We start from the raw sequence: 121,896 nt of genomic DNA, 5'->3' as shown, positions 1-121,896 counted from the left end.
CAAAATTATAGGTTGATTATCAGAGAAAAGCACAAGAATCATTGCTCCAGAATATGCCTGTTAGCCAAGAGAAATCCGTGAGATCTGGTAAATACTGGAGGGACCTCTGAGCGTCCTGGGATGGGCTCCTCCTGATTGGATGAGAAGCAGTGGCAGGCACCGTAAGGGCAAAAAGGAAACCCCAAATTTGGAGCTTGACTAGAACATGTGGGGCTTCAAGAATGGAAGGAAAAATAACATTAAAAGCAGCTGTCCCAGGGCAGCTGATGTCTATAAAAGGAGAAGAAACCTCCTCTCTTCTGTCTCATTTCTTACTGAGCATTTACTATGAAAAACCAGATACATGCTGGAAACCCATGTATGGCTGAAAGTCACTTTCTGTCTCATTCTCAAAATAACCCTACAAAGTAGGTATGCTTATCGGTATGATTATGCCATGTTATAGATGAAGAAACTGAGGCTCAGAACAGTGAAATAGCTTGTAGGGTTAGAGACAGAGTTTGAACTCCGGTCTGCGTGACTCCAAAACTTCTTTTAATGCACCATCACGGTTTCCATAGTAAGAGAGAAAAGAGTTGATGGGTATGACATTTAAGTCCATTCTATTTCTTTGTTGTTATTTTTTATTATTTATTTTTTTTTAATTTTTAGACTTCTTTTTTAAAAGATTTTTATTTATTTATTTGACAGACAGAGATCACAAGCAGGCAGAGAGGCAGGCAGAGAGAGAAGGAGGCTCTGCTGAGCAGAGAGCCCGATGTGGGGCTCGATCCTAGGACCCTGGGATCATGACCTGAGCCGAAGGCAGAGGCTTTAACCCACTGAGCCACCCAGGAGCCCCGTGTTGTTATTTTTTAAATAAAATTTTAAAAATTGAACACTAAGCTGGTACACGCCCAACCATCTTTTGGCATAATTTTTTTTTTAATTTTTTTTAAGGATTTTATTTATTTGACAGACAGAGATCACAAGTAGGCAGAGAGGCAGGCAGAGAGAGAGGTGGAGGCAGGCTTCCTGCGGAGCAGAGAGCCCGAAGTGGGGCTCGATCCCAGGACCGAGATGAAGGCAGAGGCTTAACCCACTGAGCCACCCAGGCGCCCCTTGGCATAATTTTTTAAAGTGACTTTTTGACCATAAAGTTTGAACATATTCAACAAAATTTGGAGAATACAGACCTATAGAGAGAAATAAAAGAAACAAAACAAAATCGGGTAATTTTTGGACCATTATTATCATTTATGGAGTTCCTTTCCGTTCTTTGCTATGAATAATGTGCGGTTCACATTTTACACTGAAGTTACCAAATTGTGTACGTGCTTAATATTACAAGCATCTTTATCCTTTTATTAAGTTGCATTGTCATCAGTTTATGAACTGTGAAGTATTACATCTCATAGGCGTATCTTATGTTTTTAACCGTTCCCTTTGTGATTCCTTCTAAATTTTGTTAGAAAAATATTTCTTCAAATGTCTTGGAGCATATATCTTTGTCTTAATTTAGGACTATTTCCTTGAAGTTAGTTCCCAGAAGAGGAATGTCTGGGTCAAAAGGCCTGCACATTCAGTTAAGCATCTGCTTTTAGCTCAGGTCATGATCCTAGGGTCCTGGGATGAGTCCCACATCAGGCTTCCTGCTTAGTGGGGAGTCTGCTTCTCCCTCTACCCCTCCACTCTTGCTCGTGATCTCGCTCTCTCTCTCAAATAAATAAAATCTTAAAAAAAAAAAAAAAAGATCTGGGTATTATTTAAGTCTTTGGTGCATATTGCCAAATGGCTTTCCAAAAGATTTTAGCAAGTCGTTTTTCCACCAGAAATGTAAAAGTATCTGTTCCTCACATGGACAACAGTCTTGTGTCACCAGTTTTTAAAACTTCAAAATCGAAAAGCTATAAATGGCCTTTTTTATAATCTTTTTTTTTTTTTTTTTTTTTTTTTTAGAAAGGCAGACTGCCATGTGCAGCGCCTCATTTTGGATGTGTCTGGAGTCTTGGAAGCTTGACTACCCGATGTTCTCATACAAATGGACCTTGAGAGCTTGTTTGGAGGTTATAGCAGGGGAGCGCAGCTACTTGTATACCCTTGACCGAAGAACGGTCCTCTCCTCTATCGGGGAAGGTTGTTCTCTTTGACCAAGCGCGCAGCTTCGAGAGGGACACACATGGAGCGGTGAGGGAGGAAGGGGACACCCGCCTAGCCAGCCAGATCAGCCGAATCAACCCTGGCAATCAATGGGGTGACAGATGTCGCAGCCAGATCACCCTCACAACCTATAAAGGGCCTTTTAGTTTGCACTGCTTTGATTACTCCTGTGAGGTGGAAAATGTCCCGTGTTTATTGTGTTTTATCTCTCTCCACTGACTAGTTATTGGGTCCTTAGTCTATTATCAATGTTAGGCGTTCTTCACATAATAGAAGAATTAACCCATTGTCTGTAAGACATTTTCCTAGTCTGAAGTTTGCCTTTTTTTTTTTTAAAGATTTTATTTATTTATTTGACAGAAAGAGATCACAAGTAGGCAGAGAGGCAGGCAGAGAGAGAGGAAGGGAAGCAGGCTCCCTGCTGAGCAGAGAGCCCAATGCGGGACTCAATCCCAGGACCCTGAGATCATGACCTGAGCCAAAGGCAGCGGCTTAACCCACTGAGCCACCCAGGCGCCCTGAAGTTTGCCTTTTAATGCTGGGTATGATTTTGGAGTAAAACAGGTTTTTTTGGGTTTGTTTCTAACAATAGAAGTTAAAGAATGTTTTTGTTTTGTAAATAACCCTGTCCATCTTTTCCATAAGAATTTTTCCAGTTTTGGGTGCTTGGGTAGCTCAGTGGGTTAAGCAGCTGCCTTCAGCTCAGGTTGTGATCTCAGGGTCCTGGGATCGAGCCCCCTAACCCCCAGCCCCACATCGGTCTCCCCACTCAACAGGGAGTGTGCTTGTCTCTCTCCCTCTCCCTCTGCCCATCCCCCTGCTCCTGGTCACTCTCTCAAATAAATAAAAATCTTAAAAAAAAAAAAAAAGAATTCTTCCATTTTCTCTAATCTTAGAAAACCATTCACAGAAAACCTCCAGTGTCAGGTTCGAGAACTGATGGAGATGTCTGAGCTGTTTGTCATCTTTTTAATAACAAAGGGGAGAAGAGAATTATTTCTTTTTTCCTTCATACATTTGACTTTCCTTGACTTTTTGTTTTAGTACCTTAAAATATGCTTATTGGGAGTGGGTACTCCGTAGGAAATGTGAATATGTATATGTGTCCCAAAAAGTCTGGAGAAATACGTACCAAAAATACTAATATTGGTTATTTCCAGTTGATGGGAGCAGGGCTGGAATGGATTTGTTATTCAAAGGGTGTCCGGCACCCTTATTTCCTTTTGGCAAGATATCTTTCTTCATCCCACAGCGTGGCTGCCCATGGCAGTACATTTTCCTGATTAGTATCTCATTTCCTTGGCAATAGTTTATTTGGGGCCAAGCGGTAGGCATCTTACTCTAGCACAACTCATCAGAGTCCTTCCCTGAGACTGATACATGAAACTGGGTACAGCTCTCCTGCTGGGTTCATTTGGAAAGCTGGGTCTGCCTCACACCATGTTTTTTGCCAGGCAGAGTGATCACTAGGCAGTGGAAGGGAAGCCAACGTGCAGAGAAATCAAGACAAGAAGAGATGCAAGAAAGCAAATACTATGCCAAGATCCTGATCCATGGTGTTCTTCCTTCAGTCTTGCAATCAGCTGTTGGGAGTCACAGTTACCTCTTTGATGAAGCTGGCTTTAGTTGGGATTCTGTTACCTGGCAAGTGAAAGAATCTGATTAGTGACAAGGATGGTCTTTGTGTGTTTTTAGTATCGGATGTAATTATTGGTTTAGTAGAAATATTCTTTTAAAGAGACAGAGAATTTATTTGTTTAAAAAAGAAAGTATAAGTGCCCTCGGACATGATCAAAAGCAGGCAAAACGTAAAACAGAGCATAACAGTTGTATGAGTCCTCAGGACAGAGGCCACTTTATCACCTCAGGAATGTTGTCAATGAGATAGACAAGAATTTGTGGTGAAACAATTCTAGCTCAATGGGTTGGTACTGGGGAGAGAAGTGGCTCAGCCCTGGTCAGGAAATATGATTTTCCATGAACTAGGAAGTCTGAGATACTGAGATTCAGGGGAGGGAAATTGCCTCTTAGTCCCTTGCCTCTGGACAAATCAGGTCCCTTCTCAGAGACTCAGTTTACACTAAGTCTAGCTCTCATATTTGAACCCCTACAATATTCCAGACACTTCACATTCATTATCTCATAGAATTCTCAGGAGAATTCTGAGTTGGTCATCAATATTCCCATATTTCAGATGAAAAAACTGAGTCTCAGAGAAGTGAAGTGTAACTCAGATAAGTCAGTCTTTAAAGCCTTTCTAGGAATCTCAGCCATCATCTTCTCCCTGTAAAATGGGCATAATACAACCACCACCCCTTGGGATCTAGTCCCAAGGATAAAAGAGGTAAAAAGCCAATGGAAATTGAATTAGGGTAAGCACTGTTCTTTTCCCATGTCCCTCTGAAAAATGCAGAAATTTGGGCAGTGGGAAGTGATGGAGGTGGAGTGGGGGTCACAGCAATGTGCCTCCTCTGACTGGCCACAGTCCAGCCCAACTGCACTTCCTTTGAGTTGCTCCCCCTCTTCCCCTGCGCCAAATTTCTTCCCAAGGAAAGGCTTGCGCAAGAGATCCTCCGTCAGATCCCTTGGCCCCCTGCCTGCACCCCAGGAGCAGTTTGTTCTCCCCCCTCACCCCAAACCTGGCCCCTTGCCATCAGCCCCTGGTACCCGCCCAGTCACGTGGCACTTTGGTCTTCTTTGGCCTGCTTCCTTCCGGATCTGATTTAACTCCCACTCCTCCCAGTCCCTCAGGGCACCACACCTATTTTGAAGGGCAGGTGCAGGGCACACCTGGTCTGTTTTCCTGCCCGTCAACTGGGGCCACCTCCCTATAACTGCCTCCATTATCTTCAATATCTACTCTTGCTTTGCCCTTTCTCTACCCCTTCATCCCCGCACCCTACTCCCCGCCCTCATCAGTCTCCTGAGCCCTTTTGAGGGCCTAATTCCCTTCTGGGCAGTGAGGGAAAGGGGGGCGGTGAGTGGGAATAGGGAGAAAGAGCCCAAAATTCCCAAGGGAGCTCCCAAAACTGGTCTGAAACTCCCAAAGATGACTGGGTGGAACCCGCCAGACTCTGACATCACACAAACCTGGACTCGAATCCGATTTGGCCTCTGACCACTTGCTGATTTTGAATCCTTCATCTCTCAGGCTTCAGTTGCCCCTCTGTGCAATGAGGGCCCCAGGAGAGAGGAGGGAAGGGAAGAGTCCAGAAGAGGACCTGACCTGAACTACCGGGTTCCTCCTCAACCACCGCGCCCCTTCCCCAGCCCGGGAGCACCGCGGAGCCTCCCAGTCCCTCGTCCGTCCGCCGCAGGCTCCTCCTCCACTGACATCAGAGCCGCAGGCGGGCGGAGCGGGCCAGCAGAGCCCGAGCCGAACCCCAGCGAGAGAGCGGGCGGGCTGGCGAGTCAGGAGCGGCGCGGCGGCGGTCGGCAACCGGCAGCCAGAGCTCGGCGCCAGACACCTCGGGCCTCCCAGCCAGCCCCGCGGCGGGGCAGCCGCAGGTACAACCCAGGGGCCGCCCCAACAGTGCTCCCGGGCGCCGGGGAGGGGTGGCCAGATCCCCTCAGTCGCTGGATACCCTCCCCCAAGGATGCGAGTGGGTGCCCGGACGGGCTGGACTCTGCATGGGCAGGGCAGAAGGAGGGCCTTTCTTTCCAGCCTTGACCCGAGGCCCAGCAGATGCCAGGCGACTGTGGGGAACTCAGAGGGTACTAGAGGAAGGTGGGAAGGGTGTGTGTGTGTGTGTGTGTGTGTGTGTGTGTGTGTGCGCGCGCGCGCACACACCCCCACACCCCCACACCCACGCCTGTGCTCGGCTGGGCCTGAATATGGACGGACTTGGCGTTTGGAGCTAGAGATGTGTGGGGGTTATGTTGGGTTGTGCTAATGTCTTAGCACAGGCATGCGGATCAGATATGCAGTGTAAGGGCATCTTTATGGGTTGGGGTGTCTGGGAGTCAGTGTTTTTTTGTAAATGTGTGTCCAGGTGTTGGACATGCTGGTCTCTGGCTCAAGGGTACTAAGAGTTGAGGCTATATGATTGTGTATTGAGGGTGTCCGAAGTTAGGTGTGTAAGGAGTTGGGGTGTGGTTTGGAGCACAGGAGTTTCTAGGGTATACAGAAACAGGATGAAGGATATGAGTGAATCTGGGATGTCCAGTACATAGGTGAGGAATGTGTGTGTGTGCAGATGTGTGTTTTGGAGGGGTGTAAGAGGGAACTGTGGGAGGGATGTTTGGCTGTGAGGCTGTCTGGGGGAGTGTGTGTGTGGACAAGTAAGTTGATGTCTGGGTGTACATGTATGATCAGCTGTTGGGGTATCTGGGTATGGAATATACTGAATCTGGGGGCAGGTATTTTGGTTCAGAGGTAGGGTGGAGATTGGTGTGTCTGGGTGTGTCTGTGGACCTGCGAAGGTTTTATTTGCCAAGCCTCCATGTGGGGTTTAAAACTCTGCCTCTAGAACTTATCATGTCTCCTTTCCTAGAAGTTTCTGCCTCTGGGATGGGTGGTCAGGCCCCTCCTGGGAACCAGGTCCAATCCAAGGAGTGGGATCTCACACCAGGGGCTATAGGTAGGACACCATCTCTCATGCTTCCTCAGAAGAAACAGAAAGGGAAAGTGCCTTCCTTGAGGTCACACAGCATGGTGGGCTCTGAATGGACCCCAGTCTGACTGTGTGTTGGAAGGACAAGCTGAGAGGGGACTCATCAAAATCCTTTACAATCATCATTTGGGCAGAGATGGACCCAGTCCTATCCATCACTAACCTCAGTCTCTCCACTGTCCATCTGATAAATGGGGAGAGAAAGCCCACCCTCCTGCTGACAGAGGTCTCAGTGGAGAAAGGTACAGGCTGGATCAGGGTAAGAAAAAGCCAGGAGGGGACAGGCTTTTGGGACCCAAACGGAGCCAGGAGGGAGAGGGGGTAATAGGAGGCCTGGGGAGCTCCAGCTGTGGCTGCTGTTGCCGTGGTAACAGTGCAGAAGGAGCTATTTAAAAACGTGGCTGAGATATTGCTGGAAGCCCAGGCTGCCGGAAACCTGATTTCCGAGAGGCTGGGTGGGAGAAGAAAGAGGAAGGAGAGGAGACACCCCAGCAATTCCCAAGGTGGGGCTGAGACATTGCTGGTTCTGGGGATGGGGGGGACCCTCCAGGACCATGTGCTTCTACAGTCTGCTCTGGGGTCTTCTCTGCTGTCCTCCTGGGAGTCAGTGTCAGCCTGAGTGTTTGAATTTGGAGAGGGAGAAACTGGGAGGCAGGCTGAATAAATGAATGAATGAATGACTTTGTTGAAAAAAGACTTCTGGGGGCTCCTGGGTGGCTAAGTGGGTTAAAGCCTCTGCCTTCGGCTCAGGTCATGATCCCAGGGTCTTGGGATTGAGCCCCACATTGGGCTTTCTGCTCAGCAGGGAGTCTGCTTCCCCTTCTCTCTCTGCCTGCCTCTCTGCCTACCTGTGATCTCTGTCTGTCAAATAAATAAACAAAATCTTAAAAAAAAAAAAAAGACTTCTGCTGCCACCTTGAAGGATTTTCCTCTAGGCATGAGGACTTTGGGAGGAACATATGACTGGTGAATGAATGAATTTGCTGAATAACTTTGTCAAATGAATGAACCAAGGAATGAATAAATGCAGGCTGAATGACCGAATGGGGCCTCAGTTCCCCAAGTTCCAACATGGAAGGCTGGGCCCTACTGAGTCTTTTCCCTCCATTCCCCTTCTTAGGAGCCCTGGCTGTGGCCAGGGGGCAGTGGGCCATGCCGGGGGCAGTGGACGGCCCCAGCTGGAAGCAGGTGAAGGACATTAGGGACATTTACGACTTCCGTGATGTTCTGGGAACGTGAGTCTCTGGACACGTGGTGGGGCAGAGGGTGGATGGGGAGGCTGTCCCTGAGCTGGGGTGTGGGTTGGGAAGGTTCTTACTCTTGGGACTGGCTGGCTGGGGAAGCTGAATCCAGGGTGGTATTTCCTCTGGTCAATTGATCACTGCTTCCTGTTTCCTAGAGTTCTAGCTCCGTGGCAGACTTGCCATAGCCCAATCTGGCCCATCTTTTCACTTCTGGCCAACAGTGTGTGGAACAGACACTGCTCTTGGTGGCAGCTCTGGGTTCCTGTGAAGAGAACAAAGTAGGGGAGAATGAAGGGGCTCTTTTGGCCAAGAGCTGGGGGTTTTGGCCTAGGTTTAGGAACTGACGCTGGGCATGGCTCTCTTCTCAGTGGTGGGAACCCAGAAATAACTCAAACCTTATCTCTGCCCCTCAAGTTGATCCTAAACATGTGAGGGAAACACACCCAGGGAAAATGACAGCAGGGTGTAGGGTGCACTTCCATTAGAGTCAGGAATGAGGACTTTGTAGAGCCCAGAATGCTGGCTTCTGCCTATGGAAACCTTTCTGGAGAAGCGGGTATTCGAGTTAGGGACTGAAGGATAAGCAGAAATGCACTTGTCAGACAGGAAGAAGAGCATTCCAGGCAGAAGGAAGAGTATAGGCAAAGGCTGAGAAGCAGGCTACGTGCAGAAAGAGGTTAAGAATGATACAGCTTATAATCAGATGCTGGGGGAAGAGTGGAAGAAGAGGCCGAGAAGAGAGCACAGGTCATGTAAGGCCTTGAGAGCCAATCTATGGAGACTCAACTTTTATCTCATGAGCCATAGGAAGGCATTTAAGACATTTTCACAGGCTTGCAATTCAGGATGGCTCTCTGGCCAAAGCATGGAGGATAAATTGGAGAAGGACAAGACTGGAAACCAGCAATAAGGCTACCACAGTCACTAGGTTGTTGTTGTTGTTTTTTTTAAGATTTTATTTATTTATTTGAGAGAGAGAGCACAAACTGGGGGAGAGGCAGAGGGAGAAGTAGGCTCCCCATGGAGCAGGAAGCCTGACACGGGGCTCGACCCCAAGAAACGGAGACCACAACCCGAGCCAAAGGCGATGCCCAGCCTACTGAACCACACAGGCACCCCCACAGTCACTAGTTATTCTGATTATTGAGATTTCACCACAAGAGATTCTTTTGACCTATGACTTCCTCTTATCCTAGAGAAAGCAAAAAGTCCTAGAGAAAATACTCCAATAAATCCTCCTTATCAGTGCTCTAATGCAAATGAGTTTGTTCTTTTCTAAGAGCTTGTCGTAAATTATTGCTTCTCAAATTTCAGTGATCATACAGATTATCTGAAGATCTTGTTAAAATGCAGATTCTGATTTAGTGGGTCTGGGGTTGAGGCCTGAGATTCTGCACTTCTCAAAAGTTCCCAAGTGATGCTGATGGTTCTTCAAGGTTATAAAAGGTGTTAATAAACCATGACTCAAGTTCACTGTAGCAGAAAAAGAAATAAATCAATTATGTATAAATCAAAAAGCCGAGGGCATAAATGTCAGGCATAGCTGGATCCAAAGACTCACATGATGTTATCAGGAAATTGTCATCAGGAATTTCTTAGCTCTGATTTCCTTTGTGTTACCTTCATTCTGAAGCAGGCTCTTCTCAAGCAGTGGCAAAGATAACCACCATTATCTCTAGGCTTTCATTTTACCAGCTTGACAGGAAAGAGCAGCTCATTCTCAAAGTACCAGGCATCTGGCTTGCATCACATGACCCAATTACTGTGACCAGGGATAGACTACACTGATTGGCCGGACCTGGGTCATGTGACCACCACACAGACCAGGGGGTGGAAGAGTGATGGAGGGAGGTTTATCCCACATCCTTCTGTTCACAGGTGGTCACCTAACCCATAGGGGTATGGAGTAGGGGCTGAAGGGAACTTAAGGTTCCAGTTCCCCAGCTCATGAATACCTTCTCTCTGCAGGGGGGCCTTCTCAGAGGTAATCCTGGCAGAAGATAAGAGAACACACAAGCTGGTGGCCATCAAATGCATCGCCAAGAAGGCTCTGGAGGGCAAGGAGGGCAGCATGGAGAATGAGATCGCTGTCCTGCACAAGTGCGTAGGCCACAGGGTTTCTGCCTAGGTTGACCCTGCCTTGACTCCTCCCATTATCTTCCTACCTCTGCTTTGGGCAAATCTTCTAACCTGTGAGCCTCAAATTGCTCATTTATAAAATGGGGTAATCTCCACTTGGTAGGTCCGTGGGGAGCATTAGAGGTTCCTTTATTTCATGTGTCTGGTGCAGTGCATAACGTGACAAATGTGACTGAAATGCCACAGCTTATTTAGAGTGGTTTAATCTGTTCAGTCAGATCTAAGAGCCAATCCTTGAATGTGGCTCAAAACAATGTATTTCAACTGATGCTATCTATCGTAGACCTACCTCCAGTTCCCCCCATATATTAAAGCCACTCCGGAAATTTAAAAATGCCTGTCTCACGACCCCCTAAATAACCAACTGGTCTATGATTTGCTCACCCTAATGTGAAACCTGCTGCCTTCACTGGAAAGCTTATAGAGAATCTTCACTGCCATCCTCTCCCCTGAGCTTTCCAACCACGGTGGGCAGGGATGAAATGATCAGTTCCACTACTGGGTGGGGGAGGGGGACTGAGGCCCAGAGAGGGTAAGGGATTTGCCCAAGGTCACACAGCAACTTTGTGGCAGAGCCATGGCTTCTGTCAAGCTCAGTCACCATCATTGGTTCATTTACCAAGCATTCACCGTGTACCAGGCATTGTGCCGAGATTCTTTCTTATATTTTTCATGTGATCCTTAGCCCAACTCTTTGAGATCATTGGCTTCCTGTTAGAGATGAGGAAGCTGAGGCTTATATTCGTGAATAAATGAGCGCTTACTCTACACCAGGTATGGCAGGAACAATGGTAAGATAAAGCCCCTGGTTTCCCAGAGCTGTTGTTCTGGTGGCAGAGGCTGACAGACTTATAAACACAAAAACATTTTAAAATTGTGTATTGAACAGTGCTGAGAGGTAAAAAGATTTGACCCCAAACAGCATGCACTAGAGGCAGGTGAGACCCAGCCTGATGGGTCTGAGGTCAGGGCCCAGTGTTTGTTTATCTCTGTGCTCGCCTACCTTCCATTCTATCATAATAAATTGTGGTAAATTGGCTTTTCCTTTTGGGGCCCAGAACTCTGGTTTGTCCTGCCCGGGTCTGCAGTGGTGGTTCTTCAAGGTGAGGGGAGGAAAGTAGCTGAGCTGTCCTCAGCTCTGAACTATCTCATTTCTCCTTTCAGGATCAAGCACCCCAACATTGTAGCCCTGAATGACATCTATGAGAGTGGGGGTCACCTCTACCTCATCATGCAGCTGTGAGTGGCTTCACCCCTTGCTCACACCTCTCCCTGCTGCCCCTCCCTAGCCTCTGTGGCCAGACTGCCCTGTCCCCCGGCTGCAGGGTGTCCGGCGGGGAGCTGTTTGACCGCATTGTGGAGAAAGGCTTCTACACGGAGCGGGACGCCAGCCGCCTCATCTTCCAGGTGCTGGATGCCGTCAAGTACCTACATGATCTGGGCATTGTACACCGAGACCTCAAGGTGGGCTGGGAGGGTGTGTGGTGAGCTGCGGTGCCAGGTGGGGCCTCCACAAACCCCTCACTGTACAGCCTGGGGCAACTCTTAGCCCTTCCCTGAGCTCTGGCCTCCCATCTGCAAAATATACCCAGTAAACCCTAAACTGCCTCCTCCCCTTCCCCTTCCAGTCTGGACACTCAAATGGATACAGAGGTGAATGGTGCTGGTATTTAATCCATAAACATCTAGGTCTTTTTCTCATAATAAAAGCCCCCCTGCTCTTTGTGGAAAACTTGGAGGGGACAGCGAAACATGAAGAAGGAAGCCAGAAACCCCTGAAATCCTACACCTCAGAGACTATGATGGATTCACATTTTGTACTACAACTCCTTCGGTCTAGAAAAGCGCTGGGGTGAGACAGATCTGGGCTTGAATTCTGTCCCTAGATTCTCAGGCAAGTCACTTTGCCTCTCAAGCCATCAGTTTTCTCATCTATAATGTGGGATTTTTCAGACTGGCCTGACAGGCATGTGGTAAGGATAAAATGAAAGCAAGCATTAGCACAGGATCTGGCACACAGTAGGTGCTCAAAAATTCTTTAGGGCTTCACAATATAAACGTGAAGTTTATAGAAGATTCCCTTTCACATTCCCAAGGCTCTTGTCCTTACTTTTAACCTTCTTAAGAACTTCCTTGAGTTTCATGTCCCTTCAACCAAGATGGCAGCCGTGAAGCCCAGGGGCTTTTGTGAGGCTCCAGTTTCTGAGAGGTGGTGCTTGGGGAAGCAGAAGGTTCTGCCAGCCTCTGGCTATCTCTGCCTCTTCCTTTCCCTCCCCCTTCCAAGCCAGAGAATCTGTTGTACTACAGCCTGGATGAAGACTCCAAGATCATGATCTCCGATTTTGGTCTCTCCAAGATGGAGGACCCTGGCAGTGTGCTCTCCACAGCCTGTGGAACCCCAGGATACGTGGGTATGGAGCATCCTGGGCTGGGGCCATGGGTAGGGGAGGAATTGGGAGCTGCAGGGCAGAGATTTGTCACCACCATGTCCCTTTCCCTCCATAGCCCCTGAGGTTCTGGCCCAGAAGCCCTACAGCAAGGCCGTGGATTGCTGGTCCATTGGGGTCATCGCCTACATTCTGTGAGTGGGGGCTTGGCCCTTGGGGCATGTGGCTCTAGTGTTCTCCTCTCCCCTACTTTGCTCTCTTCCTCCTCTCTGCTATTTCTACCTTCCTGCCATCCATGTTTATATCTACCAACTAATGAGTAAGATTACTTCATTCAATACATGCCATGTTTCTGGCACTATGCTAAGCACTGGGGATTTAGCAGAGAACAAAACAAAATGCCTGCCCTGAGGGAGCAAAAACTCTAGTAGGGGAGATAGATAATAAACAAGTAAATAAATCCATAAAATAATGTCAGGTAGTAAACAACTATGAAGAAAAATCATGCAGGGCAGGGAGAAGGGGATGGATGCCATTTTAGATAAGGAGGTCAGGAAAGTCCTTTCTTAGGTGACATTTGAATAGCCTTCTAAATGAAGTGAGGGAGCCAGACATTTGAGGTGTGGGGGAAGAATGGTTTAGGCAGAAGGAACAGCAAGTATAAAGGCCCTGAGGAAGGAAAGATGGTAGCAAATTAAGAAACAGAAAGGCTGGACAGGAATGAAAAAAATCAGAGAGGGGCAGATTTCCCCTCTTTGTAAAAGGGGGAACTCCTTCCTGTGGGTGCTGCCTGACCCGAGACTGCCCCAAAGCTCCATCCTGGAGCCAATGGGTGCACTGAAAGTGGATATGAGGATGAGTTTCTCCCTGCCCAGGCTCTGCGGTTACCCCCCCTTCTATGACGAGAATGATGCCAAACTCTTTGAACAGATTTTGAAGGCCGAGTACGAGTTTGACTCTCCTTACTGGGACGACATCTCTGACTCTGGTATTTGAGGCTTTGCCTTCTTCCCCTGGGCCCTACCTCTGGTGCCTTTCACATCTGCTTTGGGGTCTCTTCACTGCCTGCCTGTCGTCAGATTCCCGAGCCCCAAACTAAGAGCTGTCTTTAAGATCAGACATCCCACCCCAGGTGCTTCCCTCTGCCTGGCCCCTGGTCTGAGAAGCTTGGAGGCATGCGTTCATTCAGCCTTCAAAAATAGCATTTTTGAAAATACCTCATCCATTGACTTCCTGTCACCTAAAACACCATCATAAAGGTTTTCATCTGTCCTTTTGTGCCTCCTATTAGGAGGCAAACTTGTGAAGCCATGATCAGTCACTTCTACATCAGTGTGAATACACTGAGTAGAATCTTTAAGAACAAGTTTTTCATAAGGGAAAAAGGAGAGAGCTGGAAGAGCTGTGGTGGGCAGGGGGCTTAAAGAAAGAGTACAGGTGGGGTTGGGTGGTGCATGGACAGATCTGGCCTCTTGTCTTGCTGAACTGCCAAGCCAGACCTGAGGGGGTGGGCTTTGTCTTGGGGGTGTCCACAGACACCACCATGCTGTTTTTGTCTTTGCTCTTGTCTTGGGGGCTCAGCCAAAGACTTCATCCGACACTTGATGGAGAAAGATCCAGAAAAGAGGTTCACCTGTGAACAAGCCTTGCAGCACCCGTGGTGAGAGCTCCCACAAGCTGCAAGCTGGGGTGGGCTCTGGGGGTCTCAAGCCTACCTCTGCCTTCACAGACAACCCTCCACACACCCCATCCTAGGATTGCAGGAGATACGGCTCTAGATAAGAATATTCACCAGTCGGTGAGCGAGCAGATCAAGAAGAACTTTGCCAAGAGCAAATGGAAGGTGAGCGCACGTTCCTAATCCTGGATCCCAGCCTCCCCAGGCCTCCTCCCCACCCTACTCCAGACCTCAGATCCCATACCATCTAGCATCAAGTCAAGCACACAGTAACTGCTCAGGGATGCTTACTAAAGAACCTCGTTCATTCATTCACTCATTCATTCAATGCTCCCTGACACCTACTCTATTCCAGTGAGAGGCCCTGACCTCCAGGTCTAGAGGGAGAACAGTATAACTCTTAGGGACACCTGCTCCAATCTATGGGGTCCTAGAAGGGGCGTAGGGGTGCTGATGGCCTGACAGACCTATCAGACTTGACAGCTGAGTAGGAATTAGCCAGGTACAGCAGAATCATGTCTGAGGCAGAGGGAACTGGCATACCAAGGGCCAGGGGCAAGAGAGAGAGAATGTGGCCATTCAGGGAAGGGCAAGTGTTCAGTAAGCCCGAATGGACTCGAGGAGCTGTGAGAGCAGGAGCCCAGGTTGGAAATGCAGGTAGAGGCCTCAAGTGCCACACTAGAGAACAGACTCAGCCCTGAAGATACTGGGGAGGCCCCAGAAGGATTTTCAGCAGTAACCTGCCTTCCAGAAAGGGCTCTTAGGGTGCAGAGAGAGGCACGGACTCATGGCTGGGAGGCCGCAGCAGAGATGTGGGCAGGAGATGGTGAGGGCTTAGACCACAGAACAGGGGATGGCTCAGGAGTGCTTTAGGAGGTAGAACTGACAAGACGTGATGGTAGGAGAGATGTCGGCAGAGAGAGATGTTAAGGGCTGGCCCAATATTTTGGTTGGGGAAATGGTGAATGGTGGTACTATCACTGAGATGGGGAATCCCAGGCATATACACTTGTCTTGGTGGGGGATGATTTTGGTTTTGGACATGGTGATATGAGGGATGTGCGGAACACCTTGGTGGGTATGTTAAATGGAGAATGATACACATACATGTGGGCAAGTTATTCAACCTCCCTCTGCCTCAGTTTTCTCCGGTAGTAATGGTGACACTAACAGTGCTCACCTCAAAGACCTTTGTGAAGATTAAATGCATTGCTAAATAAAGTGCTTAGAATAGTGCCTGACACATAATGCTATATTAAGTGTTTGCAATGATGTGAATAGAAATTAATTATACATATAGGGTTATATATACTTGTTCACATATACACATTTTATATATATGCACGTATGTCTGCATAAATATATAATATGGCTGGGTGTCATTTAATAAAGTCCTGTAGAGGTTTCAGGGGCTTTAGGCGATCATCCAGTAACACCTGAATGAAAATAACAAAACCACTGCAAGAATCCCACCACTAGACCCTGTCACATGATATCCCACTCTCAGAAGTCCCTTCTCCTCCTTCTCCCCACAGCAAGCGTTCAATGCCACGGCCGTGGTGCGGCACATGAGGAAGCTCCAGCTGGGCACCAGCCAGGAGGGGCAGGGACCAACAGCGAGCCACGGGGAGCTGCTGACACCGGCAGCTGGGGGTGAGGACCTGTCCTCTGTGGAAGGGCGTGAGTGGTCCATGAAGAGGCAGTCAGGCTGGAGTGATGGTCTGCTATGGCCAACTCGGTTCTCTCTCCCCATGTAGGGCCTGCGGCTGGCTGCTGCTGTCGAGACGGCTGCGTGGAGCCAGGCCCAGAACTGTCCCCTCCATTGCCCCCACAGCTCTAGGGCCCCAGATCCAGGGTCCAAACCCCTTGTGTGGGAGGCATTGGGGCAGCCTGCTCCCCTTCCCTCCCTGAATTGGAGAGTTACCCTGCCCTGCCACCTCCCCACCCCTTTCCCTATCACTCCTCCACTGCATTTTCCATACAAATGTTTCTATTTTATTGTTCTTTCTTGTAATAAAGGGAAGAGATAAAAACGTAGGTAGCTCTGTCTCTCCAGATAATCCCCACCCCAAATTGCTGTGCAAATTACTGAATCTCAGAGTACCTGGCCCCTGAGGTAGTTGCAGGAAGCCCCCTTCCCAATGCAAGACGGGATGGGGGACAGCAGTGGGGAAAACTACCTGGGAACCCCATTGTCCAGTGCCCCCCACCTAGACTTCTGGGTCTGTAGATCTCCTGCGCTTTGCTGGTGGCTCCTGAGCTCGGTGGGGTTGGCGCAGGTCAGCACTGAAGAGTACCTGGGGGCAGCGGGGAGATCACTCTGGGGGGTCAGGGTACATGGAGTCAGGGCTGGTGGAGCTGGTGGCAGTGTGGAGAGGTATAAGAGTTCACGGGGAGCAGGGGCAGGGCAAGGGGCACCCACTGGTCAGGGCTGGGGTGGGTGAAGAGTCCTGTAGGACCACCTGGAATGGCGGTGGTGGTGGAGGAATCGACTGGGTCAGGGCTTGGGTGAGGGTCGGGGAGAGTCCTAAGGGGTCTGGGCCAGAGGAGGAGGAGGAGGGGAAGCTACAGTACACTTACTGCTTGGGCCCAGCCAGCATAAGGTCCCCACAGGCTCCGGAAAAAGTTTCCTATGCCAGAAGTGATAAGGTGAAATTAATTGGCCCTCCTATTCCCTATCTACAGGAGAGGGATTTTATGGAGAGGGGGGAGAAGTTTCTACCACCTCAGCCCACTATCGGCTCCAGCATCCCCCTCTCTCCTTACCCAGTTCCTTGTTAGCCTGGGGGCTTGGACCCTTGGCCTGAGATGTGGTGGGGTGCCAGCTATAGTCACGCTGGGCGATCTGCCACATGTGGACATCTATAGGCACGGCCTGGGGCTTGTCTAGGGCCATCAAGCAGATGCAGTCAGCCACCTTTGAAAGAAAAAGAATGAGCCACAGAGGAGGAAGGGCAGGATCCAGCCAGCAGTCTGCTTCTGGTCCCAAAAGCTGGCTGTTTTCTTCTCCACTCTGAGGTTACTATTATTTTCTATTCTCCATCAATATACAGCTTCTTGTAATAACTTTAAAAATAGCTATGATGAGGGGCGCCTGGGTGGCTCAGTGGGCTAAAGCCTCTGCCTTTGGCTCAGGTCATGATCCCGGGGTCTGGGATGGAGCCCCGCGTCGGGCTCTCTGCTCAGCAGGGAGCCTGCTTCCCTTCCTCTCTCTCTCTGCCTGCCTCTCTGCCTACTTGTGATCTCTGTCTGCCAAATAAATAAATAAAATCTTTAAAAAAAAAAAAATAGCTATGATGAGATTTCTACTGCACGAACATCTGTGTGGGCCAGCTTCTCATCATAACCTGGGAAGAAGGGAGTACTCTATCCATTCTGTAAACAAGAGAACTGAGATTCAGAAAGGTGAAATGACTTGGCCAAGATTACATGGCTAGGTAGAGGCAGAGCCAAGATTTACTGTTAGGCTGAAGTTCAGAGCCCATGAAAGTTTTTTAAACAAAAATCCATTTTTTTTAAACTACAGAGAAGTATAAAGAAGAAAACAATAAATGCTCAATCCCCAATTATCTTACTGCTAGCAAACCTTGTTGATACTAAACAAAAACTTTTATAAGTATATATAATTTCAAGATAAGAACAACACGAAAAGGAGAAGCATCCTTCCATTTGTCTTCCCAAAGATAACCACTATTAAGTTTCCCATGGTTCCTTCTGGAAATTTTTGCATACATAGAGCAGTGTTTATGGGCACCTGAACAAATAGCCTTTTAAAAAAAAAGCACTCAAGGGACCATATCCTTTATACTCCTTCTGCACTTTGCATTTTCCCTAATAAAACATCTGCGTGTATCCTTTCTCCTCTTGCTCTGCATGCACCCAGCTCTGCAGCCTGCCTTGTCTCCTTCCCTGCTACTCTGTGCATGGGTGGTGAAGGTAGCTCCTATTCCCCTGGGACCTCACCTTGGTGCCCACCCCGGGCAAGGTGCAGAGGGCCTTGTGGGTTTCCTCGTAGGGGACCTTGCGCAGCTGCTGCAGCCAGGGCAGCCCGCCCTGTTCTTCTAGGATGGCTCGGGCACTGGCACTCACATAGCGGGCACGGTACCCCAGGCCCAGCGTCCTGAGCTGCACCTCTACCTCTGGCCCTGTTGGGAGTTGGGGAGAGTAGGGGTCAGGCATCTTCAAATACTTCCTGTCTTCAACCTACTGTGTGAGCTCTCTGCCCCAGAGGAATGCTTTCCCTAAGCACCTCTCTCCCACCTCATCACCCTTTGGGAGACCCCAGGGCACTTGCTTATACAAAGGTAAGGGTTAAAGCCTGGGTTCTGCCCCTCTACAAATGTTTTCTGAGCACCTACTACCCAGTGTTGGGCACTGAAACAGGGACTGAGAAGGACTTGCTGCTGTGGAGGAACTCCCTAGGTGAGTTCTTTAACCTTTCCAAAGTGCACTCATACCGATGATCTCAAATAATAACCATAATAATAATAGCTTCTATTATCAAGTGCTGGGCATCAGGTGCAGGCAAAGTGCTTTAGGTACTTTATCATGCTTTTCTCAAGGATTCTGATGACAGTACTCTTATTTAGATAATAACTGGCTCAAGAAAGGACATGCTGGAAATGGGATCTTGCACCCAGGTCTGGGAAACCAAATCCCGTGCTCTTAGACCATTAGATCACCCTGCCTCATGACTGCTTTATTCACCACTGAAACCCTTCTGGATAGAAACTCTTATTCCCATCCTACAAACAAGAGAAGCTTGGATAGATAAATGGATGATTTTGGTCTTATGACTACTAAACTGGAAACTGAGACCTGAGACAAAATTGCTGGGTTCGCTGTAGAGATGGGAACTTAGATTTTCTGCACAATTCCTGTATGTCAAATACTGACCTAGGGGCAGTATGTGTATTTCTCTACTTCACTCTTGTGGCAACTCTGATAGGTAGGTGCCATTATTATCCTGTTCCACAGATGAAAACACTGACATGGAAAGACTGAATAATGCACTCAAGGTCATACAGCTAGACATCAAGTGCCAAAGGCAGAATTCAGACCTAGGCAGTCTGTCTCCACAATGAGTGCTCTTAATGCCAAAGTACTGTATACTACATATAGGTGTGGGGGTTGTTTTTTGGGTTTTTTTGATAAAGCATTGAACGCCTGGGGTACGAAGCAAAGACTAGTGAGGTGTTGACATTTCAGGGACTGACGGGAAGGATTTGGTGGAGTGGATCAGACTAGGCAAGGTGGTTCTGAAAGAGAACAGTGTTTGAGAAGGCAGAAAGCTTTGAGATGGAAGATGGCGTCCAGGGGAGAACTGAAGAGACCCTGAAAGCTATTGGAGGGTCTGAGGGCAGGGACCCATCTACTCACCAGCCAGGGCCTGCAGGCTAGGGAAGCCATGGTAGGTGACATCATCAAGCTGGATGAGCCGAGGTCCAAAGGCCTCGCAGAGTCGTTCTACCATGCCAGTTATGCGAGCAATGTTGTTGTTGGAGGAACAGATGAAGGAGAAAAGGCACTCGATGGGATCCTGTTGCAGGAGTCGCACACCTTTGGAAAGGTAGGGAATAGGATACAGACCTGCTGTCAGGAGTGGCCTCTTCCTACCCTTGGATCTTAGGCACCAAAGATCTAGAAGGATCCCAGGGGAATGAGGGACAGCATTGTTAGAGAGAGCAACACCAGAGCTCTCATTCCTCACAGCATCTGTGAGGTCTGGACTAACATTACATTCCACAGATATAGAAGCCACAATGTAAACACTATGAGGATGGGGATTTGCGTCTGTTTTGTTCACTGCTATATCCCCAGTCACATAGCAGATGCTATGTAAATATTTACAGAATGAATGATGTCACCTGCCCCAGGTCACACAGCCAGGATTTGGCTCAATATCCTTGTCACTACACTGTGATAAGCAGCAGAACAATAATAGTAATAATAATTACTATGTGTCAGGCACTATTGTAAGCAAAGCTTTACACATATTAGCTCTTTTAATCCTTGTAAAATTCTATGAGGTGGATATAATCCCCATTTTACAGATGGTGAAACTGTAATTTAACCAAATTACAAGAACTCCAACACTGAACTCACCTTGGAATTTCTGAGCCACCTCTTCAAAGTGGGGGTCCACGGAACTCCAATGGTGATAAAGTTGAGCCAGGCTGACATCCAGCTGGAAGTACTCATACACAGTCTTTAGCTCTTCTGGGGTGGGCCTGCCAACCCATCCCTTGTCGCCTCGGTACACAGTACAGTAGAGCTGCTCCTCAGTCTGAGTCAGTGTCCATACCTGGTTCGCCAGCACGCCAGTCCAATGCGCGGGGTTTTGTTCCCTCCACCTGAGTCCCCAGGCACACAGCAGCCCCGGTACTCAATTTTCCTTCTTGCACCCTTTGGGGGCCCTCCCATTCTACAAAAGCTTCGTACACGAAACTGACTTAGGAAATGCAGAGTCATTTGATCGTCACAACACTGCACTGGCTTTTTTTTTTTTTAGGCTCCATGTTCAGCGTGGAGGCCAGCGCGGGTTTGAACTCATGTTCCTGAGATCAAGAACTGAGCAGAAATCAAGAGTCGGATACTTAACCGACGCGGCCACCCAGGTGCCCCTGCACTGGTTTTATTTGTTTCTGTTTTTTGTTTTTTTTTAAGATTTTATTTATTTATTTGACAGAGATCACAATTAGGCAGCGAGGCAGAGAGAGAGAGGAAGGGAAGCAGGTTTCCTGCTGAGCAGATAGCCCGATGCGGGGCTCGATCCCAGGACCCCGGGATCATGACCTGAGCTGAAGGCAGAGGCTTTAACCCACTGAGCCACCCAGGCGCCCCCCTGCACTGGTTTTTTACCTCCACTTTAGAAAGGAGGTAAACAGGCTCACCACCCGTGCCTCAGTTTCCTCTTTTGTACCCTGAGGTTTCTTCCATCACCCCCAACATTCCTTTACACTCCAGACCTGCAGGAGTCACTCACCGGAAAGACTGTCCAGAAGCCAGAACTAGGTCCAGGCGCAGCTCGGAGCGTGGACAGGGGATGGAGGCCCACAGTGCCGGGAAAGAAGCTAGAGTTCGATGCCCCATGCTGCATAGCATAAGTGAGCGAGCTAACAATTCCACGCCGGTCTCCCCCTCACAATTGCCCCGCCCACTTGGTACCAGCTCTCCCGCGGCTAAAAGACCGTGCCCACACCAGCTACAAGCTCCTTAAGACCTCGCCCACGATGCCCTGCTCCCAAGTTTACTTAAGGCCCGCCCAGTTTCTTTTAATTCCTCCACTCCCCGCAGGCCCCGCCCCTTACGGTCCGCCAGGGACTCCCAACCCTCCGCCCTTCCAACTTACGTATCCTCCCGGGCCCCCGCCTCCTGGCGCGCACCAAGGTCCTCCAGGCAGCCCCGACACATTGGGAAGCGCGCGCAAAAGCACTCTTCCGGCTTCTCCGGAGGCTGACCTCACTCTCCCAGGAAGTAGGACTCAGGCCTGGTTTATTGGATCCGAAGGTAGCCAATCCGCGGAGAAGAGGTGCCAATGAGAACAGGGTGTGGTGGCGGGTGGGCGGGCCCTTCCGAGGCGCCGCAGCGGTTGGCGCGAGCTGGGCTCGCTGCCCGCTTTCCGCCTTTGCTCTGTGGATGTCTGCGCTCCGCACGCCAGGGTGTCCAATCTCCGTGTCCCGCGGACCGGTCGCAGAATGAGCCCTCGGGCCCCATCCTCATGGCCAGATCTCCTCAGAGCCCCGTGGTTTCTCAGGCTTGCCCGCCCGCAGAGCCAAATCCTGTCCCTCACCGTCCTCAGAAAGCCTTTCTCCACCGAGCCTCTCCAGATATTCGCTCTCTTGACCGAGAATCGACCCGAACACAGCTCGGGCCCCTGCGAGGCCCCGTGAGGCGTCTCCACAGCGTCTGTCGCCTGCGGATTCTGTCTTCGCACTCGCCGTCTGGGCCGCTCCACTCCAAGAGGCCTTACGGAGCCTCGACTCCGCAGGCCTCCCCACAGACTTCACTCCGTCAGAGGCCGGGCTCCTCGGACTGCCGCGCCCCCGCCGCAGCCGGCCGGCGGCGCCTCCCAGCTGCTCCCTTCAGTCTCGGGGCATTCCTTCAAGCAGCACGCCATCATCTCACACCCGTGCCCAGTGGGGCCTGTGGCCCTCAGGTGGCCTGTCTGCCTCGCCCAGTTTCCAGGGCTGGCTGCCTGGGCCAAGGAAAGTTTTAAGTCATTTCTTCCTTGCAGAGGAAGACCTGACTGAGCAAGGAACTAGAAGGAACTTTAATCTGGGCCACTTTTCATCTTGTAGCGCAGTGATTGGGAGTTACTTTGTCTGAGTGAATAGACTGCAGATTCCTCAAGGGCAAGATCTGAAGCTGACTTCTTTGTGTCCCACCCACAGTACCTAGTAGGGAGCACCAGAAGCATGGTTATCATCAAATGGTATTGTCTGCTCCACTCAACAGGTGCAGCGCCCTTGGGCAACTACGGCCTGTGCCTGTCTCCTCTAGGCAGTCCAGCCCACAGGTGCCTAGCACTTGGAAGGCATTCCTTCAATAACTGTTTGAATCTGTAAAGGGGGTGCCAAGGTTGAGAATGAGTGAAGAACAATCCTCTACAGGACTGCTCTGGGTGAAGGTCACAGATGAAGTGACTCTGAAACATTTGGGACTATTGTATGGCAAAAGACTTGAAGCATCTGAAGTTCATGAAGGGATGGGCAGTATAGACTCTTCCTCCAACAGTTCATACTGGTTAAAGAGCCAGCTTGGCAGACAAATAACCTGAGTTCAAATTCTAGCTCTGCGTCTTCCTAGTTGTGGAAATTTAGGCAAGTTACTTAGTTTTTCTTAACCTTAGTGTCTTTGTGGAGATAAACACCCTATTATTAACTTGCCCCAGAGTTACTGCAAAGATTACATGAAATTATGTATCTAAAAATGCTTAGAACAAGGCCTGCCACTCAGTTAAGTGCCTCAGAAATGGGAGCTGTTATATTCTCTCTGTTGTTGTCTTACAAATGCAGCAGGCACAGCAACCAGGAACCTCTTGAGCCCATTATTTACCATCCCTGGGGGACGGAGCTTCCCTTTTTATCCCTCTCCCTGGCAGGAGGTAAGAACCCAAGAATTCCAAACAGATCATTTATTTTCTAAGAATCAATATATTTTCTTCCTTTGAAATAAATACAAACCAGTTTGAAAGGTGGGGGAATCTATGGGAAAAAGGGAAGTGGGGACAGGCCCCAGTCTTTTTTAGTACCAAATGACTCTGGCGCGACCCGGAAACGCAGTTACAAATGAGAATAATTTAAATTCTCCGCTAATTACAGTATTTACAACAGCAGGGGAGGGGGTCACCTAGTGCCCCTCTTCCGGGCTGGACAGACATCAATCCCACTGCTAGGCTGGGCAGATGCCCGCTCACCTCACCACCTGCGGGGGGGCCTCAGGCCACTAGGCAGTTACAGATTCTCCTGGAACAAGCAGAGCAGGCAGAGGTGGTGGGATGGCCTGTTTTATGCAGTGTCCTAACCTTGGCCCACCATCCTGCACTACACTGCTGTGAGGTCTCTGGAGCGTTCTGGCCAGTGGGACCTCCCCTCTCCTTGTACAGAGCCACCATGGGCCCTTGGGAGTGTTCTGTACAGTCCAGCTGCACTCAGGGCGGGAGGGACCTCCCCCACCCAGCTTCCCCTGAGACTGGCCCCAAGACCAGGAATGAGTCAGTGCAGAGGCCGGTGCCACTCCAGGACAGTGAGCAAAGGGGGAGGAGAGAGGTGGCAGGGCACTGTAGGTTGGGCTGTGCTGGGCATTATCAGTCACTATCACTGGTCTCACTGCTCTGCTCGCCCTGCACCTTGCTGCGGTGCTGCAGAGCCCTGTGGTAGGCAATCTGCACTGACTTGCGGATGTTGGATTTGCGGCCCTCCAGCATCTTTTCCTTGTCGAGGTCCTGGTTCACGCCCAGAGGAACCAGCTTAGTTCTTGGCAGCCACTGCCTGTAGGACGAGGTGAGGGTCACATAAGTCATCTCTGGGAAAGCGACAAGCAGCAGCCTTCATCACACACTCATTCAAAAACACCTCTTGAGTGCCCACTCTGAGCCAGGCTCTGGTGGACAATAGGGTTACTGAGACTAAGAGAAATAATCCCTGCTCTCAAGGAATGGCTCATAATCTAGTGATGAAAAGAGTCCAGTCAAAAGACCTACTACGGGGTAACAACAGGGTATTTCTGAGTGCAAAACAGGCAGAGCCATAACCTAACCTGAAATAGGTACCCTGTCCCATAGAATCCTGGCAGACTTGACTGACATTAAATTTATCCTCTGCAGACAATGCACAAAAACATTACCCACATGTGACAGAACAGAGACTCAGGCGTGAACATTCATGCCTGTTTTATCTCCATCTTGTCACCATGAAGGCAGAGGTGGGAAAACGAAGTCTAGAAGCCACCTAAATCTGGGTGGGGAGCACACTTGTCACAGTCACTTAATGGCCCTTTGAGGTCTAGCTACAGCTGGTTGTCAGCCTCTGCCCACTCAGACTCATGGTCAACACAACCCTTCTGCTCAAAGATCTAAGTCCCTCCCCCTCTGATTTGTGATAGCCCAGTCTGTCTGTTGCTAGAATTTCCTGGCAGCCTGCCCCTATACCCAGGGTTGCATCTGTGGCTGTGAGTCACACCAGATGCTTCCCTCCTCCCTTACCAGGTTCGCTTGTTGTCAAAGAAGAGGACGAGGTAGAGATGCTCTCGGGCTTCCTGGGTCATCTGCTCCCCAAGTTTCAGCACCTCCAGTGGGGGCACAGGGATGGGAACCCCATGGTGGAACATACCTTCCCGGGGCATCTTTGGATCAATTATCTGAGGGTGTAATAAGACCTTTGTTTGGTTCAGTCCCCTTCTTCTGCACAGCTTACACTACCTAAGAATTGGGAGCTATCTCTGAAGTGGGGACAGGAAAAGGTTATTATGCCACAAGGCTGCAATGCTGACCCTTGGCTGCTTCTAATGATGAACTATTTGAGACCCCAGGGTGCAATGGGAAGGAAAAAGGAGACATGGAACAACTAACCAGGAACCTCTTAAGTGTCTATCTGCCAAAGACCCTTGTTTTCTGCAGTACAAACTGTGTCTGCCAGCTGGTGTTGGGAGACAAGGGGTATGATAAGAAAAGGGGAAGCCTACCAGAGCTGGGTATGATGGGTACCCTCGGCATTTGGCCCACACCAGGTCCAGAGCATCCAGGGGCGAGTCCTCATCCTCTGACAGCCAGCCAGCTCCCCGTCCCAGACTCTTCCTTACCACTTCACAGGAATGGGAGAGAGGAGGCGGATCAGCAGCCAGGGGGTTGGCAAGGCCCTGACACTGGGCCCCCGGCATCCCTGGCCTTGGGTAAGGGTACTTACTGCTGTGGCCCACGCCGCGGCCAGTGCCCACGGAGTAGGCCTCATTCTCAGTGCCTGAGGTATCTTCACTGCTATCTTCTGGGAATGTGCCCCGAGAGAAGGAGGGCTTGCCCCGGCCTTGTTTTGAGGGTGTTGTGCTATGGATAAGAAAATAAGAACTCAGCTTAAAGGAGGGGAAGAGTAGATAATGGCATGGTAGACGTCCTCTCTTTAAAGTGGGCCCCAGGGTCTAAGAATTATTGAAAGCTGAGGTCACTTAAAAAATTTCAAACCCAAATGCTTCAGGGGGTTGGCAGTGACATAACGGACATGGGCTGGATTTAGCAGTGGTAGTGATGAATACACCCCGTCTAAAAGGAAGCACTGGCTAGATTTACCAGATCTGATTTTTAAAGAGAATACAGACACTAGAAATTTTACGTGGTAGTACTAGATTCATTTTTTTAAAAACACCATGCTGGTCGAACAAAATATGTATGCAGGCCAAATCCAGGCCCCAAGGCATCAGTTTATACTCTGCTCTATGTCAGCTTAACCCAGGATGGTTCCCACTATTCCATTATGGTGACATTCTTATATATGCCATTTATTTTGCAGAGAACCTTGGGTCTGAGCCATCTTAATCTAAGCTGAGGTGGCTGCCACCCCACTTCCCATAGGGAAACCTGGAAGGGGATCCTGGAGACAGGCCTTGATCTGGAGGGCTGGTACCTGGTTCGGTCGGAGGCAGCGCTGCTGCTGCTACTGCTGCTGGACTCGGAGTCAGAGCTGCTCCGGGGAAGGCTGCAGTCATTACGATATACCAAGAAACTCTTCTTCACTGGCTGATTTCCACCACTGAAGCCATTGGCTGGTAAGTCTTGGTTGGCGGGAGGGGGAGGAGGGAAGGAATCGGTCAGGAAGATGTAGATCAGAGATGGCATGGGGGTAAGGGGCACTAGGAGCTTAGCTTTCCCTTCTGTGCTAGAATATTCCTCCAACTATGGTCAACAGAGCCAGCTCTGGGCAGTGTCTGCCACAGTTGGCCATAGTCCTGCCCCACCCCTTGTACTTCCCTTGGCAGTTACTGGCCTTAAGACACAAATGGCTTAAAGGGCAGGAAATCCCCAAGGAGGGGGAGAAGAGAAAAGGTGAAGTGATATAATGGAGGGGATCCTGGATAGGAATCTAGCTGGGTCAGTGTTTCTGGACTTCAGTTTCCCCATCTGTAAAATGAAGGGACTGAATTAAAGGATCCCTAAGGGCGCTTCCAGCTCTGATATATTTTGGGCAAATGAAGGGATAGGTGAGAGTTATGTTGGGGACGATGGCAGCTTAGCTCACTCTCTTGGGGCGGGGGTGCTGGGTGATGGTGAGGCTCACCCATTGGGGGGTCTTCTGTGGATTTATCACTGTCGCTGTCTGAGCTCGAACTGGGCCGGGGGCTCCTACCCCGCTTGCGCTGACGTAAGGAGCCCATGATGGGGAGCTGGGGGGGCCCCACAGGACTGCCTCCGTGGCTGGGGGTCATCTGGCTCTCCCGGTTTTTGGGGGGCCGGCCCGGCCTCTTGGGCGGTCCAGCTGTCTTCGGGTTCTTTTTGGAGAACAGAACTGAGGTTCTCCTGCCCACCTCATGTGCGGGGGTTGAGGACATGTTGGGACCCAAGCCTGGAGCAGAGAAAGAGAGAAGGAGAGTTGGTGAGGGGCCTGATGTGGGAGGGGTAGATGACCAGGGTATGCCCTGGATCTGTAGGACCATTACTCCAGCTAGAGTTGGGAGATGATCTAGGGGGTATGGACTTGGGAACATCATCTCTTATACAAATAGCCAGAGAGGCAGCTGAGAGGCCCCTGAATGGGGAATGAGGGAGAAAGTACAGCTAGCTGTGTAGGAGAAACCTCTGCCTGGGGAATGGCAGGGGCTGAGTGTGTGCTGCAGAGTCAAGTCTGGCTTGCTTTGGAGTCCACCTTGCTAGGGGGTTCAGACCTTTGCTTGTCTCCTGGCTGCTGCTCTCCTCAGCGGCACTGTCTGTCTGCCCATCCTTGTCACAGGCTGCCGGGTGAGGTGTCAGGCTGCCCCGGCTCGTGGGGCCGTGCCGCTCAGGCCCATCCCTTCCAGTTTCCCGCTGGTGGGCAAGCTTTCGCCGCAGTGCTGTCATCTCTTTCTTGATCATCTTTGCACGCCGTGAACGGCCCACACTCTGCTTGCTGGCATTCACCTCATCCAGCCGCTCCAGCAACAGCTTTAGCTGCTCTTCTACTGGCAGGTGCTTCTGGTTCTCCAGCAGGACCAGCCGCTCTTCCTCTGCTGCTAGGGATGGACATGGGGGTTGGGGAAAGGTCAGACTCAGTGCAGCCCTCTGGGCCCCCTGAACCTGGGAGGCAGCAAGAAACCACTCTTTTCCCTGGGCTTCTCACCAGGAACAGCTGTATAACAGCAGCACCAAGATGTGGGATGGCAGGCACTGCTATCCATTCACCCAGTCTGGCTTCTCGGGGAACATTCCTGGGGATAGCTTGCCACTGCTCAGCCTAGCTACTTCCTGCCTACACTGCCTGTTCCTGGTAGGGGACTTTTGGAAAGCTGTTCATCCCTGGCATTGGCCTCTATGTGTGTAGCATGACTTATCACCCACCATCTTCAGCGTGTTGTGGGGCTTCATCTCCAGCCAGGTTGTGGGGGATATGCATGCCCGTCTCAAAGTCAATGCCCATTTTTTCTGCCTGGCGCCGGGCCTGGCGGAGCACAGCGCCACCCTGTTCGCGGAGCCGCACTGCTGCCCGGTAGAAGATGGTATCCTTGGCGTTATACTTGAGGCAGTTGCTGACGATAAGGTTGAAGTCCTCCTCAAAATCATCAAAGTTCAGGTAGCGGTAAGCCTCCAAGTTCTGCTTCATGGTGAAAAAGTCCATTGGCTTTTTGATGTGATCTAGGTAGTCAGGTACCTGGAGAGTAGGGTAGGTGTGGCTAAGTGGAAATATGCTCCTCATTCTCCCTGAACCCTTGCTCCTAACACCCCCAACCCCCTGAAATGCATCCAGCAATCTCCTCCCACCACAGTTAGAGGCAGGCATATAACACAGGGGAAAAGAAAGCTGGATTCTAGTCTTGACTTTACCAGTCACAAGCTGTGTGACCATGGCAAGTCTCTTAACCTCTGTGGGCCTTCTCTTCCTTGCCTGGAAAATGGTGATGAAATTACAGTCAAATTTACTTCCTACAGCCATCTGAGGCTTCAGTAAGAAAATGGCTACAGCAATCCTCTGGAAAGAACACCATCTTGCATTCCTATAGTTCTTTTTACCTATCATTAAGACTTATAAGGAGGCTACTGCCTCAGGCCTCTCATTTTATACCTTTTAGAGAGAAGAGTCTGCCAGTCAGGACCTAGGGCTTCAGAGCTGGTTCTTTAGGTGCTGAGCCTTCTAAAGTCTCCGTTCTAGGGTTCAGCACCCCGAAAGTGTCTTCCTGCCCTGGGATTATTCATTTGGCAGACTCAGTCCCTGCCTCTGGGGAAGGAGTGCAGATTGCCTCCCATTCTGGGCCCTTGGGGTATGACAGGGACAAGACAGAGTCCAGGTGATGCATGTGGCTCCAGTTCATCCTGGAGCCCCAGAGCCACCAGCCCCTCTCTTCATGGTCCCCTCCTAGTCCCTGGCCCAGACCTGCAGCAGGGGTCCAAGTGGGAGAGGATCAGAAAGAAGGTGGAGTGAGGGGAAGGGATTCTTACTTCGTCCAATTCGGTTACCTCAGACAGAGGGACCGGCTCGCTGAAGATGTTGCCTGTGTCCTTTTCTTGGAGCTGCTCCAAAGTTTTGCGAAGAAGGATGAGGAAAGGGGTCAGCTGCATCTCCATGGCGATCTGCTGGACCTTGATCTGACACACATAAAGGCCCAATCAGCCAGGCCCGTGCCAGTCCCTTGGCAGAGGTCTGAGGGGATGGCAGCAGCTGGTCTGGGACACTGCCTTCCTTCTCCAGCCGACAGCTGGGTGTACTCACTCAAGTCAACTTATAAAAAGGCCCATCTATTCTGGCTGGCCTTTCCTTTCCTTGAACTTCCAGTGCCAGCTACCTATATCACATAATCTAGGGTCTCTTTCATACTCTTCTGTGACATTCTGTTTGTAGTGAGCTAGAGAACACACTGGGAGCCAGGAAACCTGACTCCAGCATCAGCCCTGTTACTTCCTGGCCAGGGGATACATGCTCTTCCTTGTCTCAGGACTGTTTTCTCTTATGTAAGATAGAGTTGGCCCAGGAGCACTCACCGTCTCCCTTTTGAGTTTCTCCCGCTTGCGGATAAGCTCCACCAACAGCCGAGCTCGCTCCAGGTCATGCCGGAGTCGCTGCCAAGACTTGAGCTGTTCTTTGAGGGCCCAGTTCTTATCCTCAGAATCTCTCTGTAGAGGCAAAAAGGGGATGAGGAGATGATGAGGGAGACAGAAGAAAGGCCAAAAGAGGAGAGCCCAGGAAGCCTGGGTCAAGGGTAGTTAAAGCTTAAAGAGGGAGCACAGTCATTTATTGGCAGGCTTACTAGCTAAAGTGTGAGTTCCTAAACATATGTGCCCCCAGGCATGCCACAGAATCAATGCTTGGTATATGCTTGTTGAGTGAATGGATGAATGGACACACAGGAACAGTGCCCTTCTTGTGAGCAGATAATCTATAAGGATTTCATCCTGAGCCTGGTTTGAGGGCTAGCTTAAAGGAGGAAATAGCCTAAGGCCTCGGACACTGAAAGCAGTAGTCACAAATCTCAGTCCTTGTGTTCCTGGCCCATGTTCCCAGAGCCCACAGGGAATCTGATACAGTACCCCGATTTGGTCACAATTCCTCTGAGACTGCAGGTGTGTCTGTAGACGACGTAGCAGTGGGACTCCATTTCGGGACTGCCGTTTCAGCGTCCAGTAGCTGTGTAACCTCTGCATAAACTGGCTCTTCCTTTGGATGGTCAGGCGGTTGGTGATTTTACTGAGCCTGGAAAGCGGGGAATAAAGAGAAAAACCCACTGAGCCATGCTTTTCTTAAGCAGAACAGGGGTCTCTGGCTAGTGAAAATTCCTGAAATGGGGCTGAATCGGGAATAAGTCTATCGTCATAAAGGCCTGACACTTGGCTTAATGCAAAGAAGAGCAAATGGTACCAGACAGGAAGCCAAACTCCCAGCATGAAGCCAGATCCCAACCCTGTTCACGAAGTTGGGTGGGGGAGGGATATCAGGAAGCTTGGCCCCTAAGAATGCTCTTGTCACTGCAGCCTGGAGTATTATTTGACCCTGGAGAACCTGCTCAGATTGAGCCTTGGAAGGTTTTAGGACAAAGTACAATTGTAAAGCAGTAAACTATAGAAAATCAACTAGATAGCACAAGAGAGTTAAAAATAACTAATGATGGTAGCCCTCATCTGGAGTCATTAGGGGCAGTGACCACTTTGCAACTTCTTAAGCATTTCCTTCCCCATTTTTTGTTCCCTTTCTCCCTTCCGGGTCAGACCATTTCTGCTACTATGGCTGGTTGCTACTCCATCTTCTTTCTTCCTAACTTAAACCAAACCATCAAAATGAATGGCAGCTGAAAACACTTACTGGATCTACCAGATAAAAGTTGACATTTCTGGCTCCTAATGTAAAAGTGAGGTGACCTGCTAGAGCTAACTTCTTTTGGAATCTAGTGTGATTTTTGTTTTTTGTTTTTTTTTTAACATCTTTATAGCTCCTGTTAAGATAACCGAACCCTGTCACTCCACTCAGGACTATCCATCTCTATGCGGGCTTCTTCTTCCCTTACCAGCCTATCCATCCACTCCCCACATACCTGTGTGGTGGGATGCAAGGCACTGACACCACAGGTGCTGCTGCCCGCTTCTCTGCCAGGATCTTCCGTGCCTTCTTCATCTTGATCCGGGACTTGGCCTTGGCCTTCTTGACCTTCTCTGAGCTCCAACTCTTTCCCTCATCCTCCTCCTCATCCTCATCCTCCTCACCCTCACTGTGGGACAGCGCAGGCAGGCGGCGTGCTGAACCCGGGGGTGTGTGGATGTCACAGTAGGCCGTCTTGCGGACGCTGAAAGAGGTGCCATTGGCACCCGTCTCCCGCACAGGCTCCATCTTCATGTAAAGGCCAGCCTGCTGGGCACATGTCACGTGGAAGGCTGTGTAGCAGTTGGCCTTATGGCACTGGATGCAGGCCCCTGAGCCCCGCTGTTTACAAATATAACAGGTCAGCTTCCAACGAGCTGGCGGGATGTGCTCAATGCTGTCGATAGGCTCCAGGAAGACTGTGTTGGCAAAGCAGACTTCAGGGATCCACAGGGCACACACCACATGGGCCCAGCGCCCGTCATCTGTCTGCTTGAAGGCACCACCCTTGTTGGGGCACAGGGCACAGTCCACAGCGCGGGAGGGTGACTGGAGGCAGCGGCGGCATAGCCACTGGCCCTCAGGGATGTAAGGGACACCATAGCACTCTTGGTGCACAGCCAGGTTGCACATGTCACAGAACAGGATGACATTGCTGTTCTGGCACTCACCATCATTGCAGATACAGCACACGGCATCCTCATCCACTAGTGCATTGGGGTCACCTTTATTGTGGCTTTCAAAGTAGGACTCCTTCTCCAGCCGATCCATTAAGTACTCAAAGATTTCCTGTGGGATGGGACTCACACCCTCTGTCTTCCGCCGCTCGTTCATGATATCCAACCAGATGTAGTCCTCCTCATCCATGTCATACTCTACTTCCTCATCCAGCTCCTCTGCCGACTTCTCAATGTACCTGCAGTGCACATAGGCAGCTCAGCATTATATGCTTGAGCCTTCCTTCCTTTGAAGACAATGGGCTACAATTGCTGGATACTTACTCAATGCCAGGCCTGTGCCTTTATTTATTACTGTCTCATTCCACTGTCCTCTTAACCCCAGGTTCTATAATTATTCTGGTTTTGCAGAAAAGGAAACCTAAGGTTTAGGGAGTTAGGAAGCTTGTGTACTAGCTACTACACCACATCCTCTGAGGTGTACAAGCTCAATCAAACTCCAGAAGGGAGGAGGGTGGGGCAGCTAGGACCTACTGGATTGGTCTGGATGATGGTGCAAAGAGTCTGAAGAAAGGTCCTCATGTGTCACTTGCAAATTATATATCATTTTTAGCACCAGCTGGCAGTGTCCTGAATCAAGCTGCCACGGGCCTTCTGTCAGCTGGTGCAGCTCAGGACTCCCTCAGACTCTAGGTACTGTGTTTGTTCTCTGGATAGCCTTGGAAGATAACAGAACAACTAAGATTTACTGAGCATTTACTGTTACACATATATTCTCACCACAGCCGTAGTATTAATGTTCTTATTGGCCTTATTTTGTGGATGAGGAAGACAAAGCTTTGAGAAGTTAATTAACTGCCCAACACAAATAGATCATACAACCAGAAATGGAAAAGCTACAACTTACACTCTACCCTACAGCACTCATTGGACTGGCAGGACTGGAGCCAAGGGCTGCTCCAGGTTCCTGGCACACAGAACAGGCTCCTCATGCCCCCTGCTATGCTCTACGTTGCCTGGACTCTGGTATTTCAAAGCTACAGGGAGCTACAATGGAAAGAATGGGGCTTTAACTTCTGACAAACATGGATCTAAAGCCTGGCTCTCCCACTTTGTGATTCTCAAGTCATTACTGCTCTTTTCTAAACTTCAGTATTATTGATGATAAGATGAGGATGCTACCATTTTCTCCCAAAGACACTTATCAGGATTAAATGGAATTTTAAAAATGAATGGGCTAAATGAAGTCGCACAACATAGCAGGCCCTAAATCAATGTTAGTTTCTATCCCTCTCCTCCCCTCTCCAAAAGGGAAGTGGGGTTCTGGATGCTAAGAGCAGGCCAGGTGAGCACAGGCTCTGGAGTCATGCTCTGTACGCCAGTAGGTAAATAAGGTGACCTCCCTGGGTCTCTGCTTCCTCATCTGAAAAGTAGTAATGCTAACTTGAACCCATTTCACACAGCTGTTGTGAGCATTAAATGAGTTAATACAGGTAAAGAACTTAGAACAGTACCTGGCATGATGCAAGTACTCAATAAACATTAGCTTTAGTATTAGCTTTTGTACAGCCCTGACCTATCTTGCCTTGTATTCTAACTATTTATGTGTCTAACTCCTCCACTCTAGGCTAGAGGCAAGGACCATGTCTGATTCACTACACAGAAATAGGCACAGTGTTGTTCATTTCAAAGGCATTTTGGGGGTGGAATGGAGGAGAGAAACTAAAATACTGTGTCTACAGGAAGCAGTTTCCTCCTTAGCCCTTTTCTCCTTCCCCAAAGTGACCACAGTGTCCTCATCGTTGAAAAAGGGTGTGCCTCAGAGCTTGTATGAACCATCCAGCCACTTCCAGGCCTTTGCACCTGTTCTCAACCTTTTCTCTGCCACAACACATGTGACATTACACGATGGCGCATAACACACTCCCACAGTGTACCCAGATTACAGGCTGTGGCACAGATAGATAATGTAGGCTGCATGTCATGTACAATTCCTGGCACACCAGCCTACACTCCACCCGCTTTCCCCCTCAAGAAAGCATATCAGATGCAAGAAAGAGAAAATGGTGTTCTTAGAGAGATGATCTCAAATCTTCTCAAATTTATATATAAAAAATATCATTTACAGGGGCACCTGGGTGGCTCAGTGGGTTAAGCCTCTGCCTTCAGCTCAGGTCATGATCTCAGGGTCCTGGGACCAAGCCCTGCATTAGGCTCTCTGCTCAGCAGGGAGCCTGCTTCCTCCTCTCTCTCCGCCTGCCTCTCTGCTTACTTGTGATCTCTCTCTCTGTCAAATAAATAAATAAAATCTTTAAAAAAATATATATATATCATTTACAAAACTTGGACAGTTCTGCTAACAGTAGTAATAAATGACATGGAACATACTCCCCAGATGATGCAGTGTACCTAGCTAAGAACTGCTCCCCTGGAGAACAAATTTGAACGCCAGGAAGAAAGACTGAAAAAGCAGAGGGAGGAAGAAATGGGGTGGGATGAACTGGTCTGAACTGCCTATCAGAGCAGAGAGTGCTGAAGAGCCCAGGCAGGGGTCTGTGTTTTGGGGGGTGGGAACAGCAGTGAGTGTTAACATAAAAGAGAAGCAGTAGAAAGCCAGAAGGGGGTGGCGCTGGGCTGGACAGTTAAAATAAGAGAGGAAGAGGAGACTGACTAACATGTGAACAGGGGTGAGACCAAAGTGTCTTACTAGGCCAAATCACTTGAGTTCCCACAGGCTTAATTTTATTTTTTTTAGATATATATATTCCACCCCCCCCGCCAAGACTTGATTTTAAAGAACCGAGACTCAGTATACCATCACATGATTGCATTTTTTGTAAAAACTACCTTTTATATAAAAACATTTATAAGTCCTTTGCAGAGATCAAGCCTTCTGATTAGCGGACACTGAACATTGTTCCTTAATTTTTCCAAATGCTCTCTTTACCTTGAATGCCAAGACTCAGAAGTTTTACATTTTGTTTTTGTACCATCCTTCAGCTAAGGTTTCTGTGTAGCTTCACCACCACACTGCCCCATCCCTACATTTTTTACCTTGTGTTAAAGGAATTTAGCTTTATGCCCGTGACTTTGTTAGGAGCCACCGTGACTAATTTTGGAAGGACATGGGATGCCAAGAAACAATTAAATGAAATAAATAAAAGGGCCAACAGAAGAGTACAAAACATAGGTGATGAAAATGTTGCTTATACATGCTAAAGGATGGGTGACAGTAACAGAATAATGGGAAAATTACCTCTGCAGATTTATCAATTGCTTTCAGGACCTTATAAAATCAGTGTGCCTAGTCTTCTTCCTCTAGGCTGACAGAGGAATATTATACATGCTCTGCAGATCAGGTCATTAGAAAGCCAGAAGCTTTTCTCAAGGCTACACAGTGATGGAGTGGAGGGTCAGCAACCAGACACATGATGTTTTGATACAGTGGAAACAGTATAGCTTTGGAGTCAGAGTAACCTGGATTTGAATCCCAGTTCAAATCCACTAACATGTGACTTTGGGTCCCCTTTCTGGACTGTGGGCTCCTCCCCTGCGAAATGAGAAAAATACCTGCCTGAGAGAATTGAGAATAAAATGGAAGGGACTGGCTGTAAAGTACCCAGTGCAGGGCCTGGCATGTGGCAGTATATAGTAAGTACCACCACCATTAGCTGGGGCACTATTCTTCTTATTGCCTGGGCAGGACCAGTGTGCTTCTGCTACCCTTTATCTGTGCCACTCTCCTCTCTGGTGCCTATTACCTCTCCAGCTCCTGAGCCCTGCTTGAGCAGTTTTCCAGAATGGGCAGGTAGAGGTGGCCTTACCGGTAATAGGAAGTTGGCCGGGGCGGGGCATCCGGGGTGTCCTGTTCCAACTCCCGGTATACCACCTCTGGCAGCTTGGGAGTGGTGCTCACAGAAGCATTATGGTGATGGTGATGGTTGGAGTCCTTGCGCTTCTCCTTATTCTTATGCTTGCCTGACTTGGGAGTAGCAGCTGGTGTCTCAGTGTTCTCCTTGTTGCTGCCATTCTCAGGAGCCTCCTCAGGGGCCTCCTCATCCTCTGACACCACATCCAGGTTGTCAAAAATGCTAATGCGGTGGACACGGCCATGTAGGTCCACCTCCACCATGCGCTGGGCCTGTGCGTAGCTCATCACCTCACGGCCCGGTGACTGGGATACCTCTGAGGGGCTGGGTGACTGCTTGTTGGCTGGGCGTGATTGGCGCCCCTTCTTCTTGTGCTTGCGGAGTGGAGTCTGTTGGGGGGGCGGTGGGTTGTCGTGGTCATAGTGATATAGGTGGTACTCGATACCACTGTAACTCTTGTAGACCTTGCGGCAGGTCTCCACGGGGCATTCATACGGTGGCTTAGTTGCCCGCAAGTTGTGGCAGAAAGTCTTCACATCAAAGTCCACCCCCATGCTGTCACATCTAGAATGTACAGATCAGTTAGCATAGGCCTGAGGACAAGTTCCTGGCCATCCACTCTATTCTCTCCAGCCCTCCTTCTCCTCAAGGGGCCTGGCCAGCTCACTTCTACAGTGACTTCAAATACCATCACCTTTACACTGTGGCCACAGTCTGGGCCTCATCACCTCCTGCCTGATCATCCTGCCCTATATCTCGACTCTTCTAGCCTAATCTCACATAATGTGGCCAGAGTATGAACAATCACATCAGTCTTTTGCTTAAAAACTTCCTGATGCTCCCCACTTATTTCAGGATAATATCCAAATTCCTTATGATGACATTCAAGGTACTCCTTTTATTTTCTGGCCCTAGTCCTCCTTTCCAGACTCTTCTCACTAGTTACAGCTGTGCTTCTGTATACCCAGGGCAACTTGCCCTTCCCTGAATGTTATAACCTCTCATTCCTGCAAGATGATCTCTATTTGAAATGGCTTCCATCCTGACTGGTGAGCTCCTACTCATTCTTCAAAACCCAACCCAAATACCACTTCTTGTTATGATCTGTCTTTCCCATCGGGAGCTATGTTTCTACAGCATTCCATTCTCATCATTCCACCATAGTGGCATGGCACTTACCACACTGGAAGTTCTTTGTTTCCTCCCACTAGACTGGGTGCTATGCGGTGCAGACATCAGAGCCTGCCCACCTCTATATATCCTCAGTACCTGGCATGTAGTGGACACTCAGTTTTTGGCATATGAATGAAGAACTTGTTGAATAAATAGCTAAATGAGGGGATCATCAGATTTGGAGCTGACAGATGGATGAAGGCTAGTGTTAACCCATATAGAAGCTTGCTTGAATGGGCAGCCCGCAATTTAATCCTGGGCACCAGCACAAATCATTGCATTACAGAAACAAGCAGTTCATTTCTGAGGTCTTTAGGGGAAGGCTATGCCCTGGCCCTGGCTCTAGGAGAGGTACCAGACCCTGATCCTGGGAATGATACCAGGTACTAAGGGTACAAATAGGAACATGACAATCTAGGCACACTCAGCTCCATGATGGTCCTCAGGGCCTTCCCCTTCTTCCTCTCCAGTGTTCCTGGGTGAGTAGTGACAGCAGATGGCACCAGCCCCCAGGAAGCCCAGCTTGGTCAGATACTGCCCCAGTTTCTCCAGGCCTAGTTGAGTTCAACAATTCAGCTAGGGTATTGGCATCATTCCAGGCAAAGCCACCCTGAGCTCCCAGACAAACAGTGACCCCTCTTGGCCTCTCTCAGGCTACTTCGCCAAGCCAAGTGGGCTGCTCCAGCCTCTGTCAAAGCCCCTGACTTCTGCACTGGTAAAACTACTCCAACTTTTACTTCCTTTACCTGCAGCTGTGTCTTTAAACACAAACCAATCAGAGGAACAGGCAAGCTCTTCCTTTTCAATGATGGGTCCCTGGTGTATGCTGCTGCTCTGTCGCCCTGGCTCCCAAAGTAGCACAGAGCCCCGCGCAGATGTCCCGCTGGGACTGAGCGCCAGAGGCACACGGGTGGAGACGAGAACTTAGACTGGAAGCCCGTGAGGAAGCCCCAGGGCCCACAGGGGTATGGCGGCAGAACTCAGGGGGCTGGAGGAAGTAGAGGGCGGGGGCCGGAGCGATCAGGCCCGGCCCAGGCGGTGCCCGCAGCCCTCTCCCGGATGCGGCGACGTTTCCCTTTTGTCGAAGTGTAACATGTTAAACAAGGCTGCCCTCCTGCTATTGGCCCAGGCAACCGTGGAGGATACTCTGTTGCCCTGGGACGCGGGCTGGGAGCTAACGCACTGTCAGTTCTCCCGGCTGGAGTAGCCCAAGGGGCAGCCGGGCCAGGCAGCTCAGTGCACGCCCCACGAAAGTAGTCTAGTCCTCTCCCGCTGGCCACTCCCGCCCTGGTCCCAGGCCCGCACTTACCGGCCACCTCGAGTCCGGGCTCATCGCCGGGGGCGCCCGCCGGGGCTCCGACCCCACTTGGGGAGGCCGGCGGGGAAAGACGGGCCGGGGAGAGAGAGCCCCAACTCCGGAGACCGCAGATCTCGCCACCCCGGCCCCCTGCCGCCCCACGTTCTGGCCCCGGCTCCCCGGGATTCCCGCGCTGACCCCTGCCGCTCCCGGTCCCGCCGGCGCCCTGGTGTCTCAACTCTGTCGGCCGCCGCCCGTTTCGAAAGCCACTAGGTTGTCCGGCCTCGGGACCCGACACCGCCGAAACAATGGAGCCTCCCGGAGGCAGCGCGGGGACGGCGGCGGCGGAGACCGTGGCGGCAAAGGCAGTGGCAGCGGCGGCGGCGGCGGCAGCGGCGGCGACGGCGTCTGCGCAGGGTAAACTCGGCGCCTCGGCGCTGTCAAGCTGCACTTTCGCCACAGATCCCCGCCCGTCTGCTGAGTCTCGAGAGGCCATTCTCTGAGACTCAGAAGAGCCCCTGGACACCCCACATGGCTTCTCTAGCACCTCCATCTTAGAGTTGAGTTTCGGTAGACGGAAGACGCGATATTCGGGATCCGGAGTGGTCGGGCCGTTTGTGGCGAATCTGCGGACACGGACGGTGAGCATGGGACTGGGCTTGAGGAGCCCGCCCTTCTCCCTTCCCCCTCTGCCTCCTCCCTCCCTCCTGCTGGCGCCGCGGCTGCAGTAGGGACCTGGCCTTGGTCTCCGAGAAAGGCGGCGAGGCGGGGCTGGAGCCACGGGGCGGGGCCGGGGGCAGGGCCGGGAGCAAGAGGGACGCAGGCTGGAGCCTGAGGAAGGGCTTGGAGTTATGGGTAGGGGTGGGGCGGGTCTAGCAGAGAATAAACCAGTCCATGGGGCGGAGTTTGCGGGGGAATGGGCGGGGACATTTGTAAAGCGGGCCCGGGTAAGGAGAAGAGAGGATGAACAGGGGTGAAAGGGTGGGGCTAAACAGAAGAGTGGGCCTCTGGAAAGAAAAGGAGGGGCTTTAGTTGGGCCTGGAAGGCGTTGGGCTGGGGAGAAAGGACAGAGCAGGGAAAAACGACGCGAGACCGAAGTGAAAGGACGGGGCGTGGAAAAGGTAAAGGGGTGGGGCTGAAAGGAAAGGGCGGGACCAGGTTAAGTATAACGGGAGTGGCTGAAAGAAAGGGAAGGAGCTTGGGAAAGGCAAAGGAGCAGACTGAAGGAAAGGTATGGATCTGAAGGAAGGGACCGAATTTGGGGAGGTGTAAAAAGCTGGTGAAAAGACTTGTGCACGGTAAAATGGGATTCAGATGCTGGGAACCCTGTAGGGGTGGCGGGGAAATGCTCATGGCTGTGGGTGGAAAGTTGGAAGACTCAATACAGATTATTGGTTTTAATGTGACTGGGCCACTTGGTAACTATGTGAACAAGTAGCAAGTTGTAAGATTCTTACTACGTTAAATTCCATGTTTATAAAAGAGAGCTCGAAAACTATTGTCAGTTCTTAGGGGTTTTGGTGAACTTGTGTCCTGGGAAGAGTCCACTTGTTAAGCAATGCTTGTTGTTGAGCCTCTTCAGTTTTGCCATCCAAAGAAGAGCGTGAAAGAGTCTTCCAGGGTTCTGGGGCAAAGCTCAAAGTAAATGGAAGCTTCTACTATATCTTAATGCAAACCTTGCATTCGACCTACTATAATGTATGAATTTTCATAAATAATGTTTTTTGAAAAACATCCTAATAGAAGCAACACTGCAGGAAGATGTTTGCTGGTTAAGATCTTGGCATCTGGAGTGAAACTGATGAGTTCTTTTCAAAAAGTGATTTAACCTCTCTGCGCCTCAGTTTCCTGATGTATAAAGTGGAGATAAAATATAGTGCTTACCTCACAGGATTGTTGTGAGGATTAAATAAGAGTATGCTTGTAAATCACCTCCATATGTACTGAATACTCAAGTATTTAACTGTTTTTATTATCCTCATTAAAATATTCAGAATGGGGTGCCTGTGTGGCTCAGTTGGTTAAGCGACTGCCTTCCGCTCTGGTCATGATCCGGGAGTCCTGGGATTGAGTCCCGCATTGGGCTTCCTGCTCAGTGGGGAGCCTGCTTCTCCCTCTCCCTCTGTCTGCTGCTCCTCCTGCTTGTGTGCTTGTTTGCTCCCGCGCGCACCCATGCTCTCTCTCTCTGTGTCTCTGTGTGTGTCAAATAAATAAATAAATAAAAATCTAAAAACAAAACAAAATATTCAGAATACATGGATCAGAGCAGAGTTAGAGTCATTGGAAAGCTGACCCCTTTTGAGGTCAGGTCCCCCTTTGAGAACCTGACGAAAGCTATGGGCCTCTCTTCAGAAAAAAACAAGCACACAAAGTTTCATTTATCATTTCTTAAGGTGCTTGAAGAATGTCTGAAGAAGTGATTGGATGGGAAAAAAAAAAAAAGAAGTGATTGGATGGATGGGTGATAGGATGGGGATGAACCTTAACTGAAGCAGTTTTTGCACACTTCTCTTGGTATGGCCCCAGACCCCCAGTTCCCCCAGGCTCCTTCCCCAAGAACCATGAGACAGAATTGGAGTAAAGATCAACTTTATTATCGGCACAAAGGCAGGGAAGTGGTGACAGTGCCAGGCCCTTCTGTGGATGAGGGGACAGAAGGCTCAACTAGCTAGCACTGATCCTTCAAGCTGGACTCAGTAAAGTCCAGGGCTCCAGGTGCCTCTGGCTTTCAGCAGAAGCAGTGGGTGGGCAGGCAGGCAGACTGCTAGTTACTGAATAGGTAGGCTCCTCAGGACTGTTCTGGAGCTGGGGTTGGGCTGGAGTTGGCGGGAGGTGGGGGGCGAGGTTGGATATCCCTGGTGCGCATGTAGGACAGCAGCTGCTCTGGGATCTCAGCCAGCACATCCTTGGCTAGTCGGGCCATACTCAACACCTGGTTTCCTGACCGGTCAACGTAATCTCGGAATGGGACAAACTGGGACAGGCACAGACAATCAGGTGTGGGTAATGGTTAGGGAAGAGAGGAATGGGAAGGGGAGCACTAAGGAGGTTTCCTCTTTGACTCCTAACATCTCTTTCCAAATATAACACTATCTCTTCCCACCCCTATCTCGGACAGCTTTCTACATTTGCTTTCTCCCCATCCCTTTTCTATTCACCTTCTATACACCTTCAACCCATTCCTGTTTGGCTTCACGCAGTACTGACACTGCTCTTGCCAATGTAATGGGCCTTATGTTACCAAATCAGTCCAGTGGGCAATAATTGTCAGTCTTCATCTTGCTTGACTTCTCTTTAGCTTTTCATTACATTTGACCATAATCTTCCTAGACACATCCCACTCTTGACATACCATACTCTTCTGGATTTTTTTCATTCCTTTCTGGATGCTCCTCCCCCTCACCTCCATTCCTCTGGGTCTACCTGATCCTAAACCTGGTCACTTCTCTCATTTCTCTCCTTGGTGATTTCATATACTTCCATGACTTTAAAAACTGTATTCTGATGACTTCCAAATTTATACTCCCATCCCTGGCCTTTTTTTTAAGGTGTAGAGCCACATATTTAGTTGCCCATATCACATTTCCATTCACTTGTCTTAAATATCTCAAACCCAATGTGTTCGCAACTGAATTCTGGCCCTTTTTTCCAAATCTGTTCCTCCCCCTTCCCAAGGGAAGGCTTTCCTTTCCCATTAAGTGGGACTATCACTCAGTCAGTTGCTCAAGCTAGAAAACAGAGTCATCCTTGAAGTCTTCCTCCCTCCCCATAACCATTTAATCAAAGCATCAACTCTTTTAAAATTTTCTTAAACAATCTGTTGAAACTACTTCTCTCCATCCTCACTGCTTCCATTCCTGTCCAGATCCCTGTCATCTCTCCTCTACTATTTCAAAAGTTTCCTCACTGACAGGTCTGTCTACTTGCTTTCTCTCTCAACCTGCTGCTGTTGACCCTCCATGCAGCAGAGCTCTTAAAATGCAAGTCTGACCATCTCAGTCCCCTAAGTAAAATCCTTCAAGAGGTTTCTAATTCTTTAGTACAAAACTACAGATTTTCGGGATGCCTGGGTGGCTCAGTGGGTTAAGCCGCTGCCTTTGGCTCAGGTCATGATCCCAGCATCCTGGGATCGAGTCCCACATCGCGCTCCTTGCTCAGCAGGGAGCCTGCTTCTCCCTCTGCCTCTGCCTGCCACTCTATCTGCTTGTGCTCACTCTCGCTCTCTCTCTCTCTCTGACAAATAAATAAATAAAATCTTTAAAAAAAAAAAAAAACAAAACTACAGATTTTCATCATAACCAGCAAGGCCTTGGCCCCCTCTTCTTCACATTTCCTGGGATCCTGCCACCCTGGCCTATTGCCTTTTCCATGTTTGGGCTGATTCTTCTGAGCCTCAGGGCCTTTGCATGTGCTCCTTCTCTACCTGCAATGTTTAGGTAGAGCAACCCTCCTTTAGGTTTTAGCTCAAATGTCATTTCCTTATAGAAGCCATCCCTGACTACCCTGCTAAGTCAGGTCCCTGTTATAGGCTCTCATATTGGCATTTGCTGCTCCTCTGGAGCACTTAACACAATCTAGTTAAGATATTTAGCTGTGTGATTATTAGTTGTCTCCACTAGAGGGCAGGGGCTTTGAGGATCTCCTATACTATTGATCCAGAATGGCTGCAGCAACCTGCCTGTTCCTCAAAAAGAATTTGTTCAATGAATGCAGAACGGCTGAAAGAGTAATGGGGAGAAAGGTAGATGACTAAGAAGACAGTATGGGAGAGTGGCTGCCAACTTAGCCTCTCTTTCCCACTGTGCCTTTTGGCTCCATGACTTCCTCTCCCTGGTTAGATCTACCTGAACGATGTCCCGTTCTGCATAGCGTCCCCTGGAGGACACGCGCACATCATCGCCATCCAGCTCTTCCATTGCTGCAGAGAAGACACCCTTTAGCTGATTGCCCTCTCCCATACCTGCCCGTGTACCCCGTTCCTTGTTAGCTCCACTTTGGGGTCATCATGGAATAGTTCGTGGGTTTTTTTTGAGTGCTAACAAATTTTAGGCATTGTTATGGAGTTGTTATTATGCCTTACTATGCATTCCATCCACCAAGGAACCCCCAAGAAGTAAGTATTCATATCAACAGCCTTGGTTATAATAAGGAAATAGGTTCAGAGAAGGTCTTTGACTTGGCCAAGGTCCAACACAGGCATCCATTTTCTCCTTTATATGATTTGGACCTGGGTGCCCAGATCCTCCCATATTTTCCCCAGTTCTTGGTCTCATTCATGGACACCCTTGATCCTACTCACCTTCAAACATGGCTGGTCCCACACCAACAATAATGATAGACATGGGCAGTGAGGAGGCCTGTGAGGGAAAGAGGTTGAATGGTTGGGGTGAACAGTCATAACAATGGAGGTGCCTGCTGGGGACAATTCTCTGTGCATGTATCATGTTTCTGCACAGCTTGCAAGCAGAGGCACTGATTCCCTTTTTTCCAAACTATCTTTTCAAGGATGTCTGCATATCAAACAGCCTTGAAAGATATAGTGTCTTCCTTTGGAACAAAGGGCAGGTTTGTTTCTCACGCTAGAACAATGGCAGCATGCTTACTGCCCATTATAAAAGATTCAGATACCCTAAGCTAGGATTTCTGATCTATAATGCATCCCACTGTGGGTCCAGGTGTCATTTGACCCTCTTCACATCATTTTGTGGGATCTGGGACTTAGAATCAAAGCAAATACTGATAATTGAGCTACTACTCTGTCTAAGAATAACACAGTTCTTTGTCTCTGATCCAGGAGTCTTATGTCTTCTGCTAGCATCCATGAAACTAAAGGGCTAATTTGTTAGCTTGCAAGTAGAGTAAAATCTCAAACTGTTCACAGTTATTAACAGTGCCCCTCTTTGCCAAGCCCTCCTCCTTAGACTCACACTGACAATGGCCTCCTTGGTCTGCGTCATGTCAGAGATGACCCCATCAGTGATGATGAGTAGAACGTAGTACTGGGAACCATCAGAGATCTTGGCTGCAGCCCTGGTTGAGAGTCCATGATCAGAATCCAGCTGAAAGCCCAGACAGGCCAAGGGAACACCCTACTCCTAAAGCTTCCACCACCAGTGTATAAGCAGTAGGCAAGGATTGGGGTTTCTGAAGCTCATGCTCCTTCCCCAGACGTGGACGCCTGCCCCTGTCTGATATCCCTCCAGTAACATTTATGGAGAACTTACTATGGTAGTTACTGTGTTATAGTAGGCACCAGAGGTACACAATGAGAAAAAACAAATTCATTCCAGCAATCTTGAGGGAGGACATGGATCCCAGAATCACAGAAATAGCTGTAATTACTCTTGTGGCGAGTACTGTAATGGAAAGGAACACTGCTGTAACAGTGTCTAGTAGGGGGTCCTAACATTGTCCAGCAGGTCAATGAAGGCATCTTTAAGGAAATAATGTCTAAGGATGAAGGAGAGGCTAAGCAAAGGGGAAGAACAAAGGGAACAGCATAGACAAGGGCCTTGTGATGGGACTGAAGGAAGCCCATTGTGTCTGGAGCCCAGAAAGCAAAGTGGACCATGTGGCTGAGATGGGGTAGGGGCCAGATCACACAGGGCTTTGACAGACCCTAGAAAGATTTGGTTTTTATACAAGGGCAAGACCAAAGGCTAAAGGCCTTCTTTCTTCCCTTTCTCACCCATTTCCTCTTTCTTCCTTCTCCCCTCTGCTGGCCACCTCCCATTGCCTATGCTGCTGAGTCCTTAGCCAGACTAACAGCTGCTCCCAAGCTCCTTTTTCCTTCTCTCACCATTAATCTTTGAATCCAAGATTTTTCTATCTGAAAAGGATTCAGAAGTTATTGAGTTCAGTCCCTTATTTTATTTTATTTTTTAAGACTTTATTTATTTATTTTACAGAGATCACAAGTAGGCAGAGAGGCAGGCAGAGAGAGAGAGGAGGAAGCAGGCTCCCCACTGAGCAGAGAGCCCGATGTGGGGCTCCATCCCAGGACCCTGGAATCATGACCTGAGCCGAAGGCAGAGGCTTTAACCAACTGAGCCACCCAGGTGCCCCGAGTCCCTTATTTTAAATATAAGAAAAATGAGACCTTCAGAGAGCACAAAGGTCATGGTACATCCTGGTCTCTTGACTTTCAGTCTTAGGCCATTAGGTTGGAAAGGACAGAATTGCACTATCCAGTAAGGCAGACCCTGGCCATATGGGACTATTGAAATTTAAATTACATTAAATAGAAGTAAATAGGGGCACCTGGGTGGCTCAGTGGTTTAAGCCTCTGCCTTCAGCTCAGGTCATGATCTCAGGTCCTGGGATCGAGCCCTGCATTGGGCTCTCTGCTCAGCAGGGAGCCTGCTTACCCCTCTCTCTGCCTGCCTCTCTGCCTACTTGTGATCTCTGTCAAATAAATAAATAAAATTAAAAAAAAAATAGAAGTAAATATTTGGTTTCTTGCTGACCCAAGCTACATTTCAAATGCTCAGTAAAAGAACCCAACTAAGCCTAAAGCCTGAGCTCTTGATTCCTTCACTCTCTGTTCCTGGCCTTTTCTTTGGATACGCTCCATAGACATTGTACATTCTGGTCGTAATATACTGTTTCCTGTTTCCTGAGCTTGCCCTTTTGTAACTCTGTGTTTTTCACATGCTGTTCCTTCTGCCAGGCCTACTCTGCATCTCTTTCTCTGATAAAGTTCAACTTGCCCTCTAGACCCATTCTCCTCTGAAAGTTAGGCTCCTTGGGTCTTTCAGACTAGGTTATACCCACCCCTCTTCTCCCTCTGCCTTCTAGGATACCACCCACCAAGACAGGCTGTCAGCCTTTCCACATGGGTTTTCACACCCATGAGGGTACCAGCATGTGTGCCCAGGGAGACCCAAGTTCACAGAATACCTGGAGCATCCATTCTGCTGTATGATCTGGTGGATAAAGCTAGATGACTCTACATACACTTAAAACACCTTTTTCCCCCCTCTAAATTAAAGCACACATGGACACAAAATGAGGAGAATGTAAAATTTGCATGATTTTTAAGATAAATATGGTGGCTTCAAAGACATTTTCAGCCTGGTTGCTTTCAGCTGTGCCCCTAAGAGTCCCCTGAGGGAAGCGATCACTTGCCTTTGCCAACAGGCAACTTGCTGGAAAAGTCTGGGAAGCTCTAGCCTATGGAAGTAATGATTTATTTATATTTCTGTCTCCTGCACCAAGGCAGGAGCTCCCAAGGGCAGAGACTAGATGTGATTCATCTGTGAGTCTCCAGTGCCCCAGCAGAGAACTGAGCATACAGCAGATGCCCTTTGAATAGTAATAATGATAATAATAGTAACAGTAACAGCTAACAGTTATAGCAGTTATGTGTCAGGCACTAAGTGCTTGAAATATATTAACTTAGTTAACCCTCACAACAGCCCTATGATACTGCTATTATTATTGCCATTTTACAATTGAGGAAACAGGCATAGAGAGGTTCAGGGTCTTGCTCAAATTCATACAGCTAGGGAGTGGTAGAGTGGGTATATTGACTTAGCTAATCTGGTTCCACAGCCCGCATTCATGCTACATTGCCTCTTTATTGAATGTTTATTCAATGAACGAATGAATGAACTAAGATAAAATTAAGAAATCTGTTTAATAATAACAAAAATATGCTCGATCTCCAATATTAAGTGAAAAGATCAGTAGTGAACTATTACATGTATTTTTTAATTAACTTTTTTAGTAATCTCTACACCCAGTGTGGGTCTTGAATTCAGAACCCAGTGGCCAAGAGTCACATGTTCTTCTGACTGAGCCAGCCAGGCACACTTGCATGTAATTTGACTGCAATTACGGATTCATAAGGAAAAATACTGTCAAGAACTATATATACATCCATATTCCCATGGGCCGTATTCTGGGTGATTTCTTATTTCATTTCTCCATCCTTGAAATTTTTTTACAGCAATGTTATGTTACTTTCATAATTGAAAGAAACTATTAACCTTGTTATGAATTACATAAACAATCTTTATTAGGGAAAAGGGAAGTCTATAGGCATATAAATCTCCCTGAAATCCTTCCATTTGTATTCTCTTTTTTTGTTTAATCTTTTTACTTTCAAGCTTTCTGAAGTACTTTGTTGTAGCTGGGTCTCTTCTATTCAGCATTTTGTAGAAGTTACTTATTATTTCATTGTTTTATTCAGTCAGAGAATCTTTTTCTTTTAATAGGTGAACTTATCCAATTTATATTTAATGACATGTTTAGTTTTAGTTCTGTCATTTTATTTTATTTGCATTTTAAAAAGGGACTTGATACGTGATCTTGTTTTTTTTTATTCTAAAAATTTGGAGGTTTTTTTTAAGTTTTTATTTATTTATTCATTTAAATAATCTCTACACCCAACGTGGAGCTCAAACTCACAACCCTGAGATCAAGAGTCACACACTTCTGACTGAGCCATCCAGGCACCCCAGAGTTACTCTTCTATTTTTAGAAGTTACTTTTCTATTTTTTTAAATCTACCATTTATTGAGCACTTACTATGGGCCAGACACTGTGCTAATAATTCTTACTTTGTTATCTAATTTTAACCTCCCAAAAACCCTATGAAGAAGTGCTATTGTTTTCCATTATTATACCCATTTATAGGGATAAAATGGGGACTTAGGCTGAGTTGCTTAAGGTCATATGGTTAGTGAGGGGTGGAGCCAGGTGTGATGCCAAAGCTTGTGCCTTAACCATTGTGCTATAGGACCATCTTTCTTTGCCCCAAACTTGAGGCCTCAATTGTTAATCCCAGAGAGTGGGGTTGCTGTAGTTTGTTGACACCTCACTACCCCAGAATAAGGCATTTATCTCTTTATTATCAGAGCCTGGACAACACTGAAAATTTTACTCTTTCCCCAAAGCCCAGGTTCACCCAAGAGTTGTCTTAACTGTCCTTGGAAAATCAGTCCCCTGCCTGGGTCCCCTCATTCCTTCCAGCCCCCACCCAGTTTCCTTACCTGGCCACTTGGTTGATGACAGGAGCAAAGTAGGTGGGCCCATAGAGCTGCACTGTGCGCAGGCTCTGAAAGTAGCTCTCCAACACACCTTCAATCCCTGCACAGTTGGGATCCTCATCGTTGTTGTTCTGTCAGAGAAGATGCTTTGTTGGGCTGAGCCATGCAGGGTATACCCAGGAGTACTCTGATCCCAGCTCACTCCTTCTTTTTTCCATCTTTCTCTCTCATGCTCCCCTCCAAACTCCAGTCCTGCTCCCCTCCCTGCTCTGCTCCCCTCTCATAGTTTCCTGGTCCTCTGCAGGCACTTGACCCTGAGAAGAAATTCACCAATTTGAGTGGACCAGATGCCAAGGCATGGAGTGTAGGCTCTGGCCTATACTATACCAGGGGAAACTGGTGGGAGATCCGTCCCTCTGGAGGCACTTTGGCCCCAAAGCCATAAGCTGGAAAGAGCTTGTCACTGTCATAGTCCTGGATGATTTCTCCTACTGCCTTGAGGGCCATGGCGTAGGCGCTGAGTTGGTAGGGACTCATGTAGTGCAGGGAGGTGGGCTGCAGAGGATTCCCTGTAGGGACAGAGGACGCCCAGCCTCATGGTCACCTTGATCATTTATCTATTCACTTGTCCATGTATATATCCAACCACCTATCCATTCACTCACTCTTTACCCATGTACTCCCTCATTATTTTTCCCAGTCATCCATATGTTCATTTTCCCCTCCATCCATCCACCAACCCCTATATCTATCCATCAATTTATCCACTTACACACATATCCATTCTCCCATCCACTGAGCATAAATTCATCTTTCAATCTACCAACCTATTTCTGTCCATCTTCCTCTCCATTCTCATATCCAGTATCTATCTAACTACCACCCACCCATCATTCCTATTCATTTCAGTTCATTTTGTCTTCACATGGATTCATCCACCTATCCACTCATTCGTTATTCTATTTACCTGTTATTTCTCCAATTTAATCATTGGTCCATTTGTCCACCTGCATACCTATTCATTCATCCACTTGTTCAACCTACTGTACTCACTCACTAACCCATCTACCTACTTGTTTTATTCATCTATTTACCTACCCAGTCATTACTCACTCATTTAATGCTTCATTTCTCCTTATACCTCTGTTATCTCCCATCCATTCATTTACTCATCCATTTCCTGAGGTATTTCTCCTTTCAACTTTTTAAAATTGAAACCCTATTTTCTTTTACCTTCCATCCCCTATTATACCCAATAATCTCCCCCTGAAACTCCTGTCCCAGTACCAGCCTGGCTGGGCTTTGCCTCAAGCCTGGGCTTACTGGGTAGGCGAACTCTTGACCAACTGAGTCACCCAGGTGCCACTGGGTAGGTGAACTCTTATCCCCAGGTCAGAACCCAGGCCAATCCCTAATGAATTCCTTAGAATTCCTCCATACTCCATCCCCCATCCATGCCTCACCATTAGACGCTGTGAAGTCAATGGCTACAGTGAAGTTCAGCTGTGTCCTGTTGGGGAAATAGATGGATTGAGAAGTGAGGGACAAATACGTATTATATCAGGATTTCTCAAACACTAGTGTGCACATGAATCACCTGGAGATAGTGTTAAAATGCAGATTCTGATCTGGATGGTCTGTGTGGAGCCTGAAATTCTACATTTCTAACAAACTCCCAGATGATGCAGATCCTACGGTCCATGAAGCACACACTGGGTAGCAGAACCTACTGTGTGACAAATGTCTGTAATTTATGTCATTTAACTTAATCCTTACTATAGGCCTGAAGTAGTATTTAACATCTCCATTTTGCATCGGAGAAAAGTGAGCTTCAGAGAAGCAAAGTACTTTTGCCAGGCCTACCTACCACTACTGAGCCAAATGGAATGTCCCCTTTGGTCTGCTTGGGTTTTCCCTCTCTCTTGGACTCTTCCTGTTGCCTGGCCATGATTTTTATCTGGACCGCAATCAGGTTCTTGGGGCCATCTGTCCCGCATCTTCCCATGGGAGGGAAGAGGACTGGAAGGTAGGTATGAAAGTCAGCCTTGTGAAGAAAACTAAGAGGGGGAGCATTATTCATTTTACAGAGCACTTTATAGTTTGCCAAATGTTTACTAAAAGTTTATCTCCACGGACCCTAACCATTCATAAATAAGAAAACTGAGGCTTGGAACTGTAAGTAACTCAATGCTGATCTTTCAGCCCAGAACTTGGCCTGTGACTCACCCTCCCTTGATGTAGTCAACAAAAGTGAATTCAGAGTCCACAGAGAAGGAGAGCAGTGTCACCTGGAACAAAGAGACAGCCCTGCTATTTTGGAAAGGGCAGTTGGGTGGCAGAAGGCAGAGAGGCACATGATTCCACCCCCTACCCCACACTCCCCAACCCTATCTAATTTCTGAAAGGGCAAAAAAGAGGAAGCTGTCAGAAGCAGATTTTGATTTCCAAAAGTGTATTAAATTGGGAGATACAACTTAAGTTTTTTTTTTTAATTCTGCAAAAACAGTAATAAGCAAACAGTTTTCCTCAGGTGAGAAATCAAAAGAAAAAAGAAACTTAAATGAAGTCACCTTGGACCCAACATTACTATATCCAAGTAATCCATGCTCACAGCCTTCCCCCAACATTTGTCATATATTATGTCAATGGGAATAGAAACAGAAGGATCTAGGGAGGACCAGAGCTCCAGGGAGCACTCACAGTTCCTGAATTGACATATTTCTTCTTCTTACATTTCTTCCGAGGGTTAAGTACCTAGGTAAAGAAGAGAACAGTGAAGTTGGGAAACAGAGGAAGGGAACTGCAGACTGAGCATACCAGGATGGAAGGCTTGGGCAACCTGGACAGGGCTGGAGTTCTCACCTCATACACTGTGAACTGGTTCTGGGCCTTGCTCAGCTCCCGGTAGCTGGTTGTGAACTCACCGATGAAGTCATGGCTGCAGTGAGGCCAGGGGTGGGTGAGCAGTAGCTACTGTTGACTTGGAGCCAGCCCTGAAACTAGTCTTTTGTTCCCACTATCCCCTGCCTCTACTTGGGCTGCAGGGCACTGGGGTTGGGGCCAGAAGAGAGGCCAAGTTAAGGGGGAAAGAAGGAAGATGCAACTGAGAGGGTCAGTTGTACTCAAGGTCCTGGCATCTATTATCACCCTTCTTGACTCCCAAGACCACTTTGGGTTCCTAGTGAATGTACTATGTATTAGAGAAAACAGTTTGAATTAACTACAAGAGAAGACAGTACTGTGTGGGGCAGTTCTACCTTCCATCCCGGTCCCAGTCGTACACATCAATCTTCACTGTTCTGCAATGCAGGAGATAAACATAGGCTAGCGTGTATGATAAATCCTAGAGACACCCTCACCTACTTAAACACACACAAATCATCCTTCCATACACCCATCTGTTTTTCCTTTAACCTTTCTCCCACCAGTCCATCCATCCTATTTACTCATTCATCAGTCCCTGCACATACCCAACTATATTGCTGCTGCCATTATTTCTTCTATTGCTCTTTGTACCACTATTACTATTCTTTACTACTTGTTGAGTCTTACTATATTCTAGGCATTGCTACCAGTGCTTGTGTAGATTGACTCATTTAAGAACCATCCTATAAAGTAAGTACTTACTATAAAGTAAGTACTATTATTCTTATTTTTGGATAAGGAAACTGGGATACCAAAAACCAGTAACTTGACTAAGGACCATAACTAGTAAATGATTGAGCTGAGATTTAAACTCAGATATCCTGGTTCCAAAGACTTTGTTCTAAAGTACTATGCCTAAGTCCTCCTATATGTCCATATATCTGTGTTGCAGTTACAACTCTCTATCCATGTAGCCACCCACTTACCCATACATTTGCCAATCTAAAAACCTTTTAATCCCTTTCTTTATCCACCCATCTAACTATACGTCCAGGCATTCACTGACTTACTGATGTATGCAAGCATCCATCTCTGTGTCCATTCAGCTATCACATTTGTCCATATGACCATCCATTCATCTACAATAACCATCCATCTGTGTGTCCATCCATCCTTCCACCTACTCACCTGTCTTCATACTGTCCATTTATTAGTTCATATGGTCAGCCTATCCATCTACTTCACTCTCATTAATCAACTAATTAATCTACTGATCTTTCCATCCATCTACCATCCATTCACAAATCCACCTTTTGCTCTACCTATTTATCCTCCTGCTTTTTCAGTCATCCCTCTGCCTCTCCAACCATCTAACAATCTCTCATATACCCATCCATCTGTTTGTTCATCCATTAATCCATCCATCATTTGTCCATGTAATGATCTGCCCATGAGTTCACTTATCCACTTATCTGTTATCCATTCACTCATCTCCCCTTCTACCCATCCACCAGTCCTTGTACACATCCCTCCATATACCTATCCATCCATTCACCAGCTTATCCAACCATCTGACTCTCCATCCATGTATCTGTATATTCCTTTGTTCATTTGCCCTTTTATCTACCCATCAACCCATTCATCCTATCCATCTATGTGGCCATCCATTTGCTTCCCCATCTACCTATCTCTATGCCCAAAACTCTGTCTCACCAAGCAGGATCCTCCAGAACTATTATGACACTTCCGCCAGCATATTGGGCCTCAGGAATCCCATTCTCATGCCCTTGTTCCCTTACGCCCTAGTTTACACTGAAGCAGACCTGTCATAGTCTCCATTGCACAGTGCCCGCACAGGGATGCTGAAGGGTTGCCACACAGGATTCAGTGTGTTTTTCACAACCTCTGTCTTGTGGCAAATGGTGAACCTGGAGAGGAACAAGAGGACTGGAACCTGCCTTGAGGGCAGGACTGAGCCCAGAGATAGGACCTCATACTCTTGGAGATTCCTGGGATTTCCCCACTTGTTGAGCACATATTGTGTGCTGCCTTGAGTAAATTCTGAACTCAGGTCCTAGTAGAGTCTAAGATGCCCCACCTCCAGCCTGAGAGCCGTAATGTGCCCATGGTCACAGTAGGGCAGGGGTGGGTGCCACTGGAGAAGACATCGACTCACGTGCCATCTTCATTGCTCCTATAGAACACAAGGAAAGGGTCTGACTTCCCAAAGAAATCCTTCTTGTCCAGCTTGTTTGCACATAGTTGCATGGTGGCAATGTCCTAGGGATGAAATTTGGCTGTTGATACCCAAATTGTTCATAGCCTCAAACAGTCCACTAAAGGGAGTTTAGGAGAGAAGGAAGCCTTGTGGGTCTAGCATATGGCCCTTACTGACCCGACAATTGCTAAGCTCCTCTGCAGTCAGCAATATGGTCCCACACTTCTTGCCTGGTACACCCCTGGAAGCAGAAAAAGCCTCTTTGTGAGGGGAGGGAGAGTAGGCAATGAAGAATGGGGTAGCCAATCTGGGATTAGGTGGGACAGGGGATTCACTATGCTGTTTCCTAACAGTCTCCTAAATGTATCTCTTTCTGCCCTGTGTGGTTCCTTGTGGGGAAGGGCCTGACTTTGATAGGGAAGGGGTCTGTAGTCTGAAAGAAAGGGGCTAATCTGGCCTAGGTGGATATAATGGTAGTGTGGGGAAGACATAGGATTTAAAGTCCTGAGTAATTTATTTCCTCTTTTGGGGTCCTAGTTTCCTCTACTATGAAATGGGAATCATGCCAACTTCTTGGGGTTGTGAAAAGATCTGAATGAGTGCATGGAAGGACAAGCAATTGGGAAGTGTTATTGATATGAAGGTAATTAAATTTCTCAAAGCAGACCTTGGTATCTACTATATGTCAGGCACTGTGCTAGGTATGAACTGGCCAGTTGGCACTCTCTCTAGTTCTGCTAGACTGTTCCCTCAGGGAGCTTCCAGAGGGAGGTGGGATGTCAAAGGCAATAGGCAAGTAGAGTATGATGTAGCAGTGCTGAATGAGGGAGAAGAATTTCTAACCAGACCCAGAGCAAAAGGCTGTTTTGTTGATGTGCTTTCTGAAAAGTGAAAAATGTGAAGAGTGAAATAAAAAAGACAAGGGAAGCCTTATCCTCCCCTGACCCAAGAAGGGACACTTCCATGTATTTGAAAGGTACATATTAGGATATTCATCCCCAACTTGCCTTGCCTTGGATCTCCAAGTGGTCAGGGACCTTGGAGAGGCTGATATAAGCCTGTGAATCCTGACTCCAAAGGGTCCCAAGTGTGGCAGAGAGAAAGCTAGATCAGGAGTGTTCTGGGTTCAAGACCTGGCTCCAACTTACTAAGTGATTTTTCTCATCTTTGACATGAATGTGGAACTATTTCTTTCACTACTTTAATTTTTGACTCCTTGTGCTTTAAAAAGAGTGTGAGGAGTATAGGGACTCTTCACCTGCACACCCAGGACCAAGTCTTACTGCTTTCTCTCTATTGTCTCCTTCATGTTTTCCCTCACCTCCTTACCCAGTGTGAGTTCCAGTCAATGATTATAATAATTGCTTCTTTGCAACCTACCCTTTATCTACTGCCTTTCTGTCACTTCAGTATACTTATTGGCGGAACCACAGCCCTAGTTAAATCCAGTTCTCTGCCTAACCTGTACTGCACATGTGCAGCTGAATAAGGCCAGAGGAAAACACACAATCTTGTTAACAGGTCTCACTTTTTTTTTTTTTTAACTTCTTATTTATTCAAGTTATCTCTACACCCAGCATGGGGCTTGAACTCATGACCCTGAGATCAAGAATCACATGCTCTCCTGACTGAGCCAGCCAGGCGCCCCCTAACTGGTCTCATTTTAAATGCATGACCGAAAACCTCAAGAGGGTCCTTAATCATACTTCACTCTCCAGTTCTGCTAGAGGGCAGTTTCACTCCTCCTCTCTCCTCAAACCCAGAAAGCCTCCTCCCCCATCCTCACTTAGCCAATGACCTTGTTTCCTACTTCACTGACAAAACTGAAGCAACCAGAAGAGAATGTCCACAGACCTACCACCACACCTACCTTGCCTCCAGTATCTTCACCCACGCAACTGTTGCTATAAATGACTATCCGTGTGCCTATTTATCCCTCCACTGTGTGCTACATTCTACACCCTCTTGCCTGTACATGGACATCATTCCAGCAATTCTCTCCTTTTTTTTATTATGTCAATTTTTTCAGTTTATACTAGGTCATTCTCCTTAACATACAAATGTGGTATAATTTTTCTCATGTTAAAGAAATGCAAACCTAGGGGCACCTGGGTGACTCAGTGGGTTAAAGCCTCTGCCTTTGGCTCAGGTCATGATCCCAGGGTTCTGGGATCAAGCCCCGCATGGGGCTCTCTACTCAGCAGGGAGCCTGCTTCTCCCCTCTCTCTCTGCCTGCCTCTCTGCCTGCTTGTGATCTGTCTGTCAAACAAATAAATAAAATTGTAAAACAAAAAAGAATGCAAACCTATTCTGACCTCACTTCCTTCCCTAACCACACCTCTTTTTCTCTTTTCGTTGCAGCAAAACCCCTTGAAAGATTTCTTGACTTTCATTCCTCTCTCCCATTCTCTTCTAAACCTCTCCAACCAGGCTATCACCCCCACCTCTTCCTTCAGAACTTGAGACCTGCAGCAGCATTTGACATGGCTGGTCACTCTCTCCTCAATACACGACCTTCACTCTGCCTCCAAGACAACACCCCTTCTTTTGGTCCTCCTCCTACTTCATAAATGCTCCTTCTCAGTCTTCTTTTCTAGTTCCATTTCATGGAGTCTTGGTGTTTGGTCCTTTCTTTCTCTGCTCACTTCCTTGGTGATTTCATCTAGTCTCCTGGTCTGAAAGAGCATCTATAACTCGTGTATTTTACTGCCTATTTGACATATCTGACAGGATGTCTAAAAAAATTATCAATGTCAACAGGAGTCAGACTGAACTCCTGATTAAATCCCCCCACAATATACGTCTCCCTCCTTTTTTTTTTTTTTTAACCATCTCATTTATGGCAACTCCATCCTTCCAGGTGTTCAGGCCAAAGGGTTTGGTGTCGTCCTTGACTCCTCTTCTCCTCTCACATCCATATTCAACCTGTCAGGAATCAGTTGGCTATACTTCAAGTTATATCCAGATCTGACCATTTCTCTCCTTTACTGCTGCCACCCTGGATTACTGTAATAGCTTTCCAGTGGGATACATGCTACTCTCTTCATCTGCCCAAGGTTTATTCTCAATCCAGCAGCCAGCATCATTCTTTGAAAACATAGTCAGATCATGTCACTCCTTTCTTCAGAGCCTTCCAGTGACTCCCAACTCAGAGTAAAAGCTATATTCCTTAAAGTGGCCACGAGGCCCTAAACTGTTAACTCTCCAATCTCATCTCTTCCTTCCTCCTGCTCACTTGGGTATAGCCACACTGGCCTCTGTGCTGCTCTCTGAACATATCAGGTTTTTGCCCTGGCAGCTTCCTCTGCTTGGAACATCCCATATCCAGGTATCTGCATGGCTTACTTCCTTACTTCATCCAGGTATTTGCTCTAAAGTTACCTCTCCATAAAACCTACTCAACCACTCTGCAGAATATTGCAAGTCCCACCATTCAGCATTTACGATCTTCCTAATTCTGCTTTACTTTGCCTTTTTCTCATAGCACTTGATGTCTTCCAATATATTATATAATTTACTTACTTGTTGTGTCAATTTTGTACAGTTTCTCCCCCACTTTCTATAGTATAAGTTCCCTGAGGGCAGGAACCTTTGTTATGTTCATCATTACAACCCAAGTCCCTTGAACAGTGGCTGACATAGAGTATATGCCCAGGAGTATTTATGGAATGGATGAGTCTCTGGTGCCTAGCACAGGGTATGGCATACAAAACATGTTGATAAATATTTAGTGAGTAAATGTAATGGAAATTCCAGGGGTATTGATTAAGTGAGGGGAAGCTTCTCAGAGGAAAAAAGCTTAGAAGTGGACCTTAAGGGTAGATTCAGACTTAGAAAAAGACTGAGGTGAGAGAGACAGAGAGAGAGACAGAGACAGAGAGAGGACAAAACAAGACATATCAGTCCTGAGACTGACTTGAATGGAGCCCCGGACATTGGTCTTTCCCAGGAGGGTGATGGGAGCTACTGAAGGCTCCTGACCAGGGGGAGTCTCAGCCTTCACTGTTATTGGGTCAGCAGCGTCTTTGGGAGGAAAATTTGGAGGCACCCACCCTTTCCCCAGCACCCCTTTTTGTTCAGCTTACGTGAGGGTTCGCTCTACACGGCTGCCCTGGCCTCCGATCACCTCTCCCAGGGCCAGGAATGCTTGTCCCAGGAAATCCTGCACCAGGACATGGAGTCAAGAAGGCCAGGAGGGGCTGGGGACGCAGAGTCCCAGCCTAGCCCTGGTGATACTGCTGCACGAAGCAGTGTGTTCCAGGATGGCAGAACCCTAGAAACATCACCCTGCCCATGCTTTAAAGAAGAGGGAAGGGGGAAGGGGGTCCCCAGGCCAATTCTGCTTCTTGTTTCTGCTGTCAGTTTAAGTTTCTCTCCACAATACCATCCCACACCTCACCTTCCATTCCACACCCCACCCTCCCAAAGCCAACCCCGTTCAGCCTCACCTTCTGCGTGTTCCAAAGGTGGCCAAGAGGGAAGAGGAACAATGAGTAAAAGGCATGGGTGGGAAACCAAGACGCAAGAGCAGGAGAAGAGGGGCAGGAGGCTAGGTTTGGGGCCCAAGAAGTTAGAGTTGGGGTTGAGGTGTAGGAGGGTTCTAAGGAAGGTTGTTTAACACACTGAGCGCCTCCTGTGTGCCTGGCCAGCCTGTGAGGGGATGCTCGCTCACCGGTTTGGAGATGTTGGTTTTGGAGTCAACGTTGTATCTGGGAAGAGAGTAGAACCAGCATAAGCCGGGGCTGGTGAGAGACAGTCTAGAAAAGTGGTCGGGTTTTGAGTCCTATTTAAAATTGTGAGGGGCAGCCTTGGATCCAAATTTAGTCAGGTTCTCCTTTAGGGCAGGAGTCAGGGTCACAGAGAGTCAGGGACAAGGCTAAGTCTGGGGCCTGCTGGGGGTGGAGTTACACCAGGGCCTCTTGATGGAGCCTGAGCTAAATTAGGGTGCAAAGCTTTGGGCCCAGCCAGGTCTGGAAAGAGAACTGGATTGGATCTGACCTAAGGACAGGGCCAAGCTAGAGTTGGGGACAGAGCTAAGACTAGAGTGAAGGCCTTCAGAGGGGGACTAAAGGCCTGGTGGAGGAGCCAGGCTGGGAGGCAGGGTTGGAGAGGAGCCTGCCAGAATCTTGTGTGGATCCAGGTTGGGGGGAGGGGGGGGATCCAACCCAGGATTCTGGGAGGGGCTCACACATCAAAGCGCAGGTTTTGCTTTTCCTCAAAGAAGTAGTCGAGGACGAATTTGCGCACAAAGTCTGGGTTCAGCGTGTTGTCGATCACCTCTGTCCGGCCAAACTGGATAGGGGGCAGAGAGGAAGCATGGGGCCAACCAGCGGGCAAGTGATGGGGTGGGTGGGGGGCAGCTCTTGGCTAAGAGAGGGCTCGTGGACTCACCTCTCGCCACTCCTGGCTGGCCCTGCTCTGCGTGTAAAGCACCACCACTGCAGGCGAGAGTGGAGGCGGGGAAGGAAGGATGTCAGGTTGGTCTGAACCTCTCCCCACCCCTCAGTCGCGCCCGGACCCTAGTTCCCCCTCCCTTCCCTGGCGCCTCCTACTGGGGTCAGACTTGGAGAAGGTGTCAAGGTCCAGCAGGTTCCTAGAGAAAGCAACAGACAGACGGACAGAGGATAGGTCATTCTGGAGCCCAGTGCTTGGACTCTGACCTGAGCTGGGCACCCGAGGGAGACATGGGGCTCAAATTGCATCTCCTTCCCCCATTACTACACCCAGTGGAGAGTTGTTGGGGTGGGATGGGGAGGTGGTCCGCGTTGTCAGCACCCTGGACAGCACCAAAATAATCGGCTCAAGACTTATTATCTATGCTTCCACACTGTCTTCAAGGGTCCAGGAAAGAGGGTTAGCCCCAGAACTTTGTCCTCCTGGAACCCAGATCCTATTGGATCCCCGCGACCTGTTCCTTGAACCCGCAGGCTGAGCTTTTATTTGCGGGTGGAGCTGTTCAAAGAAACCCCCTCCCTGAACCCGCCAGAGTCTCCCCTAAGTCTGAATCTGAGATTTTCCGGCCCTGGATGCTTCTTTCCCCCTGGGGTCTGGCCCTTGCCCTCTCTAAGCCCCAGAGCTGATTGGGGCAGGGGCAGTGCCTACGCCCTCCCCAGCGTGGCGGCTCACCGGCAGGACACGGTAATTTCAATCTTGGTGGCCGGGACGCTGCGCTCAGAGGCTCCGCTGAGAGACATGGCTGGTCGAGTGGCCGGAGCTGCTGGAGGCTGTGAGACAGGGGCTGCCAGGGCTAGGGGCGGCGGCAGTGGTGGGGTTGGTTCAGGTGCCGCCGCATTAGCGGCGGCGGCGGCGGCGGCGGCGGCGGCGGCGTCTGCACTCCCTCCAGCCCTGCCTGCACTCCCGCGGATTGCGCCTTGACTGTGGCCGCCGGGCGGCAGCGACTCCAGATGGTAACCTAGCCCCGCCCGGCCCTGCGGGCGGCCCCCGCCCCATTGGAGCAGCCTCCAGCCGGCGGGGAACCTTACCCCAACCCTCATTCCAGCCCATACCTTGGGAGAGTCCTCCCAGTGCGTTTCACCCTGGCGAAAACAAACAACCCCCCCAGAACTGTCCGCGGTGCTGAAGGGTTTGGGGCGTCTGGTGGGCATTGGGGACACTTCCTCTTCCTGAGCTGCTCCCTGAACAATCTGCTTCTTCCTCTTCCCACTTCCGCCCTACCTAGGTATAGAAAGAGTTTTTCATTTATTCTTATTAGCTGTGTGACCTTGGGCAAGTTACTCAACATCTCTGTGGCTCAGTCTCATCAGTGAAAAGCCAGAATAGCACCTACTTGGGGTGCTGTAAAATTTTGAAATAATCCACATAAAGGGCTTAGCTCAGGAAGATTGTACACAGTAAGTACTAAAGAAATGTTCACCAGTATTATTTCCTTCCTCTGGGCAGTCACATCGATGACCTCTTTTGTGTTGAGCCAGAACTCACTAAATGGCAGCTGTGATAGCACTCTGAAAAGCCCTTTGCCCATGTCTTTGAACTCTGACTTATGGTGATAGAGATGCAGACATACTGTGAGGATGTAATCTGTCCTATCTAGGTCACACTGCAGATGAGGGTGGTAGTCAGCCAGATCCATTCTCCCCACACCAATTACTGCTTCCGAAGCCCCAGAAGCCAGTCCCTCCACCAAAGTCAGGGCTCCATAGCTAAGGGCTGCGAGTCACCTGTACCAGAACTGTGCTACCTGCAGAACTTGTTAAAAATGAAGTATCCCCCACCACCTCTGCCCATTCTTAGCTAAATGAAGATCTCAGCAACCTGAGGTCTAAATTTCAGGCAGCCCTGGGAATCCGTGTGAATAAGTAGGTTCCTAGGTGACTAGGGCCCATTGACACAGGAGGACAACTGCTCCCACCTTAACAACCTCTGACTAGTTGTCACCATCTCACTGAGACTGTCCTGGCTCAAGAGTTAAGAGGCACAACCCAGTCTTCAGCTGTCTTTCTGCTTTATCTGACCCCCATCCCAACCCCTTCTGGCACAAGGAAGAACAGTAAGAACCTTCCAAACAATTCCACAAAGACAGCAACCAAATGAGGATGCAAGACAGCAGTTGTTCAAAAAAGATTTTATTTTGTGATCTGTGTCAAACTGCCTCTTCTCAGTGCAGGTGATCCCTCCTCTCCAGGAAACAAGAATGGAAAGAGGGGAGTCTTTCGTGAGGTCTCAGCCTCCACAAGGCCCTAGGGAAACCCCACACAGTTCTGAGAGTTGATGGGAATCCCAACAAAGACTAGGGTGGGTGAAAGGCAGTGACAAGAGGGGTGGTGGTCACCAGTCTGGAAGCTGGGGGTTGGAGAACCCTGTCCTTAGACCTGCTCTGCTTTGGGGCTGGCCATGTGCATGATGGAAAAGGAGAAGTGAGGAGATTTCTCTTCTATCTTGAAGCACCCTTGTCTGGGCATGGCTTTAATTCTGCTCAGGGCTCAGGTGAGAGGAACAGGATATTGTTGTGGGCTGGCTACTTCATAAGGTGTTGCTGCTGGTGCTCCGGAGTCCAACACCACGGACAAACTGCTCCAGCAGGCCTCCGATGGCACCAGAGGGACTGGGGGCTGCTGCTCGAAGCCCCACTGTGCTGCTGTATGCGGCCAAGAAAGCTGAGCGTACTTCCTGCAGCCGAGTCTCCCGCTCACTCAGGGCTGCAAGCCTATGGGGAGGAAAGGAAGGAGGGAGAATGGAATGAACGCATTACCCTGGGGGCAGGATCCAATATCCTCATCCTCACCATACTACCTATCCTTCTGTCTTTGCTAGCATAGGCCAGCACAGGTCCTGTGGCCATACTACCCCTGTAGTTCAGGTCCTAAACATTTGGCTTTGTTTCCCTCAAAAAACCATTCCTCTCAGCTCTCAGGCTACTGTTCCTACCTAGAACCAGCACGTTTTAATGGCACACTGGGGAGGGGGGAGAAGGTGATCAGGAAGGAGTTTGCCAACTGTTGGCTTCCATTCGTCCATGAGAATAATGTGAGGCGCAAATATGAGACTTAAGGAGAGACTGCAAGATGAGGCATCAAGCCTTGGCTGACCAAAGACCTCAACCTTCTTGAGGCCAGGACCTGGAGCACTCTGGGAGAAGGTTCTTGGCAGTGTCCCGAAGAGGCCAGGGTCCTCAACCGGAAACACCTGAGGGTCCAGCTACATCTTTAGTCAACTGTCGTCCCTAGGGAAATAGCTAGCAGGATGCTGACTTTTCTAGCAGGATTCCTGTTCTGATTCTATTTGCTTTTCCTTCCCTGGCCTCTACAGAAACTGATCACAGAAGACGAGAAGTCCCTCTTCTCTCCTTGGCCTGGAAATACAAGTCGAGAAGGGGAACAAGTAAAACAAACAAACCAAAAAACCCGAAAGTGACAAGTGCATGAAAACTCAGGCTTATCAAAGGATGGATTCCATGAGGCTATTTGACACTTTGAAAGGTCTTTAACAGAAGAGGAGAAGAGACCTGAGATACCAGCCACACCCAACCTATGGTTAAAAGGTACACAGTCTGGGGGTGAGAGGGACATGGAATCAGAGGACAGGTCAGGAACTCACATGGTACTCATCCTAACTGTCTCCTGGAGGGCTTTCTCCAGGGATTACAAACCTATATGACTCAAGCCCTCAGGTTCCCATCCACCTAAAAATTAAGACTAACTCTGACTACTAACTTACACCCAAACTCCCCCCAACAGACCAATCCCTGTGTAATCCCTCCTGGGAATTTGTCAAAGTAGCAGCAATGTCTCCAATTCCCAAGTGCAAATGACTTGTACTGCAGGGCCTTGGGAAACAGATGGGAGATATGAGGATAAATGACAGTCCTGGGGTAGGTATGGGGAGAACAGACTGAAGGGAAGTAGACTGGTGGGAGTGGTGGGTATGAGTGGGTGACTAAGTGTGGAAGAGAGAGAGAAGCAGCAGGTACTAGGGTGAGCAGCTCTCGCAGCAGCACTAGGAAAACGGAGCTGATACTGGAGTCCTGCAATACCATGAAGAACTCCAAAGTCTCTCTTGCCATTTGGGGGAGACACATGACCCTAGATCTTGTTTACTCTCTAATTGGATTTCACATAGGCTGGAGGCCATGTGTTTTTCTGCTTTTCCTTAGAACATATAATGAGAAATTCAGATTAGTAGTTTGTATTCACAGGGAATATCCAAAGGTCCATACGTGTGTGTTCTCACTGCCCCTTATTTCTGGGAGGCAGAAGGAGGAATCAGCCTATTTAGAGATAAGAAAACTGGAGCCCAGAGAGGATAAGTGATCCACCTGAGGATACACAGCAGGTAAGGAATAGGAAGTCAGAGATGAATTAGCAGGCTCAGAGAAGTCAGGGCTGACACCACAAGACATAGCTGGTAAGGCAGAGCAGTCAAGAGTTTGACTAAATTTCTCTGATAACAAAGCCCAAGCACTAAATCCACATACTGTCTGACCTCAGCAGTAATCAACCCCCACCCCCATCCCTACACTGCAATATTGGAGGCCTTGAGATCATAGAGAGCCTAGCTTTCCTCTGGCAACCTGCCAGATCCTGAGGGTTGGCTAGGAGCTCAGAGAGCTGCCCGTTTCAGTGGTTAATGCCAGTTAAGTGAGGGGTGCTATCAAGCAGGGGCAGAGATTTTTGCGTCCTCCAGAGATGGCTCTTGGGCCTATTCCATCCTGTAATCCCAAGGTCTGGCTTCTGTCTGCCCTCAGCAGGGATCCTTCTTCTTCTTCTTCTTTTTAAAATTTTATTTATTTGATAAAGAGAGAGCACAAGCAGGTGGAGCAGCAGGCTAAGGGAGAGGGAGAAGCAGGCGCCCTGCTGAGTAAGGAGCTTGACATGGCTCGCTCCCAGGAGCCTGGGATCATGACCGGAGCCAAAGGCATTTGCTTAACCAACTGAGCCACCCAGGTGCCCCAGATCCTTCCTAACTCCCCGGGGCAACTCACCTCTGACCAGTCAGCTTTGGTGGCTATAAGCCAGATTCTGGTGGTGACAATGAACCCCCAGCACCTGAAGTTCATTCAGCCCTTCGTGGGGAGGAGCAAGCCCTGCTCCCCAGGCCACTAGAGGCTCTACCCTGCCTGACATCCATGAAGCAGTAAAGCAGGCATGGGGCAGGGGGCTGCCACAGAGGCAGCCACTCAAGCAGATACATGTAAGAGTTGGAAGCCCAGTACTGGAGCCTTAAAGCAAGAGGATTTTACAGGCTTGGGATTTGGTATCCCCATCCAATTTTCTTTCCTGACTAGAGGCAGAAGCAGAAGACAAAAGGAAGAAGGGGATGGCAAGGAACCCTTGGTTCTGCTCAGAGGAGCACATCCCTTGAGCTGACCTAGCTCCATTCTGGCTGTGGTCTCGACCATACACCTACCTTCACTACCCCACTGTTCTGATTTCAAAGGATTCTCATGTCAGGCAAAGCCTTGGACAGAAATAGAACCTTCTATAGTTACAGTCCAGACAGCTTTCCCTCAGGGTGTGCCCCAAGGCACCTGTGGATGAGTTTTGGAGGCTTAAGAGAGTGAACACACACTGCAACACACATCCTGAACAGCCCATGAAGCCTCTTCCATACCTCAGGAGTCCAGGAGCAGTGAGGTATACTTAGCTGAGATTGGGGAGGGGCAGGAATCCCGGGCCAGCTGCTGCCTCACTCCTTAACCAACACTCTTGATTGCTCACCAGCTTCTGATATGGGCAGGGGAGTATCCTGCCTTCTCAAGCAAGACACTTACAGACAACTGTTAGGGAGCTCATCCGGGAAGCTGAAAGGGAGAGAGGAGTCTGTGTGCAGGACAGCCCGTTCCTGAATACTGCCACAGCCTGTTACCATCTGCCAGCTGCCAAAGTCTGTGGAGAGAGAGGATCCGGGCAGGGGATGGTCCACTGATCTGGGGCAGAGAGGAGAGAGAGGGGAGATGATGCACAGTCAGTCATATGCCTGACAGGGGAGGCCCTTTGGAGGGGTGGGGGTGGGGCTATGGTGGTCCTAGGCCATAGCCGCAAGCTTCTGTTGGTGGAGCTTCTGTAAAGTCAACCACTTTCTTCAAAAGTACAAAAACAGCTGAATAGGTTATGACTGAGAAAGAAGAGTATATACCATAAGGCAGGCTCAGCTGTGAGGACAATGCTTTATGCGAAGACTTAGAGAAGCAAAAGAGCAAGAGCAAAGCAGAATGAGAAGAGGTGAGCCATCAACCAAAGCCTCAGGTCAGGGCAAGCCTGCCCTGGTGGCTGACAGAGCAAGTACAATCTCAGCAGCACCAAAAGGAGGAACAAGGCTGGATGCCCCAGGAATCAGGGACGCAGGATCACCTCGTACCCCCGGCATGCAGATTGGTTGGGTGGGCAAGGCAGAACCCTGGGGCCACCGAACTCTTATCAGAGCAATGGGAGAATAAGCTTCTTGAGGACAGTGGAGGGTGGTGACCTAGACTGAAAAGTGAGGTGATGGGAGCCCTGAGGCACCTCCCACCCCACACACATATGCTTTCTCTGCAGCACCTCCAGGAGCCATAGTTTGTATTCACAAGCATCAACCCAGCGACCTTAATGGTTATGCCCTAAAGGGAAGGGATGGATCTGGCAGGCAACCTGAAAGCTTTATTAGGCCTTTTTCAGATGGAGGTTTGGGCAGTGCAGGGAGAGGAAAGTTATACTGGCAATCTACTGCTGCCATCACCTTCTTGCTGATAGCTAACCTGTCTCAGGGCAGTAGCCCAGTCACTGGGGGTGGAGGAGGAAGGGAGGAGATAGTAAGACATCAAACAAGGCCCTTTGATCAGCTACTCCAGGTCTCCATCCCCAGGGGTAAAGCATCTTTGATGTTTGACCCTTTATTCTTTAATTCAAGAATAGCAGAAAGTACTTCTATAGGAACCCAGGAACAGAGAAGCATGAGTGGTACAGGGGGTCGGAAAGAGAGAAAGACATTCATTGACCTTGGCCCACCCAGTTAGCTGGCATCAATGTCTCCAAGTTTGAGGCAACAGCCCTCATGAGTAGCCATGCCAGCCTCATCCTCAAGCAGCTGCCACCTGAGTGATGCTCTGACCAAGTACTACATCTCTGGTAATCTTTAACTACCCTTATCTTAGAGACAGAGAAAAATGACAGTCCAGACAGGTGAAGACACTTACTCAAGGTCCCGTAGCTAGTCAGTGCAAGAAGAGATTTTTAAAGCCAAGTTTGATTACAGATTTGTCCTACAACAGAAGCACCTTGAGACCGGGGAAACAGATGGTTTTCTATGTTAAAGCTGCCATGAATAGGAACCCCCTGCAACACAGAGACTTCCACATTCATCATTCCTGCTAAACTCTGGAAGGTGTGCGACAGCAGCATTAGGGATGAGAATAGGACATGGTCTGCTACCTGGTGGAAGCCCCCTCATGCCCCACGAAGCAGGGTTTCCTTGTTTCTAAACTTGGCAGGACTTAAGCAGTCTGTAAATCAAAGAGACAGCTGCCCAGGAGAGAGCAAATCACATCCACAGCCTGGTAGTTTCCCTGTGCTTCCTCCAGGTTTTGCTGGGCCTTCAGTCCCCGTAACTCGACTCAGGTCACCCTGGCTCCCCAAATCTCATCTACTGTTCAAACTTTAAGGGCAGATTTCCTCTTCCAGTTTTAGCAGTCTGTAGGAAAACAATGGCTAAACACCAGAGTATTGAGGGAATGGAAGGGATGCTGAGAAGGATGGGGCACTCCTGGGGCTGGGAACATAGAGGTTCCTTATGTTCTCCAGCCACCCCACCCAGGCTATCAGAGACTCAAACTACCAATGGAAGGAGGACAGAAAGATGGGATATGAGGATTCCTGGTCCCCTTAGGCTAGTCACTTCCCTAGCATCTAGAAGTTAGCACTACCAGGCAAGAAATACATCTGGGGGAGCCAGGATGGATAGCTGTGGAATGAAGCAGGCAGTACAGATAGCAACAGGGTGTGTGATCCCAGGGGACATAAAGCCATCTCAGCAAGCAACTGGCTGCAGACAAATCTTCCTATTTGAGGCTTTTGTCAAAGAAAGGGTTGCAAAGCCATTGTTCAGCAACTGGGTTTGACAGCAAGGGACTATGCTAAGCAGAGAGGTGCTCCTAAGTGCCAGTCTGGATTAGCTGGCTGGAAGGGACACCTAAAGATGAAAGCAAACAGTCACCAGAAGTAGTACCTGCACCTGCCAAAAGAAAGAAGGAATACTTTCAAGATATTCTCAGTACACAGGTAATTTAATCAGCTTTTTAAGACCCCACACTCTACTGCCCTGTGTCTTTACTCAAGTATAAAAAAGGCAGGAAAAAAAAAAAAGGAGAGAGAGAGGTCTGAGTTCTAGCTCCTAAATCTATCTACAGAGCCAGAGGGAACATGGGGCCAAGCTACCCTCAAACTGGAGAACTGTGGAGCTAATGGTGCTTCCAAGGTCATTTGTCCACATCCCCAGGGCTTGGAGGGCTCACATTTCTGCCTAGGAGACTGGATTTTTGGCAACATTTCACTCCCTTATCTGGATACTGCTTAGGCCCCTCTTTATAGCACCAAAAGAGCTGCAACTCCCACTCCCCTCCCCCCCCACCAAAACCATGTCCTGCCAGATACCCAGTGTGGGCAGGACTCGGGCAGGTTATCTTTTAGTTAGTCCTTTCTGGAAAAAGAAACAAGAATACCCACACAAGCAGAGCTGTCCCAACCCACAGAGCTGAGGCATGAATAAACAGGTCTGTCCTGTGGTGCCTGGCCTGGCCTTTTACCCAGATGCCTAGTGCCCTGAAATGGCCCTCAGACAGGTGAATTGTCAGGACAGGTCCTTCACCACAACTAGTTTACTGAGCATTTGTGGAAAGGATGAGTATTTACTATGTGCCAGATACTTAGTTCTATTAACTCATTTACACCCAAATTTATGGAAGCCAGAATCATCAATCACTTGATCATTGAAGGTGGAATGAAAAAACTGAGCTCAGGAGGGAAGTGATTTTTCCAAGTCACACATAGCTAGGAGTGGCAAAGCTAGGACTGAAACTTGGCCCAAACTAGCCCCATAGTATACTGATCTTCCTTCCTGATACGGGGTGGTAGGGGCTTCAGGGATTGGTTCAGGAATGGGCACATAATTTTCAACTGGCATAAAGCACAGAGCTTGTGATTTGTGGTTGGAAGGGAGGTCCTAATGTGATTCCTGGATGGGAGAAAGGAAGCAGGGTGCTCAGGAGTGGCTGTTCACTATTAGGGAAGCTGGCCAGATGACAGAGCTAGCATGTGGAAGGAAGCAAGGGAAAAGAACCACAGGAAAATGGAGTTGGAACCTTGACCAGACTACATCTGAAGGTCATATTTTCCACTGGACTTTTCCATAAGAACCAACAGTGTTCCCTTACTACTTAAACCTGTTGAGATGGGGTTCTTGTTAATTGCATCTGGAAGCACCTGAGCTGACACAGAAGGCTTGAAGGTACACAACTAGGAAGAAACCGGAAGTTGCCTGTCTAAACCTCTGATTACATAGATGAGAAAACAAAAATTCAAAGCCATCAAGTGACATGTGTGAAGTCATGTAAGGAATGAATGTTTGATCCAAGACCTAAAATCCCAAACTCTAAGGGGGCCTAGATGTCACCTCTAATCTACACTTATACCTGCCAACCCCCAAGCCTTTAGATGATGGTCCCGTAACTTCCGCCTCAGTGAATGCTTCCAGGAATGGGGCTTTAGGGAAGATTCCTTCAATTCAACAAGTTCCTGAACTCACAAAGCAACTGACTTCAGAGATGGCTAGGACAGGATTTCTTACCACATTTGGAAAAAAAAAAAAAAAAAAGGAAAAAATGTCAGTTTTCCCCAGCCCAGACTTTAAACCTTTAAACATTGGGGTGTGTGTGTGTGTGTGTGTGTGTGTGTGTGTGTGTGTGTGAGAGAGAGAGAGAGAGAGAGAGAAGAGAGGGGGAGAGAGAAAGAGAGAGAGAGAGAGAGAGAGAGGAGGGAAGAGGTAGAGAACATCCACATTCCCACAGCAGCTCAAGAAATATGTTAGGATTCTAAGTGTCCTTTTCTGGGTCTTAAGCTGGCAATGCCTTTAGGCTTCTTACCACTCATCCTTGGTTTGAAGCTATGATGCTATGCAAGACAATGTCAAACATGGGACAGGAACCCTATGTGTTGCAGAAAGCCATCTGGTTTCTCTGCCTCATTAAACACAGCCTAGGACAGAGCTCACTGCTTATAATGAGCAGTTGATATGTGGTGGAAGATGGGGAAAGAGAAGCTAGCTGGGCAACAGAAGTTGGTTCCTGTGTTTCTACTTAGCTATTCAACCAGACTGCTAGGTGTCCCTTAGCCAAGTTGATCTGCTCTTTAGGCAGCTTAGCTTCAAGCTGGGCTCAGTGGTGGCACCATCCCTCCTGAGGCAAGAATAGTGCTGTGCTAGCAACCTCCCACCCCTAAAGATGTCTGACTCTGGAGTAGATACCAAGGCCACATGGGGCTGAGCCACTTACTAACCAGGACCTTGGGAGGCATGTGAGCTCAGAGCGTTGGCCCTGCCTCTTCTCAGCCCCCAGCCCTGCAGCTGATTAGAGATTTGAAATGGTCCAGAAATGCAGCTCAGTGAGAAGCTGTAGCAGTGGCAGCTAATAAAGCAAAAAGCCACCAGCCTTCTCAGAGAAGAGGATGAGCTTGGGACTGGATAAGAATCAGCACCCCACAGAACTTTTTTACCAGCCCAACACCTACTTCTTAACTTCAAATAAAGCTTTACTGGCTCCTTTCCTAGGGAAGTCCTGCTTTAAGAGAGATACGCTTATAGAATTTGGAGCATTCAAAACCCTAAGAATTCACATAATGAGGGGAATTTCAGCTGTCACAGATAGCTTTACTAAAAGGTTTCTTTCCATAACAGTTCCCCCTACTGCATTAAAAAGCTGATTGGCTGTTGTTACCTAAGAGAGGCAGGGAAGCTAATGACAGGATCCCTCAGGCACTTTAAGATAAAAGAGACTAAATTAATTTTAATGTTAATGGAAATACATAATTAGAATGCTCCAAATCTGAATGATCTTGTCTTTCAGAAGCTCTGGCAAACAGGCAGCCAGTCCAGAACCTTGCTGCCTGGCCAGACCAGCCGGGCTCTGAGCGGGCATTCCCAGAATAGACTGGCAGAGCCGAACACTTCAAAGCAGCCCAGCCCACGCCTCTTCAAGGCCTTGTGCCCCACTTTGGTCCAGCTATCCCAGCCTCGACTAGGCTAAGCACACAGGGCTGAAAGTCCAGAGGACACCCCCAACTCTCCTCTGTCTGTCTCCTTAGGCAGGGGCCTTTGTAGCTCTCCTGGGCCAGCCCTAGGAGTCTGAGCCACCCAGTGCAGGCAGAGAACCACTAGTGAGACTGAAGGAAATGATCACAAGATTGGGAAGTAGGATCTCTTGGCAGGAAGAAGGGGATAATAAAAAGCTGGGGTGTGCGAAGAGGTGAGTCTTACAGCCTCAGTGGGAAGCCCTAGCAGTTGGACAGTTAAGGCTACAGCAGGACCCGAGAGGATAGGAGGACTCTCTGGATTCCTTCCCCACTGTTCAGCAATGTTGCTCAGGCAGGAAAGGAGGTGGGGTCACTGAACAAGAGTTCCAGCCCAGAACTGCGAGGGTTAGGTCATGGTACCCCAGCCCCAGGGTAGCCCTGAGGAAAGCCAGGCGTGCAGACAAGGGTGGCATGGCAGTTGGCACACACAGAGGACAGGACCGAGCACAGGCATGTGGCCTTGTTAGCCTGGCACCATATCTGCCCAGCTGTCTTCATCAAACCTCCTGTGAGGTCAGAGGGGTCATGGTCTTTGTTTAGTATCTAGTAGACTCAGCTACACCACTGGCAGACACAGCAGCACTCCAGTTTGAAGGGCTCACCTTCAGAGGTGAGCACACAGGACTCCCCTGGTCAGTGCACTCAGTGGGACTCCTACTGGCCTAGAGTTGATCTGCTTTGCTGGTGCTCTTCCTCCACTGCCTGCTTTTACCCATGGAGAAAAGCCAGAAGGTAGGGATAGGGAGGGGATGCCAGAAATTTCAGGTCTTTTCTTGTAATATGCCTGTGACTTTGGGGCTCAGTTTCCTCACCGTTAGCAGGCCTGCTACGAGGAAAAGACCTAAAACTTTTGGAACAGTCCATTTCAGAGCTGGGTTCAAACTGAGGTAGACTCCGCAGCTCATACTCTTTATGCTAAATGCCTCTTTCTCCTTGGAATTTATCAAGGACCTCATAAGTCACAGACTGCTTTGTTCTCTCCAGAAGGGGCAGACATTCTCAAGACTTGAGAAAACAAAGCAATTCACAGGATTCTTTCCTTGTGGGTATCACACAGAAAGAGTTGTATGGGGTCAGCCAGGAAATGCTTTTCCCAAGTGCCAGACCATCCCTCAACTAAGGCCCTGCCCAGTATTCAGCTTTACTCTCTTTTAGGGAACACTATTCCTGCAGCACACTCCAGCCACACCTGTCCATCTGACTGAGCACTTCTCAGGTGTACAGAGTCTCCCAAGGTTTGCCTGAGCCACACATATCTAACCTAACTCCCTGTCTTTTCTCCTTACCGCCTCACCAATCCAGACATGGAATGCAAGAACCAAGGACTTTGAGGATTTGGATCCATCTTGTTAAGCAGAATGTGAGGGCCATGAAGGCTGAGACCCACCAAAGGCAATAGGGGGAGGCAGCCCTCACCCTCTGCCCATCACACTGCCATCAGTACACTTATCTGCTAGGGCTCTGAGAAGGAGTCTCAAATCATTCTACAAACCAGCTCTTACTCAAACATTAATGCATCCTCCAGACAGGGGTAGCCCTGCAAGCTTGTCAAACCCCTCTGCCTCCTGGGTACACTCCCCACCAGGCTGCATGCCAAGGAACTCTGTCCCAAGACACCATCTTAGACACCAGCTCATGGACTGGAACCCCAACTCTCCAGGCTTATTAAGAGGGAAAGACTAACCACTTCCACCATTAGAGGCTTTGGAGCTCCTCACCTGGGTTTGGGGACCTCCAGGGGACTGCTACCCATCCTGAAAAAGTCAGAATGGTTCGAGGATGAGGAGCTGGAAGACTTGGCTTCCCCCAGCCCCTGGTGGGAAGGCAGGCGGTCCTCCGAGAGCTGTGGCCGATTCCAGAGCACACTCTGTGGAGAGGAGGAGTGGCTCTTCCTCCTGCAGTAGAAAGAGTAGGACTGTTGGCCAAGGCGCAACCCCAGGCAAGCCCTCTGCCCACTTTAACCAAGTGTCAGGGCCCAGTCCTTCCTTCCACTGGGAAAATGCCATATGGAGATGGGTACACATTAGCATTCCCTCAGGCTCAGCCATGAGCAGCAAGGATTGGATCTTCATAAGAGGGAATGTCACATCCAAATAACCCTATACTACTGGCCTCGGAGTACATACTAGATTCCTAACAGCTCAGTAACTGCCTCTCCTTGTAATACAAAAGTTTGAGTCATCTGTCTAGAGACAGAGTCATCAGATTCTCAGAGGACTTCACCCTCAAACAAGTTCCCAATTCATAATCATCAAATTGAACTCACTGTTTTTTTCTTTTTTCTAACTGGCCCCACACCCCCAAGCAAATGATACAAGGGAGCTCCCCCAGGGAATCTCTTTTAACACCAGTCTCCCCTCACCCCACCCTGTCTGCCCATCCTTGAGGCTTCTTTCTTCATCCCACAGGGAGCCCCAGCCCTTTATGTTCCTGGGCCACCACAGACAGTGCCCCTCACCAACCAGATGGCTGGCCTCTGAGGTCTAGGAGAGACAGCAGGGCATGGAGCTGTGCTCTCCGCCCTACTGTCGGGGGCTCCCTTTGTACTTGGGGCTCCCTGGAGCTCGTGGCCCTGGGCCACAGCTGTGAGCAAGCTTAGTTCTAGCCTGGCCCCTCACCAAGATGCCTGAGTCTGTGCTCCTGCAGGGAGCAGCTCCACGGCCTCATAGGTGAAACTCCCAGCAGCTCCTGGGGAGCTCTCCATGACCAGAGAGAAGTCACTGCCAAGGCTGGTAGTGCTGCCACGGTCCTTTCGTCCTGAAAGAAGCAAGTGTCATCAGTCAGCACATTATCTTCTCATTATCTTCTCAAACTACTGGTCCCCTAGCTCTTCCACACCATACAACTGGAAAGAGAAGTTTCTAGAACAAACAGTTCCTGCATGGTCTATACTCAGAAAGATGCACAGATGCAAGGAAATCTGTTGGGGCCTATAACTCACTCAGCATACAGATATCTTCCAGAGTGAAGCCTGCATCGCGGGCTGGCAAACTCTTCCTCCTGTAAACAGAAACCAGAATAGTGAATTACATTCTGGGCTGGGGTCTTTTTTGTCATCTCCATTCCCAGCATGCTGCATGCCTGGGAAAGAAGCTCCAACTCACTGGCAAATCAAGTCCTACCTAAAGTGTTGCAAAATGTCAGGCCACTACTGAAAGGCCAGCAAAGTCCGACTCCTTCTTTTCACCTTGGCCCCTCGGCGTTCAATCTGGCCCAATACACCTAGGAGCTTGGATTTGGAAGACACCAAAGACACCAAAGACACCAACTCTCAGAGAGTTTGTAAGGGAACTGCAGGCAAGACTCCTGTGTTTCCCAGGCTGGAGGCAGATTCTGTTCCACAGTGGTGGGCTGCAAAGAGATGCAGACACACCTCTGCAGGACCAGCAGAAGGACAGGCAGAAGAATCTGCTGTCTCAGCCAGAGATGGGGTGCTGGGAGTCTTTCTGTCCCTAGGCTGGCTTTTCACTGCAGCAATGTGCCCTGCTCTCCTAGTCACCAGAGACCACTCCTTTGTCCCAAAGTCTTTCTGTTCGCATGAGTGCAGGCTGACCCCAGCCCTGCCTCACAAGCAGGAGAGCCTCTTTCCCCACTGGCTGTCACCAGGAATCCCTACCCTGGCCTCAGAGGGAAGGCAGGGATGAGATGCTAACTTGCCAAGCATGCAGGGAAGCCAGGCAGGGAATCAGATGGTGAGTGAGAGCCTGCCTACTCTTCCCATAGTGGCCCTTCCCAGAGTACCCTGCCCAGTGGGAGAGAACAGATGTCTCCTCACCTCTGTGTCTTCAAAGCAGAGAACTCCTCAGAGATGATATGCTTCAAAAAATTGAAGCAGAAGAAGAAAATCTGAAGAAACCAAAAAGCAGCACACATGAGAAGACAGCTTTCTCCAAGGAGAGAAATCTAGGTGACTGAGCTCCCAGGAGAGGGGAGCCAGCCACCTGGTCAGCCCCTGATGGACAACAGCCCTGCCTCAGGGACCCTGATGGATATTCTGCTCTATAAATGGTATAAATGGGTGGGAGAGGGTTTGGCAGGCAGGGTAATGTGCCTGGGTTAGGGCAAGGAGGGAAGGAAAAATGAACAAGGGTAAGCCAGTGAGTTTTCAAACCATCTTCAAATTCAACATGCATGTTCTCAAGCCACTGAAAAGGATAAAGAGAAGGCAGCTTTCCCTGCTCAGCCTTTCCTAAGAATCCCAAGGAGAGAGGCTAACTGGGAAGAACAGCTGGGAGAGAGATTATTTGGGGGTGAGGAGATTAATGGGCACTGAACATGATGGAAAGGAAAGGGATCAGATTTTGTAGGAGGAACACCCAGAAATAGTAGTTCAGAAGAACCAGGGATGAGGGGCAGCCAAGGTCTGGCTCAGAGTCTGAGGTGGGCAGGGGCAAGAGGCGGATCCTGACCTCTAGCTGCAGTCCCACCACCTCTCTCCTCCCTTCCAGCCAGTGCCCTAGTCAAATGGGCCCCCATGAAGTGCACACAAAGCAGTCTCTGCAGTTTTTAAACAAACTTCCCAGTGATTCTGAAAGGTGTGGTCCCATCAAACCCTCACCTGGATAAACACAAACATGGTATCCCAGAGCCCCATATGATTTCCTCAAACAAACACTGCCCCCCCCCACCAAAAGGGAGGGAGGGTACCCCAGGTTAGGTCAGTATGAAAATGTTGGGCTACATAAAATTAAATAGGTGTCTTCACCACAGACTCTTTAATCTTTAATATGCTAGCGTGCTGTGACCCTCAAGGGCTGGGGAGGAGGACAGAGTGCCGTTTAACTGTTTTTTTTGTTTGTTTGTTTGTTTGTTTTAAAGCATCAGCATCTAGAGTGTCTGGTAGAGGTAAGAGAAAAGCCCACACCCTGAAAACTAACCCTTCCAGCTGAGGAGACCCTCCTGTTGATGCTGAGAGATGGCCAGGGTCTGAATCCAGAGCCCAGTGGACTTGGCCTCATCCTCTGTCCAGTTTCTGAACGCAGAATCTGGCTGGCTCTGAGGGTAGGGGAGATGGTATGGAGGGCAGAATGTTCTGGAGCGCTAGTCAGTCTCCAAATGAGAGGCTGCAAAGGGGCTTTACGTGCTGTTTTCACTGCCAAAGTCACTGCCTCTGACAGAGTTCATGGAGGCCTCTGAGGAACAGGCTTATGAGCTCTGCAGCCCTGGCAGATGTGATAAGCACTCAGAAGAAGAGATTTAGAAGGGGAGAGGAGCTGCTGAGAGGGAGGAACAAAAGGAAGAGGCACAAGATAAGATGCTTGAAAAGAAGGCAGCCTTAGGAGGGTGAGAAAGATGGTTCAGGAAAAAGGCGGGGGGGGGGGGGTGGACAGGGGGCAGAAGAAAAAGCGCTAATGCTATGTGACAGCTCCCACCCTGGGCACCTAGACTCATTCTCTTTGTGAGGAAGCATGATCGACACCAGGAGACTCAAGGTGAATCACATTACTCAAGGTCACCAAGTAATAGGTGGGACAAACAGGGTTCAAACTCAGGTCTGAGTCCAGGTCTGCATGCAGGGAAAACAGGCTGAAAAATAAGCATACCAAAGAGGCAAAGACTGCAAAAAGTAGAAAAGGATGGGGTATAGAGAAGGCAGAGAGAGGAAGAGGAGACAGTGCCCAGAGAGTAAGGATCCTGATCCTGGAGGCCGGCTGGCTGTGCCTGATCTGGGTCTGTGCCTGGTGTGGATCTGCTCCCTGGGCCGATGGGGAGAAGCTGGGCAGGACCTTGCTTGCTTGGCTGGCCCTGGGGCTTAATAGTTCCTGAATGGTGTGAATAGGAAAGAGAGACTGGGAAGAGCCTCTGGGCTGTAGCTGTAGGGCTGAGGAGCCCAGGAAAGGCTTGTAATTTCATTCTATAACTGAGTGCAGAAAATAAGATCATCCACATGAGAAAGATGGCAGCAAAAAGCAAGGAGAAGAGGACTGACAGCCGGAGGTCATGGCAGCCATGTGGGAAAGCGTTATTCTCTACTGCACAGGAGAGGAACAGAGGCTCAGAATGGGGGCTATTGTGCTGGTGCTTTTGTGGCCATGCTGCCTGATCCCTGCATGCACTAGGCAAGGAACTGCCCACTATGTGTGGACGCCAAGCAGGATGTCGTGCTGTTGCTCTCAGAGCCCCGGCATTTGCTCATGGTACCCACCTCCTCTCCTTTGCTGAGCCGATCTACCAACATGTGCCTGCAACAAGAATGCAAGGAGGTCAAAGCGAACAGTGCCCCAAGACAGGAGGGCAAAAGGGGACTTGGAGTTATGGGGACAAACCATGGCTTTAGCACCACAATCTCAGGTGGGGCCTGACAAGCACCTTCTGTCTTTCCCAAGGAGGTAGAATTGTCTTTACCTCTAACCCTGTCACAGGGGCCACCACACCCACATACACACAGAAACACTGTTCCCAAGGCATTGTGCCCACCCAACAACCTAACATTCCCCGAAGGCTTACCCAAAGAGGAACCAGTCATAGGCCACGGTTAGGTAGAGGATCTCAGCAGGCTTCAGGGATGTGTGGATAAGCCCATCCTGGAAAAGACCAGAGAGACATGCTAAAATTAGAAAAATGACTCCCCATGACAAAGCCCTCTCCTAGTCCCAGAAGCTGAACTGCAACCACAGACCCAGTGACAACCAGGCTGCCCAACAGTCCCCAAAATAGTGTTAAACCTAACACGTGCTCTGAACACCTGGGGTTCCTCACTCCCAATCTCTAACTTCTGGAGATAGTCCTACTGCTCCCCAGAGTAGATCTTGGTAGATCCTTGACCCCACGGCCCAGCCCATCCATACTCACAGCCCACAAGGAAAGGCGTAGGAGAGAGATGAAGAGGGGGGTCCGATCCCAGCCTGAGATACAGTGTACCAGCAGCCCGCTGTCATCTATTCAGGAGCCACGCAACAGGAAACCCAGAGGAAAAGCAAATATGGATGCATGAAAAGAGGGCATACCACCACCCTGGTCTGGTATCAGAGAGCCATACCACCCCCAGTCTCCCTCCTCCTGGTGGGCCTCCCCAAGATTCTTCTCCCACCTACTCCCAGAAAGGGGTAGGTGGAAGGCACTTGTCTCTGTGCACACCATTTCTTCTTCTTTCTGGCTACTTTCTAGAAAAGCAGTACTGTTTGGATAGTACTGCCCAAGTCATTTGCGGGGGGCTGACATGCACATCCCCACCCAGCATTTCTCAGGGGTCCCTACAGATATTTTGGAGGAAGACAATTCTTCAGTGTGCAGGGCTGTCCCAGCAACTGCAGGACATTTGGGATTCTTGGCTAACATGAACCAAATGTTAGCAGACTTCCTCCAGTTCCTACAACACCCATTTTTCCAGAAGCCCCTTTCCTCTAGTTCCTACAACACCCCCTTCTCCAGAAGCCCCCTTCCTCCAGTTCCTACAACACCCAGTTTCCCAGAGGCAGTACTGCTCCAGGTAGAGAACCATTGCCTAACTCCAGAGGTAGGCATGTGCCCTTTTTGTACTTGGTCACAGCGACTGCTTAAAGGATGGGCACTTGACCTAATCTGGGCCAATGAGCATGAGCTCTGAGAGAGGCTCTATCTCTCTTCTGGGGGAGGTCAGATGGCAGGAAACAAATCTAGAATGGTTACAAAGCTAATGAGACAGTGGGTATGAGAAACAAGGAGATTCTTTGTGACATTTCTTAGGCACCTGGCTCTGCTTTGGGGCTTTCTTGGTTATGTAAGCTTAATACATTTCCACTTCTTTAAGCAAGAGCAACCCCACAGAAGTCTTGAGTGGTATCGATGAGTTAGTCAGTCCACCCTAGAGACCCTGAGCATGATGGACCCATCCAATCAAAACACCCAAAACAGGGGTGCCTGGGTGACTCAGTGGGTTAAAGCCTCTGCCTTCAGCTCAGGTCATGATCCCAGGGTCCTGGGATCAAGCCCCGCATCGGGCTCTCTGCTCAGCAGGGAGCCTGCTTCCACCTCTCTCTCTGCCTGCCTCTCAGCCTAATTGTGATCTCTGTCTGTCAAATAAATAAATAAAATCTTAAAAAAAAAAAAAAACACAAAACATTTCCAGTGACTTAAAAAACAAAAACAAAAAACCCCCAATACAGCTGGGCCAGAAATCAGGCCCTCTAGAGACTTTTGTATATGCCCATTAAGAAACCAGAACTGAAGGGCGCCTGGGTGGCTCAGTGGGTTGAGCTTCTGCCTTCAGCTCGGGTCATGGTCTCAGGGTCCTGGGATTGAGCCCTGCATCGGGCTCTCTGCTCAGCAGGGAGCCTGCTTCCCTTCCTGTCTCTGCCTGCCTCTCTGCCTACTTGTGATCTCTGTCTGTCAAATAAATAAATAAAATCTTTAAAAAAAAAAGAAAGAAAGAAAGAAACCAGAACTGATTTTTCTCTCATCTTCCTGAATTAGAAGAGGCAATTCTGGCCCCACGCACAACACTGATGATCAAAGGTCAGCTGACCTAGTGTAGAAACACCATGCATAGTTCAGATGGTAATGAGCTCACAATTTTGTTTTATTAGGTTTTGAGAATGTGGAATAAAGCTGCCAATGGACAAGGGAATCCTTAAATCCTTCTCCCATAAAGCAAAAGGTAGGTGTGTGACCCCCAAGAAACATATTCACGGTATCACGACCTGGGAATACCCAGAAGGTCCAATACTTGAGGCCTCAGGCAGAGGCAGACTCACCATCGCTGTTAATTATGGAAAGCAGCAGTTTCAGGTAGTTTTGTGTTTGTTGCACTAGGTCCCAACTCTGTTAAAGAACAATAAAATGTGTCTAGGAATCAATATGTAACTCAGACTGAGAACTTAAGGTATTTAAAAAATAAAATCCAAGGGTTATTCTTGGGCAACAAGTACCCCAGCATCTTGGTCACAAGCCATAGGCCCCAAATCCCAGATAATCTGAGATTTCACTCCCACTCCAAGAGCTCCTCCCTCCTCTCTCTGTACCCTCACCCTGTGGGCCACCCTTACCCTGCATTCTAACATGATGTGATGGTGGAGCAGGAAGCCATGCAGGGGCCTGGGCAACTCAGAGCCCCACACCCAGCAGCATTAGACACACATTAGCCTCATCTAAGCCCTGGGCTACCAGCATGGCTGTCTAGGGAGTTGATAGAGGCAAAAACAGAGTCTTGAGCCCGTGACCACTGGTGCCAAATGGAAAGAGCCATTCTTTTACCTGCTATCACATCACAGAAAATACCAACCTTCAACCTCCTCATCAACCATGTTTCATTCACTTTTTACTGCTATTCACTACATACTGTTTTTGTTTTTTTTTTTAAGATTTATTTATTTCAGACAGAGAGAGAGAGAGCAGAGCATGAGTGGGAGGGGGAGAGGACGAGAGAATCCCAAGCATGGAGCCCCATGCAGGGGGCTTGATCTCATGACCAAGATTACCACCTGAGCTGAAACCAAGAACAGAACCCTCAAACAACTGCACCACCTGGGTGCCCCTGTGTACTTGACTTTTGATGAATAATAATTGCAATCTGACAGGCAGACAAAATCTTTTAAAACAGGAGGCCCATGAGTTGTGGGGGCGGGGAATGAAAAATAAGAAAAACTGCAAAAAAAGTATAGTACAGTAGTTTGTTCTAGCCCAAACAAAAAGTCTAAACCAGATGCTCTGAAAAAGTCTACTGGAATTTGGAATTCCATGGAAGGGCCTGACCCAGTTCTGAGGCTCCTTTACCCCCATCTGGGGACAGCCTCTCAACATAACTGCTTATAAGTGTCCTGGGGCTGTGTGGAGAGGCTAGCGGGAGCCAGTGAGAGAGCACTTCCTGGGGGAAGGTGAACACAGCACCTGTAATTGGAATAGTTTTCCCAGGAATTTAAAACAGGCTCATTTACCTGACCCTCCCACAGTCCCTGGAGAGTTATGACCTACTTTCAGCAGCTCTAGAGACGGCCGCTGCAGCACTGCACTGATAAAGTCATTACCCATAGTAGCACAGGGGTCTTGTCACTCAGCTGGCTCAACCTGTCATACACACCATTGCCAACAGATTTCCTCTGAGCTGTGATTCTTGCAGGTGTGGAAAAGCAGGAGGGGCGGAAGGGAGGAGGCAGGAACCGTGCAGCAGCACAAAGCCCAGGGAAAGGCTGCAGCAGCCAGGAGAAGGCAGGAAGTGACCAACAGCTGTGGCCTGCAGAGCTCCAATAGCCATGGTGGCTACTGGAAGGGGACATCAAGGACCAAGGAGAGGCAGCAGATACACTGCGCCCAGTGTTAGGGTAGGAACCACAGGCTCCCCAAATCGTATAGCTAATCTGACCTGGGACAGAACCCAGCCCTGCCAGACTGTGAGACTCACATTTATAGTCACATGCTATACTGAAGGGACTTCTCTGATAGCAGAGTATGAAACTAAAGTTTGAGGGGCCTGCAGAAGGTAAGGAAGATCTGAGAAATGCACTAAAATCTAGACTCAGCACTAACTCTCTCGTCCTAAATGCTCCACGACCAAGTCTCTGGGGACAGAACTCAGCACCACGCCACTGCTTACGTGTCTATGCTTGGAGTACTCTTCCCCGTGGTTGGCAAACTCCTACTCATCCTTCAAAGGCTCAGCCCTATTATCTTCCACTGAGACGTCAGAAGCCACTGGTCAATACCTCTACTACCCAGGTGATGCTTATGCTATTGCCTTTTTTCCTAAACTGAGCCCAGTGAGGGTGGAGGCTGTTTCAGAATCTCTGCGTCTACAAGGCCTAGAGCTTCAGGACTAGAAGGCATGTGTAGGATGTTACTTCTCTGACTATTCATGGTCAGGGGCTGGCTTGAAGAGAAGCAGACACTGGAATCGGGTCTTATGGCACCGAAAGAATGAGCAGACCTCTAAGAAATTCACGCCAGTTACATGGAGGGCAGGAACACCCATACAAGTACTGCCAGAAGTGTTCCTGCACTTGTGAACATCACTGAGGGCCTGCCCCTGAGAAACAGCAGTGTCCACGACGGCCCCAGCCCCCTAACGGGGCCGTAGGAGAGGGAAAACAAAGTGAACTTCTGCAGGTGTGCTGACTAAAAGGAGACCTGTGGGATCATGTAACCAGCAAGCTGAGCCTATTATGAACCAAAGGGACCAGTAAGGAAGCTTCCTGAAGGTAGTGGCATCCATATAAGAGGGGAGGGAAAGGAGAAAAGCTTTTTCTGGCAGAGAGAACAAACAGCACATGCAAACCTGGAGGGCATTCTTCCCTAAGGGGCTGAAAGGAGGTCAGTGTGGCCGGAGAAGAGGGAAAGGACAGCTAGTCACAAGCACAAGGCTGGACTGCGTGGAGCTGAGTGGCTCACTAAGGGTCACTTGGCTGTACTCTGAGGAAAACAGGAAAGTCAGTCAGTGCAGTCTCAGGAAGGGGTGACAATGATGATCTTGTTCCATCACTTGAGTATTCCTATCTGCCAGGGCCTGTTCAAATGCTTTACCTTCACAGTTTCCAGCTCCCCCTCAATGTGGCGCCCGTTCAGACATGAGATGCACCCAGACGACAGCAGCCCAGACTAGGCTAGTGGTACAGGAGATGGAGGCAAGAAGATCTGGAGTTTCACCAAGGGCAGAGATTTAGAGAACTGATGGGACCTGGCAATGGATGTGGGAGGAAAAAAACTCAAGTTTTGACTTTGAGCATCCAGGTAAATGGTTGAGGGCCTGTGATGCTGTCGGTTGTGGCCAATTCCATTTCAGACAGCTTGAGTTTAAGGTGGATGAATGAAGGGACACTGGTAAGAGGTGATGTAGATGTGGATCCCCAAGAAAGGCTTGGCCCAGAATCCTGGGTCAGGTGATAGCAGTGGGCTGACGGAGTGGACAGGAGATGAGGTCACCTGGGGGAGATAAGGAGGAGTAACAGGGAGTCCTGGACACTCATGCTGAAGGGGCTGACAAGGCAGAGCAACACATACCTGGCTGAGGAAGAGGATGGTAGAAGGCCCAATGAGACCAAGTGGCTGAGCAATGCCCTGCCTTCCTACTTTTGTGCCTAGAATTTTATTAGTGTTCACGCCCTTGAGTTAACAGGCTAGCAGCCCACTTCTGAATTATCATCATTAAAACTGATCTGGCACTTCAGTTCAGAACCACTTTCATACAATGACCGTACTTGAACCTTGCCACAACTCCGAAATAGGTGTTGTCAACTCTACTTTTAGAGGAAAGTGAGACCACTTGCTCAAAACCACAAAGCCTGGAGAGAAGGGCCAAGCAAGCTGGGGTCTAGATGCAGGGCCTTGAGATACTAAGCAGAACTACTCCTCATATGCACAGGACTCCTTCCTAAAGAGACATATATCCTAAGCAGTGTCAACACATTAAACTCCTATTTGCACCTTTAGTGAAGTAGTTCATCAAGCCCAGTTTATGCATCAGAAGAATAGTGCCAGAGGGGCTCCTGAGTGGCTTGGCCAGAATGAGCATCCAACTCTTCATTTCAGCTCAGGTCATGATCTCAGGGTCATGAGCTTGAACCCAGTGTCATGCTCCGTGCTCAGTGGGGAGTGCCTGAGATTGAACCTTGAACCCTGCGTCATGCTCCATGCTCAGTGGGGAGTGCCTGAGATTGTCTCTCCTCTCCCTCTTCCTCCGTCCCTCTGTCCCCTGTGTGCACATGCATGTGCTTGCGCACTCTCTAAAATAAATCAATCTTAAAAAAACACGGGGCGCCTGGGTGGCTCAGTCATTAACCATCTCCCTTCGGCTCAGGTCATGACCCCAGGGTCCTGGAATGGAGCCCCACATTGGGCTCCCTGCTCGGGGGGGATGTCTGCTTCTCCCTCTCCCACTCCCCCTGTTTGTATTCCCTCTCTCACTGTGTCTATGTCAAATAAATAAATAAAATCTTAAAAACAAAACAAAACAAAAAAACAGAATGGTGCCAGAAAGAAGAGTAAGGGTGGCCAGGGGTAGGGCCCACTTAACACCTCTGCATACAACAAATTAAGAAGGAAACCTGCAAGTTCCTTTGGCCACTCAATCTGTCTAGGTACTACCTAGGACTTGAGACCAGGGGATAGGGTCCCCTAAACCATTTCTTCTCTAGGCTTCCGGGGCACAACAAAAAACTGGCTTGTTCTTCTTCCTAAGTTCCCTCCTGCAGAAATATCTGCATAGAGAACATCTGATACCACTCTAACTCATTCGAATAGTTATGCAGTTATCAACTTTGTAATCAAGGGCTGGTGTAAAAGATAAGCACAGCCTCTGCCTTTACAGACCACTTACAGACCAGGACATAAAGCTCAAGGGGATATGGGAGCACACAGCTGCCTAATCGGTGTTCCTGGCCTCTCTGCCAGAGGGAGACATCAAGGCTGGATGGGAACTGCTCAGACCCAGGGGGGAAAAGGGGAGGGAAACAGATCGTTTCCTAGGTAGGCACTGGCTTGGCCTGTCTGGCTCTAGGCTCCGTGCCAGTTTCTGTGCTGAGGATGCCCAAGCCATGGTTCCCCATCCTCTGGGAGCTCAGTCTACCAGAGATGGAAAAGCAGATCTCTACATCAGTGACTACAAATCAGTGGAAAATTCCATGACAGATATGCCCAGGGTCAATGGGAATGCAGATATAGGCATCCAACCCTCTGGAGAGAGGGGAAGGGAGGTACACTGGAGTAGTCTTCCTAGAGTGTACATCGGAGCCGAATCCTAAAGGCAGTGTGGCAGCCAGATAAGATGAGGTGAGAAGTGGCAGTCAGGCAGAAGGAACAGACATGGAGAAGGCAGTGGGGAGAGCAAGGCTACTAGTCCTGACTGAGGCAAGTGACGAGAAAACTGCTGATGGCCTTTAGGTTTCTACACTGGGCTAAACATGCTTAAGACTGGGGCCCCTTCCATGGGGAGAGGGGAGAGGAGCACAACAGAAATAATTTTAAAGTTTCTATAATCAAACGAGGTCAGACAGCTCTGCACTTCCTCTGGCAGAACATGCATTTAAAAGGAAAAATGAAAAAAGTCACTAAAGCCCAGAGCTGGAAAAACAGACTCCATGAGGTCTTCTGGAAACAGAAGCTGCTGGTGGACGTAAATCTTTGAGTGAGTCATGATCAGAAAGCTTTGATTTTCTGGGCCAAGAGCAAATCGGGAGAGAGCTAAATGGATAAGCAGCTCCTTCTTTCCTAGGCTGTGTGTGAGAGGTCAGAGGGCACCAGCCGGACCTTCTGCATGAAGTTCTGCATGAAGGACTTCTGGGGCAGGCATCAGGGATCCCCTCCATCCCCCTCCCTTATCCTGCCCTGCTCCAGTCAGGCCCCTTACCTGATATTGGCTCCAGTCAATGTTCAGAGAGGAAGTCAGGAAATCAGGGATGCTCAGTGGGGCATCGACATAGTCCTGAGGGTAGAAAGACACTTGTGAGATGCAAGAGGCCACCAGGAGAAGCCATGGTGACAGGCAGGTCATAACCCTGAAGCTGTGGCTACCAAAGGCAGGCATGACATCCCTCCACAGTGCTTGCCTTCTCTGGGCCAGAAACATATGCTGCCCTAGGAGGGACAGTTTTAAAATCAAAGGGACTAGACACTGCTTCCAAGTGGAGTTTTCCAGTGGGCCATTCTAGTGTTTGCTGCCAAAACAGACATGATGAATCTATAGTCAGCATCCAGCAGGCTCCCGTGGCCGGCTTCTGCCGACTGGGAAAGGAACAGAATGCTGGTCCCACTTTTTACGCAGATGGTAGAGCAGAGAGGAAGGATATTTCCTATCCTGTCCCTGAAAAAAAAAAAAACCTTTGAAGAAAGGGATAAATTAAAAGGGGAGAGGAAAGCATATATGAGAACTTCAACATGTACATACAAAGACAAGAGGGAGGGAAAATAATGATACTCATCCATGGCAGAGAAGAGAAAGGAAAAGGTAGTTGTTTTCCCCCAAAAGACTGCAAGCTGTTCTCCATGCCCTCCCTTTGCAAAGAAATGTTAAGACCCAAGTTGATGATTGTTACTGCTCATACCTGCTTCCAGTTAAAAATGAGCCCTTCAGCCATGTAATCCCGATCCTTATATTCCTTGAAAAATTCACAGCCTGGAAAAGAAGGGCAGAGTTAAGACATCACCTTTGCTAGCCCAGTTTCCTGAGATGCCTCTGGGTGCTAAAGGACCAAAGTAGCTACCAAGTCATAAGCTTTTCCGTACTGGTGGGCCCCATATGTGACCACAGCTGACACGGTTGTGGACCGGCACGGACAGGCAAGAGCTAGTGCTCCTTCGGTTTCCAGTTACAAGCCTTCCTGATAAGGTACTGTCAGCCTGCAGACCTCTCTGTATCCTTCTCCATCTGGGCTCAGTGGATACTGGTCACTTCTCCCTGATTTCAGGTCCTTTGTCCTACCTGTCCCTGAAGTGCCAACGGCCAGCAAACAAAGCATGGTTTACAATCTGAGTGTCAACAGCACTTTTCTCAGCCACCTCCCTAGTAACCGAGGATCATTTTCCCTCCTACCACCAACCTCGCAGGCCTCTGGTGACATAGTGGAAAAGATCATAGACAGTGCCTGAAACATGACAGGTGCTCAAGAGACATGTCCATCTCCAAAAGACCTCGCTGAGAGGGCCTTTCCTGTCTCATTCTCTAGAAAAACTGTAAGAAACTCTGCCAGAGTAGGCCCTCAGGAATACAGAGAGGAACTGTGGAGAGAAAGGGTTTCAGCAACATTCTCGGCTTCAAATCTCAGCCTTTCACTTAGCTCTGTGACTGCAAGCAGGTGGTGTAACTTCCCTAAGCCTTGATTTTCTCATTTATGAAATGGTTAAAAATGAAACAATACATATAAAACACTAGCAAGCACAGGTACAGATGGCTTTCAAATGATAGCCATTAGTGTTATAAATAATGGTGGTGTTGACTGTACCATTCTGCTGCTGCTGCAGGAAGGGCCCACACGGCCAGCACTGCTGCTTATAGTCAACTGCTTGGCTCACAGACAATGAGGCTCGCTCATCCACCATAGCACGGGGAGCATACTGGGGCTGCTGTGACCTTAAGAGTGGGAGAAGGCACTTCAATGTAGCTTCTTGAAGTTATTCTCACTTCCTCAACCAGAACCAATACAAACTTTGGAGGCCACATGCCTTTGGCCACAGGTCCAAGTCTGGTGAGGTCCCCACCCAATGGCAATAAACGGCTATTGGAATTCTGGAGAGGGGGCCACAGGCCAAAAAAATTCACATGAAAACTTCCCCAGCTACTCTTAGGCCACCCTCCCCTCCTGTGTGAGGCCACCCCAGGGAAGATAGGAAAGGTTCCTTTGGAGAAGAAGGTCTGGAAAATTTAGCCCAAGTCCTATATCCTGGGCTTCCATTCCACACACACTTCTGCCTCTAATCCCTCAAGGCCTCACTGCAGACTGAGAAGTCAGGAAACCATCCTCAGCTCTAACACTCCAGTCTATTCTAGGGTGCCCCTCTGGCAGAAAGAAGAAATACAAATATCAGACAGAGGCCCTGGGCTTATGAGTCCAGATTTAGGAAAGCCACCAATTACTGATCAGAGCTCCTTTGAAGGACTGTTTTTTTTCCCAAACTCGACGTGCTCAAATCAACACTGAAGGCTCGGGGCTGAGCTCCGGCCAGCCTGTGATGCAGAGGCAATTTCTTGGGAGAAATGGACAGACTTAAAATAAATTCAGTACCCAGGGAAATGCCTGACATTCATTACCTGAACAGGCTCCTGAACCCACTGAGAGACAAGAGGGATAGGACCAAAAGCGGGGGTGAAAACAGCCACTGGCTCAAGGAAAAAACCAATCAGACTTGTGCAGCTGAGTCTTCGGCTATTTTGGTATGCTGAAGGAAGTGCTCCCAGAACACTTCTCTGGGTCAAGGGCCAGTCCAAATCCAAGTTCATCTGACAGAGTTAGAACTGAGAGCATCAGAGCGCCTAGCTGGCCTCACGGTCTTCAGAGGACTCAGCTGAGATGCCATGAACAGCTACAAAGCGCAGCTCATGACTGGGGTTTCAGTAATGCGAACTGTTTCTTTTCCTTGAGAAGAAGTAATCCAGACTTGTAAAGAAATTCAAGAACATAAGCATAGCAGGTAAAAAGTGCCTCTCCCATCCCCTTACCTGGATGTGTGATAGCATCTCCCCACCTCTGGCTTTATGGTTTCTATTGATTTGAATCCTATTGATTTCCCTCCCACTAACACACACACACACACACACACACACACACACAACTATCAGATGTAGTACATAGAAACCTTGGGAAGAACAGGGAAAAAAATTCACAGGTTGTAGCATCTTACCATTTTGGCTATTTCCTGCTGGCCCTTTTGTGAAAGCATTTTTTCCCTTACATTGTTGACATTGACATTGTACTATACAATTCTGTGTCCTGCTTCACATCTTAAGCATCTTTCTCTATCAAAAAGTCTAAGCATTTTTCTATGACTATGTAATCGCCATTCTGACTAATGAGAATGCTTCTTCTCATGTTCTGCTAGTATGAACAGACATCATGATGAACATCTTCAGCCCCACATTGGCTGCATTAAGGCCTGCTGCATCACGGGGTCAATGGGTGTTAAGATTTGGGGAGTCTTCTGGCAAGTTGCCACACTACAGCAGAAAGGATACGGTGCTACAGTTCTGGAGCAGTGGTATGCAAACTTCTAGCAAAACTATTTTTTCTAAACCAAGCTCTACTTAAAACCTAAATATAAACAAAGAAAGCGATGCGTGGTTCCTCACACAGCACTGACTCTTCTTGTTCAGCAGAGTACTTCGGCCTGCAGACCCCCAAAACATCTCCTGGGAGTTGGGAGCTGGGTCTGAAAATCAGTTTTAGAGCTATCTAACTGCTCCAGCACAGACAATCTGTGGGTAGGAGGGGGGTCAGGGGCATCGTGGGGAGGGACACTTCTGTCACAATGTGGCTCTGAGACTGTCAAGCCCACAGCAGCATCATCATGGTTTGCCTCTGCCCCAGCAGCTTTCAGAAAAGAGGAACTTCCCTGAGCCTTTCCTCCCTGTGTACACATCATTTAGCCTAGTGTTTACTGAGCATGTGTTAGGGATAAATCTGGGACTTTTCCTTGAAATAAGCACCATTATCTTCATTTTCATGGAGGATGAAGCCAGTGCGAGATGGGGTTGAGGTGCTTGTTCAAAGACACACAGAACTATAAGGCTGAGACTCGTGCCCTGCTCTATATGGCACTAACCACTAAGCTGGCAGAGAGGAGTGAAGAGAGACTCCAGGAGAGGCCACTATGGTAAGAGTGCCGAGCTATCAACGGTCACGGTTTGAATACCACCAGCTCACAATGGGGAGGATACCCCCTCCTGCCAGGCACTGATAACTCTGTAGTTCTAATGAGAAGACCCAGCTGTACAACAACCTGTCGTCAGTGGCCAGCTTTTGCTATTAGCTCTGTGGCCCCAATATGAGAGGACAAGGTCCAGCACAGGATGGAAGCCAGATGCTGATGCTGAGAAGCAGAAGAGAGATGTCAAGGAGAGAGAGAACACTTCCTGCTGTCTGTTGACAAAGTCTTGTGCTGACATTAGGGCTCTTCTGGCCTCCCTTGCTGAACAAGCAGGTATTGTCAGAAAGCTTCAATGTCACCAACTGGACTAATGCACTATCCAGTACATTCAGTACTGCCCTGGCCACAGGTCTCACACATATCAGGGCACCAGAGACAAATGCAGCTAGCTCTGTGTACACCAAAGTGTTTACAACATGGTGAGGTCACCAACGGCATACAACTGGGGACACAGCAGTTATGTTCTTCATCACCTAGGGCCTCACTTAGGGCAATTTCCATAAATAACTTGATCACCCCAAGACAGACATTCAAAGGTTCACAACCACAAAGGCCAGCGCAACATCATTAGTTGCTGACACAGAGTAGCCAGTAATGTTTTATGCTAAAATAGTATTTTACCTGCACAGAGTACTTTCACAAACATGATCCCATCTACGCTTCACAACAAAACCTTGAGTTTAAGCCTTTCCAAGTTCCAAATGACACCTGAGAAAAGCTGAGGCTTGGAGAGGTGAAGTAACTTGCTCAGGGTTGTAGTAGTAGTAGTACCTGAGCCAGGAGTTAATCCCTGGACCCCAAATAGAAAGTGCCTTCCAGGACAGTGTCCTACCCTAAGTGTGAAAGCTTAAAACTGAGAACCATGGTGTCCTATGCTGATCAGCATAAGATCCTCTGTCAGGGGGTGGCGCTGGGGGAGAGGGCAGATGGTGGCACAGAGTGGTGCCGGGGTCTCAGTCGGTTAAGTGTCTGACTCCTGGTCTCAGCTCAGGTCTGGATCTCAGGGTCATGAGATTGAGACCCATGTTGGGCTCAGTGCTCAGCAAGGAGTCTGCTTAGTTTCCCTCTCTCTCCCTCTCTCTCTCTCAAAGAAATAAATCTTTGGGGCGCCTGGGTGGCTCAGTGGGTTGAAGCCTCTGCCTTCGGCTCGGGTCGTGATCTCGGGGTCCTGGGATCGAGCCCCGCGTCAGGCTCTCTGCTCCGCGGGGAGCCTGCTTCCTCCTCTCTCTCTGCCTGCCCCTCTGCCTACTTGTGATTTCTCTCTGTCAAATAAATAAAATCTTTAAAAAAAAAATAAATAAATCTTTAAAACAAGACAACACAAAACATAAGATCCCCAGGAAAGCTCTAGGATACCTATGTACCTAAGTATAGATGGCCTCTTGAGAGCCCCCAGTCCTAGGAAACCTGTCACTAGACTAGACCCTGAAAAAAGCTCCCTACCTGGATACGGGATGGAGAGGAGAGTGAAGTCGGCATAGCGCTGGGCTTTGTCCACCTTCTCGGAGGAGGTTACACTACAAGACAGGACACAATGTGTTATGGCATCACAACACATATGCACCATTCCCCAATGAGTATTACAACAACGTAAAATGAACCTCTTGCTAAAGAAACTAGTCTTCAGAACTAGGAATGATTCCCTTCAGCAGTGCTAACTTTGAACAATTAAGAAATGTAACTTCTCGGGGGCGCCTGGGTGGCTCAGTGGGTTACACCTCTGCATTCGGCTCAGGTCACGATCTCAGGGTCCTGGGATCAAGCCCCACATCGGGCTCTCTGCTCCACAGGGAGCCTGCTTTCTCCTCTCTCTCTGCTTGCCTCTCTGCCTACTTGTGATCTCTGTCAAGTGAATAAATAAAATCTTAAAAAAAGAAAAGAAATGTAACTTCTCTGCCCCCTATTCTAACTTACCAAGCAAGAGAGGTTACCCTCCAATTCTGCGGCACCCATAACAACCTTCCTGCTAAGTCCCACAAATGAAGGCAGCACAACCACCCCAACCCAGAGGGTGGAATGACACGACAGCAAGTAACTGAGACACTGTCCAAAGGAGGCTTCAGGGGGACTGTCGCCTCTACTGTCTTCTCCAATATTCACTGAGGACACTCCTAAACAGGGTGGACAAATGGCATCTGAAAGGGAAAGACTTAGGACATTCTGATAGATGAAGGGAAGAAGAGAGAAGGGAATATTCAGGTATCTACACACAGCTGAGCTGTAAGGCCACAGTATGCCTTATTTTCTAAGACAATCTCAGCATAAATAAAGCCAATATTATGAAAAAATTTAAAAATTTGGGGGGGGAACTTCTACAATCTCATCCCCTCAACCCAGCTTCCATTATTTTCAAATTTTGCCTTATCAAATATCAAGATCTGGTCCATATGTAAAGTAAAAATTGGGTATATATATACTGATTTCTGTTTTTGTTGTTCTACTTGAAGGAGACTCTAATCTACCAGACATGGTACAGAACCTGGAGCCAAGGGATGAACCTTCAAGAACATCTAAGAGGAGGAGGCAGCAGAGCACAGGTTAGAGACTCATGGCCCCTCAGTTACTTATCTCCATGACTTTGAGCAAGTTACTTAATTTCTCCGTGCTTTAGTTTCTCCTTTGCAAGAGGGGCACAGTAGAACCTACCTTGCAAGAATGTTTGAAGATACAGCTAGAAGATGTACAGAAAGCCCTCAGCACGAGGCCTGGCATGTAGCAAGCCCTTGGTAACTGTTATATACCATCACTGACCTGAAGAGTGGTGAACGTATCACCTCTGCCTATTTCACAGTAAGTGGCCTGTACTTACTTCATGCCAAACTTCACCTTCTTGTTCTCCACCATCAGGTCACAGATGTATTTGACGGACAGGTACCGAAGCAGCTTGATGTCATAGCCTCTGACCTTATCAAAAAGATGTGTGTCGGAACTTCTGAAACAAAGAGCCGAAGGGAGAAGCTATACTGCACATTCATTCAGAGAAGTTTGTGGGGTAGGGAACGTGTTCAAGGAAGTATCGATGTCATTGGCAAGAACTTCTGTTTCCCTTCTCTGTAAGGTGGGCGGAGGGCCGAGACAGGACAGCTGCCTTCAGGGAAGGTGACTTTCTAGAGATTACCCTGCTCTCTGGGACATATTTCAAAGAGGAGCAATTTGCAGCCGGGAACTGGGAAAGAGCTTTTTGGCACTGCTTGACATTAAGCCCGAAGACTAGATAATCTGAGTTCTAAAAAGCAGCAAGCTGGTGGCTGATAGAGTCTCTGAGCTTCCATTAGAGTTTATCTCCCTCCACCCCCACTTTTTCCCACTTCTGACCATTTTTAGCCACATGATTTGCTCATAATATAAGAGAGTGAAATGCTTGTTTGGAGATGGACTTTTTAGAGCTATTTTAGCAACTGATCATGAAATACTAGCAAGTGAATTCCCTCTACTTAGCAGGTCTAAGAAGCAAGGAGATAAAATTTTTCCAAATCCCCCCAGGCTGTCTAGTCATACAGATAAAGGCAAAAGCAGAACGAATACACAGTCACCGTTAATTTTTCAATGCCCACTGCTTTGCTGTCCACAGCAGTCTCCTCGCCAAGAACAGTGCATGCTATGGAACATGGCCTGGCTGAGGCAGAGGTTGTCTGATCTCAGGGGAAGAGCCAAACGTTCTTGAGCACAAGCCAGGGCTGCAGCTCTCGGAACTAACAGACAGAACTGGGCATAGTGAGATGCCTTTTCATGCACCAAACCATGATTTTGGGCAACTGATCTTACTAGGGTGCTTGTGTGCATTCCAGAGATGCCTGACACCTGTTAAAGACTTTGCGCCGTACAGACCATCCAAAGGAGCTTTTCCAAAATATCCTAGGAGGTCATTTTCTAAAAACATTTGGAAAGGAGGTAGAAGAGTGTGAACCAACCCATTTCCTCCCTTTAAGGGGCCTAAAATACTTCTCTGTATCAAGTTCTATTATGGCATCAATGACAACTTGATGAATTGTATAACATCTATAGTCTCTCGGTCTCCCCATGGGGACTACAGCCCTTGCCTTGTGCCTTGGTACCAGGTGTGCTGTGTGACACCCAGCAGGCTGGCTGCCAGCATCCTGGTCACTCCCTGTAACCAACAGGGCTTGAACACACAAACAGACGTCTGAGCCCTGTCTCAGACCTGCTGACCCTGGGGCTGGGAGATTGCCCAGGAGGGAGAGAGATTGCTTAGCCAGCCATTAAAATCAGCTCTGGTGAGAAGTTATGGGATGGACCTTAATGACCCTATTTCCGGGACATGGAGTTAGCAGTGGAAGGAAAGGAGCCAAAGCACTCACCTGGACCACTGACGAACATAGTATGAAAATGCCCAACACTGGTCAGATACCCCACCCCCATACAAGCCCAGATCCATAACAATCTGGCACTGACCGAAGAGCGCAGTCCTCCTCGGTGATGTCCTCTGAATCTGCCCAGGCATCATCTGCACCCCCTGCCAGAGAAACCTGTCAGCACCAAGGCTGTTGCACAGGGCTCCACCCCCAGGGCTTCCTGACCAGGCTCTTCCCACCCCACTCTGACACCACCCCCAAGGGCAGCCCTCCTCTCTTTGGCATCAGATGTCCCGGGTGCCTGGCAGTCTTCTTTACCCCAGCACCTCCTTGAGTGATGAAGAGACGGTCCCGGTCTCCCCCCAGATTGCTCATACTCTCTACCTATGCCACTGCAGCGTGGGTAGCTATTCTCTGTATCTGGGCTCTTGTTCTTAGTCAGAGGAGGTAGCTCAATATTCACCTGAGAAAATATAGTTGTAGCCAGTGCGTCCATACAGCTCCCCCCATCCAGCCAGGGTAGCCGACCTGCAAATGTGCTGGGAGAAAAACAGCATTTTCAGATGCTTTTCTGCGTTTTTTTGTGTTCTTGTTTTTCCCAGCTTTATTGAGATATAACTGACATACAAATGTCTAAGTTTAAGGTTTACAAAATGCTGATTTGATACACTTATAGATTGTAAAATCATTACCACCATTGCGTTAGCTAACAGCTCTATCATGTCACACAATTATTTTTTTTTTAAGATTTTTAAATTTATTTACTTGACAGACAGAGATCACAAGTAGGCAGAGAGGCAGGCAGAGAGACAGGAGGGGAAGCAGGCTCCCCGCTGAGCAGGGAGTCCGATGCAGGGCTTGATCCCAGGACCCTGGGATCATGACCTGAGCCAAAGGCAGAGGCTTTAACCCACTAAGCCACCCAGGTGCCCCTATCATTTCTTTCATGTGGTAAAAACATTTAAGATCATCTCTCTTTGCAACTTTCAAGCACAGAATACAATATTAATAACTATAATCACTCTGCTGTACAGGAGATCCTCAAGTTTGTACCCTCTGGTCAATGGCCAAGATGATTTTCTTAAGTGTGCACAGTTGAAGAAACGCCCAGGACTCCGCAGATTAATCTACACCCTGTCGAGGGAGCATCTCTCCCAAACAAGAGGCACCAGAATGCTACGAAGAGTACCAGTCAGACTGAGGGGCTGTCACATGTGTATGTGTGTAGGATTTGATGTTACTATGTGTGTGTTCTGGGCATGGCACTGAAACATTTACACTACCTTCTCAGTGAATTCTCAGCGAGCCCATGAGGTAGATGTGGCAGGTGGCATGCACCGCTGCCACTTCACAGAAGGCACAGGGAGGTGACATGATATGTAAGGTCAGACAAGGAGGGGTAAGCTGGAATTTGATCTAGACCCATCTACCTCCAAAGCCTGTGTTAATCATCATTTGGAACTGTTCAGCACTGGGATGAGCAACCTCGGAAGCAGGAGAGTCAATTAAGGAAGAAATGTTTGGGTTTGGTTTGGTTTGGTTTTGAAGAAATTACATCTCTCTCCTCAACAAGGAAATGCTGTAGTTGTAACTGAGCTTTTTTTTTTTTTTTTCACTCTTTGCCTCATTACTTAAAGATCACTTTGAGAGCTAGAATCCTAGAAACCAGGCAACTGGACTGAACTTCAGTGTTTTTTTTGTTTTGTTTTGTTTTTAATTTGACAGACAGAGATCACAAGTAGGCAGAGAGGCAGGCAGAGAGAGAGGAGGAAGCAGGCTCCTTGCTGAGCAGAGAGCCCGATGTGGGGCTCGATCCCAAGACCCTGAGATCATGACCTGAGCCGAAGGCAGAGGTTTAACCCTCTGAGCCACCCAGGCGCCCCTGGACTGAACTTCAAAATCTAATTTTAAGACTGTACCTTTAGGGGCGTCTGGGTGGCTCAGTGGGTTGAGCCTCTGCCTTCGGCTCAGGTCACGATCTCGGGGTCCTGGGATCGAGACCCTCATCGGGCTCTCTGCTCAGAGGGGAGCCTGCTTCCCCCAGCTCTGTCTGCCTGCCTATTTGTGATCTCTCTCTCTCTCTCTCTCTCTCTGTCAAATAAATAAATAAATAATCTTTAAAAAAAAAAAAAAAGACTGTATCTTTTTTTTTTTAAAGACTGTATCTTTATTTTATTTTTTTAAAGATTTTTTATTTATTTATTTGACAGAGAGAGATCACAAGTAGACGGAGAGGCAGGCAGAGAGAGAGAGAGAGGGAAGCAGGCACCCTGCTGAGCAGAGAGCCCGATGCAGGACTCGATCCCAGGACCCTGAGATCATGACCTGAGCAGAAGGCAGCGGGTTAATCCACTGAGCCACCCAGGTGCCCAAGACTGTATCTTTAAACTGTGATGAGCTCCAGTAGGGTTGGGGGCATGGGAGGAGATAGGTGGTAATGGGTAGGCCAACTAACCCAGAGTTTAGCTAAAGGCTAGGGATGGCAGTGAGGTGGCTGTGAGTTTTTATTAAAGAGAAGGGCAGCTGCATGACAGAGAGGGGTGAAGTTCATTTCTCAATGGGCCACCCAGACCAGCAATGTAAAGCAGGTCCCTGAAAGAGTACAAAATACTGCCTGAGGCCTTCTTTTTCTTCTCTGTTAGATAATAAGAGAAACAAGGTTTTGTTGCTACAGGAAAGGGATGTGAGTGGGCATCACCAGGTCACCTTCTAGCTCTCTTGAAGTAATGACAGCCTGGGGGAGGGGGCGGATAATAGAAAAGGAACCTCCATACAACCTAAGGCAGGGTGTGATATTTTTTCAGGGCTGGGGACAAGAAGAGATTTGTGGGAAGGTTGTCCCAGCAGTCTGTGATGTAGGATGTGGGCTGGGATTCCTGCTGACCTGAGAAGGATGCACTCTGGTGGGAGCTGCTTAATTTTTTCTGGGTCCAAAAGCATTTTGAAAAGCTGATGAAAATGATCAACTATCTCCAGAAAAAAAATGTATGCACCACAGTTAACTTACATTTTAGAGGTTCCTGGACTCTCCCAAGTCCATCCAGGGGCCCACCTCAAGCCCCTGTTAAGAGCTGCTCTAAGGGAACCATCCCAGGAATGGGGAGCAGGGAAGTAGAAAACTGTAGCAGGGAAGTGTCAATCCCCAGGGATAGCACCTGAGAAACTCTGATGTTAAGTGGGGAAGTCTGATTTCTGACAGCAAGACAATAGGGGTGCATCAGCTTGTTTTGAGGTCCCCCAACCCCTGAAATAAACAATCAATTTTATTGGGACAAGACCAGTAGTCCCTGGGTCTTGAAGACTTCTATGCATTTGTCAATTTTCTTCTTCAGGTTCTTTTCAGCCGGTTTCCATAGCCTCAGGAGTGGCTTTTTCTTCGAGTAATGGATCTCGGCCTTCTCCTTCCTCTTGTCCTCCATGGTGGCTGCTACTGTCCGGTACTTCCAACCAAGCAAACTTTAGTGTAGGCTTCCGATACAACCTTGGGAGCAGGGAAAAACCACCACCTGCTTTTTCTTGTCATAAGGTGGCAGGATCCCTTGAGGCGGTCCAGGACAGCCGGCCTTACTGGGTCTTGAGGGGACAGGAGGCCTCGCACTGTCCACCAAAAGATGCGGCAGGGCACTCAGAAGCAGTAGGTGCCACAGAATGGGTTGACGTGCACCCGCTTGAAGAGAAAAGGCCAGCGACTTCAACTTGTTTCTGTAGAAACTGCCAGATATGTTGATGCCCTCACAGCACATGACTTCAAGCCTCGCCATACTTAGTTGGCCACGATGGCCGCCCAGCAGCCTGGAAGATAGCCTCTGCCATTGAACAAGGGACCTGCCCCTCCGCCATCTTCAGCAGCCATGTGGGAAAGCTTGTTTGAGTTTGACTGGCGTGTGTTATCATGCCCACCCATCCCCATCATCTAAGTTGCTAACACCAACTCTCACTCTTTGCATTTATTTATTTAGTTAGTTAGTTAGTTAGTTAGTTAAATCTTTTCAGAGCAGAGATACACATTGTCTTTGGCTCCTGATTCTGAGACTGTTTCTTGAACTCTTTCCTAGGTTCAGATACTTCTTTCTGTCCCAGTCCTCCCAAATTCCTTAGATCCATCCTTGCCTTTTTGGTAAGTCAGGCAGCAAGACATGGGCCCAGAGGACTCATGAGACTGAAAAGGGCAAGCTGGCTAATTCCCCAAGTAAGGCACTAGCCTCCTCTGAAGGAAGGTCCTCAGGCAGTACCTGGCAGAAGCTCTACTGTACTACAGACTTGAACTCCAAGAGACCTGCTCCTTAGCCTCATGGCTCTAAACCAGAACCCCATCATTTCTTTCTTTAAGCTTAGCTCTTGACTGAGAAAGCAGGATGCACTGTGAATGCTCTCCATTTATCTAATTGTGAGTGGCCTCTACTTCTGCATGAGGACTACTGCTCTGTAGGATTTGCCTATCTAGTAACCAACTTGGACACACCAATAAAAGTGGCAGACCTTTACTCCCCATCTCTTAAGGGAGGAAAAAAAGAAAGATGACCTGTCCCAATTTTAATCATCTGAAAGCTAAATACAAGTGTTGGGGGAGAAAATGGCAGAGGAGAACACCTTACCCTTAAATGCTTGAACTGAGTTTTTAAAGAATTTTGATAATATATTTTATTTAACCCAATTATATCCCAAATATTATGCCAACATATAATCACTTTAAAAATCATTAATATTTAACTTTTTTTGTACTAAATTTTTAAAATTCTATCTGTATTTGGGGCACCTGGGTGGCTCAGTGGGTTAAGCTGCTGCCTTCAGCTCAGGTCATGATCTCAGGGTCCTGGGATTGAGTCCCGAATCCGGCTCTCTGCTCAGCAGGGAGCCTGCTTCCCTCTCTCTCTCTCTCTCTGCCTGCCTCCATGCCTACTTGTGATCTATCTCTGTCAAATAAATAAATAAAATCTTAAAAAAAAAAAAAGAAAGAAAAGGTGCTCAACATAATTAGTCCTCACTACACTTCAACAAAAAATATAAATTAAAAAAAAATTCTATCTGTATTTTACACTTTCAGCACATCATCTCAACTAGAATGGTTTACTTTTAGCCTTTTTTTTTTTTTTTTTACTGATTAAAAAAGATTTTTAAAATTAAGTAATCTCTATGCCCAATGTGGGGCTCGAACTCATGACCCTGAAGTCAAGAACCACATGTTATACTGACTGAGCCAGCCAGGTGCCCTTTTACTTTTAGCATTTAAAGGGGAAAAAAAGTAGCCCTGTGTTTAACAAAAAAATTCCACATTGTTACAGCTATAATTAACTGCAATAACATCAAACATATAGTTCCCCAGTCGCACTAGCCATATTGAACTGAGTTTTTAAGGAAGCAAGCATTTCCTAACACACCTGCCTTCCCCAACCTAGCAGAGGTATTGCCTCTGAAGTATTGGTAATTCACACTGCTATCACCGCACTAGTTACCAAGTGCCTGCCGTGTGCCACACATCTAAGGATGAGATCCCCATTTCAAAACACAACACATTCTCCCACCTTTTCTAATCTCCTTCTCTGTTGCCTGTTTACTTGTCTGCCACTCACTGAGCTCCTTGAGGACAAGGACCGCCTTATTCATCTCTGTCACCCCAGACACTAGCACAGGGCCCATTACTGCTTTATCCAAAAGCAGGAACTGAGTTTCCACTTCTAAGCCGGGTGGGTACTTTGCTAGGTGCTGGCAGGATAACAGTCAGACAAGGCCCCTGTCCTCAAAGGGATTAGGATTAGGGCAGAGAGGAAATGGCAGACATCAAACACACAATTAGAATGAAGCACATGTAGGGAGGTAAAAAGTGAGTGAACACTGATTGTGCCAGGGGAAGCCAAAAGGTATGAAATGGTATCATGCTGCCTGGACAAGAAGGTGTAAAAGGAGAAGAAAGCAGGATTAATGGGAAAGCCCTCATAAACATTTATGAATGCCAAGGACTCCTCAGAATAATTCTAACTCACTGGTCTTCCTCGAACATCAAGTGGCTTAGGGCTCCTTTCTCACAGGCCTGCCTAGTCTGTAAGTACACAATCTGCCATTTAGCAACCCCACTTGTTCAGCTCTTCAGTGTGGCCCTTCTCAAACACATTCAGGAAAGTTCCCTACTCGTAGTGTACAGACAAAGGAGAAACAGTGGACCTGACAAAGCTACACAGGTGTCTCTGCTCTAAGACGTTCCAGAGCCTTTGTTAGATCAATGTACATGTACCAATGGACTTTATGAAAGTGGAGCCTGTGGTCAGGCCAACTCAGGTACGCAGAATTTCTCATTCATGGACAGGGAATGCTTTACACAAGTGTATCCTTAAAACTACTGTTCTATGTATGACAGAATTAATTTTATTTTTGATGTTATTTTTATTTCTGTATGTTTTCTGATTTTTACATGTTTCTAAACAAACATGAATTTGTCATGAATAAAAAAACAAAAATTAAAAAAAAAAACTACTGTTCTATGGAACACACTTGGGCAAATACTGATTTGAGTATTACCTATATAATTTCTAGTGACAAGCACTATGCTCCACAGAGCAGTGGTCTTTAAACTGGAGTTCCAATAACTTGCAGAAACACGAAAACTTTCCAAAGTGGGAAGGGAAAAGAAAAGCTGTAAGATGGGGCGCCTGGGTGGCTCAGTGGGTTTGAAGCCTCTGCCGAAAGGTCCTGGGATCAAGCCCCACATTGGGCTCTCTGCTCAGCATGGAGCCTGCTTCATCCTCTCTCTGCCTGCCTCTCTGCCTACTTGTGATCTCTGTCTGTCAGATAAATAAATAAAATCTTTAAAAAAAAGAAAAAAGAAAAAAAAAGAAAAGCTGTAAGATGATCAGCTACAGGAACTTCCATATAAACTCTTCCCTACAATCAACCTCTCCAAGGAAGCCTTCATTCAAGTCCCCTTTCCTAACTCCCCTTTCACATTTGCCCTTATCCCATTTTATAGAAAGAAAGGCAAAAAGGGGCAAGCCTCATATCTCTCCTTCTTACTGCCCGGACACTCGACCACCCACACTGGGTAACCACAGCTGGATTCTGCATGTTACTGGGGCTGCAGCACACGTGCTCGTGTACCTGCCAACCAAAGAGAGAGACCGCATCTGCTCCCCTCCCATTCTCCAGGCTCTCCCTACTTTCATCTGCTCCTCACAGACTAATCCTCCTGAAAAAGCTACTTTCCTCCTGTATTTCCCTGCTCAAAAATCACACTGCTCTACTGGCAAATGCAAGCACCTTGGTCAGCATTCGGCTTCCTGTCATCAATCCCTTCCATTCTCTGGCCTGGCACACACCTTCCACACCAGCCAGGGAGGTGTCCTGGCCCCTCTGGTTCCTGTCTCCATGCCTTTTCTCATGCTGCACCACCTGCTAGGAACACCCTCCCCCATCTGCCAGTGAGCGTTCTGTTTTTCCTCCAGTGTTCTCAAGCCATGGCCTGCTGACTTAATTAGGCCACTGGTGAGTCACTCCACACTGTTGTCCAAGCTCCTCTTACACCACACTGGAGGACCCTATCTTTCAGTGTAGTAGCCTGAAGGAATTCCAGGTTCAGTTCAAATCCCAGCTCTTTTGGTAAATTTGGAAATTTATTTACTTTGTTTCATCTGCAAAATGGGAACATCAGTTACATCAAAGGATTATAAAAAGATAGGTAAATGAGACCATGCTGGGGAGCCAAATTAACGAATGTCACTAGAGTATCAACTCCATGAAGGTAAGGATTTTTGTCTACACACTGATGTAGGAGGCCTACTTAAGGCCTGAAACATAATACACATTCAGTAAACACTTAGTAAATTATAAGACTGAAAGAATGAACAAACAATAATGTATTAAATTACTTGATCTAATCTAGTTCATAAACCTTTGATGTAGGCATGATTATTATTCCCATTTTATAGAGAAGGACACTGAGGCCTTGTATAGGCAGGAAGTAACAGGGCCAGGATCTGAACGTAGGCAGACTGGCTCCAGAACACAGGGCTGGGTGGGACCCCTGAGTGGCTCAGTTTAAGCATCTGCCTTCAGCTCAGGTCATGATGCCAGGGTCCTGGAATAGAGCCCTGCATCAGGATCCTTGCTCAGCAGGGAGCTTGCCTCTCCCTCTGCCTGCCAGTCCCCCTGCTTGTGCTCGCTTGCTCTCTGTCTCTGACAAATAAATAAATAATCTTAAAACACACACACACACACACACACACACACACACACACACAGGGTGGGGTACTCCGGTGTGACTATCCCCTGGAAGGGGAGAGACTCCCCTGAAAGGTGGTATAAGAACTGGTCTGTTTTTTTACTTTGCACAGCACCAGGCACCCAGTAATCACCCAACACTTGGCTGGCAAATGCCAAGAACAAGATGACCACACACTTCGCATTAAGTCAATTACCCCAGAAGAGGGTCTCAGGGAGTGTGAGGCTATGGTATATTCTTACCTTGCCCTTGAACAGGATCACTGGACAGACAAACCGTCCTCTGCACCTGGCCGTCTTGCTACGGTTGACGAGGTCTTGCAGCTTGCTCACCTGCACAGTGCTCTGAAACCTAAGGCACAGACAAGAGGCAGGTCAGGCTGGCTTTTAAGTGGGCATTTTGTATATATGTGTGTGCGTGTGTTCACAAAAACCCCATGAGAGGTCTACAGATGTGTGCGTGAATACTCATTTGAAATTTAGGAAATGCTTTAATCCCTAAATTCTAGATCATGGATATGTTAAGCTTTTCAGGAAAAGAAAAAAAATGCTCTATTATAGGTAATAAAATTTAAGTCATCCTGATTTTAGAATCCTTAAAATGAAAAAGCAAGTGAGCTACTTTGAAGACATGGTATGTAAAATACAGAAATATACATAGCAAACTGGATGCTGACTATGTCTGGAGTGTACATTTTTTACTCCTGGAGTAAGACGATAGGTGCCCTGGGGACCGTATGGAAATCATAGGGCCATTTTTGTGATCTTGCAGGGAGCCGGCTAAGAAGAAAGTGATAAGCTTCTGATATTTCATCAACATTCCAACTATCTTTAACAGTCCAAACAGCAAATAGGGCAGGGAATGCTGGAGCAAAGGAGGTAAAAAAGCAGCTATTCATGACATGGAGAAATATAGTAGTTACTGCACTGGGTTTGGTAAGAGAGCTTCCAGAACATGAAAGAGTCAGGTTTAGAGATGAGCTCCAGCAAGTCAAAGCCATAATCAAATCAGTATACCCTAAATACAGTGGCTTTTCTTATAGACTCACCTACCAGTCCTGAGCAAAATGCCCCAAATCAGCCAGGCAGAGGTTCTGGTTGCATGAGAAAGGAGAGGCAGGAAAGTTAAAAGGGTGGGAAACTATGTAGATTAAATGAGTAGAAGAGAGGGAAGATGTTCATGTTCCCTCCTTATAAGGTTGAGCTTCCAGGTCAAGTCTTACAGGGCATTTAATTTCTTCTACATCATAATCCTTCTAGGCATCCATGTGTTCTTGCACAGGAAATGCATATAAATAATTGTTTCTAAATGAGTACGTTCAGCAACTCCTACACATCTGTGGTAACTTTTTAAGTCTACCTGGATGCTGGGGCACCTGGGTGGCTCAATGGGTTAAGCCTCTGCCTTTAGCTCAGGTCATGATCTCAGGGTGCTGGATGGAGCCCCGCATCTGGCTCTCTGCTCAGCAGGAAGCCTGCTTCCCCCTCTCTCTCTACCTGCCTCTCTGCCTACTTGTGATCTCTGTCAAATAAATAAATAAATTAAAAAAAAAAAAAGTCTACCTGGATGCTGTTGGGATTAATAAAGTCTTTGAAAAATATTGATTTCTTAGTAGTCTTTATAGATACATTCATAAGCCACAGTTACTAAAAATATAATTACTATCAAGTGGGGAGCTGAAATTGAAGTTAAAAAGAGATTTTCAAATAAAAACCTGGGCCAACAGTTTGCTAAATCTGGAAAGAGAACAAGGGGATAAAAAACAGAACTTACACTTTCCATGGTATATTTTTCTGAAAGGTCTGATTTAAGATGTTACTTTTGTAGTCAATTTTTTTTCTTTTTTTTAAGACAGGAAGAATGGCAAACTTGGAAGAGGCTGGAGTGCCTCTTCAAGGTGCCTATAGAGTGGCACTGGCCACCTAGCCATGCCCTAGAAAGTCCATGGCTCACTGAACACCAAGTTCTGCCATTTCCCCTCACTCAGTTTCTCCATGAAATAAAGACACCTCGGTACAAAATAATCTCCTAATTCGACTTAGATGCCAGGAGAATAAAAACAGAGAGTGCACACAATACTGTCCACAGTACTCTTCCTTTCCCCTTTTGGTGGCCCCGGGCCATTTTCACAGATCTGGTCAGCATCATCGATTGCAACAGGATCTCACTTAGTCACGCCAGCAGCTCCCTCTAGTTCTAAATGCCTTGAAACTATGTTTGATTCTCCCAGGCTGAGAGCTTCCATTCGGCAAACTCCATAAAACCAAGATGGAAAACATGTCAGTATTTCTGTCTTAGGGGCTCTGGGCAGTCTTTTAATGTGGCAGCAGGCATACTGCTGGTTAGGCTAGTTGGTGGTTTATTTTGCTAGTTCCCCTACTCAGAGAACCAATTCAGCTTCCATTCTTAGTAGTTCCTGTTTTTATTTTTATTATCTCTTGGCCTTGGGCTCTTTTTCTTACAGTGCTAAGCACTGAGCTATGTCTGACACATGATACTCAGATTTGAATGAATAAACGTAGGCTTGTGTATTTATGTTTGTCTTATTGGACTGAGCTTTTAACCTGTGGAATCTGATGCTATCTCTGGATAGACAGTGTCAGAATCGAGCTGAATCATAGGACACCCGCTGGTGGCCGAGAACTGGTGATGTGAGGGAACCCCTCAACCCCTCCTATGCTGGAATTGGGTGCAGAACTTAACCATTATCCCCCAGTGCCTCATCTGTACTTCCCGTAATTCTGGTTCTTGTTACACGGTCATTGCTTATTTACTGGTCTGTATTACCCAAAAGACCTAAGGGTAGGGACTTCATCTATCTGGTAGGGCTTCCACCTGGATCCATGGGGCCTGCCACATGGCAGCAGCTCAATGGACGCTTATAAACAAACACATGTCTTGGCTGTTCAGAGACCCCATATTCAGACTTCTATTGCCAGATGATGGGCTAAACTGGGGTTGGGGGGTGGATTAACAGAACTAAACCACTTCCTGAATCCACTTCTATCCTGTGTAATGTGGTCTAATTAGTGTCCTATTAACACCAAAGCCAGGCATGTAAAGAAGCAAAAAGTTCTGTTTCTTCCCACATGCATATACTACTTTCACTTCAACTGAAAGGCACTGCCCACTCAGAATTACTTCAAGGCCTAACAAGAAGTAAAAAGTAAAAAAAAAAAAAAAAAAGTTCAATAACTCCTCTAGGGTGACGAATATGCCACTGTGGCCCTGGCCTAGAAGCTGTGATCCTGCTCGTGGAAGAACTGTGACAGTGACAGAAAGAAAAGACAAACAGGTGCACAGAGCAGAGTGAGGAAGATTCGGATTTTAAACCCACCCTGCTTACTACTTCTGTGATTTTCAGGAAAGGCAAGTTATTTCCCTGGGTTTTCACTTTCTCTTTGGTACATTGGGAGTGATAACACCTACTTCACTGGCTAGTTGCAGGACTTGAGGGAGCTAGTGTGTGAAACCCTAACACCCGCCAAACGGTAAGCCCTTGGCAAACATTCCTTTCCCCTTCCTTAAGGGCTTGACTGCATCAGCACTGAGCTGGTTTCCTTCCAGGAAAAGCTTCTGTGAGGCAACCAAGACTGAGTTCATTAATGTACTTCTACTACAGGGTTGGGGTGGCAGCACCAGGGAGCTTGTGAGAAAATGCAGAAGCTCGGGCCCCACTCCAGACCTACTGAGTCAGATTTTGTTTTGTCACTAAAACACAGGTGATTCACTCATAGTCTAGCTGAAGCAGCACCATCTTAACTACAGCTGAGCTTAGTATCAGAATGCCATCAGGGCACCAACGTAAAACCATCAGCCAGCACTGAAGAGGGTGGAGAGGAGGGGAAGGGCAAGGAAAAAGAGATCTTTTTCAGAAACTTTATTTAAGGGCTTACAGATGTTGAGTCTACCTAATTTTGGAAGAAGTCAGGAAGAGCTAGAAACCATATATAACGGAGGTATAACAAACCCCAAATCTTTAGGGTTAGAGATCCCAGGAGTTCTTAAGTTATATGATTGAGGATATGATATAATTTCTATGATCCGCATACAATTTGTTTTTCTAATTCCTTTCTTTTCTCAGTGAACCCCACCACAACCTCATGAGATGGCACACTTCCAGAAATTACATTTTACAGATAAGGTATCCAAGGCTTAGTCCTTACACTCCTCTCATCTGGTTATTCCTCTGCTTCAAAGCCTTCTCTGGCTCCCTGTGGCCTACAGCAGTGGTCCTCAGGCCATAGTGTAGGTTAAGATTCATCTAGAGAGCTCTCTAAGAATGTAGATTCTGGAAATTCTGCTTCAGCGGTCCTAAGATCTGTGATTTTAATGAATGCTCAGGGGATACTAGCACAATAAAACCACTGACACCCACAAGTCCACACTCCTTGGCCTAATGATCAAGACCATATACAAACTGGTCTTTTAGGACATGTCAGGACTGCTACTCATCCTTCCAGTTCCAGCTGAAAAGGACCTCTACCACAGGCTCTTCCTAAACACACACACTCCAAGCAGAATTAACCATTCTCCCTGGTTTGTCTGTAGCAGCGCTTCTTAAACCTTAATGTACATATGAATCACTAGGGCATCGTGTTAGGCTGTGATTTTGATTCAGTGGCTCTGGAGCCAGAGATTCAGAATCTCTAGCTGGTTCCCGATGGGCACACTTCAATTGTGAGGGCCTGCTGCACTCATCATAATCTCACATCTACAGGGCCGTGCTTTCACAGATACTGTGGACCACAGCTCCTGGATTCTCTTAAAATCACCAGCAAGCATGGAGACTAAGGGAACAAACTCTGAAATCAACATAAAGCATCTCCTGGAGCCTCCGTGCTGTGATGATTTATTAGTGTCAAACAACTGCCACCATTTACTGACTACCTTTGAGTTGTATCCATATATATTCTCGTATATGACCTGTTGTTACCCAGAGAAAAAGTACTTGGGCCTTAGTAGGGCCTCCATAAATGGTAGCTCTTACTTCTATCTTACAGTACCCATGCCAGGCTTGTAATAGCCCCACTTATCATCTGGAATTATACTAGCCACTTTTCTAAACAGAGACAGAGACTGACCAATGAGATAACCAAAAGACAAAGAGATTACATAATTTGCCCAAGTTACTCAAAGCAGTCTGACTCCAGACATCAGGCTCTTAAGCCCTATAAATGGTTAGGTGATCTTAAGATGTCAACAACACAGCATAGCTCCCACCCCACTCTCTTAAAAAAGGGCACTATGGTTCAGAATGGTGAGGTGTAAAGTAAGCTGTCTTAGGTCAGTGAGCCCTAGGGTGGGGGAGAAACAGAAGTCCAGGATAGTGACTTCCAACTGCTCATTCTATGCCCGGCTACTTTGTCAATCTAACTTACCAAACCCTGAATGAAACAAAAAGTCTGATAAGGTTTCACACCTGGGGGAAAGGAGTCTACCCCACCCAGTTCCCCACCCAGTTGCAGACTACCTGACTCTGGGGATGAGCTGTCAGAGCCTCCCCAGACAGGCACACTCTAGTTACAAGATGCTCACGTGTCTTTCTCCTTCTCAGAACTTTCATACTCCAGGAACACGATGTGCTGGGGGTAGTGGCCACAGATATCCCCATTCACATTTTGGATCACACTGTAACAGTAGTCTCGGCCAAACAGCTCCAGACATCTCTTCTCAATGCGCTCAACCTGCACAGAGGAGGAGACCTGAGCATAAAGAAGATTCTGGGATTCTGAGTATGAAAATTAGGCAGTTCGTGACCTGCAGAGGTCACTGGCAATGACATGGGCCTCTGTGATTATTATGCAATGCTAGGAAGAGACACATTGCTAGGACACAGGCCCTAAATGTGTACTTCATTAATCTATATGCAGTATGTTTTGGGAGGTCTCTGAACCCCTCAGTGTTGCAGTGAAACTGTTAAGCACTTGAAGGAAAGGGCTACAAGTTTCATGAGATTTTCAAGGCAGTCCACAATCCATAAAATATTAAGAACTCTTGCTCTAGGTTACTTTAACTAACATTAATCCATTATCTTCCCCTGGCTCCAGATTACTCCCCATTCTCTAGTCACAGACAAATACCCAGACACTCTAGTTAGTGTCTAAAAGGTAAAAGATGCAGACAAGGCTGTCTCCCCACACTCCATTTATTTATCAAATAAAAGGATGAACGCCCCTTAAAATTGCTCGTATTTAGTTCACAATTCAGGGAAAGGTCCACTAGAAAAAAGGCATAAGACATGTAATATCTTGAGAAATCTACAAGAGATCAGGAAGCCTGGAGAGGCTTTAAAGCTGGCTACAGTGAAAGTCAGCTAAACTTAAGACAACCCTAATCTTCAGGGGTGTAAGATGGAAGAGGGGCTCAGCAAACCCTGCACAGCCACTCAAAAGACCAATGGAGAGGAAAAAACTCATAGTGGCTTAAACTAGGAATTCTCAAATTTTAAGATGCATGAATATCATTAAGAAACCTATTAAAAAATACAAATTTCAGGTTCCCAACCTCAGAAATTCTGACTCAGTAGAACTGGATGGGATCAAGGAACCTTTATTTTTAACAAGCATCCCAGACAATGCCGAAACAGTGGTCCTCAGGCTAAGATCTGAAAATCACTTGGCTGTTTGGAGAGTGGGGAAATCCCATCATTACTGAAGTCTTCCCTAGGTTACTCCAGAGAGTAGCAGGATGCCAACTGCAGTTATGTTCCAGCAAGTATCCCCTGGAGCCAAACCAGAGTTTCATGGCCCAGAACGGAAAAGAATCCCACTGGAAAGTCTGATGCTAAACCTGCCAAAGCACATGGGGAATAAGAGACAGGAGGATCTGCAAGATTCCCATTTGACTGCCAAACAGTGCCTAGGGAATGGCCTTACCAGGCTGGATGCCTTCCAGGTGTGGCAATAAGGAGACTGACGGGAACTAAGACCTGCTTTTGATAAAGGAATAGAGGGAGTGCGGGCTCTTTTCCTAATCTGTAGGGGAAGAAAAGAGATGGGCCTAGTCTAAAGTCACACTCAGGCTGTAGAAGGAAGCAACACACTCAGTCCATGTCTTGGTTCCATTCTGACTTCTGACCTAGAGCAATTCTCTAGACCTTTTTTTTTTTTTTAATCATCTCAACCTGGAGGGTTTTGTACCCACAACCTGATGCACGGGAATAACCCTTCTCAGCTTCCCCTCTCTACTGTCTGAACATGGACTCTCAGCTCTGATCCTTGACCTCCAAACGCCTTGTCTCAAACCAAAGGACGTCCTTCCTTGGCTCATTCGGACCTTAGTTCTTCCTTTTTCGGTTCTTGAACCCGACCCTTACTCTTTGGGTCCGGACCCTGGAAACTTCCCTCTCTCCTTCCTCTGACCCCTGATCTCCGCTTTTCTTCCGTAACTTTTCAAGCCAAGGAGTTCTCTTTGTGCTCATTTCAACTCCAAACTCACCTTAGAGCCACCCGTCCCGCTGCAGTCCTTGGCCCGGTACTGAGTCCGGGAGAACTCCTCTAGCAGCTCCCCGAGCCCCGGCTCCTGCGGCGGCGGGTTGCCCGAAGAAGCCGACGGCCCCGCCGACGCGGCGGCAGCGGCCCTAGCACCCGCCATGGACCAACCCCACGTCCCCTTCAGCACCCGAAGTCTCCCTCAGCGCGCTCCAGCCCTGCCCATGGCACCTGGAGTACCGACTCCGAGTCCGGAACCTCCGGAACAGCCTCAGCCACCGCCTTCCCTTTCCACTTCCGGCCCCGCCCCACCCTACCGGATGTTTACTTCGGCCCTGACCAATCGGAGCACGGGATTCGCGCCCTGCCCCGTGATTACCGGCCCACCCCCAAATGTGGAGCGATCCAAATGGTCCGGGGAGAGGGAGCCGGGGCCACTCGCAGATAACTCTTGCTCCGCCCCTCGGGGTTTCCCCTGGGGAAGCCGGGCTAAACCATTGGGGCTGCAGGAGGGGTGTTAGTGAGGGAACTAGGAGGAAGAAACTATGGGAAATAACCGGAGGAAGAGTGGAATAAACCATTACGGGGAGAGAAGAAGGGAACGCTTGGAGGCAACTAATTAGTGTCGGCAATCATAGTAATAATAGTAAGTAAAAATAAAACAGCATTTCATAAGGCACTTTTTTTTACACTGCTCCTTACAACATCCCTATGATTATAGTACTCCTGTAGTAAACCTGTGTTATCAAAGAAGGAAACGGGAGTGATCACTCTGTAGAAATTCTGTGATTGAAAAGCACCATATTTTTCTTTTTTTGTTATTGGAACATTTCAAAAATTCACAAAAGTGGAGAGAATAGTATAATGACCCCCTCATGCATCCATTAGTAAATTTCAACAATAATCAACATACGCCAATCTATCAGTCTTTACCTCAGCCAGTAAAATAATTTTAAAGCAAATCTCATTATTTCATCTGTGAATATTTCAGTATTTATCTTTAAAAGATTAGTAGTGTTATTAATTTTTTTTTAAGTCAGTTTGGGTGTGTTAAGGAAAATTCAAGTAAATTTGACTTTAATCAACTGTTCATGAACCCAGCAGCATCCCAGGTAGCAAATAGAAAGGAGCTTTGGAAAACTGTACAAAATGGAAGGATTTTATGGTGCGAAGGTGAGACAAGGCAGTTAGAAGACTGGATCATTCATTAGTTTACCTTTCCATAGGGGAAACAGGGATTTTTATTGAAGTGCAGATTACCTCACTAGTGCTGATCAGGAAATTCCTAAATAATTGGTTTAAAATTACACTCCTGGGAGAGGCTGAAACTGCAACTAGGTTAGGTTTTAAGTCTTGATGGAGCCTAGCAAAAGTGACCCCATTTGGGGCCTATTGTTTCTTTTTAACAGGTGATTAAAAACAAACTCTACTTAATACCTCCTGAAGCAGGCAGTCTCTGGTCCAAAGTTTCAAAGAACTGCAAAATGGGGCAGGAGACAGGACGCTTTTATAGGAAGAGAGAAAAATCGAAAATGAATAAGGAACAGGGAAATAAGTATAGAGCCCGGAGTTGGCTTGTAGCCAGGGCATAGGGATGCAAGAGCGCCAGACTCTGGGGGTCCCAAACAGACTAGGATCAGCTACTCACTGCTGACAAAATCCAACGGCAGAGCAACAGTGGTAGCCAAACTGGAGAGGAATTTGTTTCAGTGAGGCCAACACAGGGAAGACCGCCGACTAGCATCTCAAAGACTCTCCAAAATGCCAAAAAAATACTTCCAGGTTTATATAAAGGAAATGTAGGACAAAGGTCAGTGGGTACCTAAGACAGTAAAGGCGTGGTCAATCATTGTCATGGGTGGGGTCTGGCTGGCTAGGTCAGTCATCAGGGCTTGAGGAGATAGTTTCAGTTCCCACCATCTGATACTTTGTCCTCAAGAACTTTTGCTTGAAAGTTAAGAAATAAGCTAGAAAGAACTTAGGGGCACCTGGGTGGCTCAGTGGGTTAAAGCCTCTGCCTTGGGCTCGGGTCATGAACCCAGGGTCCTGGGATCAAGCCCCGCATGGGGCTCTCTGCTCAGCGGGGAGCTTGCTTTCTCCTCTCTCTCTGCCTGCTTCTCTGCCTACTTGTGATCTCTGTCTGTCAAATGAATAAATAAAATCTTAAAAAAAAGAAAGAAAGAAAGAAAGAAGAACTTAATCAATTTGAAAGTTTGAAGTCACAATGGAGTGAGTTGAAGTCCTCTTTCAGGGTTAGTGTTTGAGGATTGGCTGACTAAAGCTTCTGTGTAAATGCTCAGGCAGAGCATTTACAAGTTATCTGAGTTTCAGTTTGTTAACCTGGTAGTCAGGAATGGCTCTATCTTGGGGCTAAAAATTTATTCACCTGTTCTCCCCCCCCTTTTTTTTAAAGATTTTATTTATTTATTTGACACAGAGAGAGAGAGAGATCACAAGTAGGCAGAGAGGCAGGCAGAGAGAGGGAGGGACGCAGGCTCCCGGCAGAGCAGAGAGCCTGACAGAGGGCTCGATCCCAGGACCCTGAGACCACGACCCGAGCTGAAGGCAGAGGCTTAACCTACTGAGCCACCCAGGTGCCCCACCTGTTCCCTTTTTGATCCCCCTCTTGAATAAAAAAAAAAAAAAATCAGGGGCGCCTCGGTGTCTCAGTGGGTTAAGCCACTGCATTCGGCTCGGGTCATGATATCAGGGTCCTGGGATCCAGCTGGCAGCGGGCTCTGCTCAGCAGGGAGTCTGCTTCCCCCTTTCTCTCTGCCTGCTGCTCTACCTACTTGCGATCTCTCTCTTTCTGTGTTAAATAAATAAATAAAATCTTTTAACCCCCCCAAAAAACAATATCCATGATCCAAACCAACTAGAATACTGAGAATACTTCTTTAAGCCAGTTGACTTGTTTATGTATTTTGTTGTATTTTTTGTAACTATGTCTGCACTTCCCAGGAAGTGTTTATCCAGCAAGTTTGTTCCAGAGAAACTGAGGCACTGGACATCAGAAAGAAATGAGTCACAAGCAGAAAGAACCGTAGGACTACCAGCAGCATAGCAAACCCAGTAACTGATTCACCCTCCTTTGTAATGGCCTGAGATATGTGCACAATGGCATTACCTTTACAGATCAGAGGAAGGGAAAAGATGGAGAAAAGAATCATAAAATGTAGAGGCCACTTTTAGGCAAATAGGCTTCAGCAATGGAATGTAGAAAGGGACCACAGGGACCCCCTGACAGAATATAGACAGGCCCATCAGAGGACACACCTCAAAATATCCATGTGCCCTAACTAACCAGTGGGCTACTTAAAACCACACACATTTACCAAAAAAGGGAAAATTTCATGTGCTGCCACACTTCCTTACCTTCCCCCTTTAAAAACAGCTCCCAGGGTGAGTGGGTGGCTCAGTTGTTTAAGCGGGGAGGAGGGGCAGAGAGAGAGAGCGAAGCAGACTCCCTGCTAAGCCAGGAGCCTGATACAGCGGATGGGGATACATCCCAGTATTCTGAGATCATGACCTGAGCTGAAGGCAGATGCTTAATGGACTGAGCTACCCAGGTGCACCTACACCTGAAATTTTAACTGCTAACATTAAGCCAGGGCTTATCAGATTTTTAGGAACTTTATACAAGCTCCAAAACACTTATGTTAATAACATACCCATACAAATATAAACTAAGCAGATTAAACATCACTTCCTATTTGGCATGCTTCCTTTGTAATTTAATAAATCAAATAAACCTAGTTTAACATTTTCCCTTGTTATAGGAAGAGTGAACAAATCTTTTGAGATGTTCTAGGGAACTCTGAAATTCTCAAAGGTAGTTCAAGGTTTAAAAAAAAAACTTCCTTTAGAATTTGATTTGGGGGACGTTTGTAAAAAATATCCTTTTAGGGGTGCTTGGCTGACTCAGTCAGAGGAGCATGTGACTCTTGATCTCTGGGTCATGAGTTTGAGTCCACTTTTATTGTAGAGATTACTTAAATAAGTAAAACTTTATTTTATTTATTTATTTATTTTTAAGATTTTATCCATTTACCTAACAGACAGAGATCACAGGTAGGCAGAGAGGCAGGCAGAGAGAGAGACAGGAGGAAGCAGGCTCCCTGTGGAGCAGAGAGCCCGATGCGGGGCTTGATCCCAGCATCCTGGGATCATGACCCGAGCCGAAGGCAGAGGCTCTAACCCACTGAGCCACCCAGGCGCCCCTAAAACTTTATTTTTTAAAAAAATATTTATTTATTGATTGATTTAAGAGAGAGTGAGCATATGCTAGCATGCAAGTGGGAGAGGGGGAGGGGCATAGGGAGAGAATCTTCAAGAAGACTTCCACTGAACATGGAGTCCCACAGGGGACTCCATCTCAGGACCCAGGAGATCATGATCTGAGCCAAAATCAAGAGTCCAATGCTCAACCGACTGAGCTACCCAGGTACTCCAAGTAAAGCTTTATTTTGAGAAAAATCCATTTAATCAATGTGGCGATTAAAGACTTTGAAGGCAAATACAGAAAGTTACATAGTTGTTTATTAAAAAAAAACACCCTTAGCTCTTTTAATATTGAGAAAACTAGGTTTTCTTCAGTAATCAAAGACCTGATAGAGATGACATGAAGCACAGTAAATTATTTTGGAAAGACACAAAATCTTTGCTTCCCAGGTAGATTTATTTAAAAGGTAAAGAAAAACCTCTGTGATTTCTTACTAAAGACCAATAATCTAACAAAACTTTATTCTTTTATTTTTTTAAAAAAGATTTTATGTATTTATTTATTTGTCAGAGAGAGAGAGAGAGAGAGAGAGAAAGCACAAGAAGGCAGAGGCAGAGAAAGAAGCAGGCTCCCTGCTGAGCAAGAAGCCCCACGTGGGACTCAATCCCAGGATGCTGGGATCATGACCTGAGCTGAAGGCAGCGGCTTAACCGACTGAGCCACCCAGGCGTCCTACTTTATTCTTTTAATAGAGAGAAAACCAAATACTTATTTTGTACCAGATACTTATTTTATATTAAATTTTTAAAATTTTAATTCCAGTATAGTTAATATACAGTGTTAAATTAGTTTCAGGTATACAGTATAGTGATTCAACAATTTCATGCATTGCTCACTGCTCATCATAAATATACTCTTAATCCTATTTATCTATCTCACTCATCCCCCCACCAACCTCCCCTCTGGTAACCATCAGTTTGTTCTCTACTTAAAATTAAAAGTCTTTTTCTTGGTTTGCCACCCCCCCCTCACTTTTTAATTTCCTTTGTTTATTTTGTTTCTTAGATTCCACAGTATGAGTGAAATCATACAGTGTTTGTCTTCCTGACTGACCTGTTTTGCTTAGCGTTATATACTGTAGTTCCATCCATGTTGCAAATGGCAGGATTTCAATTTTTTTTTTAAGAGAGAGAGTGTACATCTGTGAGTGGGGGTCAGGGAGAGAGGCAGAGAGAGGGTCTTAAATGGGGCTTGATCTCAGGACCCTGAGATCACGACTGCAGTTGAAATCAAGAGTTGGCTGCTTAACCAACTGAGCCACCCAGGTGCCCCAGTTATCTTTCTTGCTGAAAGTTCTGTAACAGAGATAACACGAGCTTATTTGATTTTGGTAAGCCCACGTGGAATAAAAATTGTATGTCTACATTATTTTTAATGCTCATAACTCTAAAGGAAATACCTTTTAATTAAACCAGCAAACTCATTTTTTTAAAGATTTTATTTACTTATTTAACAGAGAGATCACATGTAGACAGAGAGGCAGGCAGAGAGAAAAGGGGAAGAAGGCTCCCTGCTGAGCAAAGAGCCCCATGCAGGGCTCCATCCCAGGACCCTGAGACCATGACGATCCCAGGACCATAACCTGAGCCAAAGGGAGAGGCTTAACCCACTGAGCCATCCAGTCGCCCCTAAACCAACAAATTTAAACTAGCTTAGCCTCCCCGAAGTTATCTAGATCATGTGAACTTGAAAAACATTTGGGTTAGGGGCACTAGTGGCTCAGTTGGTTAGCCATCTGACTTTGGCTCGGGTCATGATCTTAGGGTCCTGGGATCCCTCTCCCTCTGCCCTTCTACCATGCTTGTGCTTCCTTTCTCTCTCAAATAAATAAAATATTTAAAGAAAGAAACATTTGGGTTAGTTTTCTATATTTCTGAGGTTTCTGATTTATATAAATGTTTGATTTTCTTTAAGTCAATTAAATAGAACTGTCTACAAATCAATTTTGTCAATACCATCCAGAGGTAGATAAATCACACATCTATAACATACTTACATAGACATGCATAACCATGTATATGTAAACAGAGATCTTGCAGCTTTTGTTTTTAAAATTTTAGTCATGAGACAGGTATGATAACGCAAAACTCACATTATAAAGAAAAGTTGAAACCAAATTGGTTTCTGACAGATGGAATGAGTTAAGGTTACCTGTTCAGATGACTTGAAATTTTTAGTAATATTTCTGAAGAAAGCTTTTAAGATTTTTTTCACTACTGGATATTTACCCCAAAGATACAGACGTAGTGGAAAGAAGGGCCATATGCACGCCAATGTTCAGAGCAACAACGTCCACAATAGCCAAACTGTGGAAAGAGCCAAGATGTCCTCCAACAGATGAATGGATAAAGAAGATGTGGCCGAGGGGCGCCTGGGTGGCTCAGTGGGTTAAGCCGCTGCCTTTGGCTCAGGTCATGATCTCAGGGTCCTGGGATGGAGCCCCGCATCGTGCTCTCTGCTCAGCGGGGAGCCTGCTTCCTCCTCTCTCTCTGTCTGCCTCTCTGCCTGCTTGTGATCTCTCTCTGTCAAATAAATAAATAAAATCTTAAAAAAAAAAAAGAAGATGTGGTCTATATACACAATGGAGTATTACTCAGCCATCAGAAATGATGAATAACCAACATTTGCATCAACATGAATGGAACTGGAGGAGATTATGCTGAGTGAAATAAGTCAGACAGAGAAAGTCAATTATCGTATGGTTTCACTTACTTGTGGAACATAAGGAATAGCATGGAGGACAGGAGAACGAAGGGAAAAATGAAAGGGGTGGGAAATGAGAGGGGGAGACGAACCATAAGAGACTATGGACTCCAGGAAACAAGCTGAGGGTTTTAGAAGGAAGGGGGCTGGGTAGATGGGTTGCACCCCCAAATTTGTATTTCTAAATTTCCAGTGATGCTGCTGCTGCTGCTCGAGGAACCCCACTTTGAAAACTGCTGCCATGAGGCAGATATCTGGCTCCATCAATATGTGACTGTGGACAAGTTATTTCCCCTGAGGCTGTTTCCTCACTGGTGAAGAGGTATAGTAATCTCTGCCTCATAGGGTTAGGAAGACAATATGTGGCAATGTATATGAAGTATTTAGCAGGGTGCCCGAAACGTAAGTGGTGTCCAATATGTGGTGCCTGCTGAAGCTGCCGAAAGAGTACTAATCATGATATTAATAATTTATGCTTGCATCTAGAGTGTACTTATGTACTTACGTGTCATGTCAGGCACTATTTGTAATGTTTTCATAGGGTAACTCGTTTGCTTCTCCTTAATTGACTCCATTTTGCATTTAAGGAAACCAAGGCATGAAAAGTATGAAGTAAGGGCGCACAGCTAAGGTAGTGGAACTCTGAATCCAAGGAGGCTAGACCTGGGCCCACGCTCTTTCTCTGGGCACTATCTTGCCTTGGTGCCAACCCTGTGGTGTTAGGGCTAACTGAGCAGAGACCACAGCTCATTCATTCATCAAACATTCTTCAAGAGTTCTGTTCTATGACAAGTCTTGTGCTGAGGCTGGGATTCAGGGATTAATAAGACCTTCTCCTTCCTCTCGATGAGATTACATTGGAACAACCTTGTGCCCCATAGGTTCTTACTGCCTGATTGGTATGTGAAAGCAATTTTCTCTGAAACATGATGCTTGTATTAAAATGATTGGAGAGTTTGTTTAAATTGCAGATTGCCAGACATGCCTGGGTGGCTCAACTGGTTAAGCGTCCAACTCTTGATATCAGCCCAGGTCTTGATCTCAAGGTCGTGAGTTCAAGCTCTGCTTCAAAAAAAAAAAATTGCAGACTCCTGGACCCCACACCTGGCCAGTCAAACAGAGCCCAGGATTGGGTCCCAAGAGCTTGCATTTTTCTAGGCTCCCAGGGTGTCCCTGACGTACACTGCCATTAACCAGGGTCCAATTAACATCCCCACTGGAGATTGCCTGGCTCATTCAGAATTTAGTGGGCTGAAAATAGTGCTATTGTAGTAAAAAGAACAAGTTGGGGTTATTGGGTTTTCTAGGCACAGGACTATGCCAAACATACCCAGAATCCTGAATCTAAATTATTTTAGCTCAAATAGGGATGGGCTTTCTCCTGACAGGTGCGAGTCCCATTCACTTTTTCTAGGCCATTGTCTCTCTTGATTACTGTTCACTCAACCCATCCCTACAAATTCATTCTGTATTCCTGCCTCACAATACATCCTTCTGTTATTTTTCTCACCTAAAAACCCCCAAACTTCATAAAGTTGGTTGGGCCACCAACTACCCCTGAAAAAGGTATTTAGGGCAGTGATGGCCAAGTTTTGTAGAGGCAACTATTGATGGAAAACAAAGTTCATTACAATGATCAACAAAACAAGTGCCAAATGTATTTATTTGCCAGGCAGGGAAGATAATCCCTGAGTGCTCCCAGAAGGGGTTAACTTAGGAAGCTTATGAGCTAGAAAGGGAGGGGAGTTGTCATAGTTATGCTCATGAAGGGGTTGATGTGTTCTCTGGGTCCCATGGAATGAGTGGGATAGACTTTAGGATGTTGAATCCTAAATCATGGGAGAATGCCTTCTTACCTATAATTTCTTCCCTATATATTTTTTAAAGATTTTATCCATTTATTTGAGGAGAGCACAAGCAGGGAGAGAGGCAGAGGGAGAAGGAGAAGCAGATTCCCTGCTGAGCAGGAAGCCCACTGCAGGACTCCATCCCTGAGACCATGACCTGAGCTGAAGGCAGACACTTAACCAACTGAGCCACCCAGATGCCTCTCTTTCCTATATTAATGGTCATCTTTTCCTGGTTTAGAAACCTCAAGGTCCATTCTCAGACATGTTCTCTCAGTTCCTGATGGTATATATGGAGACTATCTTTTTGCTGTGTCCTCACATGGTGAAAGGGGCAGAGGAGCTCACTGGGTGTCTTATAGGGGCACTAATCCTGTTCATGAGGGTTCTGCTCTCAAGACCTAACTACTTCCCAAAGGCTCCTAATACCAGCATATCGTGGGTTAGAATTTAAACATATAAATTTTGTTTTTTTTTTCTTTAAAGATTTTATTTATTTATTTGACTGACAGAGATCACAAGTAGGCAGAGAGGCAGGCAGAGAGAGAGGAAGGGAAGCAGGCTCCCTGCTGAGCAGAGAGCCCGATGCGGGACTCGATCCCAGGACCCTGAGATCATGACCTGAGCCGAAGGCAGCGGCTTAACCCACTGAGCCACCCACGCGCCCCTAAATGTCTACATCTTAATGTCTACCCCTTTCCCATAAGGTTCCTGACTTCAGTGAAGATGATTTTTCAGAGATAGGAATTTAGCTTCCTTTTAACTCTTCCACCCTAACCAAATCATGGGTCTGGTTTTGAGCACAGTCTGGCCTCTCACTATAGAAAATGAGGATCTTTTTAGGTACTACCAAGAAGGCCCTCTGTCTTTTGCATGTATCAAAGCTTATCTGGCTTGAGCTTGTTATTTTCTTTCTTCAGAGCTTCTATAGAAATGTATAATAGCCGAATAATATCTTGGTCCTTATTATTACAACTGCCTTTGTATCTTCCAAGTACTGAAGCTATTGTCTAGGCTAGTGCACTACCTTCCACTAGAATTCCATTTCAATTCATTACAGACAAGTATAATCATGGTGCTACCGCATGACAAAGCATCCTTTCACATCAACAATGGGGTATTCGTTGACATACAATTTGTTAACACTATCCTGAAGATCTGTTTCCCGGGCCTGTTTCCAGGACCAAATGCCATAGTTTTGGTTCTCTCAGAAGCAGTCCATGAGACAAAGGTTTGAGTACAAGTAGTTCAACGAGGAAGTGATCCCTAAAAAGAACCTATAGAGAAACAGAGAAGTGAAATAAAAGAAGAATGCCATTTCAGAATGCATTAATGAGCAATTGGTTGCTGTGGGAAACAGGTTCAATTCTTCCGGCGACCTCTGGAAGACCATGTCAAAATTGGATGAAGGATGCTTCTAGAGTACTAACTCCCTGGCACATCAACCTTCTGAACAGACATAGGCATGCTTCTGTGCTCAGAGGAAGCCCATGGGCTTTCAGTAGGAAGCTGTTGGCATTAATAGGAACAATGAGTACCTAGAGATATGGCGGTGCACTGACAGTAGCTGCTACAGCAACATTTCTAAACTGTTATTTTGAAGTTCTGGTTCATCTGTGATGGAGTAGCTGGTGTTAGTCTTAACTTCTCACCATTCGTAACTGTAAAAACTGGCAATGTTAGCTGCAGCACTGGATAGTAGCTAATGCAAGCAATGATTCTTTTTTTTTCCCTCTAGAAAGTGAGAGAGAGAGAGCGCGAGCATGAGGTGGGGGAGGGGAAGAGAGGGAGGAAGAAGTAGACTCCCCACTGAGCAGGGAGCTCACCATGGGGCTCCATCCCAGGACCCTAGGATCATGACCTGAGGCAAAAGCAGATGCTTAATTGACTGAGCCACCCAGCGGCCCGCAAGCAATGATTCTTGAGGAGAGAAGCCTACAATGTGAGCCCCACATTCACAGTGGTTCTCTCCCTGAGGACACTTCAAATTGTGAGGCATGGTATAGAACCCAAGCATAGAATGGGCAGAGAAAATAAAGACTGGAGTTTGAGGCTAGCAAGTGCCTGGGATTTGGGGGGCAGAGTACCAGGGAGAAGAAAGCCTTGTTGAAAGAGCCTCAAGAAAATCTGCCGACACTGGAAACAACAAACATCGTGCTGAGAAATTAAGGAAGTCTCAGATTAAAGAAGAGAGATTTTATGTTTCTGGATTGGAAGGTGCCCTTCTCCTTCCATTGTGTTTTCCACAGTGGTTGAGCCAATTTACATTCCCACCAACGGTGCATGAGGGTTCCCTTTTCTCCGCATCTTCACCAACGCTTGTTATTTCCTGTTTTTTTTTTGTTTGTTTGTTTTTGTTTTTAAAGATTTTATTTATTTATTTGACAGACAGAGATCACAAGTAGGCGGAGCAGTCAGAGAGAGGAAGGGAAGCAGGCTTCCCGCTGAGCAGAGAGCCCGATGAGGGGCTCGATCCCAGAACCCTGGGATCATGACTTGAGCCGAAGGCAGAGGCTTTAACCCACTGAGCCACCCAGGCGCCCCTATTTCCTGTTTTTTGTTTTTGGGTTTTTTTGGAACTAGCTATTCTCACTGGTGTGAAGTGATATCTCATTGTGGTTTTGATGTGCACTTCTGTGATGATTAGTCATATTGAACACGTTTTATGGACCGTTTGGTAATTTGTATGTCTTCTTTGAAAAAAGAGGTCCTTTCAGATTTTCTGGCCACTTTTTATGGTTTGCATAGTTTTTTGCTCTCAAGTTATATGAATGCTATATATATTTTGTGTATTAACCCATTGTCAGATATGACTTGCAAATATTTTATCCCATTCCATAGATTGCCTTTTCACTTTGTTGATGATTTCCTTTGCTATGCAGAAGATTTTAGTTTGATATAGTCCCACTTGTTTACTTTTGCTTTTGTTGCCTTTGCTTTCGGTGTCAAATCCAAAAAACATCCTTGCCAAGACAAATGCCAAGGAGCTTACTGCCTATGTTTTCTTCTAGAAGTTTTATGGTTTCAGTGACCTCATGATTTTAACTTGATTACTTCTGTAAAAATCTTATTTCCTAATAAGGTCATATTCTGAGGTACTGGGGGATTAGGACTTCAACATATCTTTTGCAGGGGTACGATTCAACACTTTAAAGGATGTTTAGACAGAAAAATTCTTCCTCACTATACTCTGAACTGCACCAGCTTCCTGCTTCTTCCTTTTGAAGTGGCTGCTTCCTTTTATATCCCAAGATGAGTGACAGAGGTGACATCCAGTTAGCACTTTCCTTTCTCCTTTGGGGCACTGAAGGGCAAGTTTCCTCTATCCTGTAACAGAAATATTATAAAAGAGCAATCAAACAAAAATTTTAGTGACATAGAGAAAAGGTAAATACTGAAACCATGGCCCCTTGTCACCCGTATTAGTCAGGGTCCCAGTAGAAACTGGATAGAACATCAAATTTGGGTAAATTGAGAAAGACTAATGAAAGAACTAGTTACAAAGGTGTGGGCATGGTGTAAGGAAAATACAGGGACTAAGTAGTCCCTGAGACTAGTGATAGGAAACTCTTACCATCTCCCTAGCCAAGAGGTTGAGCAAAACAGAGAATTACTTAGAGAGGTCTTGGCAGGATCTCTGTTAAGGGGCCCAACCAGCCCTGGGTGACCTCATGAAATTGAACTGGAGCAATAAATACCCCAACCTATTCTCATTTATCCCTCTGCCATTGGCTGAACACCACCAGAAGGTAGACGGTACAGGAACTTGAATGTGGTCTATGTAGGTCAATCTCTGAGGGCTATAGAAAGCAAGGAGGAGCACGGATCCAGAGAGGCAAATAGAAGACATTTATTCCATCATCTCTCTCTTGAAGACTACAAACCTCTCTGGTCTTTGTAACTTCATGCCTGACTCCCATTCCCCAAGCCATTCTCTATTCAGGCACCAGAAAAACACAGATCTGGTTAAATCAATTCCTCTTTTTTTTTTTTTTTAATCATTTTAAAGTTTTAATTTTAATTCCAGTTAGTTAACATACAGTGTAATATTAGCTTCAGGTGTACAATACAGTGATTTAACACTGTCATACAACACCAGATGCTTATCATGATAAGTACATCCCTTAATCCCTATCACCTATTTAACCCATCCATGTTTGTTCTCTATAATTAAAAGTCTGTTTGTTGGTTTGTATTTCTCTTATTTTTCCCTTTGCTTTTTTGTTTTATTTCTTAAATTCCACATATGAGTGAAATCATATGGTATTTGTCTTCCTCTGACTTATTTCACTTAGCATAATACCCTTTAGCTCTATCCATGTCATTGCAAATGGCAAGACTTCTTTCTCTTTTGTGGCTGAGTAATATATATATATATATATATACATACATATATATGAACATTTTCTTTTTTAAATTTTTTATTTCCTTTTATTTATTTATTAAAATTCTTTTTATTAACATATAATGTATTATTTGCCCCAGAGGTACAGGTTATTGAATCATCAGGCTTACACACTTCACAGCACTCACCATAGC

At 47.6% G+C, this 121,896-nt stretch overlaps 5 protein-coding genes and 1 pseudogene across 26 annotated transcripts; 1 reads left to right on the top strand and 5 right to left on the bottom strand.

Moving 5' to 3' along the window:
• Nucleotides 1–3,319: 3,319 nt before the first annotated feature.
• On the bottom strand, nt 3,320–21,736 carry LOC111143878 (8-oxoguanine DNA glycosylase). Of its 6 annotated transcripts, none has more exons than XR_002640346.1 (8): nt 21,552–21,736; nt 21,186–21,293; nt 20,306–20,553; nt 19,580–19,759; nt 18,164–18,345; nt 16,967–17,117; nt 8,071–8,258; nt 3,320–3,780 (listed from the first exon to the last, which is right to left on the bottom strand). XR_002640346.1 is itself a non-coding variant. In XM_022497889.1 (8 exons), exons 1-8 carry the CDS (start codon nt 21,611–21,613, stop codon nt 9,467–9,469), a joined length of 984 nt encoding a protein of 327 aa, XP_022353597.1. In that variant the 5' UTR covers nt 21,614–21,732; the 3' UTR covers nt 9,411–9,466. The 6 variants fall into 6 exon arrangements, 5 of the variants coding, with proteins under 5 accessions (XP_022353597.1, XP_022353595.1, XP_022353599.1 ...); XM_022497889.1 differs by lacking the exons at nt 3,320–3,780; nt 8,071–8,258 and adding exons at nt 9,411–9,469; nt 16,781–16,830 and having other exon boundaries at nt 21,552–21,732; XM_022497887.1 differs by lacking the exons at nt 3,320–3,780; nt 8,071–8,258 and adding exons at nt 15,565–16,497; nt 16,781–16,830 and having other exon boundaries at nt 21,552–21,732.
• Nucleotides 5,542–16,237, top strand: LOC111143877 (calcium/calmodulin dependent protein kinase I). 2 transcript variants are annotated; one of them, XM_022497885.1, is made up of 11 exons: nt 5,542–5,646; nt 7,873–7,987; nt 9,965–10,096; nt 11,300–11,374; nt 11,461–11,599; nt 12,420–12,546; nt 12,641–12,716; nt 13,398–13,510; nt 14,104–14,182; nt 14,278–14,365; nt 15,736–15,962. In XM_022497885.1, exons 2-11 carry the CDS (start codon nt 7,905–7,907, stop codon nt 15,955–15,957), a joined length of 1,134 nt encoding a protein of 377 aa, XP_022353593.1. In that variant the 5' UTR covers nt 5,542–5,646; nt 7,873–7,904; the 3' UTR covers nt 15,958–15,962. The 2 variants fall into 2 exon arrangements, with proteins under 2 accessions (XP_022353593.1, XP_022353594.1); XM_022497886.1 differs by lacking the exon at nt 5,542–5,646 and having other exon boundaries at nt 7,646–7,987; nt 15,736–15,853; nt 15,958–16,237.
• Nucleotides 21,737–23,346: 1,610 nt separating the features above from the next.
• LOC111144094 (bromodomain and PHD finger containing 1) lies at nt 23,347–38,735 on the bottom strand. 10 transcript variants are annotated; one of them, XM_022498212.1, is made up of 14 exons: nt 38,472–38,735; nt 35,945–36,553; nt 31,400–32,359; nt 30,402–30,564; nt 29,856–29,987; nt 29,316–29,462; nt 28,221–28,530; nt 27,572–27,895; nt 26,968–27,252; nt 26,317–26,464; nt 25,606–25,742; nt 25,385–25,503; nt 24,906–25,060; nt 23,927–24,192 (listed from the first exon to the last, which is right to left on the bottom strand). In XM_022498212.1, the coding sequence occupies exons 2-14, from the start codon at nt 36,541–36,543 to the stop codon at nt 24,009–24,011; spliced, it is 3,663 nt and encodes a 1,220-aa protein (XP_022353920.1). In that variant the 5' UTR covers nt 36,544–36,553; nt 38,472–38,735; the 3' UTR covers nt 23,927–24,008. The 10 variants fall into 10 exon arrangements, with proteins under 10 accessions (XP_022353916.1, XP_022353917.1, XP_022353918.1 ...); XM_022498213.1 differs by having other exon boundaries at nt 27,572–27,892; XM_022498214.1 differs by having other exon boundaries at nt 29,334–29,462.
• Nucleotides 38,736–41,116: 2,381 nt separating this feature from the next.
• LOC111144162 (copine family member 9) lies at nt 41,117–59,984 on the bottom strand. Its single transcript, XM_022498337.1, has 21 exons — nt 59,661–59,984; nt 59,087–59,127; nt 58,926–58,972; nt 58,723–58,826; nt 58,207–58,243; nt 57,983–57,985; nt 57,620–57,696; nt 53,712–53,775; nt 53,493–53,596; nt 53,140–53,244; nt 51,709–51,750; nt 51,314–51,389; nt 51,152–51,205; nt 50,678–50,739; nt 49,915–49,961; nt 48,839–49,020; nt 48,455–48,582; nt 44,387–44,489; nt 43,759–43,816; nt 43,304–43,377; nt 41,117–41,433 (listed from the first exon to the last, which is right to left on the bottom strand). The coding sequence occupies exons 1-21, from the start codon at nt 59,726–59,728 to the stop codon at nt 41,248–41,250; spliced, it is 1,662 nt and encodes a 553-aa protein (XP_022354045.1). The 5' UTR covers nt 59,729–59,984; the 3' UTR covers nt 41,117–41,247.
• Nucleotides 59,985–61,099: 1,115 nt separating this feature from the next.
• On the bottom strand, nt 61,100–108,813 carry LOC111143809 (myotubularin related protein 14). 7 transcript variants are annotated; one of them, XM_022497707.1, is made up of 19 exons: nt 108,533–108,813; nt 106,631–106,779; nt 101,335–101,443; nt 93,347–93,422; nt 92,984–93,044; nt 91,380–91,502; nt 90,014–90,087; nt 85,255–85,325; nt 84,561–84,635; nt 78,982–79,048; nt 77,102–77,187; nt 76,757–76,833; nt 76,455–76,491; nt 74,085–74,155; nt 73,251–73,309; nt 72,928–73,066; nt 72,028–72,204; nt 64,762–64,917; nt 61,100–61,698 (listed from the first exon to the last, which is right to left on the bottom strand). In XM_022497707.1, the coding sequence occupies exons 1-19, from the start codon at nt 108,686–108,688 to the stop codon at nt 61,515–61,517; spliced, it is 1,947 nt and encodes a 648-aa protein (XP_022353415.1). In that variant the 5' UTR covers nt 108,689–108,813; the 3' UTR covers nt 61,100–61,514. The 7 variants fall into 7 exon arrangements, with proteins under 7 accessions (XP_022353415.1, XP_022353419.1, XP_022353417.1 ...); XM_022497711.1 differs by having other exon boundaries at nt 64,762–64,912; XM_022497709.1 differs by having other exon boundaries at nt 76,769–76,833.
• Nucleotides 96,147–96,680, bottom strand: LOC111143910 (annotated as a pseudogene).
• Nucleotides 108,814–121,896: the final 13,083 nt, after the last annotated feature.

This window comes from Enhydra lutris, unplaced genomic scaffold (genome assembly GCF_002288905.1).
Source record: "Enhydra lutris kenyoni isolate GAN:26980312 unplaced genomic scaffold, ASM228890v2 scaffoldscaffold10, whole genome shotgun sequence".
NCBI classification, from domain to species: Eukaryota; Metazoa; Chordata; class Mammalia; order Carnivora; family Mustelidae; genus Enhydra; species Enhydra lutris.
Note: the sequence above shows the minus strand (reverse complement) of the source record. Positions and strands in the feature narration are given on the sequence as shown.

Bases quoted from the DNA above. Each gene is read 5' to 3' on its own strand.
- LOC111144162 (XM_022498337.1), bottom strand. From the start codon at position 59,728: ATGTCTCTCAGCGGAGCCTCTGAGCGCAGCGTCCCGGCCACCAAGATT. The intron at 58,973-59,086 runs GTAGGAGGCGCC...TCTCGCCTGCAG, and splicing joins CTTCTCCAAGTCTGACCCCA to TGGTGGTGCTTTACACGCAG. The intron at 51,390-51,708 runs GTAGAACTGCCC...GCCTCACTGCAG, and splicing joins GACTGGGACCGGGATGGAAG to CCATGACTTCATCGGTGAGT.
- LOC111144094 (XM_022498208.1), bottom strand. From the start codon at position 36,543: ATGGGGGTGGACTTTGATGTGAAGACTTTCTGCCACAACTTGCGGGCA. The intron at 26,465-26,967 runs GTGAGCCTCACC...CCGCCAACCAAG, and splicing joins CACAGAAGACCCCCCAATGG to ACTTACCAGCCAATGGCTTC. The intron at 25,743-26,316 runs GTACCAGCCCTC...TCTTATCCATAG, and splicing joins GCTGCCTCCGACCGAACCAG to CACAACACCCTCAAAACAAG.
- LOC111143809 (XM_022497707.1), bottom strand. From the start codon at position 108,688: ATGGCGGGTGCTAGGGCCGCTGCCGCCGCGTCGGCGGGGCCGTCGGCT. The intron at 79,049-84,560 runs GTAAGGGGCCTG...GTTCTTTAACAG, and splicing joins TTGACTGGAGCCAATATCAG to AGTTGGGACCTAGTGCAACA. The intron at 61,699-64,761 runs GTAAGTGTCTTG...TCCTCCCCATAG, and splicing joins GAGCTCCCTAACAGTTGTCT to GCTTGCAGCCCTGAGTGAGC.
- LOC111143877 (XM_022497886.1), top strand. From the start codon at position 7,788: ATGACCGAATGGGGCCTCAGTTCCCCAAGTTCCAACATGGAAGGCTGG. The intron at 12,547-12,640 runs GTATGGAGCATC...TTCCCTCCATAG, and splicing joins TGGAACCCCAGGATACGTGG to CCCCTGAGGTTCTGGCCCAG. The intron at 14,366-15,735 runs GTGAGCGCACGT...TTCTCCCCACAG, and splicing joins TTGCCAAGAGCAAATGGAAG to CAAGCGTTCAATGCCACGGC.
- LOC111143878 (XM_022497888.1), bottom strand. From the start codon at position 21,304: ATGCTATGCAGCATGGGGCATCGAACTCTAGCTTCTTTCCCGGCACTG. The intron at 18,346-19,579 runs GTGAGTAGATGG...AACTCCCAACAG, and splicing joins TAGCCTGCAGGCCCTGGCTG to GGCCAGAGGTAGAGGTGCAG. The intron at 16,831-16,966 runs GTAAGGAGAGAG...CTTCTGGCATAG, and splicing joins CCAGGCTAACAAGGAACTGG to GAAACTTTTTCCGGAGCCTG.